The sequence below is a fragment of the Crassostrea angulata genome, chromosome 1 (assembly GCF_025612915.1).
Source record: "Crassostrea angulata isolate pt1a10 chromosome 1, ASM2561291v2, whole genome shotgun sequence".
Taxonomy (NCBI): Eukaryota; Metazoa; Mollusca; class Bivalvia; order Ostreida; family Ostreidae; genus Magallana; species Magallana angulata.
In genome coordinates, this window is record NC_069111.1 from 46,050,438 (window position 1) to 46,162,791 (window position 112,354).

At 31.5% G+C, this 112,354-nt stretch overlaps 9 protein-coding genes, 2 long non-coding RNA genes and 2 pseudogenes across 15 annotated transcripts; 11 read left to right on the forward strand and 2 right to left on the reverse strand.

Annotated features, from left to right (window-relative positions):
- Window positions 1-910: 910 nt before the first annotated feature.
- On the forward strand, window positions 911-10,761 carry LOC128155878 (uncharacterized). Of its 2 annotated transcripts, XM_052817764.1 has the most exons (6): window positions 911-1,241; window positions 1,340-1,392; window positions 3,291-3,431; window positions 3,899-4,022; window positions 4,295-4,501; window positions 5,978-10,761. In XM_052817764.1, exons 1-6 carry the CDS (start codon window positions 1,135-1,137, stop codon window positions 6,024-6,026), a joined length of 681 nt encoding a protein of 226 aa, XP_052673724.1. In that variant the 5' UTR covers window positions 911-1,134; the 3' UTR covers window positions 6,027-10,761. The 2 variants fall into 2 exon arrangements, with proteins under 2 accessions (XP_052673724.1, XP_052673732.1); XM_052817772.1 differs by having other exon boundaries at window positions 914-1,241; window positions 4,295-10,761.
- Window positions 10,762-10,883: 122 nt separating this feature from the next.
- On the forward strand, window positions 10,884-18,893 carry LOC128155847 (uncharacterized). The gene is made up of 5 exons (XM_052817728.1): window positions 10,884-13,599; window positions 13,774-13,814; window positions 13,912-14,052; window positions 16,619-16,736; window positions 17,158-18,893. Exons 1-5 carry the CDS (start codon window positions 13,391-13,393, stop codon window positions 17,447-17,449), a joined length of 801 nt encoding a protein of 266 aa, XP_052673688.1. The 5' UTR covers window positions 10,884-13,390; the 3' UTR covers window positions 17,450-18,893.
- LOC128155899 (uncharacterized) lies at window positions 14,763-23,943 on the reverse strand. Its single transcript, XR_008239658.1, has 3 exons — window positions 22,725-23,943; window positions 19,916-20,028; window positions 14,763-15,979 (listed from the first exon to the last, which is right to left on the reverse strand). It is a non-coding gene; the product is annotated as an uncharacterized LOC128155899 (long non-coding RNA).
- On the forward strand, window positions 19,112-25,107 carry LOC128155868 (protein draper-like). Of its 2 annotated transcripts, none has more exons than XM_052817746.1 (5): window positions 19,112-19,618; window positions 19,800-19,840; window positions 19,947-20,087; window positions 24,060-24,177; window positions 24,606-25,107. In XM_052817746.1, the coding sequence occupies exons 1-5, from the start codon at window positions 19,512-19,514 to the stop codon at window positions 24,895-24,897; spliced, it is 699 nt and encodes a 232-aa protein (XP_052673706.1). In that variant the 5' UTR covers window positions 19,112-19,511; the 3' UTR covers window positions 24,898-25,107. The 2 variants fall into 2 exon arrangements, with proteins under 2 accessions (XP_052673706.1, XP_052673714.1); XM_052817754.1 differs by having other exon boundaries at window positions 24,063-24,177; window positions 24,606-25,106.
- A 3,919-nt stretch (window positions 25,108-29,026) lies between these two features.
- LOC128155892 (uncharacterized) lies at window positions 29,027-33,270 on the forward strand. Its single transcript, XR_008239657.1, has 4 exons — window positions 29,027-29,126; window positions 29,220-29,272; window positions 30,916-31,056; window positions 33,158-33,270. It is a non-coding gene; the product is annotated as an uncharacterized LOC128155892 (long non-coding RNA).
- Window positions 33,271-39,553: 6,283 nt separating this feature from the next.
- Window positions 39,554-43,892, forward strand: LOC128155856 (uncharacterized; annotated as a pseudogene).
- Window positions 43,893-58,310: 14,418 nt separating this feature from the next.
- Window positions 58,311-67,600, forward strand: LOC128169931 (uncharacterized). The gene is made up of 5 exons (XM_052835955.1): window positions 58,311-58,484; window positions 58,568-58,626; window positions 58,727-58,867; window positions 64,181-64,292; window positions 64,467-67,600. Exons 1-5 carry the CDS (start codon window positions 58,366-58,368, stop codon window positions 64,741-64,743), a joined length of 708 nt encoding a protein of 235 aa, XP_052691915.1. The 5' UTR covers window positions 58,311-58,365; the 3' UTR covers window positions 64,744-67,600.
- Window positions 67,601-69,294: 1,694 nt separating this feature from the next.
- Window positions 69,295-71,487, forward strand: LOC128169912 (uncharacterized). 2 transcript variants are annotated; one of them, XM_052835945.1, is made up of 6 exons: window positions 69,295-69,596; window positions 69,810-69,862; window positions 69,979-70,110; window positions 70,302-70,422; window positions 70,526-70,569; window positions 70,727-71,487. In XM_052835945.1, exons 1-6 carry the CDS (start codon window positions 69,478-69,480, stop codon window positions 71,176-71,178), a joined length of 921 nt encoding a protein of 306 aa, XP_052691905.1. In that variant the 5' UTR covers window positions 69,295-69,477; the 3' UTR covers window positions 71,179-71,487. The 2 variants fall into 2 exon arrangements, with proteins under 2 accessions (XP_052691905.1, XP_052691909.1); XM_052835949.1 differs by lacking the exon at window positions 69,810-69,862 and having other exon boundaries at window positions 69,297-69,596.
- A 6,488-nt stretch (window positions 71,488-77,975) lies between these two features.
- On the forward strand, window positions 77,976-80,724 carry LOC128165133 (uncharacterized). The gene is made up of 6 exons (XM_052829364.1): window positions 77,976-78,111; window positions 78,302-78,354; window positions 78,457-78,588; window positions 78,792-78,885; window positions 78,986-79,032; window positions 79,161-80,724. The coding sequence occupies exons 1-6, from the start codon at window positions 78,011-78,013 to the stop codon at window positions 79,610-79,612; spliced, it is 879 nt and encodes a 292-aa protein (XP_052685324.1). The 5' UTR covers window positions 77,976-78,010; the 3' UTR covers window positions 79,613-80,724.
- A 7,423-nt stretch (window positions 80,725-88,147) lies between these two features.
- Window positions 88,148-90,941, forward strand: LOC128156614 (uncharacterized). Of its 2 annotated transcripts, XM_052818817.1 has the most exons (6): window positions 88,148-88,258; window positions 88,452-88,504; window positions 88,599-88,730; window positions 89,051-89,165; window positions 89,263-89,309; window positions 89,453-90,941. In XM_052818817.1, exons 1-6 carry the CDS (start codon window positions 88,161-88,163, stop codon window positions 89,902-89,904), a joined length of 897 nt encoding a protein of 298 aa, XP_052674777.1. In that variant the 5' UTR covers window positions 88,148-88,160; the 3' UTR covers window positions 89,905-90,941. The 2 variants fall into 2 exon arrangements, with proteins under 2 accessions (XP_052674777.1, XP_052674785.1); XM_052818825.1 differs by lacking the exon at window positions 88,599-88,730.
- A 6,689-nt stretch (window positions 90,942-97,630) lies between these two features.
- LOC128172959 (scavenger receptor class F member 1-like) lies at window positions 97,631-101,231 on the forward strand. The gene is made up of 5 exons (XM_052838732.1): window positions 97,631-97,747; window positions 97,876-97,928; window positions 98,038-98,178; window positions 100,290-100,395; window positions 100,575-101,231. Exons 1-5 carry the CDS (start codon window positions 97,632-97,634, stop codon window positions 100,585-100,587), a joined length of 429 nt encoding a protein of 142 aa, XP_052694692.1. The 5' UTR covers window position 97,631; the 3' UTR covers window positions 100,588-101,231.
- Window positions 101,232-106,818: 5,587 nt separating this feature from the next.
- Window positions 106,819-111,076, reverse strand: LOC128192728 (uncharacterized protein K02A2.6-like). The gene is made up of 2 exons (XM_052865663.1): window positions 111,062-111,076; window positions 106,819-110,580 (listed from the first exon to the last, which is right to left on the reverse strand). Exons 1-2 carry the CDS (start codon window positions 111,074-111,076, stop codon window positions 106,819-106,821), a joined length of 3,777 nt encoding a protein of 1,258 aa, XP_052721623.1.
- On the forward strand, window positions 111,063-111,845 carry LOC128192734 (uncharacterized; annotated as a pseudogene).
- Window positions 111,846-112,354: the final 509 nt, after the last annotated feature.

The following is a 112,354-nucleotide window of genomic DNA, read 5'->3' on the forward strand; positions in this document are numbered from 1 at the left end:
TTAAAATTGAATTTAAGAATTATAAAAAATAAAGATATTCACCCGATGCCTCCTTTAATGAATCCATGCCTTCCTATCATAACTATTAATCTTGTTACAAACTTTAATACCTTTTTTTATATCGCCACAACCTGCTAGTTTATCTTTTAGATGCCACAGCAATGATTAACTGTTTATTACTAGAATTCTTTATTTCACTCTTCAACCCCACAACAATTCACGGAATTTAGTTTTAATAAAACCAAGAAAAATTGGAATGCATTTTAGTTAATAACCATTTTATCATTTAAGGAAAAAAACCCGTCAGATTTAGTATTATATACATACTATAAATGGCGCACAAATATATTTTGTCTATTCTTGTGAGATTTATCTGTCTATAAAGTTTTTCTTAGGGTTATCCGCATGACTTGATAGTGTTGTACTCCGGCATTATGTATGATGTTTAAACGCCATATTGTACAGTGTATTGGGTTATCGGACGATAATGCTTACATACTTAGTATAATCCTAACATAAGCGAAATGATTAAGATCCATTAACTCGGACTCGGGCAAAACAATACGTGTATTATTTTGGGTATGTAATTTATAATAAATAACAAATTAAGACCATGACAGCCATTCACTAACTGTGTGCGTGTACAACTTTAGTTTTGTTGTTGATCACAAATAAATTTTGTAGAGCAGATGAATGCAAAGCTGAATTATAAGTCTGTAAATTATTACATTATATGAACTAAATTCAAAATTCAAAGAAATTTAAATATGATTTTTAGACTAGTCTTTGGTTTTAGATTAGCTAATATATTCAGAATATATGAAAACCTTATTTGAATTTTAGTCAAATGCTGCAACACAGGAACATTGGTGACGAGATAATTTGATATCAGATTAAACATCAAATTACGTTTATGAACGGGTCTCTGGTAATGCTTAAAGCGCTTAATATTTTACAACAACAGAACAACCCTACGTCGCCTAGTGTTTTGTTATTCATATTCCGACAATTATTATTAGAATGTATTTGTTTCCTTTTTTGTTTATATTATTCAAAAAAGAGACTGTCACGGAAGTATACAAATGGAAATATTTTGGCACTATAAAAGTTTATCTTATATTTTAACAAATCCAAATGGATAAGAACATAGCAGGCCGTCATCAACTATTTGCGTATACGCATTTTGTTCTTTTGGCGTTCGCCATTACATGGTCCAAAGCCAAAGAATGTGGACAAAGCACGTAAGTTTGTAAAATTTCAATCGTTTTTTCATTTATTTTGTCCTTTTTGAATATTTGGCAAAGATATGAGGAGTACATAAGTTGTTTTGTTTATCCAGTTCATCTAAAATATGCTGTTCTGGCTATAGAGAAATCAATGGAACTTGTAGAGGTATGGAAACCTAATTTAAAATTGATGTTCACACATTTGATCTATTTTTTACATTCATTTGGAGTTTTTTTTATTCAACCATATAATATATCGCAATTATCATTCTTGCATGTAGTATGTTCAGAGAAAAGAGTAAGGCATTTCAATCCCCTTTAATTTCACTTAAAATTGTCAATTAAACATATAATAGTGTGTAAATGTGTCAGCGCTAAAAGAATTACGTTAATAAGACTGATGTTTTTTTAAATATTTGTAAAAGTTAATATTAATAGGTAGCAAATGCACGTATTCCAGAATTTAATGAACGATGTTAAGTTCTTACTCAGGTAGAGTTATGCGGTATATATAGCGTTAATCGAGAAGAAATGAATATATTCATAGTGCTTTTCAAACTATTACAAATAAATGTAAATTACCGACCATGTTCTAGTTGAGATAATTAAATTAGCAACCCTTAAAGGGGAATCTGGAAGGTTAGGACAGTTATTTTGCTTCAGTTTAAACAAGGTATCTTTGATCCATTGTTCACCAGTGTCACATACGCACTGATGTTAATATACAAAATAAGCGAAGTCAACATTTAACATGAACTTGGCATCAACTTTGTAAAAAAAAAAAATCCCACCACATAGCATGTCTAAACAAAGAGCGTTTTAAAATTCCGCTACCGAGAACGTATATCACTAAAATTGAAATTGATAACAAAATTTGTTATCAATTAATAATGAATGTTTAACATTTTAGGTAGCAGATGTTGTTAAATTATTAAGATAATGATTTAAATTTCATTATTTAACCATATATTTTTTTCTTCAGTGTTAGTTTAACATTTGTACTTTTTTTTTTATATAAAAAAAATGTTTCACAACCGGTGTTTGGTAGTGCAGTTCGCACGTTTAATTTAGCTTAAAATTTTAGATTCAACTTATTGTTCAACTACATGTACATGATGTCGGTCATTTGTGCTATTACTGCGGTTTGCCAGTCTTCTGGATTCTTATTTACTATTTTATTTGTCCATATTTGGTATCAGCCAGACTGAAATGTGGTTATTAATTAAGTGGCGCAATTTCCGGACTTACATAGTACGTAGTACATTCCTTACAACCCAAAATTCATTTTATTACTGATATGAAATTGGGCGCACGGCGGGTGTGACCGGTCAAGAGGATGCTTACTCCTCCTTGGCACCTGATTCTACCTCTATCTTTTTAAAGGTCCGTGTTGCTCTGCTTTGAATTTGTATTTCGTTTTATGGATTTTTGAGATGGTTGACAGTTTGTTATTGTCCTTTTTTCATACACCTAGCAAATCTTCTGCATGTAAAACAACAAATGCAGCAAACATATTGTCATTAGAATATGCGTTAAAACCAACTATATAAAATAGAGCTTTTTGTTTCACAGACCATTTGTACACCAATGTAAGACGAGTTTCTGTTTATTTTTAGTGTAAACAAAAATACCAGAAACTAGCAATAAAACATTAGTAATGTTTCATTATTTAATATACACGTATAGTATACGTACTTATCACTTTTAATATGAAACTATTTTATTTTAAACTTTTTGTAAGTATTTGTCTAAAAGTAAACTGAACATTGCAACATATAGTGCTCATACACTGTCTAAACATTATGAGAACTGAATATATTTTGAAATGAGTAGCTTCATTACTTTCTTTCTTAAAATATCAATGTATACCATGAGACAAAAGGATAAATAGGATAATTACAGTGTTCCATTAACACATATCTTGGAATAATTAACACAATTTGAAAGGAACTATTTCCATTTTTTTTGCTTAAAACAATTCCTACATCTCATACAAATGAAAAACTTTCTTACAACCACTGAACATAAACTATCATTACAATTTGTTAAATTTATTTTTAACAGAATGCATCGGATATTATGGAAAAGACTGCGGTGATCCTTGTCCAACTGGTTTGTATGGGAAGAGATGTGCCGAGTCATGTGAATGTTCTGTAAACGAGACTTGTAATCAGTTTGTTGGGTGTATGCCAAAGCCCGCGTTTGGTAAGTATGGTAAAACCACTTATTAATAATAAGTATACAATGTGAGCGGTGTTCTTAGTTTATAGCTCTATACTGGTACCCAGATTTTGGTTTGATTATTATAAATGCCTCTTTAAAGCATTAAAAACATTAAAAACGGGGGAAATTTGACCAAAATCGTGACCATGCCTCTTTAAAAAAGCCCCACTGACACTTTTTATTTTTTTCTTCAAAGTAAGAGTGTAATAGTTACCCGATTCAAAAATTCAATTTTAGGATTTATTTGAAAACTAAAGAAAACATAAACACTATGATTAGAATTAATTGACCTCATTACACACATAAGGAAAAGACATAATATCTATTTCATTAAAATAAGTCATTAATGAGCAACTGAGTTTAAAAAAAATTTTTTTTAGATATGAGTCATTGCTTTTGTCGTTACAGAATCAAAAATAGGAAATCAATGGACAATCGTTTTCTTACAGAGTCAAAATACAGAAAATCAGTTCACTTTGAGAGTTGTTTTTCCTTATACCTGTCAGTCATTGCTCTGACTGCATCTCAGATAGTAACGTTGATTTGCTGTTTGAAAACACTGCGATGGAAGGGGTAAGGTTTTTGAAGGTTAAGAGTTGTCATTTAAAAAGAATCACCGAGTAATACTGTAGTAAGTTTAAAAAGAACAATTGACTTATCATAAGTTAGGTCAGTAGTATGGGAAAAAGTAAAATTCTGAAAAAATGATTCAGTATTATAGATACATGCTACTCATATACCAAATTAACATTGCATATTTTAATTTTACTCGGAGACAATAGCAAGAAAAGAAAAAAAAATGTGAGATTTAAAAAATATATATAAATATATTATTTATTGAATAGTTGTAGCCTCTCGGCAAAGCAAACCGAACGATCTACTGGGCTCAGCACAGGTATGACTCTGAGTCAAACCAACATTGGTATGAGTGAAGCTAGGAACGAATCGTCAAGACATCTTGGGATTTCATGTGAGGAGGAAATTACCAATGGTCTCCATTGTCATACAGACCGATACCAAAATATTTTGGAATGTCCATCGGATATACATGTGTATGACACCTTTGAAACAGCAGATCGAATTAAAAAAGCTTGATGAACGCAATTGCAATATCTCAAAATCAATGTACCGACGTTGTTCTAGATTTTTTAGAGTTGAACTCTTAAAACACCGATAAATTTCCTCTTAAGCCCTGTCACACTGTCACGATTTATACTACGATTGCCTACGAATTACTAGAAGTTAAAAATCGTCATTATTCGCCAGATCAATCTTGCGATAATTCTACAGACGGTGCTTTTTTCGAATCTAGTATGGCTCGACTACGATGTCTGCTCGACAATGTACGATGTTTGTGCGATAACATGACGAGTTCAGGAAATTCATGTACAAATTTCGGCGATTAAGTAACGAACACTTTAAGATCTTTCTATGAGCAGGTTGAATTGAAAACGATTTGATACGATACTCTTACAAATGAGTACGAAATTGTACGATAATTGATACACGATGTTATCACGAATAAATATGAGTTTTCACGATTCTAAATCAGGTGTGTTAATTAATAAAGTGATATTTAAACAATTTAAAGATTACATTTTTGCATAAAATGTTTACCTTGAAATTTTTTTGAATTTCAAACATAAGATGAATAATGCAATGAGAGTACACGTAAGAGTAATTTTGTGATTTAAGATTACCAACAAAATACATATTGTGACAATATTTGCAATTGTAATTACTGAACAATATACTTCGTAATCAAAAAAGAATATTATTGCGAAACACTAGCTAGTCTCGTATTTTCGTACTAACTTATAATTCACTCGCAAGGTTCTAGCCGCTGATCGCCTGTTTCCGTATTGTATTAGCATCAAATCGAACTACATTCGCATTCACTCGTAGGGCACTCGGGGAAGACTCGAGCACCCAATTGCATGAACTCGTAGAAAACTAGGAATAGATAATTGAATATTCGTAGCATCGTGAGTACTACGAAGTTTGGCGAGTTTTTTTTTTACTAATACCGAAGATTGATTTCAGTGCAAATGTCGTGCGAAAGTCTACGATTACTTAAAAATAGTACTGTGGGCACGATTGTTTTGAACATGCCCAAAACAATCGCCGCGTTTTTCTATTTACGGAGATGAAGAGAACCTACGACTATCTCTACGATGAAGTCCGAATAAGAGCGATAAATGAACTCGTACACTATCGTAGCTCAAAATTGTGACAGTGTGAGACATGGGCTTAATAGAGCATAAAAATATAACATAGAAGCTTAATGGTTTAACAACAAAATACTAGCCAAGTTAATGATTTTACACTGAAAATTATATTAGTTGAGAAAAGCAGAAAAAAATCTATTGATGAACACGTATAAAAATTATCCAAACTTTGTTATTGAGTAATTAGATATGAATACTTATAGTTTGAAAAAAAATGTCATAACTTCATAACCTTCTATTGTGATGAAGTCGGATGAACCTCACGTTCATTCGTCATTTAAAGTTGTTTTTCACTAGCAGAGGACTTTCAAAAGACATGACGTTAAAAACGTCAGAAAAAGCGACGTAGGCATAGCGCACGTTACAGCACGCCCTCATAGAATTCTGTTTCGACTGAGGTCAGATATTGATAGAAACAAAACAAACGATGGAGGAAGCAGGAAAAACATCGAATAAATAGTTTTGCAAGTGAAACAATGATTTTTATGGAGCGCGCGGTTGTCCTCTCAAGCCAGTCGTTGAATGCAGCATAATTCTCTCGGGTATTCCAAATATTACGTCGTTATAGAAACTTTGTTATAACTGAATGTCAGACTGGGCCGTGTGGCCTGTATAGGCAATGGATATACAATAATAACTCCAATGTAAAAGGGCACATTGCTCTAATTTTTATACATATACATTATCATGCTCTCTATTTATTGACAATTTTCTGAAAAAGGCGCCGTTATTTTTAGCTGGATATAATTGATAGTGACGAATGAAAGCTTTCATCACCTACCGATATTGTTTGGACAATAAGGTCAGACTATTCAAGAGGGATGGTTTTATGATACCAATATATGGACGTCACGTGGTCTACGATGTATAACTAAATCATTTAATTAAAATGCATTAAGTTGGAAAGAGTGATGGATTACAAAGATTATTTTTTACATATGGAATTTAACATTAGATTACACGTTTTGCCTGTGACGTATTTGATCAGATTAATGACGAATTATGGAAACAAATTTTACTTCCTCCAGCTCCGAAGAGGTTCCAAAATTGAAAAAAATTTTTTTTGGTTTTTTCATTTATAGCTATTTGAAATGCCTATGTGATTTAATAATATAAGGTTATTAAAACTCTTTTGTTATTTATGAACATTAATATCATTCATGATAACATAAAATGAGACTGTATCTACCGGGTGAAAACATATTCGATTGGCACATCAGATAGATTGTGATTTTATATAATTTTAAAAGCTACCGTGAAGAAAACAAAAAGGGACAAAACAGTTAAATTATATATGTCAGTAGAAGTTGTTTTGGAAAGTTGTAATTTTATTTTCATTTCTTTTTTTGTCGGTATTATATACTGTTTAGCTTTTATTATTTAAAAATCTATTTGCATAAATATTTTCATTTTTTTCGATGTCCACATTGATACAATGTTTGTAGACAAACATTTTCTATAGAACACGACAACCTGGTCTGATTCGATTAGCAAAAAAAATTTGCATTTATAATTCTCTATAACCGATATCGTATGGATCAGAGTAAATTAAATAAAAGACTTATATTGTTGTGGACGTGAGCAATGTGATCCATATGCTTATTTTATAATTTTGTTCCAATTAAACTACCGCATGTTAACATATTTCAGCGTTTTATGTACTTAAAATAACAGGATTTGCATTAGGAAAGAATAATGTTTTTAACGTCATTAATAATTGAACACGAAACGTAGTACAGTAATTATACCTTTCTCTAGACGTGCCGTCATATAAAAAAAATATATTGCCTCTCTGCACAAGCATTGACATTAGGTACTAAATAAAATAAGTATAAGCGATAAATAATGTACTAAGAGGAATAGTTACCTCCCTTTGCTGGATACTTTAGGTACTGAGAATAATGACAATTATTTCCGTAGCAGATACTTTAGAATTACAAGTCCGCATTCTGCAATTATACTCAAGGTACTAATTGGAGTAGAACATTTTCCTCTGATAAGTACACTTGGTACGAAGAGGAGTGAATTCTTTTTCTCTTTAGACTACTTTAGGTTCTAAGAGGAGTGTCAACTATTTCCTTGAAAGGTGCTTTTAGAACTAAAAAAAATTTTGATAATGACACCGCCATGACACAATATAATTTTTCAAATATATAAGTGATTTTTATTTTAATTATCCAAGTGACACGATTTTGAAAGTCGTTTATATATTCTGAGTACGTTGTTTTTGGATCCCTAATTTTAAAGGGAGTGGTCCTCTTGACAATTTTAATTTTCACCATAAAATATGTAATTATGACTAGCCATAAAGCATATTGTCATTGTTTGAATTAAAAATTAACAGAGGGAGAGAAGACCAAATCAAGAAATTGTTCATCATTCGAAAGCTTATTTAGAAAACTTAACAAGCATTTCTATTCTTTTGATTGTTTGGGGGTAAAAATATTAGAACTGTCTACCATTTTCCCATACATACAGAACTGTTTGAAGCATATATCGAACTGACATGTAAAACACTGCCTTTGAATTTCCTTGTTTATATACCTGAGACAGTCTGACTTTGAAGGATATCAGTACTGTAACCACTGGTATTGGTCTGATAATAAGGAGCTCACAATCAAACTGTCAAGGTAAAATTTTTAACAACTGGAACAAATGAATGACATTACAGCAATGTTTTAATGTCTTATATAATCTCAATCAGTTGGATGAAATATTGATATAAGGAAAGGGATACTTTAAATTTTGAATCTTTTCAACAGTTCCTTTTGGAGAAACCTTCTTTTCAATAATCGATTTAATTAAAACATCTACACATTTGTATGTGTAAGATAACGACACATATCATTTTGATATGAATCTTAGGTAAGGTTTGCGGTTACAGGAAGATAACTCACATATTTTCATTGTGACGTAACACTAACTACCCTTTATTTCAGATATGATGTCAAGATTTTTATGTCGTAATAATTGATTTCCTTTTTATTATTTCTCGGGGTTTTGTACTTTATAATAGAAAAGTAACAGGTCACAAGTATTTTATCAATTTCCACAAAATCGAAGTCTACAATATGTCGTTTTATATAGTGATTTAGGAACATCAAATTACTCTTGTACTAGGATAGGTAAGTTTCAAATTAAATATTTTAATTTACATTATAAATTTTTGAATTTTCTTGTATATTATTCTATTTTTAAATAGTTCATTCTAAATTAAAAGAATCATGAAATAAATTGTGACATTATTTTCAATAATTTAAGCAAAAATAGCTCCCGTTATAGTCACATATTATGTACACATTTTTACTAAATTACTTATATTTCGTTAAAAGGACAGTTTGAAATCATGAACTTTGAAATTGTAACTATAAAACCGGCCCCGCAAAATTATTCAAAATAGACTAAAGTATAGTGAACAAATGGCATTCAATACACATTTACATGGTAATAAATGTTGCAATAATAACATAATATATAAATGTCATTTAATGATTCTTTTCAAGGATATAATTTCGGAAAAGAACACAATGTTGTGTTTTGTTAATATCAGTTACTATATCAGACCCGAAAATAAAAAAAAAAAATCACTTGCTTTAGATAACATCCTTAGAACAAAGATAAAAATCTGGTTTTTAGGGAAAAACCAGATTGCTTCCAGTCATATCCCACACCGTTAAAGGAAACCTGACTTGCTGATACAAGGTTCAAATAAATCTGGGCAATATTTTATTTTTAAAAATTTTCATTGAAATTGAATTACATAAATTCCATTGTGGTTTATTTATGTAACTGGCAAAGATTTACACAGTTATACAACATTTTATTGACAGATTTATTAAAATTTGATCCTAATAATATTAAATAAAAGTTTCCTCTTGGTGAAACCTCCGATTTCTTTTGATGTGAATTCCTTCTTTAAAAACATATTAATCTGATGTCAAACTATATCTACATCACACACACACGGACATATAAACCAATGAAGATGAATATGGTAGGCCTTTATCCGCTGTATACATATATATGTTTGATTCTATTGATAATGTTTATTGAGTTATACAGAACGAGAAAATGCGGAGAGAATAAGTAAGTGAACACATGTTGTATGATTTTTTGTGTGTCAACAACTATGTAAAAAGAATAAATTATATGTTTGACTTAAAGTTTGTAATTCAACCCTTTCTTCAAAAAGAATTTTTTTAAACTATGGGATCTATTCAGAAAATATTTTCTTTACTCACTTTGTATTGCAGATGCTGTTCTGACTCTGGGAATATAAATGGAATATGTACAGGTATATTTTAAAAAATGAAAATTTATTTATTATCATTCAAATGTAAATAATGTTTGAATTGGGAGTTCGTCATTTTGTGTATATGGAAAGAATGCATTGGGTTCTATAGTGAAAAATGTAGTGCACTATGTAACTGCTCAGAAAACGATATTTCTAATCAGTTTGTTGGCTGTATATCAAACTTCACGTGTGGTAAGATTTTATAAATATACTCTATATACAAGATTATATAGTTATTTAGATTGTCTTTTTGTTCTTTATTTGGGTGTTTTGATTTTTATATCAATTTATTTTATCTTTCTATAATCACAAAAGCTTAATTTGTCATTTTGAATTGCACTCACTTTTTAAAATTTTCAATGAGTTAATTATATGTTGGGAGTTCAAAACAATTATCAAAGTTATCTATGTAAAGAACTGTAAGATACATAGAAAACATAAATAAAGCTTATATTTTGATGATTTTGCCAGTCAATCATAATTAATTAAAACCTGTTTACTTTAATGTATGTAAAAGAATTTTGATAATATTAGTTTCGTTTAACTTTAATAATTTTTCTTCATGTTATAATCGCTAACGAAGTAAGGAAATAAAGATTTCAGGAAAGATACCTGAAATGTAATATTTGTTGCTAGTACATGTATGTTGCTTAATATCTTTATCTATCTGTAAACTACATCAATCTTAAATTGTCAGCTTTGAAGCTCAAACAGAAACGTTAATTTTTGTTAAACAAATATTCCTTTAATGTGTTTCCATATACTCATCATGCAATTTTATCAGTTCACACACACGCAAGAATCTATAATAAATTCCAATATTTCTCTCTCTCTCTCTCTCTCTCTCTCTCTTTCTCTCTCTCTCTCTCTCTCTCTCTCTCTCTCTCTCTCTCTCTCACACACACACACATAGATATTCAAGCTCTTATGAGAAAAGTTGGGGAGTGGATTTGGGGTTGACGTACTATGAAAATATCTTCAATTTTACTCTACATTTCCTTAATTTCATTTAAGTCTATATAGACTTACATATATTTAGCATAAAATATTAATTCGATCACAGGAATACCGTCTTCCCAGGATAACCTTTTTAAAATCCAGATCAGGGCTGCGTTTTACAAAAGAACTTACGACTTACGACCAAATTAATAAATGTTAATTAATCACCAACTAATCAATGATTTATTCTTATGCCTGGAAAATATAATTTTGGAAATTGATATATTTTTTCAAACAAGTGGTTTTATGTCAATTTTGTTTTCTAAAGATCATGTTACGAGACTGTAAATATTTACGACTTTGTCGTAAGTTCTTTTGTAAAATGCAGTCCAGTTTATTAAACTTTAATAATTAAAACTGTACGGCGTGTATATTACTTAAACGTTTCCTTATTTGTAAAGATGTGTATGTTAATCAGTTTAACGTACGATCTTTGGTTTGTAAGGAATTTTATTCTGTATATTTTACCCTGCAACTACTTTTGCATGGACCAAATGAAGGTAACCCACTAAACTAAACTAAAGCTATATTCGGTCAGTGCCCCAATACAGCCCCGTGCATTTGTACAACGTTCAAATGCAATGTGACGTTATATTTCGTTTATGCGAGAGCGTCATGGTTTCAACTGCATATATGCACCGAAATGTGTCGAAAACATGTTGCAGGATAACCAGAATACACGACAGTTGTCTTGAAGTATGAGCGATATTTCGGCGAGGGTAAAAAACGTGAAGAGAGCTTGGTAAATTTCGTCTTATGTTACGTTTCCCATCCTCCCCTGAATATAGCTTTATTTCAAGACAGTGACCATGTACTTTATAAATATACCTATCTACTGGCTATGGTGATACTAGTTAGTTTATTATCATTGAGATAACTATTCCCGAGACGGATATGAGGAAATGGAAATATACTGGCAAGACTTGCTATGGTTTAAATTTTCTGAAATATGAAGTTCATTATACCGAGGACAAATTAATTTTGGAATATCAACACAAATTCATTAAAGCTGGAGTATCATCAATAGCAGATTTACATTTCATAGACAAGTAAACCCCACCAGTTTTAACCAGAAACAAGCTTTTTTAAGAAATTTCTTTTTAACCACATGCTGTGCATTACAGATTGGGTTTATCCTTTAAACAAAACTTTTATCGAATTTTCTCCAGATCTGTTCCTCACCTAAACGACAACTGTTTAAATTTGAGGGGACCGACACGCATTGCTTACGAGGTACTCTCAGATCTCGTTGAAACAACATACCGAAGTGGCAAAATAAATGTCCTTAAAATCGTGCTTTTTTCAACCCTACATTTTCAATTTTCTTACCTATTATTCATTAGTTATACACACTACTCTTAATTTTGTAAACTTATAAATACGAATAGGTATGTTCACAAGTGTGAATGTGTGTTAATATGATGTTGTAACCTAAATATAACTCAGACATACGCTCTTCCAGATTTGAATCTAATGATTTACCAGCTAGCGAATTTGACAAGATCTCCATGCATTTTATATATCATATGAAAAGATGAATTTTCAAAAAACGTACGGTGTTAAAAAGTATATAGATAAAAATCAAAAGAGAAAATATAGTATCAAGCGTTGGGCCAATACATAGATATTGAGTTTCTCTTCATTTTCATAGCCCTGCAAGCGCAGGAATATGTACATAATACAGCGTGGCTATCATAAACCAGCGGTTTGTCAGTCAAACTTCAAGAACTATATTTTTATCAAAATGCCATACATCGGACAACTTCAAATGTTAATTCTTTTCTCAGTGTCAATCTCTCAAAAAATAGCTCTAACTTTTTAAAGACAGCAATCGCAATCACGTGACACTCAAATCAAAGTCCAAAACAACTTGGATTGATTACTTGTGCATTTTCTAAATGTTTGAACGATTTGTAAACTGATATGTGTTTATCTTTTATGCTTGAAACCTTCCGTATAATGTAATTTCAAATATTTCTAGTTTTTTCCGTTGTCATAATGAAAGAGGAATACTCCTTTTTTGTTTTCGTGTCACTTTAAACAAAACAAATTAATGTTGCCGGGAAAAAGGTGCATCGCTAGTCTTACAGCGAAGATTAAAGTCTAAACAAAGATAGGAAACTATTTTCTTACAGACATAGGGTAGTGAGAGAGCGGTCAATTCACTCTTTTAAATTGTATTTCTTTCAAGTAATTGATATAGTGTCATTACATAGTGATTCTGAAATATTGCACACTTACGTAATGATATTGAAAATTTAGGTTCAAGGCAATGTCTGATTTGTTTTAATAAACCTTTCCTTTAAGCTCAGAACACCTCAATTGCATTATAAGAGTGTGACAAGCAAAGATATACAGAATTATCAAAATTTTAATGTTTCAAATCCTATCTTTTCCGCATTAAAATCAATCGTTTCCTTATGGTGAAATACTCCATAGATATGTTATATATATTTAATCATAACTCTTTCGAAACAAGTGTATACTATTCACACGAACATAAAAACGGGCACATTTATATGGTGATGAATATGATGCTCCTGAATCCACTGTATACATTTTCTTGCGTTCTTCTGTTGATAATATCCATTAAATTATCCAGAACCCAAGAATGCGGAGAGAATCACAAGTAAGTAACATTTGTTAGTTATTTCTTTGTATCTATAGCAAACTAGTATGTAAAGGAAACCATGGAGACTTTCAGTTTGTAATATATTCCTTTCCCTAAAAAGCAACTGTTTCTTCAAATATTGTATTTAGAAAAAAAAATGCAAAGATTAAATATATTTTTACTCTTTTGAAGATGCTGTCCTGACTTTCGAGAAATAAATGGAACATGTACAGGTATAATAAAAAAAATCAGAAATACTGTTTTTAAACTCAGTATCCATTATAAGCTTACCATCTTTTTTAACGTCTTATATTTTGCAATTGTTGAAAGAATGCATTGGATTTTATGGTGAAAACTGCAATACTCCTTGCCCATCAAATTTCTATGGACCAAAATGTAAAGGAGTATGCAACTGTTCAGAAAATGAGACTTGTAATCAGTTTGTTGGCTGTGTATCAAACTTCACATGTGGTAAGATCTGATAATGATACTATTTCTGTTCATAATATTTGTTATATCTGTTTATTTTGTTAGTAGTAAAGTTGTATGGTATGCTTTCCTTTCAGAATTTACAGAATTTTTTGAGATATATGTTTGCAAAATCATTGATATAGGTTTAAAAACGTTCAAACTTTAAGAAACCAATATATTCAACATATATATTATGTTTTCTTTGTCAAATGCAGATAAACTAATGTGTGCAAGGCTTATTTCGCTCCATGTTATTTTTTGACCTTATACACTTGCAAATAGTTTCCCCCATCTTGAATTCGCCAAGACACAGTTGTGTTTAAAGGGAGATAATTTAAAACATTGAAATTGCCCGCTGACAATGACGGCGAAAGGGACAAAAATTAAACGGGAGCAAATATACAAAATTCGTTTGGTTTTGGTAATAAAGTATTTTGATAATAAAGTTCTGATTTTAATACAATATAAAAAAAGTGATTTATATATTTTCATTAAGTGTTGCATAAGTTCGCAATGCCATATCGTCTAAAAACGTGGTTATCTTATTCTAGTCATTGATTCATTTATTAAATTTATGAACAAGCGGTTTTAAATGATATAAATTGAGAAAGCATAAGTTTTAATAGATTACTCATTAACATTCGATATTTCAACGAAGAAATTTTCATTAATAAGCATATTTTTGGTTTGTTTTTTTTTACCGACTACTGGTTCCATACAGGGTCGCTCATTGTGCTTTAGTCAACGCATGCATTAGGTCGTTTTCAATCATTGATTGTTGAATGATAATGTCAATAATATTAAGTGAACTTACTGTCATATACGTTTATATACTTGGATCAAAAAATGATAACAAAGAAAATTGAACATAAACACTAGTAAACTGTTTAATCGGAAACAAAATAACCTGATTTTATCAGGATTGGTTTTGCTGAAGAAACATGATTCTTTGATATCACTGCATTTACCTAAACCTTTTGTTAAATGAGAGAAAGTATTTAATTTCGTCAAAAGTAAGTATATTTTGTTTAATATAATTAAAGGGAAACTAATTCTGGTAAAGGGTGGCAAGTATGTACCCTTGCCTAGATAAGAGACACTAAGAAGTTAAAAACAATTTGTACACTAATATGTAACTAATTACATTTTCACCTTTCCTATCATCTTCGTGCTAACTTGCACACAAGGCCTTAAAACACTGCTTCCACCTGTCTATGACTGCTGCTCTAGCCGATGCCGAGCTAGTCTATCTCAGTTGTAACCGTTTCTGTTCTGTACTTCTCCTCCAGGTTGTTTTGGTCGCCTACTCTCTTCATTACATGCAAGGCTAAAAACTCTCAGAGTCAATTTCAAAAAGGCATTCTTAGATTTAAATAAAAGCCAAAATTCCTCAATCATTTGCCAATTTTTAAACAATCACAAACAATAACATCGGTATATGCAATCGTCGTAAAATAGAATTAACAAAATAATCGTGTCTGAATGTATGTGATTTTAAACAAAGTAACAAAGAATTTGACTTAAGTCAATAATTGCCTTAGTATTATAAATGAGTTCAATTAAAACCGACGAAAGTAATATTTTAGATTTAAAACAACTTAAGTTGACATTATATGCACAAGCAAATCAGGAAACCAACACATAAAATTGCAGTAAAATGTGTATGTAATTAATTTGGCTTTAGTTTTAATTTAAATCACTCTAATTGGCATCAATTTCTAATTTTATGAGTAATAAATGGGTATGGTCCACTCAACATTCTTCATAGTCGATAATGTTAACATCATGTCACACAACATCCTCACTAATTTTCGTTCAACAACGAGTGACTCATCAAACTGAAGCAACACATAGTTGTTCTATGGTCCGAATTTCGTGGTTTTTCAGATTCGTTGTTGCAGAAAAATCAATGTGTTTACGTCAACCTCTGAAAAGGAAAATGAAATCAAAGTTAAAAACTCTCCTGCCTATCAGAGTAGTATGACATGACACAAAATAGGTCAATATACTTTCGGGTTAAATCACAATTTGCTTAATATACAATTTGCTTAATATACAAAAGGGAAAAGGGAAATATGCTCCTCACATACAGGTATGATGTTCATTAAAATGCATAGTTTCATAATTTGTATATGTAGTCTGCAAATAAAAGAATTTTTTGTTTAATGGCATTATTTTGTTGTCCTACATATTTTAAAAATAGTTGAAGGGATAAACCCAAGTCACGAGTTGTATGTGTATTTATTTAATCAATTGAAGTGAAACAAGTAAACATAATAAAGACTGTTTGATATTTAAGAATGATTTAATACAAAATATAACTTAAGAACCCATTATTAAAATGCGGTTCGCGGTGCTTAACTTAAAGTGCTATGAAAGATAGTGGTCATTACTTTTCTAAACTTACTTCCTTAAGCACTTAGTTAGGTATGAATTGTCAAAAACAAAACATTTTTATTTCGTAAATTTTCCATCTGTTTGTTTTGTTAATTTGTCAAGAAATGATCTCATATAGTAATATATACTATTTTGGAACTCGATGTTTTCGATTGAAAATGCTTTTTAGAAGATGTTGGTCAACATTTGGTACGTTCTCAGCAAGGTAACTTATTGTGGCAGATCGGAATATGTTCCCTAGCTATTCAAAGTTTGACTTTGTGCCTCTGCATTAGTATTGTACTAAGGTAAAATGTTTTTTGTAATTTAATTTGTATCTAAATTGTTCTGTTTGTATTGATATTAAAACATATATCATATTTAAAAGAAATTAAAGTCGTAATTACATGTACTGTGGAGTCATTAGAATGGATGTTTTCTCAATTGTTGTGGTATTCGTAGTTAGACCTCCCCCACAAAATTACATATAGAAATGTTTTTTAGAAAGTATTATCGCTTTTACTGAAATTGAAAACCGACGCATCTACGAAAGTATGTTCTCACGATGAAGCAAAACATCCATAATCCACCAAAATTGGTCCCAATGAATTTAATGAATTCCATAGTACTTTTTACATTTCTACTTAATTGGTAACTTAAAAAAAACCATTGACCTAGTTTCATTTATAAATTACATGCACAATAAAATTCGATTATTCTATTTCACAGGAAAAGAATGAAATGGAGAAAAAAACCAAGAATTACAAATCCAGGAAGTGTAAGAGATCACATACGCCACCTTGAGCGAAGTTCTAAAATGCCCAAATATAAAAGAAAGTGCGAAAACGACGACGAAGGGCCCTTAGACGGGGTTCCAACTTATGGACAACTTCGTAATGGATACAACCATATTTATTTCCCTAAAGTTCACTTGGATGGACTTTTTTCTGATGAATATAGCTCGATGAAAGACCAAAACTTGCGACACAATGGGATGATGACTTATTTGTTTGATGATTGAAACGTTTACTTCAATTAGAAGTTACATAACGAAACATAGAAAACGCTGTGCAGTTTTAAAACAATATTTGATTGTCAATTTTTAAACTTCAAATCAAACTTATTCATATTAATTTTACAACGTAATTGGTGTTGTCTTAGTCTTAGGGTTAGTCTTAAACTGACACAGTGTCATTTTTCTTTTACTCATGTTATATATTAAAATATCTACTTATTAAAAGAGATTTGATTAGCTAGCATCCAAACTTATGCTTTGAATCATTGTCTACATCCTTTTTTGAGTGTAAAATTAAGAGTTAAATGATACATCTAATCCATTTTACATACTAAAAGAAAAGTGTGACGCAACTTCCCTAATAAAACATTTTTTTTGTTTAAAAGTAAGTTACAATAAGAAATAATTTTCTCAACTTTTTCATCTGATAGAATTACCTTGAAACAGACAGAGTCTATAATATTACTAAAAAATGAATTTCTTAAGATGATATTAAAACCGATTTTTCTCTGTTAACAAGCAATCCTAAGTTTTCTAACAAATTTACTAGAATTTTGCATCCCGTTCACATTAAGCAAAATTATGAGCCTTAATAAATGAGTCATCAATGTAATAAAAACAATATTAAACATGGCTGCAGTAGAAAAAAGGGGACAATCTACAACATAATAAACTTACCGTGGGGTTAATCTGGCTATAAAAAAGATGATATCAAATTATATAGTCAACCATTCGTGACGGAAATATACTGAATAGCAATTATTTGGAGAAAGGGGCTGCTACATAGCATATTTCGGGGAAAAAGGCACTATGCAAAACTGGTAGTGAACATGTATTGCATATGCAGTAATCTCAGAATGCTTGTTCAATGAGTGTTGAACAACACAGAGTGACAAATCAACGTCTTTTAATCATGCATAAGTAAACTCTTCTTTTATAAATTTTCTTTCTTAAAATTCACTCGTTTTTCAATAATGCTCTTTTGAATCATGAATATTTTCAATTTTCTTTTTTCCGGATTTTTTATTTAGATTTTTGAGATAGACTTGAACAATTTAACAATTGGTAATCGTGTTAATAAGCCATGTCATGAAATAGTTCTCAAACCAACCATGTTACTGCATTGATGTGCTTATCTGAGTATAAAGGTAACTTATATAACTCACGCATTACTCAGGTAAGATTAAAATTAACAGTTTCTATATCCTATATTCCCTCTTACAATGCACATTTTGTAGTATGGTTGTGTTTGATAATTAACCTGTCACATTTGCATTTTTATTCATCAGTACTTTCTACAGTTGTATCTCAATTCTCTGAAATAGCGCACATGGATGTTACAAACCGACAAATGCAAAGTCTACCAGTTTTACGATTAATTTTTGCAAAAAATATTTATAGATACAGTTTAGAATTATAACTTGATTATCTATAAAACATGAACAAAATGTGTAACATAACAGAGTTAAAATGTACAGTAACTTGTACATTCAAAACACAATAATGTGTAGAAAACATTATATAATCATATACCATATATTAAAAGTATTTTTTGAAATTAGGATAAGTTTATAGTCAGTTGATTATCACAAATATCTGTTGCCCTGGAAAAAATTACATAACTAGAGCAAAGTTAAAGAATGCAGTATAACTTGATAATAACCGTGATAAGAAAACAACCCTGATATTGACCTGGAGTTAGAAACAAGCACATAGTTGTCAATATATCCTTTAAAAAATTGTGTTTCATGCAATTAATTTAAAGCCACTACATATTGGTTCAACGATGCTGTACACTCACGTAATCATATTGGAGATAAGGAACAAAGGCAATGAGTGAATTTTTAATTTTTAAAACTTTCCCTTGAGCTTCGAAAACCTCAATTAACTTGCATTATGAGAATGTAACAGGCAAAGATAAACACAACTATATAATATTCTAATAATTCCAATCCTATCTTTTCCGCATAAAAATAGTTTCCTTTTGGTGAAACTTTCGATGTATATTTAATCTTAATGACGCTTTCAAAAACAAGTCTACACTATACATATACACGGACATATTCCAATGTTGATGGATATGATGCGCCTGTATCCTCTGTACACATTTTCTTGCTTAATTCTGTTGATGACATCCATTGAATTATCCAAAACCAAAAAGTGCGAAGAGAACAAGTAAGTTAGTTAGCTAGCATCTCTTGGTTAATTCTTTGTATCTATAACAAACTCGTATGTAGAGGAAATCAAGGATACTTTGATTTTTTAATTTAACCTTTTCTCTAAAACGCGCATGTTTCTTCAAAGATTGTATTCAAAATAAAATGCAAAGATTGAATATATTTCTACTGTTTTAAAGATGCTGCCCTGACTATCGAGAAATAAATGGAACATGTTCAGGTATATCTAAAATAATTTATATATATTGTGTTCGAATTTTCAAAATCACTATCAATTATAAGCATATAATCTTACTTGAAAGTTCCTTTTTTGCGTATGTAAAAAGAATGCATTGGATTCTATGCCGAAAACTGCAGTACTCCCTGCCCACCAAATTTCTTCGGACCAAGGTGTAGAAAAGTGTGTAACTGTTCAGAAAACGAGACTTGTAATCAGTTTGTTGGCTGTGTATCAAACTTCACATGTGGTAAGATCTAATCATAATTCTATTCCATAAGTTTTGCAATATTTTTTTTTTTACTTTTTTTATTATTTAGGTGGTATAGTATATTTCCCTGTTTAAAGGATCAAATGTATTTAACAATTAAATTGACCTAAGGAGACGACATAGCTTTCTGTCTTTACGAATTCAATAGCATATCGATTTCCGTTCACATTCAAGCCATACCCAGTAAACTCTTTGGTTTTAGTTCTCATAATGTATAGTGATTTAAAAAAATTCTCAGTCGTTGTCCGTGCAATATGAGTTTTGGATGCCTTTTTTTTTTTTACTTCATTATCTTTATATTTTATTTTCAGTTTACTTTCTATAATACGATACATGTACTTTTTTGCATTTATTTACAAACAGGGAAATACATGTATTAGCAAGTATCGAAAGTCTTGCATAACGCGATTTCAAAGATCGTTTTATGCATCTTTTTTCTCATATTCTATTGAAACATTAAGACAATTTCCTTTAAAAATCAAGGATTATTTTTTCTTTATTCCCGTATAGCCATGATCATAATAACGATGATGCGATTAAAACACACGCCGTGTCCACAACGACGGTAAAATCTGGTATTGATTGACCATATATCCTTATATCTCATTCAGTTTTGAACATGATAAATCAAAATGTACGTATCAGCAAGAACACATTCATTTGAAAGCAATGTTTTGCAAGATTTAAAAAAAATGAACTTATTTATTTCACAACGATTAACACGTAAGTTCTTATTTTATTGTCTCTCTTTGCTACGGATGTTTTACGCGATGTGGTCCTTAATGTAGGAGGAAAACGGAAAATTTAATATTTGCGATTTTATTTCAAAACGTGCATGATATTTTAGGAAGAAAATGAAAACATGGTGGTAAAGAAGTTGCTAATCCTGTTAGTGTACATACGTCCTTTTACAACTAATTTCATATGAGATGATACATTTAATTTCGGGAAATTTCATTGGTGTTAGAAATTCAAATTATTTAAAAAATGAAATTTAAGAAATTGTGTCGATACTGAAATGTAGCCCTACAGCTTCAACTTTTCTGGGCATGATTTATTACGAGTCACCTGTTTTGAGTAACACAGTGTGAATGATTCTTGTCTTAAAAAAAGCGTGCCTACTCCAAGGTGTAGCTACGGTTGAGTGCTCTCAACTCAGTGCATACTTTGTCATAAATGTATTCAATTTGGAAAGGAAACGTGCATTTAAGGAAGAAAATCGGAGTAAAATTCAAAATACATGTATACAATCCGGTATAAAGAAAGAAAATAAAAAAGTGTTTATACAAACCAATGATTTTAAAAAAGAAAAAAGTATGCCCCTAGATGGGATCGAACCAAGGCACAAAATACATCATGTATGACATAGCCAGTGTTTTAACCCACTGAGTTATCCAGAACTTTCTCATCAAAAATATAAATGTAGGCTATTGTGAGAGAATTCAGTTTCCGAATTTTTTGTCTTTTTTTTTGTCTTTTTTGCAAAATTTGACCCAACGACCGGGATGCCCCTTAAATGGTATTTTATTCCTTTGAACAAACCTATCAAAATATCTAAAACTTTTTTTAGGTCCTTAAGAATATCTAGGCCAAAACATGCAGAAATATACCATTTATTGTGAGAAAGCTATTTCAGCCAACTAATGAAGATTAATAATAAAATTGCAAAAGCAATTTGATAGGTTCAAAATGCAAATTTAAAAAGTTAAGAAATATGTACAATAAAAAATAACAAAAGAATTCCTCTATAGCTCAATTCAAATGTTATATACATTTGATCCTTCAAAGAATTTTGTGAGACATGTGTTTGCAAAATCATTGATATAGGTTTAAAAAGGTTCAAACTTAAAGAAACCAATACATTTAACATATATATAATGTTCTTTGTCAAATACAGAACTACTGTGTGCAAGGTTGTTTTCGCTCATTGTAATTTTTGCCCTTCTACACTTGCAAATAGGTTTGCCTCATCTTGAATTCGCCCAGACACAGTTTTGTTTAAAGACAACGAGTGCGAAAGGGATGAAAATTAAATGGGTGCAAATATTTCCCTGTATACAAAATTTGTTTGGTTTTGAGACTGGGATAATAAACTTCTGATTTTTATACAAAATAAAAAAATTGTGATTTAAATTTTTTCATTAAGTGCTGCATAAGTTCGCATTTTTACCGACTACTAGTTCCATATAGGGGTCGCTGTTTGTGCTGAATCGCAACGTATGAATCAGGTCGTTATCAAGCATTGATTGCTTAATGAAAATGTCAATAATATTAAGTTAAATTACCGTCATATACGTTTATATAACTCGATGTTAACAAAGAATATTGAACAAAATTCAAGTAAATTGTTCAACCTTAAACAAACTAACCTGAATTTATCAGAATTTATTTGCTGAAGAAACACATGGTTCTTTGATATCAGTGCATTTACCTAAGCCTTGAGATAAATGAAAGAAAATAAAACATTTCGTCAAAAGAGTGTTTATGTTGACTATAATTAAAGGGAAACTTTGGTAAAGGATGGTAATATGTACCCTTGCCTAATTAAGAGACGCTAAGTAGGTTTAAGCAATTGGTTCACTAGTGTGCAAAGTACATTTGTAATTACATCCTCACCTTTCCTATCATCTTCGTGCTAACTGGCATACAAGGCCATAAAACACTGCTTCCACCTGTTGATGACTGCTGCCCTAGCCGACGCCGAGCTAGTCTATCCCAGTTGTAACGTCCCTGCTCTGTACTTCTCCTCCATATTGTGTTTTGTCGGCTTACTCTCCTCACTAAATGTAAGGCTGAAAACTCCCAGTGTCAATTTCAAAAAGGCTTTCTTAGAAATAAATGAAAGCAAAAAACCCTAAAATATTCGCAAAGTGAGCAAATACAAGATAACATAACATAAGATGGTATATGCAATCGTCGTCGTAAAATAGAATTAACAAAATAATTGTGTCTGAATGCATGTGATTAAAAACAAAGTAACAAAGAATTGGACTTAAGCCAATACTTGCAATAATATTATAAATGAGTTCAGTGAAAACCAACGCAAGTAATATTTTAAATCAAAAACAACTTAGTTGACATTATATGCACAAACAAATCAGGAAACCAACACATAAAATTGCAGTACAATTTGAATGTAATTAACATGGCTTTAGTTTTAATTCAAATCATTCTAATTGGCATCAATTTCTAATTATATGTGTAATAAATTGGTATGGGTAAATCTCCTTCATAGTCGATAATGTTAATATCATGTCACACAAACATTAATACTCATTAATTTTTGTTCAGAAACGAGTGACCCATCAAACTAAAATGGTCTGAATTTCGCGGTTTGATGTCAGAATCGTTGTTACCACAATACCAGTCTGTTGACATCAACCCCTGAAAAAGGAAAATGAGAGAAGAAAACTCTCCTGCCTATCACAGTAGTATCACATGACACAAAATAGGTCCAGATACTTTCAGGTTTAATCACATTATGCTTAATATACTTACAGGAAATATGCTCCTCACATACAGGTATAATGTTGATAAAAATGCATAATTTCATAATTTGTATATGTAGTCAGCAAATAAAAGAATTTTTTGTTTAATGGCATTATTTTGTTGTCCTACTTTTTTAAACATAGTTGAAGGGATAAACCCAAGTCATGGGTTGTATGTGTATTTATTTTATCAATTGAAGTGAAACAAGTAAACAGAGTAAAGACCCATCCAATTGCAGTTCGTGGTGCTTAACTTAAATTGCTATGAAAGATAGTGGTTTTTTTTACTCTTCTAAACTCATTTCCTTGAGCACTAGCTCACGTATGAATTGTTAAAAACAAAGCATTTTTATTTCGTAAATTTTCCATTTGTTTCCATTGTTGATATGTCAAGATATGATCTTATATAGTAATATGAAAACTATTTTGGAACTCGCTGTTTTCGATTGAAAATGCTTTTTAGAAGATGTTGGTAAACATTTGGAGCTTTCTCAGCAAGATAACTTATTGTGGCAGATCGGAATGTGTTCCATAGCAATTCAAAGTTTGACTTTGTGCCTCTGCATTAGTATTGTTCTAAGGTAAAATTGTTTTTTTTTATTAATTTGAATTTAAAATGTTTTGTTTGTATTGATATTGAAAGATACATCATATTTAAAAGATATTAATGTCGTAATTAGATGTACTTAATTTTTGTGGTGCCCCCCCCCCTCCCCCCTCACGAATTAACATCTGAAAATATTTCATCTTATTATCTATTATCTTTGTTATAAGAGGTTTTTTTTCCCATTGAAATTGAAAACGACGCATCTACGAAATTATGTTCTCACGAAGAAGCAAAACATCCATAATCCACCAAAATTGGCCCCAACAAATTTAATGGATTCCACAGTGCATTTTACAATTCTTTTTAATTGGTAACTTATAAAAACAATTGACTTAATATATCATTACCTTAGCCCGTTTCATTTAAAAATTACATCAATAATTCGATTACTATATTTCACAGAAAAAGAATGAAATGGAGAAGAAAGTTAACAATTACAAATCCAGAAAGTGTGAGATATCACATACGCCACCCTGAGCGAAGTTCTAAAATGCACAAGTATAAAGGAAAACGCGGAAACAGTGACGATGGATCCTTAGACAGGGTTCCAACTTATGGACAACTTAGCAATGGATACAACCATATTCATTTCCCTAAAGTTCAATTGGATGGATTTCTTTCTGGTGAATATAGCTCGACGAAAGATCAAAACTTGCGACACAATGGGATGATGACTTATTTGTTTGATGATTGAAAAGTTCACAATTATCAAGATGTTTCAATTCGAAGTTATATAACGAGACAAAAAGAACACTCTACAGTATTTGATTGTCAATAATTAAACTTTAAATTGAACTTACTCACATTAAGCTTGAAGTTTTACAAAGATATTGGTGTCGTCCAAGTCTTGAGGTTTATGAAAAACTTACACAGTTCAATACTTTTAATTCTGTTATATATTGAAGTAATTACAGTGGTAACAACGTTATTGTTGACAAGCCAATCGTGTTAAATCGTTCGTGTAACGTGGGTGATCGTTCGTGTAACGTGCGGGATCGTGCGTGTATCAGGAAAATTGGTTTGCGTTTAATACCGTGCGTGTTCGTGCGTGATCGTGCGGTTTTTTCGTTTTGTAACTTTTTTACGGAATGCCAGGATTTATTCTTAAAGCAAAGACAAGTAGTTTTTGTAAAACAATGTGAATTTAAAACTTTTTATTATATAAGAACATTGACAGTTGTTAACATTCATTCTCTCTTTCGTTCTTAAATAATTTTTTAAATTTCTATAGCTCATTTAATCCTTTGTTCGGTCGAGTTAGTTTTGCTAAATTTTACAATCAGCCTATATCAAGCATCAATTGTGTCTTGACAAATAATTTCAATCATATTAGCAAAAGCGACAGGTTGAATGAAAGCGGCTAAGCTTACCCATTCCCCGTTTTAAACTAAACGATTATTCCCAGCGTTTTTCTTTCAAATGAGAATACGATACGCATTATTATCTAGTAGATTGTATACACATTTGTTTGAAATAAAATTTATTTAGACGCTTTAAAATTTAGAATAAATAGAAATAAATCAATTATTTACTGTACATTATGAAAATATTGGATGTGAAAAATCGAAATTATATGGAACAAGGTAACAAATTTACCTGTATCACGCATAATTAAATCGTACGTAAGAGAATTAAATTACATAAACAGTCAAATCGTATGTAAATAATTTCGTGTAGTTTATGCATAATCTTCATTTCAATTACACGTAATTTTCTTTAACTTATGATTGAAGTTAATATTTGTTATGGAGACAAAATATTATTTTGTGTGTGAATCCATTATATTTGTGTATGGATGTGTAAAAGTGTTAACTCGTAAAATACAAAACAGTGCATGACTAAAGTACATGCCGCTTTTCAATGACACACAAACATAAAGCAATACAAATTAAAGAAATACGTTTCCTTAATTCTAATCTTAAAAATTAATTTTGATTTTGCGTGTTTAATGGTGTAGAATCGTTCGGTTGCGTGTTTTATCGTTTTTGTTCGTGTATCGTGAAGATTTAGTAAGTTAGTGATCGTCCGTGTATCGAGAGTGATCGTTCGTGTATCAGAATCGTGCGTGTCGTTTGTCAACAATAACGTTGCTACCACTGTAATAATTACAAGGGATTTGATTTGCTAACACCCAAACGTATGTGTTGAATCATTGTCTACATCCTTTTTTAAGTGAAAAACAAAGAGTTTAATTGTAAATCTTATCCCATTACATACTAAAAGAAATAAAAATAGCTTCTTATGTTTGTTCATTGATAAAAGTTCATACCTTGTTAGCAGCTCTCGATTTAAACAAATGGCAAAACTCGCAAGTGTGTCGTATCAATATCATAGAGAACGTTTTCCTCATTTTTATTTAAAAAATTTAAATTAAAATTTATAACATGATTTACGATATAATCACATGCCTTTCATACAATTTAATCATTTTATAAATCACATGATGATTATTTGATATTTGAAATTAGTTGTTAGATGGATATCATTGTTGTGTAAAAAAACACAAAAAAATGCTTACTCGGTACTTTTCTTACATGGAAATTGTATAGTTCCAAAACGTTATTATGATATTATCATTATAAGTTAAAGGTTCAGTATATTATATAAAAAGTTTATATTAGCTATAGTTATCTTTTTTAGGATTGAATAGAGTATAAGTTTAGAGAACCAGAACGTGATCAGAACTTTATATATGTAATACTTTCTGATCTGACTAGGAGCTTAAAAGATGAGACAATACATGCATTGCGAAATTAGTCATTTTATTAAATGACTAGAAATTAACCAATATAAGGGGATGTTATTTTACATAAACTTGCATAAAATTGACGACAAAATTCTTTACACTTCATCTAAAAAAAGGGTTATTAGCAGATCAAGTCTGACCTACAAAAGATATCATCACAACAGTTCAATTCCGACCTGTGTGATATAGGTGATAGCAGTTTACGTCTTACCTATCACCATGCTATAATTTGAAACTATTAATTCTAATATATCTACGAACAAGCATTGCAGGTAAACCCTGATGCTGAACCCCTGAAGGCACTATACATACTAATAAATCACATGAAAAGAAATCTCATAAAGTTTACATAAATGTTATTATTTAACAATAATACTGTGTTATTGGTCTATTTCCACATATACTACTTTTAAACATTAGGGATTAACTCCACCTAAAGAAATTTTATAAATATTTTTACTGTTAATAAAAGAAATATTAATGCTTTAGGCCTTTGGTAAAATCTTCTTTATAACCAATGGGATATTAAAGCTGACATGAATTCATAAATACGCATTATTTCTCTTTTATCTCCGACTACCGCCATATTAGTTGTCGATTTCTATTGTTCTGATCATCGCTACACACCCCCTATATAAGGCCGAGAGCACTATTCATGCTTCACCGCATTCAGGAGTTTCATACACTCGAACACGTTACCTTGGACGAAAAGACTTGTAAAAACGCGTTTTGAACAAACCACTGCACTGGCAAGATATATCCAATAAACGACTGAAATCCAGGCGCAGATACTTTCGAAAATTCCTCGATAATTGTAGACCGTTTTCCTGTGTATGTTATAACATCGCACATGCGCAAACCACACACTGTGGCAGATCGAGCAATGCCAATTATCGCATGGATTTTAGAAATGGGGCGTTTTTGTAGGAACGAATGGAAACGTTGTTATTTTCTTGGATTTACTATCATTTAGCTACTGTGTTGGATGTAGTGTCGCCAGGGTTTTCAAGAAGGTGCAGACGTTATGCACTCTGTATGAACGACACACGTGTTCGATGTGCATGCGAAGTAAGGCAGCACTGTATGTGCAAAACAATACGGATACCTTGGACATCCTTTCAAAGAATAAATATATTTTGTATTTCATTGATTGTTGTTTTCTTTATTCTTTATTACTACATTTTACTACAATGTGTAGTTCATGCATGTAGAAGTCCGTGCAACGTGAATGCCTGGATCGGAAAGCAACCGACCGTAACTTTCTCAACCGGTATATATACCCCAGTGGCAGTAGAGGAGCGATCGAAACTAATATGGCGACCAAATGATTTTATGAATTCATGTCAGCTTTAAATAGCCTAGACAATAACAAATATGTTGAAATGTTTGATTGCATCAATAGATGATGATATTATATTAACAATGAACTAAAGCATTTATATTATAAATCCTATATTGTGCAATTGATACATGTACACTGAAACGCCACTGAGAAATCAACCGAGCATGCTCAGTTACACTAATTGAAATGTGACTTCTTTGTCAATAATCAACATAAACTATAGTCAGGTGATTCATTTTGATCTGACAGTTACTTTTGTTACGCTAACAACTTTTGATATAACGTAAAGCAAATTTTCCTTATAAGGCTAATTTTTCAATGTGAAATCATCATTTATTAAAAACTTTTTTCCCTTATCTCAACATATACTGAGCGTCTTTAAAATTTAAAACATTTTTGGTTGTCTTTATGCTGAATGTATCAAGTTATACATCATTTGCACTTTTTGTTGATTCAACATGATTTTTTTTTCATAATTTGTGCCTAGTTGACACTAAAGATGTGAAAAATGTTCCAAAAATTGGCATATTATTTGCATTTATTAGTCTGAAAACTTTTACAGTGCCAACCAAACATTATTATTAGGTATTATTAGACTGATTTGAAGGACACTTTATTTGTTTCCTCTTTATTCATCTTTATGTGACTGTCACGGAAGGACACCACATTTGGGAAGTTTTCATTCGGTATAAGAGCATAGATAATTCATATGTATAAGCAAATACAAATTGACAAGAATGATAACAAGTCTTAATCAATTCTTTAGGTGTACACATTTTGTGTTTTGGGTAGGCATCATTTCATTGTCCAGAGCCAAAGAATGCATAGACGACACGTAAGTTTACATGTGCAATCATCGTTTCACTTATTTTGTCCTTTTTAAAAACGTAGCGAAAACCAATTGTACAAAGCATTTTTGTTTATTTAGTTCGCGAATAAAATGTTGTTCTGGCTATAGAAAAATAAATGGAACCTGTGCAGGTATGTGTGACATTTTAAACATAGAGAAAAAGTGGCGTAATTCGTTAAATGATATTTTAAATGTTTACCTTATTTATAAATACCCAGTGAGTAGAGTTCAATTGTTTGCTTTACAAACTTTTAAAACCCAGCAAACATTTAATTTATTTAGTTATTCATATAAATGTATTAAATTTTAATATGTCTAATAAAAAAATAGAAAACATCAACAACTGTTTAAAGCCCTCGCAGTCTAATTAAAGTTTCTCTATAACGTTTATCACTCGTGCTTTAAGTGCGTTCTGCCTTAGGTTCTTATTCTTATTTGCAATCTTACACATTAGCCATCAGGCAGATATATAAATTCGGACTGACTGAAAGGCACTTTTCCTTGACTTTCAGAATGCATCATATTCCTCCTTTAAACTTAATGAATTGTTTTCATTACAATCTTTATTAAGCATATTGAGTTTACTTGTCTAGAGACATATCATGAAAACCACCTAATTACCCGGTTAATTATGTATCTGTATGGTTATTTATTCATCAGAATGGACCATTTTAGTAAAAAAAGATAACCATATTAGACAATATGCTACAATACATGTTTCAAAAAGTTGGATTTTACATCTGATAAATGTTGATTACTACTGAACAAGAGAAAAGACAACATGAGCTACAGAACGAACAGTCCATAATAAACACAATTTGGAAAATTAATCCAAAATTTAACCTATCTGATATATCAGAATGAATGTAAGCCTAGCAAATACCTTCAACATCATTAAAAGGCGACTCACAAAACTTCACCAGATTAAAAAAATCAACTTGCTATGTCCTTTCTTCAATAGCAAAATGTTGAAAGCCAGCGCTATAACATTGCCTAAGCCCCCAATTATAAAACAAAAATTATGAAGACAGAATCTTTTTAAATAAACAGCTTCGTGAATATGTAACTAGACTTCTAACCCAACTGTATACAGTAACGTCGGGATCCCCAAAATCTAATGTCCTTTTCGATGAAAACGAACATTAAACGCCATCTACAGTGGCTACAGACTATAAAAACAAATAAAAGCAGTAAAAGAGAAATCATAGAACCTAATACTCACCAAAAACCGTTTCCCTTTGATTTATTAAGTGTGTCTACTTATTTTTTCATTTCCCGAAAAAAAATTGTGAAAGCTATTACATATAGTCACAACATAACAGACCAATATTGAATTATATTCTTACCAATGGTGAGAAGGATATCTAATATTCTAAAAGAATAAAAAAAATATTTTGCATCACGTACATAATGTACATTTGCATTACGTACATGTACATCACGTTCATAAAAGCGAAGTACCGATGTAGAATATAATTTGTTATGATAAATATGTCTGTTTTCTTTTATTCAAAAATACCAAAACTTTCCATATTGTTTTTTTTAATTTTTTTTTTCATAGGCATTATTTGTACTCAAAAGATCTAAATATTAGTTTCATTAATATAAGCAAACATGATTTTAATGCGACAAAACACTGATGACGGTGTTATTTTTTTTGGTAAACATTAACACAAATAAAAAAAAAATATTCTGTTTTGAACTTTCCCTGTCACAAAAGAAAATTACGTACATATCAGTGGACAGTAGAGAGAATGTTTTCGTTGTTTTAAAGAATGCATTGGATTTTACGGAGAAGGCTGTGTCATTCCTTGCCCAACAGGGTTCTATGGACCAAGATGTTTCTCAAAGTGCAACTGTTCTGTACACAAGACTTGTAATCAGTTTGTTGGCTGCACATTACTATCTACGTTCGGTAAATATTAAAATCAAATTATGGTTTTTTATTACATACTTAATAAAATTTTACAGGTTTTTTGCATATGTTATACAGATGACATCACAAAACTCATTTCTTACATATGCACAGTCGACATTTTAAAATGCAGTTAAAAACTTAAGTTTTGGAGCAGTTAATTTTAAAACACGAGGAAATTACGGTTCTGTAGATACATATTTGACAAAACAACAAGATCTCATTTTTTAAAATTAATACATGTACAGACAATTTTCAATTAATATTAAAAATCAATTTGTTCAAGTTGAAGCTTTTCAAAAAAAAAGATTATTACCAAGTTAGTAATAAATATAATAATAAATACCCTGTAAATAGCCCCTGTATCAGCCCGAGACCAATGTCAACCCTCGGGCCTTTGGCCCTCGGGCTGATAGTGGAGTCTCAGGCTGATGCTGGCTGATTGTATCAGCCCGAGACCAATGTCACCCCTTGAGCTTTTAGCCCTTGAGCTGATATTGGAGTCTCGGGTTGATACTGGCTGTGATATGGAAAAGGGTATGTATTTTTCTCTATGTATCTAAAAGGGATAACAAAAACTAAAACTGCTGAAAATGAGCGTTTTGAAAAAAATATGTAGTTAATTCAAAAGGAATAACATTAAAGCAGTGTTCATTACTCGTAATTAAGAATTAAATGTTTTATTTTTAAATGAATTTTAAATATCGTCGGTTCTATAACACACCACGCCGTGCAGACAGATTAAAAACCGCGCGTTAGCTTTTATTTATATTTATTTTGATGTTTATTTGTATATGTTTTATCATATGTAGTATCATCGCTTTAAAGCCATTCTAAATACGATGTTTGTCATGGATATGAATAATTGATGGCATATCCATAAAATATGTTTTTCAGTGCGCTTCCGCGGATAAAAATATAGCGCCAGAATCTTTGCCAGGAAAACTTTTTTTAAGACCGAAAAGATAAGTTTAACGATTATTTTTAAAAGGTACATATCAAAATAATAATGTAAGTTTCCATTAATTTATAAAAATAAATCTATTCAAAACGCGTGGCGACGTTCACCTGAGCTCTTATGCCTTGTGGGTTATGAAAAATTGAACGTCACAGATTCTCAAAGCTAACATAAGAGGACAATTCACAGTAAATGCCTGTTTACATGAATCTGAAAAATGTCTCAAAAATTGAACGTGATATTATTACATGAATCAAGATTCACCTGTGGATATTTCAGTAGAATGGACTCTGAATGTTCAGCTATACATTATTTAATCACCAATTTAAAGATGAAAACTTGTACAGATGATATGACTGACAAAATGCTATTTGATGCACATTAAAGGGGTATGGTCACGGTTTTGGTCAAAAAGTATTTTCCGATTTTAATACTTACAATGTTTCAGAAAGGCATTTTGAATAGTCAACCGAAATTTGAGTGTCATTTGGTGAGTTATAGGCGAGTTACAGAGCTTGACATTTTTTGTTATGTAAACAAAGCGTTTGTTTACATTTTGAACGTTAAAGTAAAATTTCAGTTTTAAACCTGAAACAAATGTATTAAACGTTAAGAACTGTTTATCTATGCTTAAAATAGATAAAAGATAGACAAATCAGCTGGAAAAGGATTTTTTTTTACTTGTATACTGAACCTATGTAAACAAAAACATGGCACGAACCTTGTTTACATGACAAAGAATTGCGTGCCCTGTATCTTTCTTATAACTCTACGAATTACTCCCTAATTTTTTTTTATCATTAGAAATACAGTTCTAAAGCATTGTAAATAGTAAAAGCATAAAAATAGAATTTGACCAAAATCGTGACCATGCCCCTTTAAACATTAGATTCTAGTAATAGATATTTATTGTAACTAGCATTCATTTTCTCTCCCTCAATAAAAATACACATCTCTCGACCTCTCACATTTATTTCATGTGTTGAATAGTTTGTTTAAAGTTAAAGGATAAAATGAATGGTTTCAGTGTTTAGTATGAACTCTTTTCCATTGGTAAACTTTGCACAACCTTATATTTTTAGAGAACCGTTTGTTTTCCACTAAAAAAAACTTTGGAACTACATCATCTTTTTCTTTTTACAGAGTCAAAGTACAGAAAATCAGTTCAGAATGAGAGTTGTTCTTCGTTATTCCTGTCAGTCATTGCTCTGACCGCATCTCAGATAGTAACGTTGATTTGCTGTTTGAAAACACTGCTGCGATGGAAGGAGTAAGATTTTTAATGTGTAAAAGCTTAGCGTGATCAATAAGAAGAATTATTATAATGCTTCAAAGCGTTTAAAAAATAAAATATTACCGATACAAACAGTTATATTACGGCAGCGTGGAAGGGCCAGATGAGAAAAAAAAATAATCTAATTCGTTCGGACGAAGTTGCTATTTGTTCGGACGAATAAGTTATTTGTTCGGACGAATTAGGATTTGTTTGGACGAAATAGGATTCGTTCGGACAAATAACTATTTGTTCGGACGAATTAAGATTTGTTCGGACGAATTAGCTATTTGTTCGGACAAATAAGTTATTTGTTCGGGCAAATAAGTTATTTGTTCGGACGTACTAGGATTTGTTCGGACGAACTAGGATTTGTTCGGACGAACTAGGATTTGTTCGGACAAATAAGTTATTTGTTCGGACGAATTATGATTTGATCATATGATACGATCAAAGTTAACTGATATACTTCCTGGAATTGTAATAATCGCACAGTTACTTAAGTATGAAGTATAAGTAAACATTAGTTTGTTTTATAAGTCACTTAAGTAACTGTGCGATTATTACAATTCCAGGAAGTATATCAGTTAACTTTGATCGTATACATGTATATGTATAAAGTTAAGGCGAAAGATAATTTCGTATGTCCAGTGTCCCAAGTAAACAGGAGAATGACTATATTTTCAATATAAACATCGACAATCGAAATCCACCTGCGGAATCATATAATTATGACTATTGGAATCATTACTTCTGGCAATGCGCGAAATAAAACTTATAGTAAGTTAAGAAAAAACCTGCGCTGCCTAGAGTTGGCATACATCTATACGCGGATCTAGAGCCGGGGTCGTCGGGGGGCCTTGCAACCCCGCAAACAAAACTATCTATCAGACCCCCCTACCACCACCACCCCGGTAAATTTTTCTGGATCTGCGCATGATCATGTTAACTGATTAGACTTTTCACATTTATGTATCCATGATTATGACATATCTCTCTCTCTCTCTCTCTCTCTCTCTCTCTCTCTCTCATACATGTACCACTATTAATAACTTATTCGTCCGAACAAATGAGTTATTTGTCCGAACAAATATCTAATTCGTCCGAACAAATGAGTTATTTGTCCGTACAAATATCTAATTCGTCCGAACAAATCCTAAATCGCCTGAACAAATAACTTATTTGCCCGAACAAAACATAATTCGTCCGAACAAATCGTAATTCGTCCGAACAAATATCTAATTCGTCCGAACAATTCGTAATTCGTCCGAACAAATAACTTATTCGTCCGAACAAATCGTAATTCGTCCGAACAAATCCTAATTCGTCCGAACAAATAACTTATTTATCTGAACAAATCATAATTCGTCCGAAGAAATCCTAATTCGTCCGAACAAATATCTAATTCCTCCGAACAAATCGTAATTCGTCCGAACAAATAACTTATTCGTCAGAACAAATCGTAATTCGTCCGAACAAATCCTAACTCGTCCGAACAAATAACTTATTTGTCCGAACAAATAACATATTTGTCCGAACAAATATGTAATTTGTCCGAACAAATCTTAAATCGTCCGAACAAATAACTTATTCGTCCGAACAAATCGTAATTCGTCCGAACAAATCCTAATTCGTCCGAACAAATCCTAATTCGTCCGAACAAATAAATTATTTGTCCGAACAAATATGTAATTCGTCCGAACAAATCCTAATTCGTCCGAACAAATAACTTATTCGTCCGAACAAATCCTAATTCGTCCGAACAAATCCTAATTCGTGCGAACAAATAACTTATTTGTCTGAACAAATCGAAATTCGTCCGAACAAATAACTTATTTGTCCGAACAAATAGGAATTTTTTATTTTTTCATCTGGCCCTTCCACGCTGCCGTAGTTATATAGACGTAAAATGAATTCTAAAAGATAATTTTTTGAATGTCATAGAGACATGTACCTATTCAACACTTAAAGTGATATAAATATAAGAAGTTAATAAAACTTTGATGTCAATGTAACATTGGTGATAGTGGCAAGATGATTTATAACTTTACGAAAATCTTCTTAAATATTTGTAGACTGTCACCAGAGCAAACCAAAGCATGTACAAGGCACAGCACTGGCATGACTTTGAGTCAAACCAACATTGGTATGAGTGAAGCTTGGAACGAACCATCAAAACATCTTGGGAGCTCATGTGAGGATGAAATTACCAAAGTCATCCGTTGTCATACAGAGAGATATCAGAATATTTTGGAATGTCCATCGAATACATACGACACGTCTGAAACAGCAGAGCGAATTAAAAAAGGGTGATGAACATAACTGGAACTACATGTATCTCAAAATCAATGTAATATGAACTTACTGCTAAACGACATTATTCGTGAGTTTGTTTTTAAGTTCAACTTCTCAACACGTTACTAAATGTTCTGTCAGATCTAATAACAGCGTAAAACATGTAATGGTATAGCAAAAACGTACAAGTGACATTATTGATTTTACACGTTCTTTAAATGTATTAGGTGTATGCCTAAAAGAGAGTTTAAAATATTATTTCTTTATAAATATATACACAAAGCTCAGTCCCTGGGTTCTTTTTTCCGTCATATTTTCACAAAAGTTTTCCTTAAAATACAAATATGAAAGTACATTTGTATTCAATAAGAGGTTAAACATTTAAGTGATATGTCATTTCTATGAGTAATTAATAGATCATTTGCTTAAGTATTTAAAATGAATACAAATGAGTTAACAAAGTTAATGTAAATCTATTGAAAAGGTTTTCTTATATTTATTACGATGGTTATTTATCAACAAATTAAAGTAAAACGCACGTTTGTCTGTCTTTCAAACAGATTGCATATCTCAGGTCTTGTACGAGTATATTAAAGGCAAAGGGATACAGGAAAAGGCGTATAAATATCTTAAATAATAAGATATAGTCTTATATATATATATATATATATATATATATATATATATATATATATATATATATATATATATATATATATATATATATATATATATATATATATATATATATTTATATATATATCTTTTTTTTTTTAAGAGATAGGGATTGTAATACAAATTGTTAATTTATAATGAACATAAAATATAGGGAAAACACATTTTTGAACTGATAAAAACTGACTGAGCTTATTATGTGTACGTGTCTATGCAACGAAAATTTGCTGCATGACAGCTGTTTTAGAAATAATGTATATGATTGAATGAGTGAAGAACATGTCCGGAGTTACTTAAGGAATTGACTATGTAAACAAGGCTATTTTTGGTTGTAATTGTTCGACGCCCATCTCTCATTTTATATCAGTCATATATACTTTGCACAGAAACTTCCTTGTACTTGTATCATACATTTCTTCCTTTTATATGAATTTATTTTTTTTAAATTATCAATCAACTAGCAAAATAATAAACATACTAAAATTAACAATATGTAATTTTTTTTAATCTTATATAAACATAACAAATCTATAAAGATTAAATTCAGATTTTCGGCTGGGAAATACCTAAATTGTACTTCATGTTGGTAAAAAAGTCTTTCCTTACTTTTTTTTAAGGAGGATGATTGAATATTGAACTAATTCCTTACGGAAAATAAATATTCTATGCAAAAGATCTCCTAAACAACTACGCATACTTCCCAACTCTGTTTTGACCAACTGCATAGTTAACAAAATCAAAATATTTACGTAATACCGATCTACCGATCTAATCATCTAATCAACTTTTTAAAAGGCAGTAATGTCACTGGCTGGGGCCTGAACTCGATTCACAGTGTTATTGCATAAGGTAGAGATGACAGGCTACAAGTGATGATTGTATGTTCATTTTGTGACTGACTACATTTGATACATTCAACAAAAATCATCTTCTTGAAAACAAATTATTCGTGGAAAATTTTATTTAAAGTTTTGTTATTTTTACATGTAATTTATCTCTGTAGACTAAATTTGTGATCGTATGCATTTTGGATACATATTTGTTTTTATAGGAAGTTCTCGAATTGCGACAAATTGTCGACTGGTTTTATCAAAACTGAACACAAGACAAAAAAGTAAATTTTTACGCTTTGTGCTGAGAAATAAATTCATTCCTTTGATTTAAATTTTTTTGCAAAATTAGATAATTCATTTCTCTTATATTCTTCTTTAAATGAATCATATTAGTCTTTTGTGTCATACGAAAATTCATTAAAATTATAGCTCAATGAAACTGTTTATATCACAATGTTTAAAGCAGGCAAACACCCACTCCATTTTTCATACTTTTGAAATAAAAGCTGTATTAATTATTTTAATTTTTGCATTTTATTGCGTTGTAATATTAAGTCTATTGTAGATGAATACGGTGGATTACGCAGGATAGGCTCTTGTGGTCAAAATCATTGTTGGTGTGTCCATGTACACATAATATCGTTAGCAAAAGCAATTTCCCAGCATATATATTTCTAAATTGCAGGCAAAAAGTCTGAAGACACATATATTATCGGAGTTTTTTTTTTAATTGTTTAATATTTTTGAATTTTCGAGTTCACAATTTATTGTTGACCTAATTATACACTCGTCAATCCCTTTTTTGCGAAGCATTTGTCTCCAGGGTCTTATATGTAAGGTCGGTAACCCAAATATCGCTAATTCAAACATTGTTGTGGTTACTTGATGTTGTATTTTGTGTTCTTAGACAAAAAACCTTTTCTGTATTGCTTCAGTTCCCCTTGCTGATATCGGAACGGCTTTTTTTGCAGTAAACATACGAAAGAATATAGTCCCACCCACCTAGCACCACAGGAACCGGATACTGTAAAACGAGAAAATTTGGCGCATACGTATTTTAGCGCAAACGCAAGTGCCAGTACATTAGCGCAATTATATTTTAGCGCATGCATGTTTTCTTTAAAAAAAATTTTTAAAAATGTTGTTGTTTGATAAACGATCACGCCCAAAATTTAGTTCTGTGTTCACTCAAGCAGGTGAACACAGCGACTTTGATTTCTATCTCGCATGCACGATAAACTGTCGTTGAGAACAATACCCTTACTTTTGTGTAAATCGTCAGTAGATAGATATGAAAACCTCATTTATTGGCGATGATGTGTAATTTTTGTTGGTAAACAAATTTGAGCTATCGGACTTTGAATTTAACGTGTCGACTTGGATAACACTAGAAGAGTCCCGAAACTAAAAGTGAAATCGAATGCTACATTTACCATGAGTTTCGATCACCATGAGAGTATCTTTTTCACAGTAATTTTACATTAAAAAACACAAAAATAGGTATCGTCTTGTTATTTTTATATCCACTAATCAGAGATCAAAGAAATTATGATCAACATGTTTGTCAGCGTTAACGATCGCCACGCTTAATCACATTTTCACCTCGAGGCGCTAAATGAAAGTGGCATGGGGAGAAGCCCAATTTTCAAGGTGCTAATGAGAGATATTAAAATGCAATTGAAACTGAATTAATTAATCCATGTTTGGGCACTTATACCCGATAACCCATACCGTTTACCTGTGTAATTGTTTAAACAAACAGAACCGACACCATCTGATATTTAAATGAACACTTCTATACAGCCTTAAAAATGGACTGACGTTATTGTTTTGCAACTTGAAGAAATTTAATACATATGGAAAATCGTTGGCGCACTACTAATTTTAGCGCTCAGAGGCAGTTGCGCCAAAGGCGCTAAAATTTGTAGTGCGCCATATTTTCTCGTTTTACAGTATAAGCACTGGTTCTATGCGTCTTAAAGCTCAGAGAAATATTTCATTGAATTAACTTTTAACATCACGATCAACCCAGATTTATTCTGAGTGATTCCAGATTTTTTTCATTGGCATATGGATTCACATTTCTTTGATTTTAAAGCAATTCCTACTCCAATTATCACTATGTGTAAAAAATACGAAAGGATGACTGGAATGAACATAACAATCCCTCCCAACCTATTCATATGTACATCTTTAGCCATTTTAATGACTGTTATTGAGATATACAGTGGCGAATGGGGTGCTGAGAAACAAGAAAGTGTTCAATTGCAAATTGATTCCTTCCTTTAAAATCAGAGTACATGTAAATTGTCGCGTTCTTGCTGAACTTTTTTCACTGGGCAAACTTCAACTTTATTTTTCTTGGAAAAATCAAGGTTACAAATTTTTTCTATCAATCTGTTTACCATACTGAATCTAAGATAACACAACATTGTTCTGGCTTTCGAGAAATAAACAAACAATTTGAAGATTAAAATTTGTGTTATAACTCAGGACTTATGTACCACATCTTACTATAATTTCGAGTCAAACTTGTAGTTTTCTCTCTTTTCTCTATCAACTTTTTCTGCAAAAAGCAATGAATTTTTGGACACTGTTTCAGTCGTTTCTTCCCATTAGGGCTCTATGGTTAATATGAAATTATCTTGCTGTAAACGATAAGTGTAAACTATTTGTTGGCTGTGGATCAAGCTTTATGTGCTGTAAGATTGAAATAAAAAGAACAAGACATTATTCTTGCAGATATGTTTAAGTACACAGATCACAAATTCAAAATACTTTGCAATCTTTAATAAACAAGTTTAATAGTAATCCATCGATATGGTGTTTTTCAGTACATTTGGACCAAATTCTGCATAGTCTTTTGCGATATATTGTCGCCATATGTATTTATAATTGAATATAAATCTTTAATAGTGGATATAGGACTTAAGATATTGCTACGTTAACCGCCGTTTTTCGTAATTGTTTTAATTGAAAAGGGCAGAGGGCTTAAGATTTATTTATTAAGGATTGGACAATGTAAAAATATTTGAATCTACTTTTGTAGTTTCAAAGTTCATTGTATCTAACAGAGTTTAAACGTTTTACATCCTTATGTATCCTTTTTTAATTTCCGTTTTCATACAAACTTATACATCTATGTTCCTCTAAAGGAATTATCTATCATACTGATCAGATCATACTGATCAAGCTGCTCAAAACAATATTTTGAATTGAACCTCATTCGCATGCACTTCTAAGGATGGTTATTGGAATAAACAGAACAAAACTTTACAAGTTCAACGTACGTACATGTTTATCAATATTGGTCACGGTCACTATTGGGATGTCTAATGGAGATCTGGAATGCAGAGAAAATAACACGTAAGTGTGCATATGTTTTTCATATATATAGGATAATTAATCACTTATTTCAAATAGCCAAAATACACCTTTGTTTCAAATTAAAAAAAAAAGACTTGTTCTTTTGCTGCATTTACCTCAATTTTTTTTCATCAATAAAGGTCATCTGTACGATGTTGTTCTGGCTTTCGAGAAATAAATGGCGTATGTAAAGGTAAAAAAGCTATATAGTTAAACAAGTTTCATATGTTTTTGATTTTTTTTCGATAAACAGTTTTTTGTTGTTTTTTTTAAAAACCTTATAATTTTATTGTGCCAAAAAGAATGCATTGGATATTTCGGAGAAGGTTGCAGTCGTTCCTGTCCATCAGGGTTTTATGGGCGGAGTTGTACAACACCGTGTAATTGTTCTGTGAACGAGACCTGAAATCAATTTGTTGGCTGTATATCAAACTTAAGCTTCACTTGTGGTAAGATTAAAACAAACATATCGAAACAATAGTCATTTAACAGCATATTCATAAATTTCAAACAGCGAAAGAAAATGGAAATAATAGTATTTGCACATCTATACGAATAATATTTAGATTTACGAGAAAAAACATATTAGGTCTGGTGGATATTTATTAATTGTCTTTATTACAGCAGTAGTAAGACAATGATAATGGGAGCAGTCTATACCTAATACAATGTCTTGATATGGAAATAAATTAAATAAATGGAAATAGTTGGTTTATAAATAATGTCCGATTACTTTATTCTTCTCCCATATTGTTAGATTAATGAGGATGGATTAGAACAATGGGGGTTTTCTATTGTGTGCTATTATTTCAAACTTTTTTTTCATTCCTATTTTAATCGTTGATTACTTCCTCGTACCAATAGTACCAAGTGCCGTGATTTAACCATAAAATATCTTCCTTCTAGATCGATTTCTGTCAATATTTTGTTACTTAACAATCCTCAGATATTGTTCCAAAGAATGCACACAAATTTGATATTTTCGAAGACTCTACCCTGGAATCATCATTGTTCGTGGAGAGAGAATGTTCATGGCTTTTTGGGTAACCCTTACCAACACTTACATCCTAAAAAATGTATATAAAAGCATTTAAAAAAAATATTCATTAAAGCAATCCCAAACTTGCAACAAAGGAAATTCCGTTCCTTCGAACTAGGAACATTTTAGCTTTCCACGAACATTGGCCCCAACGAATAAAATTAATTACTCGTACACAGAAGTAATTTGTAACTCAATAAAACTGCTCTTAACCATTTTAATGCAAATTTGCCTCATACTTTTCAAATACATCTTTTTTTAACCTTATTTGAGGCTTAGTATTTTAACAAAAAAGGAGTAGTAAGATATTGATCGCATAAATAAGGTACTCTACACATGCATAAGACACAATTCATAAAATGTGAATTATTCAGTCAATTATTTTTAGTAAGGTATTGTTCCTTCTTGGGTATGTATGATGTATCAAAAATGTTTAAATGGTATTTGTATATATATCATTCAAGATAGGAGATTTTAAAATGATTTAAAATACCATGTAATTGGGATGAAGTTGAAGCTATCTTATATGGATTTTGAATTAAAATTGTATACTCATCACCATAGATGATCCTAAAGGTGTAATCAGAAACTTATTTTTGAGGAACGGCGGGTGTGATCGGTCAGCAAAGGATAACCACTACTTCATGAAATCTGTTCTTTCCACTTATTTTTGTAGAGGTCCGTGTTTGCTTTGCTCCTGTTTTGTATTTTTTACTTTGGACTTTTGATTTTGAATACTGTTTGCTATCATTTCATCCCAAACTGTTTGAAAAAAAAGTTTTGTTAATTAGTCGTTTCTATATAATATGAAAGGGATAAGTTTTCCCGTTTTATAAAAAAAAATTCTCACCTTAATGTAGCAAGTTCTCATTATTACTCCTGTCTTCGTTCAGAACCCACTCTTTGTGCCCTTATATATATATATATATATATATATATATATATATATATATATATATATATATATATATATATATATATATATAAAATAAAACGCTGGTTTTATTTATACTTTCATATATATTTACATATTTTCAAGATCAGCAGCAGAATTTAGAGCAACATGACCTCATGTGGCAGTTTTTGATAACCTTGCTCTGTATTCAAGGTTTGATATCTGTTCTCAGCATCAGTTATTCACTAAGGTAAAAAAATTATGTCTATTTTGAATACTAGTAAATACGACTTAGCTACATATAAAATGTTTAAAATAAAACATATTAACAGAATCTATTGTCATTAATTGTCTTACTTAACGTCAATAATTCCTTACAAATCTGCTAGCGTACGATTTGAATCTTTAATATGTTTTGTTTTTATATATCTCATAATATTTTTGATAGAAACAGAATGAAATGGACACACAATCTCAAGATCACAAATTTAGGAAGTTTTAATGGTCGTGTGAAACATTCAGAGAGAAAATGTAAAGTCAACCAAAATAAAGGAAACCATGTGATCTGTAATGATCAACTCTTATCTAGCGGTTCATCGTATGGACAGGTGTCCTCTGGATATAACCATATTCGTTTCCCAAAAGCTGCCTTGGTTGATATTTGTACCGAAGATTACAGCACGACAAAGGAATACAATTTAAGACGCAATAAGTATCTCACTAAACCATGCAAGCCTACTTTCCCAGACATCCACGATGATACGGAACTGTGACGATCTTTGTCAAGATATGTCTGATATGAATGTACAGAACCTCGGTTAAACGATTTTAAAAAATTCTGTAATTGGGACTTTTTAATGAATATGTTTTATTATTTTAATATCATTATTTCTATGTTTTGTAGAAGTGTGGAGTTGATACATTTTATTCATTTTTTATATCAATTTTCTTAAAGAGTATGTTAAAAACAAAACTATTAAAGAATAATGAACAATAAACGGTAAACATATGAAAACCATCATTATGTTGCTTTTGAAAGATAATAACAAGGACAATGCCAGAAAAACTCATAGAGGAACATACTTTTATTCAAATAAACACTGTTTTCATTTAATAAATAATATTTGCAGTAATTAATTCAGATGAAGTTATATTGAAAGAAGGTGTTAAACTCAAGGAGTGTGCAAAATGATCACATTGTAATGTGAAGCAAAACAGGTTTAGGTATTAGATTGTTACTTCCACTACATTTTTTCAAGAAAAATAACACTACTTCAACTCAACGATCTGGCTATTTTGATCACAAATATACATTTGAATAAAATTATGCCGTTGTGCATTACTCAGAAAAATCAAAGCCTACTGAAAGCATCTTCATTATTCAATAGCGTCTGAAAAAAATGTGTGAGTTTTTCAATAGAAGTTTAAACTCATTTTGACTAATAAAGTTAAAAGTTTGCCAAAAATTAGTTTCAGTATTTAATGTTTACAAATCCAGTACTTCAATAGGCATTTACAAGAGTCAGCTAACATTTGTAAGCGAACTACAGAGCTCACGATTCTTTGTCATGTTAACAAGCTTACATCATGTTTATGCTTTATGTTTTCTATTTCAATGTAAAGATTTCAGTTTTAGACGTAAATTAAATCTGAGATGTGCTAGAAACTATTTGGTTAAGCTACATGTAAAATAGAATGAGAAGAAAAAGAAATACCTTGGAAAAGAACTTTTATCGGTATATTCAATCAATGTAAATCAAAAACAAGACACGAGCCTTGTTTACAGGAAAAAGAATTGTGAACTCTGTATCTTTCTTATAACTATACGACTGACACTCAGATTTTGATTGATTATTAGAAATGCATTTCAAAAGCACTTAAGATAATTAAAATAGAAAAATAAAATTTGAAAAAATCGTGATCATGCCCCTGTAAGTTTAGACCAGACTCCACAAAGCATCAGAAAAACATGTACAAAAAAAAATATTTCAAAAAAATCATTCTCGGGTAATTGATAACAAAACATGTAAATGTTAAAGCAGACTATAGTCTCAGGTGAGAAGCACAACATGTTGGCCAAGTGAGAAATAAGAAATTCAGAATGTTGGCTAAGTAGAGATCAACCACAACCATATGTACTGCCATGGTTCCTTATCGACCTAATTACAAGAATGTTTTTTTATCTTTTCTGTTTTACTTCCGCGTTAATTCGGAATTTGTTTCCTTTTTGCATGTGTATGTACATCACTGTTAAATAAAGGCTGGTCAAAGAGATCAGTAAATGCATTAACTCATTTGTGTTATACAATTTTTAGACAGCATGATAAATATTCAACAAATTCATGTGCGTTTATTGTGTATTGTGTCTATTGTGATATCCAGTGGACAATGTTGTAATGGTTTCCGTTGTATATACGGAACATGTACAGGTAAACAACTATATCTTCATTTTTTATATCCACATGATCTGAAACATTTTTAATCGCAATTATTTTAAGATTTGAAAAACTTTTTTCTTTAAATAGAATGTATCGGATATTTTGGAATAGACTGCAGTGCTCCCTGTCCATTCGGTTTTTATGGACAAGGATGTAGAACACAATGCAACTGTTCTGTGTTCGAGATTTGCAATCAGTTTGTTGGTTGTATATCAAACTTCAAGCGTGGTAAGATTAAGATATAAAATGAAAATAATAGTCATTCGGAATAAGGAAACCGTAAGATGAAAAACTTGCGCATTTTATTTTGTGACACACAATTAGATTAATGTAAATAGACTATACTCTATTTTAAATCAATAGAAGAACGTTTAATGATAATTTACCTTGGTTTTATACTTCGATACCACTTTCAATAATTACATGATTGAATTATATGATTTCTTTTCTTTTGAATCAACGCCTACTTACAATTACTCAAGGAAATCATGTTTATACTCTAACATTTTGGTAACGTGTTTTTGTCTGGTCATTTTCTTATTCTTCAAATAAGTTACCTCAACTATTAGTATTTTAAATAGCAGCAGTTAGTAGTCCTAAATTGATCATATACATTGGATAAACTCTGCCACTGAGTCGACTTAAAAGTGTCTGGAAAAATGATAGAAAGATCATTGAATAGCATATGAATGATATTCAGTCACCTTTCCAGACCTTTCAGTTATTCAGCACAGACCAATGTAGAAACTAAAACGTTTTCAACACTAATAATATTTTTTATTCCCAAAAGCTGTCACGGTTGATATTTTTTCTGATGATTATAGGCTCAGTCATATTTGCCAAGGAAAAAAGTAACTGAATAAAACTTTTTTATTGCAGAATTAACGTAGTATAAGGACCTATGCTTTACATAAATATTGTTATAGTAACCTTCAGAGTTTCGCATTTTTTTTGATAACCTATGCAAATGTAATGACAGTTTCATTTTTAGTTCAATATTGACCTCATTGTACCCATCCGAATTTTAAGGTTTAACTTCCGTGTGGATCTTTTCTTATAGTTCCTAGTTCTATTGTTCTCAATAAATTATATATAATTTTGTTAAAACCAATTTCATAAAATATACATACCTCCTGTGTAATGCAAAACACTTTTGAAGATAAGTACGGGAACGAACATGACAAACCTTTGTCAACTCTGCGTATGTATACGTTTAGCCATATTTAAGGCCACTATCGGGATGTAAAGTGACGAATTGATATGCTCCAAAGACAATTAAGTGCTCATATCATTTATTTCAAATATGTTTGATAAATGGTCATATAGTTGGTCCAAAGGTGTATAATATATTTTGTTATATTCAGTTGTATTTACATTCTACTGTGTTTTTCCATTAAATTCCGTGATGTTTAAATGCCTCTAAATGCAACAAGTAGTCAAAGGTCAAATTGACGAGTTTTATTATGACGTCACAAACGTTGAACGCAACGTCACAAGCGAAAATCAAAGTTCACGCTTGTGGCTGTTACTGTGGCTCTTCCATTAATATTAACTTACCCTTAGGATAAGATAGGAATTTTAAGGTATGAAGGTATGAGGCGTTAGCGCGTTACTCAATTTGTATGCACACACCGCTGCAGTTATGTACGAAAGCCGAGAAGGATCATTCGAGATTCGAGATTCGAAATACGAGATTCGAAATACGAGATTCGAGATTCGAAATTCGAGATTCAATCTCGAATCTCGAATGATCCTTCTCGGCTTTCGTAGAAATGTACTTACAGAATTTGGAAAAGGGCTGCAAAATTTTCCTTGTTTAAGTACTTTCTGGGCAATGCTTTTCACATCAACTTTGCTTTTAAATATCCATTATTTAGACAGGGTGGGTAATGCGGGATGATTGCTGTATATGGTATTTTTGCAAGATTTTCTGCATCCTGTATCCGTTTGGTGCTATCAAATCTTAACATTATGTAATATCAACAAATCTCCTTTCTTTAAATTTTGCTTTTAGCTATTTGGTGACTAACATAATACTATCAAAATTACTTCCGATATTTTGTCGTGATCATAGAATAGCACGTACCGTATTTGTCCTTTTTTGCTTTTAGTTTTTCTTATTACAGATAATTTGTTGTCGCAGTTTTAAACTTACCATTGTAATATTAGATTTAATTTAGAAGAGAGTTGATAAATTACACGGAGACATGTAGTTATTAAATTTCTATAAATTATTCTTATTTATTTTTATACTTATTAAAATCATATACAGACTTAAAAACTATAAAAGAATTACATTTGTACTTATCAAATAACTGTTTTACGCTGATGAATTTTTTTAAAAATAAATTCTCAGGATAAATAATACAGATTTTGAAAGGATGCAGAGTATAAAGAGAGCAACGAGCTTGTTATAAGATTTGTAACTATGTGATAATGATTCTAAAGAATAGTCTACTGAAATGTTAAAAAAAGTTCAGTTTATATAGATATTGCCAATTTGCATAACGAGGTTTTAAAGTTTACCTTATTTTTTACTTTCAAATCCATTGATGCAATAATGTAAATATTTGTATCATTTTTCATACCTCAATACAAATAGAACCCAATATCAAATTCCCACCTGTTCATCATTAACTGTTTCCTTTTTCTAAACAAAAATCATGGATTCATTAATGCCACTTTCCTTATACCATCTGTTGGAAATTGTTGTTCATTACATATGTATTTATATTTAATCATCTTTGTCTGTAAGGTATTTATTATAGTTCAACTCTGTTTTTTAAGGTAATGTATTTTTTTTCGAAATTATTATTTACGTGTATTTAACATTTGTTTTGCAATGAGATAGTGAGTAGTTAAGTTTATTGCAAACATCTGACATGTCAGGAAAAGGTATAATCACATGGTCTATCTTTCACATCATTTTTGGGCATTTTTAAACTTTTTATAAAAGATGATATTAGTGTTTTATCCTCAGAACTGGCTTTGAATTGGTAGACAATGTTACCTTTTTTTACAACTACAAATTATAAATATTAAATATTTTAAAGAGATTTGATAACTTATTAAACAATACTGTAACATAAAGTTGGATATTTTGAATCAGCAGTTTTTGCAAATTTATACATACCAATGACCTTTTTTTGCTTGTTAATATTTTGTACAAGCCAACCCCCCCCCCCCCCCACACACACATACACTTTCAATTTGATTCCGACGCCACTCATTTTTTGAGGGGGAAAACTTGTATTAAATACCTACAAAAGGTGTTACCTAAATTCCTCCTGTTTCCGAAGCGGAAAAAATCGACTACTACAAATGGTGGAATCGACTCCCCCATACTCTTTGTTGACTCCCCTGTGTTAGGGGTTGTATATGATGACTGGGGTAAATTAGTAAATAAAATATTTTTAGAAAGTAATCAACATTTTTGTATTTAAACTCTTTAAATGAGTGCGTGATTGTCATTTAAAATTTGCCAGTTTAAGGTATATGTAAATACTATCACATTTCAGCACAGTTACGCCTATTTGGACATTTTCATTTGGACAATACTGTCCACCGTTTAAATACCCAGTTAACTCGAACGTTTATTACTTCTTATTAGAGGTATGAGAAGGTCGTGGGCATTTGCCTCGGCTTATTCCCCCAGATTTTCCCCCCGTCCCTACAGAACGTCAATACCTGTCAGGGAAGAAGGGTTCTTGGGTGCTGAAATATTTCCGACTCCTGTATTTATGAGAAGCCTTTTCCATGTTCATGGGATAATTTATAGAGACTGCTGTTCTACAGTGAGTGAGTGAACTACGGCGGCCCTTTCGACACATCTCTAAAACTACTTATGAATTTATACCTGAGGGTGATCCTCGCAGTTTTACCAATTTATTATCGTCAATGCAGATATGTGCTTTAACTTAACATTGTGAAAGTTTGATATTTATATAATTTGTGTCATTTGAAAACTTAAAATTCTGCATATTGAGTTTATTAAAAGAAACCTCCAATCAGCGTGGACGAGGCCATGGGTCATTTATATTAACAAAGAAAACTTTCGTCTAATGCAGCCTCGATAGACCCGTGCAGCATGTGAACTTTCTACTTCAACTTAGTTCTGGTGGTTGCCGATATACCTATACCTGATTGTAATTGTTCACCTGACGGTTCTTCAATACCACTTGCGCCGGAACCGGGCTGACCAAATAGACTTTATTTCTTCATTTCATTTGTATATTTTTGTTTGTTTGGTTTTTTTTCTTGTTGAATTTTCTGTTTAATTTAATTTTATTTTGTTATTGAATATTTTGTTAAAAATTTCATACTTGTTCTGTTGATTTATGTAAGTTCATCAGGATGCATAATCACACATCCTCACAGTGCAATATGATCATATTGTAATATGGATCAATACAGATTTATATATTACATTGTTACTTCCAATACTTTTTTTCAAGAAAAACAACACTCCTCTCACTCAAGGAACCGGCTACTTTGATTCACAAATATATAGTTGAAGTAAAGATTGAAGTAAAGTTCTAGACCTACATTGAATGTGAGAGATGCTAGGAACTATTTTTTTAAGCAAAAAAAAAAAAAGGAAAAGAAAAGAAAGAGAAAGAGCTTGGAAAAGAACTTATACGGGTATATTAAACCAATGTAAACAAGAACAGGACACGTGTTATACAATTTTGAGACAGTATAGATATAAATGAGATAAACATTCAACAAATTAATGTGCGTTTATTGTGTATTGTGTCTTTTGTGATATCCAGAGACCAAAGATATTGCATTGTAAAGTAAGTGCGCCAAAACAAATTAAGTGTTTTCTCCAATATAAAGGATGAAGAGAGTGTTCTTTAACTTAAAATTTTCTCTAAAGAAGTTAGTAAATACTTTAAATTTTTTGGCAAAAAAAGAAAGGGTCATATTCCATGATGTTGAATATAAAATGAATTATTTTAAAATAGTTCTAGCTACCCTGGACAATGTTGTAGTGGTTTTCGACGCATATACGAAACATGTACAGGTAAACAACTATATCTTCATTTTTTATATACACATGATCTGAAACATTTGTAAGAGCAACTCTTTTATAACTTGAAATACTTTTATCTTTAAATAGAATGTATCGGATATCTTGGAATAGACTGCAGTGCTTCCTGTCCATTCGGTTTTATGGAAAATGATGTAGAACACAATACAACTGTTCTGTTTTCGAGATTTGCAATCAGTTTGTTGGCTGTATATCAAACCTCAAAAATGGTTAGATTAAGATATAAAATGAAAATCATAGTCATTCGGGATAAAGAATTTGCAAGATGCAAAACTTGCGCATATTTTTTGTAACACACAATTAGATTAATGTAATTAGACTATACTTTATTTAAAATCAATGGAACAACGTGTTATGATAATTTACCTTGGTTGTATACCTCAATACCACTTTCTAATCAATATTTACATGGTTGGATTGTGTGGTTTCTTTTGAATCAACACCTACTTGTAATTACTCAAGGAAATCATGTTGGTAACATTTTGGTAACACTTTTTTGTCTTGTCATTTTCTTACTCTTCAAATAAGTTACCTCATCTATTAGTATTTTAAATAGCAGCAATTAGTAGTCCTAAAACTTTGATCATATACATAGGATAAACTCTGCCGCTGAGTCGACTAAAAAGTGTCTGAAAAAATGACTGAATGGCATATGAATGCTATTCAGTCATCTTTCCAGATCTTTCAGTTATTCAGCACCAACCGATGTAGAAACTAAGAAGTTTTCGACACTTATAAATCTTTTTTTTATTCCCAAAAGCTGTCACGGTTGATATTTTTTCTGATGATTATAGGCTCAGTCATATTTGCCAAAGAGAAATGTACCTGAATATTTTTTTTATTGCAGAATTAACGTAGTATACGGGCCTATACTTTACATAAATATTGTAACTTTCAGAGTTTCGCATTTTTTTTAAAAGTGGGTTTTACAATTTATGCGTTTGTTTTATCGATTATCAAATAACTTTAATAACCTATGCAAATGTAATGACAGTTACATTTTTAGTTCAATATTGACCTCATTGTACCCATCCGAATTTTAAGGTTTAACTTTCGTGTGGATCTTTCCTTATATTTCCTAGTTCTATTGACAATATAATTATATATAATTTTGTTAAAACCAATTTCCTAAAATATACCTCCTGTGTAATGCAAAACAGTTTTGAAGATAAGTACGGGAATGAACATGACAAACCTTTGTCAACGTTGCGTATGTATACGTTTAGCCATATTTAAGTTCACTATCGGGATGTATAGTGACGAGTTGATATGCTCCGAAGACAATTAAGTGTTTATCTTATTTATTTCAAATATGTTTAATAAATGGTCATATAGTTGGTCCAAAGGTGTATAATATATTATATAAACACATGTCTTTAAAACCCACAACTAATGATATCAATGTAACCATAACGATTAACACATATCTTATCTACACGATGTTGCTCTGGCTTTCAAGAAATAAATGGAAAATGTGAAGGTAATTAGCTTTACTTCTTAATAGGCTACGCCATTACTTTGTAATATTACCAGACACAATTGCTGCTTTTTTAACTTTTAATGCACTGTTTTTCCAAAACATGAATGCATAGGATTTTTAGGAAAAGATTGCACTCGCTCCTGGCCACAAGGGTTTTATGGACAGAGATGTATATCATCATGCAGTTATGCTTTGAACGAGATCTGTAGTCAATTTGTTGGCTGTAGATCAATCTTCACGTAAGGTTCAAATAAAAAAGAACAAAATAACAATCATTACACATATGCAGGTAACAATTTAATTTATTACATACATTTTAGTAAACACATGGTTTTTGCATATGCGATACAATTAACTGCATAATCCCCGTAACAGTTTCAGGGACTGATACGGATTCTGCAGGGCTAATATTGATCTACAGGACTAATACGGGTCTGTATCGTTTTCCTCTAGGAATCCTCCTATATTTTTCGCTTCAGACTTATAGAAATTTAGAACATTGATTTATTCGTCACAAAACAACGCCTGACACGTAATAACGTCTTCTTTGAATTTAGGAATAAAAAAGTCTTGGATATATTATTACTATGAATATGCAAAAAATATAATAATACATACCAATCTCCCATTATTTTGTTTTCTTTGTTTTTACCCATGTAATTTGTCTGAAAGAAGGAATTGGTTGTCCCAAATATTTGACAATATCAATTGTTCGTGTCGTTAGCCATTTTTAGTGCCATAAATATATTTTATACATTTTATAAGTTTTGAAAGAGTTATCTCGTGTTATTTGGGAAACTCGCTTTCATTTGAGGAAGTAGTTGCTTTATACGTATTGTGTGTGTTCGCATATTCTTTGACTGAACTTCTCTTAACTTTTTTCAGAACTCACTCTACTTTGTCCTTTAATTGTAAATTTTCAGCCAGGTGTCAAATGGATATAACCATCTTCATTTCCCAAAAGCTGCCACGGTTGATATTTGTTCTGAAGATTATAGCACAACAAAGGAACAAAATTTAATACACAATAGGTATCTCACTAAACAATACAAGCCTACTATTCAAGACATCAACAAAGATGTTGAAACGTGATGATCTTTATCAAATCGATATATCTCGATAATTAGAAACACTGTTGGAACAATAATCGACATTTCTATACTCAATCAACTTCTTATTGAAATCTTAAAAAGCCATTGCATACTACATAAATAGCCGTAAGGAATACACAACAATATCGGTTAAGGATTCTAGACACCCCGTGACTTCTACCTCTTATGACGGTACGTGAGAACATGGCGATTTTAAAGTATTGTAAAACATTTTATGTCTCCAAGAAGCAATGCGATGTATAACTCCATGGGGCGATGGGGGGTAGCTTCGGTCTACTAACCTGAAGGTCCCGAGTTCGAACACGGTAGGGACTTTATATACATTCAATTTATATATTTGTTGCCTTTATTGTAGCTTAATTTAAAGAAATCGTCAATATCGTTTTACGGTAAAACATATTTAAAATACCGTGGTGACCAATGTTAAAGTACAACTGCAGCTGTTGTATCCTGAGGGCTGCTAAAAGGTGGAACGGAACCGAAAATTAGGTTAATTGATTGATAAGGAAATAAATTGGACAGAAAAACTGTTTTACTTTTAATAAATTGTACATATCGGCGGGAAAATTATTAAAATAAGTTTTTGTATTTCAGTTTTTAATTCAAACTCAGTTCAATTAGTTTGCTGAGACGTGGAACATACAAAAAGTGCATTCGTATATAACTTATTAAAAGGTCATTCTGATATATAAGAATGCCAAAAATACATGAAGAATAAATAAAACAGAAATTAACACAAATTCTTCTGTAATGCTCTCAAAAAATTATCAGATAGGGGTTAAAGACAAACACATAAAAACATACATTTTACCATTGAGAAGACTGATCAAAATCACAAAAATGTCATTCTGATAGGTTTTGCTGAAAAAATCAAATTTGTTTCATTATATTTCCGTCCTTTTTAATATCAGCATTCCTTTTTTGGATTTAAATATCATACTTGTCATGCCAAAGTACGAGCGTGATCTTTCTTTTTCTCTTTTATGAATGTTGGTAATAATTTTATCAAATTTGGATCTGCGCCCGTTTTTTAACATATTGTAATATACAAATTATGTTTTAGTATTGTGCTTATATTCAGTTTTACCAGTAAACATTTTTGGTCACCTGAGTAACCCCATTTTTTAGATAAACTTGTAAAAGGTAAAGTAAGAATTGGCAAATTTAAACCACCGATTAGCAGTACATGTAGAATGATTTTAGAATAAATACTACATTGTGAAATGCAAATTAATAAGGCTGAATAATCAAAAGCTGGACCAAAAGAAGTGGGAAAATTTTATATATATATTTTTTTTACAGTTGGTTTGTTTTGTTTAAATGCCCACAGGAGAGTTTCTGTCTGCCCCTGAAGATGGGGGATGGGAGGCTGTTTTAAATAAAGCATGTTTGCTTGCCACCTTGTCTTTAGTTCATTTATGAAAACAGAAACACATTAAACCTCTCTTAAAAGTTAAAAACATGGGGAAATTATTTTCTATCAGAGTCTTGCGCCTTTCCAATATCAGGTCATTCACGCTAATATGATTTTTAAGTTTTTCGCTAAAATTATAGGTTTCATAGTCCTTTTTAAAGACAGAGAGGTGGTGGTCATCATTGCAATATTATAATTTCTACTACAGAATGAAACGGAATTAAAGCCATGAATGAGACTCCTGGACAAGTTTGCGTATGGGATCTGGTACTTAGGTGACTGTTAAGGCCTAATTGGCTCTTGTTTAAAACAGAAAATTCTTGCTTTATGATGCACTTAAGAGCTTTTACATGTAACATTGTGTAACCTGTTTATTTATATATTATTGGAATAGACTTAACTTTTCCATTATATTATAAGATACGCTTCCAGTCGTCGGCCTTTTTGTTTTTCATCGAATTCGTTCTCTGATACACATACAATATCAGCATGGTATTCCTATTTTGATGTATTGTCAGCTTGTAACAGTCCAAGCATAAAAAATTTAGATGCGGTTGCACAATGTAAATGACATATCAAAATTATTCATTCTATTTCTATTTTTGTCTTTATCTGCTTATCCCATTGTGAAGAAATTGGGCGCTTAAGATTGTAAGTTTGCAGGAATCATTGACACCAACAGGGATGGGGTCGATTACTTTCAAAAGTAATCGATTAAATTACAATTACTTTGTGTTTTAAAAGTAATCGATTACAGGCTAATTACATCCATTTTTAAAAGTAATCGATTACATTAGATTACTTTTCCTCATTGTAATCGTGATTACATTAGATTACATTATTTGTTTTTCATTTTTTTCATAGTTTAAATGTTTCATTTTTTTTAAAAACAGTGCATTTTTTGACATGACTCTTTATTCTGGTATCAGTGTAATTTGTTGCATTATTTGCTATTTGAAGTAGTTTTTGCATTCCCCGATATGTATGCAGAACAGTATCTACATTTGGCTTTCACAATACCCGATGATGGTTGATAATCAGAAAACTCAAAATGGTGTACAGCATACATCTTTCTCTAAACAAAGTCCAACTAAAAGTGACTCTTTAAATAATGTTCCAAATTAAATAAGCACAGTATGTGAACTGATTTCTGCACCTAAAAGCAAGGACTGTTGAATAGCAAACTCATTGTATCGTGACTGGACATGCATTTAAACATGCCCAAGGGCAGTAAGGAATACTGGCCAACTTTAAGACTGAACCTTATTCACTAAATATAAGATCCAATGAATAATGATTTCAACCTATTGAATTTTGCCATTGTAATCATAAAAGTAATCAAAAATTAATCATGATTACAGGACTTTTTCCACAGAGTAATCGATTAAATTACGATTACTTGTAATCAGAAAAATGGATGATTACTGATTACTCATGATTACTCATCAACCTGTAATCGATTACAGCTGATTACGATTACTGATTACCCCATCCCTGGACACCAATCAATTGGGATTTAAATGTCTATATTTACATATACAAAGTAATATTTCCTATATTTCTTACGGAAACTTACACTTAACTCATAGCTCTATAGAAGCAGCCAGACTGGAATATACACGTCCATTTATCGATTGGTCGAAATCTACAGCGGCTGAAACTGTCAGGACTGAAATTGACACGCCCTGTTTATTGACTGGTCGAAACCTACAACGACCTAAGAGAAATCACGGACTGCACGAAATAACTATGATGATGTCAGACTCAAGTATCACAGAGGACGATTTGGCTGTTTCTTTTTGCTAACGTACTTATGCACATCAACAGTTATTAAGTGAATTTTACTAACTTTTCATAATAAATTTAATAATTAATTTAAAGACAGATGTTAATATAAACAAAAAATGCTTCATATCACGAATGAATCTCCAAAGAAAGCATTTTATTATTTATATAACACTCGATATACAATGTACAGGTTTGAACAAAAAATGATTAGCCTACTCAAAATATGTTAACTTGATAGTTGAAGTTGAAGTACATGTCTATTTCGGCAATTAAAAAAACCTCACAAGCTTCTAAGAGGACAAGGAAGGGCAAACCAATAATGCATACATATTTTGATTCAGTTATATTGTATATTTAAATAAGAACAGAATATAGAGTTCATAGGGTAGAAAACAATAACGAGTAATTATCATAAACCGGTATGTATAATTCAACAAAATGTTATATCAACATTCATTGAAAAACAAAAATGTTTCAAAAACAAGAATCACCAGGAGGATTTGAATCCAAAACACTACATGTTAGTGTTCACTTATCCAGGACAAAACCAGTGAGACATACGAGACTTTATATTGTGCGGTATAATGTATAGTGTTTGACACAACATTGTCTGAACTTGTTTTTTTTTTTGTCCTCCAATAATATTATTTAAAAAGTACATAATTAGTCATATCTGGGTCATCTCTCCATCTTTTTTAAGTAAGCGACATTTTTAATGTTGAAATATGTCATATTTACATGTTTTAAATTTGTGGTGAGAAACCCAGAAACAACAAAATTACTTAAAAACAGCTGTAAATAAGTATGTTTTTGCATGAATTGCATCGTTTTGTTATATTTTAACTAATATTTTGAAAAAAAAACATTTTGCATTACAAACATTTTTCTAGCAATTCCATGTCCAACAGTTATCATTAAAAAAATTTGCAAAATTGATCGATGAAATGTTCACCTTCCTATTGTGCCCAGATTCCTTCTACATCTTCAGCGCCCACTTTCCTTTTTGATTTTACTCTAAGTGTAAACAATTATATCAGGATTATCGTCGAAAAAAAATAAGGCCATTCATTACGACTACAAGCCATCGAAAAATTGATAATCAAAATTTAAAACACATTGAAATTGTGCTCTTTACAGTTTAGAAATAAGAAGTTAATTAAATTTAATTTCAATTATGAAACTACTCAATGGATTAGGCAACAATTAGCTGCATTAATGTAGCCCTCTAGCGTTTTTTTTTTTCGGGGGGGGGGGGGGGCTACAGCTCCGTAATGGTGCAAGTGCGGGAGTGATTCACTCTCGCAACAATTTCGGCTCAAATCGTAAATAAATGACAATAAGTTTTGCATTTGTTACATGAACTTAAACATTATAGTTGAGTATGACAAAAATATTCCCATAATATTGAGTATAATCCTGATTCCATGTATCGGTTATTTTTCGTGTATGTCCACAATACAAGTTAAATTTGACCACCATGTTTACTGATCTTGATCTTTTTAGCCGGGCTCTGCTGAAAGCAGAGTCCTGGCTATAGGCAGGCCAATCGCCAATGTTACTATAAATAGCACAAATAAACAAAAAACCAAACACCGTCAAAGTAAAGCTTCCGCTATACCAAATAGTTACCCAAAGAGCCACGTTTTGTCAAAAGTGTTGGCATTTTGTTTCTTTTTTTAAATTTCGAATGAATTGTCTCTCTTTTTTAGTTTTCTTATTAATAACGTGTTTTTAAACTATGCATTTTGGACACATACAATGCGCATGAATTTCCATGAACTACTTTGCTGCACGATGAAGAAACGGGCATTGAATATATAATGCTTGTTGCAAAATTCAAGGCAGCAACTGTTGAACTTTTTAACTTCTACTAGACAGACTTATTTTTTGTTTATAGCCGCTTACAAAATTTGGTCGCTCTCTGATGCTTTGCCGACATTAAAAGCATGAGAGAGAGAGAGAGAGAGAGAGAGAGAGAGAGAGAGAGAGAGAGAGATTTTCAGTCTTTACTACACAACATGCAGAAAGACACACCAAAAGAGCCCGGCTTTCAGTACTTCAGTACTTTGATTTTATTCTGGGACAGCCAATAAGAATTCAGGAGCAGATCTTGAACTGAGTATAGGAATTCCCCCAAGCATAAATAACGTGGTGAATATGAATTTTCCATTGTATACCCTTTTCTTAAATGATGTTTTTGTTATAGAACGAGAAAAGATCACTTATTTACACTGACAATTACGTTATCAAGCCCATCAAAACTCCAAGCGTTAACCCCATCAAATCACGCGAGAACTATCATGGCTGCTGAAGAAAAACGACTTTGGTTTATATACGGTTAATTTATTCAATCCGAATTTAAAAAAAAATTGATCTAAAAAAAAAGATGTAAACAATCTTTTCAGACCAAGATCAGCTGCATTAAAAACATTTGCACAATTACGGAGATCCGATGTAATTATACCCCTCTCCAGTAAACATCAGATATACAAAAATCGGAGAGGGATACATTATTGCAGCTAGGCAACAATATGTGCTGCCATGGTTCCTTTTGACTTAATTATTAGAATTTTACTTCCATGTTCAGATTTAACTTCCTTATTGTATTTGCTTGTTCATCTCTATTATTCTAAATTGTGGTTGAGAAGGGTTTTTAATACACAGCCTTATATATGTAACACACGTTTAGGATGAACATGGAAAAAGATGTGATAAACCGTCATCAAATTCATCTGTATTTATACCTAGTAGTTATTTTTGCATTTACTATTGTGATATCCAGAGGCCAACAGGATTGTGTAATTGAAAAGTAAGTGGGCAGCATTAAATTAGTATTCATATAAATGTATCCTTATTATATATATTTAATAATAAGTAAATCTTTTTATATAGGTCTACCAACTCTACACGATGTTGTACTGGCTTTCGACTTATAAACAGAACATGCACAGGTAGCCAAATTTTTCTTTGATTTTTTGATATTGTATAAAGACATAATTTGAAATATTTATAAAAAAAATTTCAATTTTGAAATACTGTTTTTTCAATTAGAGTGCATTGGATATTTCGGAGAAAACTGCAGTGTTCCCTGTCCGCCAGGATTTTATGGACCAAGATGTAAAACAAGATGTAATTGTTCTGTAAAAGATACTTGTAATCAGTTTGTTGGCTGTATATCAAACTACACGTGTGGTAAGAGTTTGATCTAACAATAATTGTCATTCTAATTTTCTTTTGATTCATTTTTGTTGTGTCTACATCTGAGATTAAAGTGACGCGGTGACTCAAAATAGATGTTATAACTTTTATCATGACAACGGAAATAAGAAATATAGGAAATTTCATCATACGGAAGGCTTCACAGATCATAAGTCATCAGCTGTTAGTTTACAAGTCATTAAAACTCGTCCAAAAATTTTACATTTAAACAAACCGAGTTGTTTTAGGCATTGATTTTAGTGTCACGTAATATGATTTCTATCTAAAAATACCTACTGTGGGAATGACACACGGAGAAAAGAATTGAAATTTAAAGCTAACCGATGCATGTTGTAATAAATAAGCATTTATACAGAGTGTTATCTTGATAAATATATAGATCTTAAAGACATCGGGTCCAATGAATGACTGATGTATGACACGTTGCAGTGTTTGTGTGTTTGTGTGACTATGACGCGGAAGAAAAACTCAATATTATTGTATTGGCCCAACGCATAATTCTCCTTTTCTCTTTTTAATTTGATTTATTTACTTTCGAATACCTTTGTTTTTAAGAAGTTCATCTTTTATATAAGAAATATGGAAATCGTAGAAAATTCGATATTTGCTAAATCATCGGTTTGTGCGTCACTAAGTGCCTTTATATAACACACATATTTCTTTTTTTAAGCATTTCCGCTTTTTATCAAATAAACGACGTATATTCTTTCCAGCATCTACCGTAATTTACTGAATTCTACATTCAAAACGTTTTTTTTTCATTTATACAACGCATTCTATCTTAATAGATTAAAAATGAGAAATGTACTTTACAGAATTTGGAAAAGGGCTGCAAAATTTTCCTTGTTTAAGTACTTTCTGGGTAATGCTTTTCACATCAACTTTGCTTTTAAATATCCATTATTAGGACAGGGTGGGTAATGTGAGATGATTGCTGTATATGGTATTTTTGCAAGATTTTCTGCATCCTGTATCCGTTTGGTGCTATCAAATCTTAACATTATGTAATATCAACAAATCTCCTTTCTTTATATTTTGCTTTTAGCTATTTGGTGACTAACATAATACTATCAAAATTACTTCCGATATTTTGTCGTGATCATAGAATAGCACGTACCGTATTTGTCCTTTTTTGCTTTTAGTTTTTCTTATTACAGATAATTTGTTGTCGCAGTTTTAAACTTACCATTGTAATATTAGATTTAATTTAGAAGAGAGTTGATAAATTACACGGAGACATGTAGTTATTAAATTTCTATAAATTATTCTTATTTATTTTTATACTTATTAAAATCATATACAGACTTAAAAACTATAAAAGAATTACATTTGTACTTATCAAATAACTGTTTTACGCTTATAACATTTATTAAAATAAATTCTCAGGATAAATAATACAGATTTTGAAAGGATGCAGAGTATAAAGAGAGCAACGAGCTTGTTATAAAATTTGTAACTATGTGATAATGATTCTAAAGAATAGTCAACTGAAATGTTAAAAAAGTTCAGTTTATATAGATATTGCCAATTTGCATAACGAGGTTTTAAAGTTTACCTTATTTTTTACTTTCAAATCCATTGATGCAATAATGTAAATATTTGTATCATTTTTCATACCTCAATACAAATAGAACCCAATATCAAATTCCCACCTGTTCATCATTAACTGTTTCCTTTTTCTAAACAAAAAACATGGATTCATTAATGCCGCTTTCCTTATACCATCTGTTGGAAAGTGTTTGTTCATTACATATGTATTTATATTTAATCATCTTTGTCTGTAAGGTATTTATTATAGTTCAACTCTGTGTTTTTTTTTAAGGTAATGTATTTTTTTTCGAAATTATTATTTACGTGTATTTAACATTTGTTTTGCAATGAGATAGTGAGTAGTTAAGTTTATTGCAAACATCTGACATGTCAGGAAAAGGTATAATCACACGGTCTATCTTTCACATCATTTTGGGCATTTTTAAACTTTTTATAAAAGATGATATTAGTGTTTTATCCTCCGAACTGGCTTTGAATTGGTAGACAATGTTACCTTTTTTACAACTACAAATTATAAATATTAAATATTTTAAAGAGATTTGATAACTTATTAAACAATACTGTAACATAAAGTTGGATATTTGATAACTTATTAAACAATACTGTAACATAAAGTTGGATATTTGAATCAGCTGTCATGCTAATGCAAAGTAGATACATCCTGATCAATAATTACTTAAGAAAGGAGTCTTCTCGTTATCAGACATACTTCTTATATTAAGAAATTCGTGAAATTTTGACAAAGTCACACATATCATGTAACCAAATGATTTTATCAGTTTTATCAAATTTGACCATTTTTTATTTGCATCAAGGTCATGTCAAGGTCACTATCTTTCTCCTCAACTTGAAGGAGGATAAAAATAGATGTAGTTACACGCAGTTATGTAAACATCTGCTAAAGATATGAAGTTTCTATTCTTTAGTGAAATGATAGAATCTTAGAATGTCTATCAGCCTATACTACTACAGATATTGGAAAGAATAATTAAACTAAAATTGATATTGCTTAGCTCGCATTTACTCTCATTTTCTTAAGTTTTGAATATATGTTGATTGTTTTGTGTATGCCTCCGATATTAATATAGTTCTGATTTTTACATATTATGAAGACCTTATATAAAAATATAAATTGACAGAAAAGCTAATACAGTAGTATATTGACCATTTAATAAGAGAGCAATGTCGATTTTAGTGATTTTTTTCCACACAAAAGTATTTACAGAGTGATTGCTTATAAAAGCTAATAAAAATATAAATTGATATGCAAATCATCTCATATTTTATAATATATTCTGAAACCCAAGTACCTTATCATAAGTTCACATAAGTTGCTAAATAAATGTTATTGTTTTTAAAAAAAAATGCTAAATCTACAGGATTGCAAAAACGTGATATCCCCCTAAGACATGGCTCCGCCAAAAATATAGTCCTTGTAAGATCATAAACTTTGAGTACTATTTCTATGCCAAGTTGTATGAAATAAAAAAAAAAATAACATGATATTTTAATCATTGTTTATCTTGATCTAATGACCATTTTAAACCAAATTTATTTTTGACAAGGCGAAAACCAGAAAAGACTCCTTTCTTGCCATATTCTGTCCAAAATATTTACGCAGTACAATTTCTCAAATGAATACCTCAAGGTACAAACGATTTTCAGTGAAATGTTTAAAAAAAAATCCCAAGATTTTCCCATTGAAACGCCCTATCTAGCTTGTCAGGTTTCAATACACAGCTAAAATCAATAGGTCTACGAGGGTTCTGCATTGCAATAGACATGAAGGTACTCGGGTTATAACGTTAAAAAATTGTGCAATGTGTTTCGTGTGACTTCCAAATGGAGAAATGATGTCAACATTATTTAATTTAAATCTCCGTAAGGAATCTGTTATCGTTTCTGTGAATTTTTTCGAGTAAAAAAATGATGATGTGTTAATGATGATACCTTGGAAAATTTGTATTTTCATTGATTTCAATTGCACTTTTTCCACAGGTATGTGCATTTTTATTAAAAAGCGTCCAAATGTGCTGAATAAATGTCTTGGGACTGATCATGTAATTTTATGTTGTTTAAGATTAAATTTCAACAAAGATCTAAATTTACTTACACTGATTTTAAATTGCAGGAAAATATAATTTTAGCACTCTCCTCTTATTTCCGTAAAACATCTCTGAAAGGTTTTTTTATCGCTATTTAGGTTTTGAATTGTCCCAGTTTCTGACACACTGGCTACAATTCAAACATACAACGAAATTAGTGTGTCTCCTTTAACTTTTCCAATATATATATATATATATATATATATATATATATATATATATATATATATATATATATATATATATATATATATATATATATATATATCACACACATTGGAAAAGTTAAAGGAGACACACTTTTTTTTCTTTTCTTTTTTAAATCTACTGAAGAGCCCGGTAGGTCGAAAGCGCTATAGATAAAAGTTGTTTGAGCATTGGACTTATTTTTGTGTTTATATATATATATATATATATATATATATATATATATATATATATATATATATATATATATATATATATATATATATATATATATATATATATATATATATATTGTTATATAAGAAACAAACCAAAATTTAAGAAATTAATTGAAAACAGATCGCCGTAATTTTCTCAGCTCAACAAAGAATTCACGAATTCAATTTTGTGCAAAGTTCCAAAATAGCCTCAGCATCAAACGGCCACTGGTGATATTCCGCCGACTGCAAGAATTAACATACTGATGTTCTACCTGATTTTACTTCACAGTAATTCGAAAATCCTTATATCCGTTATGATAGCAAACCGCCGCATGGCGCGTCCGTTGTTTACTTGCCTTAACTGACTGTCTATTATGACGTCACCTTGTTTTGGAGTCGCTAAGAGTTATTCGCGTCATCGTTTACGAATCAGCAAATCAGGCGACTATTTGAAATAGAGGGAATGTTCTCTAGACATTATTCCTAGCCGGTTAATATAAAAAAAATATTGACCGGTCAATATTTTTCGGACGAGCTAATATTACAATTATTGACTATTATATATATCGTACGATTGATTGTTTTGACACAGCGCTCGTTTTCAAGGTCATAAGACCGTGTCAATAGATTTGTTTTGTAATTTATTTGTTTTAAAGGATAAATGTGTCCTTAAAAATGAAGTGTCCTTCAGGCTCTTTGGCTATTATAGGCTTTAAAATAAAAAAATTGATATTTAGTTATATATATTCATGACAAACGTCGAATTCGATTGTACCCAAGGTCTGCATCAAATTATAAACCCCATATACAATGCAAATGTATAAAACAGTTCTCTGTGAAAGAATGACATTTTATATTAAAACTAAAATCTAAACAACCTAATATAAAAACTTTAAAGTGCATTTTATGTTGATATTTTTGCTTTATGATAATTACTTATAAACCCCGGCCGTTCGGTTAAAATCCAAGTGTTTGAAAAATCTCGATTCCAGTCACGGGATGTCCAACACGTTTTTGTACTCAAGTTCGAACCGGAGTGGCCTATATCCCCCCAAAACAAACAAGAAACAGTCGAAAATATACTTTAATGAATTCTTTCCAGATTAAATATATCATATACTTCGGTTGGAAGTTGTTTGTTTCATTTCTCAGTTATATTTACACTTACCAAAAATTGTATTCTACTTTACGGTAACGCTATATTAACTTTTGGTATAAAATAGTTTTAGACAGGCAGCGACCAGTAGAGCAAGAAAACCTCAGTTGGCAGTTGTTGATCGGCTTATTATGTGTTCAAGGCTTCATTTCGGTTATCTGCTTTACTTGTGCAATGAGGTAATTCATAAAATATTCATTTGATAAAATGCCGCTCACCTCTTCTTTTTCAAATACGTGTATTAACATAAATTTCGACATTTCTTTGTGCTTTTAATGATTTCATATCAAAGATCTTGCAAAACAAATTTCTATTGATAATGATTTCTTTCATTTTTATTATATTTATACCAGAAAAAGATTGAAGTGGACACACAATTTTAAGATAACAAATCTGGGAAGTTTTAAAGCGCGTGTAAACCATTCCGAGAGAAAAATTAAAAAGCATGGAAATAATATAGGAAACCACGAGATCGATGACGATCAGCCCTTAGACAGATGTGGGACCTCAGGATATGAAACGTGTAACGAATACAACCATATCCAGTTCCCAAAAGCTGCTATGGTAGATATCTGCTCCGATGAGTATAGCACGACAAAGGACCAAAATCTACTACACAATAGACACTAAAGACTAAACCATAAAGATGTGGCAGTTTTATTTTCTTCTTAAATCCAGAGAATCAGAGAAGCGTAAAACTATTTAGAAGCTGAAAAATTATTGATATAAGTGTACCTAGATCAAACCATACCTATTAGAAAAATGAAATCATAATAAACGATAAACATGTTGACAGTTACTAGTATTCCGTAAGAACAGAGCTAGTATGACCTAGTTAAACGTTGTGTAGTCTTTAATCTGGGTCGAAATGGCAATTTAGAACATTAATTTTTCTGAAAAATACTCAGTAACTGTAGAAAAACTTTCAAATTCTAATGATAAAACGCTGTTTTCTAAATTTAAAAATACCACATAGATCAATATAAAAAACTTTTGGTGCCTCAGATATTTGATAATAACAAAGCCCTCTATATTGACTTAGTGCCATTTCATATTGGTACGATAGAAAAGTAAAACGTAATATTAAATCGTTAGGGAAAGAAAGTTGTTGTCAACTCTATATCCAACGGACAACATTCTTATCTTTTATCATATAAGTTGTAAAATAGAATTATATGCATTTGGATGTTAATTAGAAAACAAAGTTATTGAAAAAATATTAAAACAAACTAGACACGAGCAACTAGGATGTCTTCCGTGCGATGTTTTGAATGTAATATGACCTCGACTTTGATAAATAACCATTTTTCTCCTTATTGGGACCACATAACAAAATTTTGATGGTTGAATATTGTCAGGAACATCATTTGTAGCATCTTTCATTCTATATTGCTTTTCAAAATAATGCTTTTTAAAATATTTGTTCTGTTTGAGATATGTTATCATAGTTTTGGATTTATGGCCCCTTAAAACCCCGAATTACGGAATATATGATAAAATAATTATAATTTACTGTTAAATAAATGTTCGATGAACATTTTTGCTTCCAAAACATATAACAAAATATTTTTCAGTAAAGTGCTATAAAAAAAGAGACTTCAGAGCCTTCATGGCCCCTAAATTAAAAGGCCAGCCCCTTTTTCTCGATATCAAACGAAACGGCTTTTGATATCAAACATGGGTTGACCCCTTATCTCCTTACTGGGGCCATATGACAGAATTTGATGGTTCAATATTGACTAAAGCATCATTCTAAGCATTTATTATTACACATTGCTTTTCAAAATATTTGTTATTTTTTGCGATATGATTGATCGATGTTTTGGACTTCTAGCCCCTTAAAATTCCTAATAACGTAACGCTTGATAAAGTTTTTATAAGGTATAGTTCCATATAAGATGTAAGATGAACGGTTTTGCTTCTTAAACATATCACAAAATATTTCTCAGTAAAGTGCTATGAAAGAAATACTTTAAAGCCCTTTTGACCCCTAAATGCAAGGACCTTTTTATTGAGATCAAATGAAAGGTCTTTTGATGTTAAAGGAAGTGAACATAAATAAATAAATTGTTGCTCAATAAATTTTAAAAGCCTTTTGAAACTTAGAAATGGTGTTTGGAACGTTTTTGTCTATTTCTATCATGAGATTTTATCAATTTAACACTCTCAGTGAAAGGTTAATAGAGGTAATCCATTTCCCCCCAGCATGCATCTGTTCTCTGACGTAGAAAAGCCACATTGCTGCTGGTGACTGGGTCAATGATAGAACTGGGTCAATGCTTATACGGAGTTCATAAAAGTTACATAGAAAACTTATGCCTAGATGTGCAGCAAAATGTTGTACTGTCATGAGAGGACAAGGATTCAGTATATATCTATAACTGAACCTTAGGTAATTAACTATACACGGTTTGTGCAGAATAATGAATTGATAATTTGTGAAATATGAGACCACGGCATTCCAGATGTTTGTTCAGAAATCTGACAGTCAGTGTTTACATAAATAAAATGCTCTTTGTAGATTTCAAATAAATGTAAAAATGTAATTTCATTTTCTTTGTGTAGTTTCTTACCTTTAATTCTATTTAAATATAGCTCTAGAGATCTCCCTGTCTGATTTGGTTTTATCTTTAATTAGATCTTGATGATACGTATGCCGGTTCTGTTTATGCTGTCAGAAGAAAAACAGAACTAAGTCACATTTTAAAAATCAGGATGCTGAGCAATGCACCTTATGTGCTCATTTATGTAGCACACATAATGTTCAAACTCATAACAGCAAATTAAGAAATTCCAGAGTGCAAGAAAAAATAGATAACAATAACACTGATCCAGAACATTCCGTTCTGGTTACATTTAACATTAATTGCTGATGAAAATGGATCATTCTGAGATCCAAAATCTTTCTCCATATACCGTGTTTCAAAATGTCATTTCTTTTCATCCATTTCAAGTTTTAATTTACATTTTGATGGTGACATTTTATTGCTGATACTAAGCGTGTGTAAAAATGCAGTGTGTCTTACTGACATCAGCATCGGTGCTGCCCTCTCTTAGATGCTTAGAGATAACCAAGCAGGGAAGTAATGATTTTAACAATTTGGCAGCGCTCATGGATTGCAAGAATTAGTTATTCTTAGAGGTATCTCTTTTTACTGGGGAAAGCTGTATCTAAATAGTTTTCAGATATCATTATATACACCAAACAGACAAATTTGTGCCCTTGATAATATTTTCATGTTCACTTCCTTTAAACAGATTTTGTTCAACAATTGTTTAAAAACTCGTGACTGTATTTGAGCTATCTGGGATAGGAAGTTTTACGGGCCGGCCCCTTATCTCCCTATTGGGGCCAGATAACGAAACTTGAATGGTTGAATACTGTTTCAAACATCATTCTAAGAACCTTTTATTCTATATTGCTTTTCAAAATATCAGTACTTTTTGTAATATATTTAATAAAAGTTTGGACATCTAGCCCCTTAAAACCCCTAATTACGTAACGCTTGAATGTTTTGATTATTTTGTTTTATAAGTGAAAGATAAACATTTTTGCTTCTGAAACATATTACAAAATATTTCTCAGTAAAGTGCTATTGAAGAGGGACTTTGTAGCCCCTTTAGCCCCTAATTTGAGGGACCAGCACCTTTTTCTTGATATCAAACAAAAGCTCTTTGAAACAGAAATTTTATTTGCTATATATGTTATGTTAAAATATTTTCAAGAAAGGAGATAGAGAATGAAAACCATTAAAAATCACGTCGTTTTTTTTTAAAGTAATTTTCAGGCCCAGGTGAGTTTCGACGCCTTTGAAACCAAATAAATCAAAAATGCCTTGATACACATCTACATTCATTCCTCTTCAATTCCTGAAAATTTGAACTCTTTTTTCGTTTAGGAGGAGATAACAGGTCAAGCAGACCCTCTGAAAATCGCTAAAACGTCAATATCTCACAAACATAAATGACATCATTAAAAAAAACAAATCATATATATGGTTTTTATCAATATCTACAAGATCTGAAATTTTTCTCGAAAATCGGTTGAGTCGTTTTCAAGAAATCGCTTGTACAAAAAAGCATAAGAAAAGGGAAAAAGAAACAAAGCAATAAGAATGAGGACTTCCATTGGAAACGAAAGACCTTAATTACTTATTTGTGCACATTGTTTTTAAATCTGGCTTACATTTCAATTGAAGTGAATTGAAATAAATTCAATTGAAATACCATTGGATGTTCTTAAATATTAACTTCACAACCAAGATTGTATCGAGGTATTTTCATAAAACCGCTTAAACTGAAGAGTTATTCAAATATAGATTTGAACGGAATTGTAAAATAAAATACGTTAAGTGATTGTACAAGAATCTTGTTAACGAAGAGGTGCTGCATGACAGAAGATTTGTCATACTCATAAAGACATTTCTATGTCGTTTTAAAACTGAGAACAATGCGATTTTGTCTTAGATCGATATATGTTTGTACATCCTGTTTTCTTTAACGGGGCTAATTGTTCAACAAATTACCCATTAGAGTTACATTTAAATTTTAGATATGATATATTTAGCCAGGAACTATTTTATCTAACCACTTTAACTTTATAATATGACAATTTTCCTATCTTAGTTAAGTGCTCTTCATCTCAAGGATGATGATGTAGTCTTAAAATGCCCCCAACCATCCAGCTCTCCTAAATACAATTTGATTTGGGTACATTTGAAATAATGTGAATAAATAGATGTATACACTTGTCAAACTTCATCAGTTTATCAAGATCTCCCACTGCCAGGGAATCACAAAGAGGAACGTAATTATTTTTGGTCACCCCGGGTTTTAGTGAATTTAGCAGCAACAATTCATTTATTTAATTACACAATTGTAGATTACATAATATTTAGTTATAGTTCTTGGACAATTCCAACTTAAAATGTTGTCTTTGTGAAATAGCAAGGCTTAAGGTGAATATAGTGTGCATAAAGTACAGGTTTGCTTTAGCCTATCAAAACGTTTAACAAAAGAGAAAGAGAAAGCAAATAATTATTATACTTATATGATCATTTTGTAAACATTTTCTAGTTCCATAACTTAAAATATCTTAAAACTTTGCTTTGCTTTCAAATTCCTAGAAATTGTTGTACATTCCAAGAAATAGCCAACCTGTCTTTGGACTAGAAAATCTCGCATGAATCATTGCCATGTTGGTCGTTTGCCATTGAACAAACCACGTGATTTCTGATCATGTATATTTATAGATGAGTATCAATTAACGGTCTAAAAACGATACAATTGGGTTGAGAAAACAAGGAAAACAAGTGAATATACAAATCACAATCAAGTAAAACTAAAAGCGGATTATCTATTTAAATGATTAGTTTGAACATAAACATGGCGAAATGTGCAACAATAATGTTGGTGTTACAACAGATTGTACAAGGACAAAATGACAAGAATTTATCTCAAGATAATGTATGTCAAAATGAAAAGTAAGTTCCATTTATTTATTTTAAATTACTCCCTATTAATTTTGCTAATTTGAAATGCGTCATCCTTTATTCATCTCAAGATTTACGTTTCCATTTAAAGAATAAATAATTTAAACTTATTGTTTCGGTTATTTTTACGATATTGATAATGTTTTGTTGCTACTGTCTCTGTGTATATGGTGAATAAATATGTTTTAAATGGAAATCTTTCAGTGAAAATACTCACTGCTGCAGTGGATATTATTGGCACGATGGAAAATGTATAGGTTCGATTTATTTATTAAGCATGTAATTGATGTATACATGTACATGCCTACTTCTATTGATTTACATCTAGGTATATATAAACTAAATTTGTATCTATAAAATATTTTTTCAACAGAATGTTTCGGGGCATTTGGGTTAAACTGTTCAGAACCATGCCATAATATATCATTTGGATACCGATGCAGAAAAACTTGTAAGTGCCAGAATCACGAAGTCTGCAATAAATACACTGGCTGCCAAACGATTGGTAAGTTCCATTAACAAGTTTAAAAAATAAAAAAAAAACATCTAACAAATGTCTAAAAGTTTTGTAAAATGATTAGCAATGCAAATTATATTTTTTTCCATGACTTAACCTTTATCCAGCAGTCCATTTCATATAAAGCGTCGGTTAATTTTAAGGAATGCCGAGAACTAAAATAACATTAATTTCATTAGATTATATCAACAACGAATTTAAAGACAAATGTAAAGACACTTTGCTTCTGTCTGTGATTGGATCTGGATCTGTCTTGCTTTCAATGGCCTTGTTATTCATCGGTGTGATGTTTTACAGATGGTAAGAGAAAATATAATGAAGCTCTAGGTTTTTAAGGTACTCAAATCAATTGAATGCTGCATAATAACTGCGAAGCTTTTGTACTGCATCTATATTTTTTCAGGCGTAAGATGTTGTACAAACCTAAATCCGCTGAAAAAACAGAAGGTAATTGTTATTTTTTTTCATAAATATGAGATTAACACATCACGAGTATATTTTCTTTTTCCCCCCAAAAAACAATCATTAATTTTGTAATTGTTTTGATTGCTAAATAATTTAAATAACTGGTGTAAAAAAAAATATGGAAAACTCTTTATTAAAGGGTTTCAAGTGGATTTATTCACAGTTCCGAGTATACAGGATATAATTCAGGAAAATTACGATGACATTCGCGAATCAAGAATGCTTCTCGATGGCAACGGAAAGAGCAACAAGGAAACGACACCAAACAGAATAAACTCAACAGAGTATAACCGATTGTTCTGCAAAGAGCGTACATCAAGCAAAACAATGAGTGAGATGGGTGAAGAATGTTACACCGCAATCGATGCACGTTTTAAGAGTAAACAACCGCTTGTAACATTGTCTGAATTTCCAGAGGACGACTGCTATGTAAGCCTCGCCCAAAATACAAAGAGAAATAAACGGATGTCAAAATCGTGCTCAGACATAACTGTTGATACATCGGGGGTGTATAATTATGTAGGAATTAATCAATACTATAATTCCAAAGTGGATAAAAACAATGGAAATATTTTGATAGCGCATTTATAGCTGTGAAGCCACAAACCTACATGCGTTCTTATATAGTTATTTGTAATAAGATTCATTTCCATTTTTAAAAAACAGCTAGTAAAAAAATAAAATATAATTTTATTGACAATTGCATGCACTTGTTCGTTGTATAAATCGCATTCGATAATCTTGCTACTCAACTAACAACCCCATTGCTTTTAAACTCAAAATATTTATTTTGATTTAATGCAAACATGGAAAACTGGGTGAAAAACTTTATTCTGCCAAAATGTCATAGATCGAAAAATGTGATTTTAATCTCAGATTTTAATTTCCGCTTATAATTTTTAAATATAGCTTACATATAGCGCAATCTTCCTGGTAATTGTTGTTTATCTGAGTTTAACACGTGGTCGTGAATCTCACTAACATCTGAAAACCATGTTTATTAGACACTCTAGCTCGATCTAAAAGTATCGAAAGCACTAGAAAAAACAAGTAATCAAAAATGCCCAAAAATAAAATAATCCCGATTTTTAATGGGAACAAACACATTAAACTACATAAAAATTACCTCTGCATGCAACTTTGAGGTCAATTAAGTCCAACAACGTTAAAAATAAACAACTTACTTATCGCGATGGAACTGTCGATGTGACGTCATATTGTAAATTTTGATGCATAGCGATATGTGTAGAGAGAGAGACGAAACAATCTATTTTTTAACATGGGAATATAAATTTCATAAATGAACTGAGCATTATCTTAAAACAAATATTGTACCATTAAATCCTATTCATTATGCTTGTTTTGATTCAGCATGTAATTATTTTTTCAAGCGTTTATCATTTTTTTCTCTAGCGTGTTTAACGTAAAAGTTCGATGTGTTTGACACATCCAAATCAGCTATTTACAATCGCATAACTTAACAGATCATTACAATCTTTCTGGTATAAATTGAAAGAATGATTATTTTAATGAGAACTGCTGCTGCTTCGGTACATTCTGTAGAATGAATTAATAAATAAGTGAAATATTAAGCCAAGGTCACAACAAATTCAACCCGAGCTCATTTATTTTATATTTATATGTATTCTTATAGAGGATGAATTCTCTACGAAGCAGAAGCACTTTTTAGAATCTACTAGATTTTTATTTAAATTTTCAATCTGAATAAGGGTATGCCCTTGTTATATTGAAAGTTGTTAATGACCTCCATTCGGGAGAATTATATCACGTGACTGCACATTCAGTGCATCACACTAAGTGTCATACAATATAGCATTTACTATACTGTTTCAACTAATACCTAACTTATGTCATGATCAAATAACTTTACATTAATAGATTGTAATGATAGATGTATTATTTTATGAACGTTTAAATCTGTTGATAGTTCATAGTAAGCCTTAACAATGCTGCGAAAGATGATTTTAATCGAAATTCTTGATATTCTTGTTCCAACAACTTGTTTGTTATAGTAGCTTGCCGCATCAGATTAAGAAACTGTTCGTATGTAGAGCATGCTCTTGCATACCGAATAAATGAAAAAATAAAAATAATCTACCAAATGTTTTGTCTCCTACGCAAATAATACGAGTAAAACTGACACTGTCATATATAAAACGTCACCAAAAGGCTAGCTGTTCATCCAACACAATATGTCATATATAAAACGTCACCAAAAGGCTAGCTGTTCATCCAACACAATTTGATTATACATATGTAAATAAAAATCATAATATTTTTGAATATTTTTAAAGAAATTTAAGATTTGAAAATTTTCGTAGAGATCCTTAATTGATTATTATTGTGTCACTGTACGGCAAGACGTTATAATCTGTGTTAATGTAAACATTGTTTCGCAATAGCCATTGTCCGATTATTATTTTTTTTTTTGTTAAGTAATAAGCGATCGTATATCAAATAAAATATTGTTTCATTATTTTATAGCTGAAGGAGAAAAATTAATTCATATCTGCAGTCAATTTACTCTTTCGAGTAAAATGCATTTTAGGTTGTCATTGTGTTTTATTGATAGGACGTGGTGGTTATTGATATAGGAAATATAAATCATTTATACTTTTAATGAATTATATCAAACGAAACATTATTGATCTATATTGAAATTTAAAAAAAGGACACCGAAATCAGTTTCCTGATTAACACTTCCTGTTATAAATCTTATTAGATAGAGAAAAGACATTTGTTTTGGTTTTCATCTGTCAGTATGCTTCGATGTTGGGAAAGATAACTGTTAACATGAACTTCTCACCAATTTGTGCAACTACATATGCATTGTAAATATTTTGATTATGTCGGTTTTCTAATATGATATTTGATGCATTTTTTTGCTTTTGTACGAAAAACAATTTTGAAAAAAAACCTTACACTTTAATCAATTAATGAGATGTTTGAACATGTAAGCGTACTTACGATTGGAGGCCGATGTCGAAGTCCTAAAATGTTTTCAGTAAAGTCTGGTTTGTAAACATACAGCTGTACATCAGGTTCCATAAAAATACATCTCGGATTAGCAGTAAATGTTCTACTTACTCGAACAATACCGAATATTAACAGCGATGGGTAAACACTAAGACGAAGCAGCTTTAATTGAAAGGTCTGGAAATCATTATAATAGCTCTGTCATTCATCTTAATTGTATCATATGTGAAGCGAATGTAAAAATCCAATCGTAACTCAATGCAAAACACTCTAAATTCTAACAAAAAATTATTTGTTGCAATTATATGAAGTAAAACGTCTGTCACAAAACTAAAATGTTTAATGTTCGCACTTTAGTATTGAAAAGTTTTTTTTATAGTTCAGTAAGTATGCGAAGTACTTCTCTTATAAAAATTATTAATTTCATAACATATTTTTCAGAGTCATTGTTAGAATCTCTCGGAAAGGTACTGATATTTTGTGTATTTTCCTCATAAATTTGGGTGAAAAAACTAAAAGTATTTTCAAAAACTGTATTTGTCAAATCATAAAATTATGAACCTGCAAAAATGAGGCCAGATTTATTGTTTTGTAAAACTCGGAGTCAATATGTAAGTTTTTATTATAGACATTAAATATACTAGATACGGTTTTTAATTGTCGGTTTTTATTTGTGGAATACAACTATAACGCCTGCAATAAGATGTTATAAAGAATAAAATATACAATTAAAACGATGAAATGTTTTATTCTAATTGTCTCGTAATTCCATTTCCGTTAACTTTGTGTTATCCAAACGTGTTTTATCTACGTATCAACAAAATGATTTTTTCCTCTAATTTGTCGTTTAAATAAAAAAGGCATTAACTCTATTTCATTGAACAATGTTAATGTCACCAAATTGTGCTATGTGTCATGACATGGATAGTTGTTATCTCTTTATGCTCCAAATTGCTGTTTTTGTTACAAAATAAATCCAAATCTAAACAATTTATTGCTTGAGCTTTTTGAATAACTCTATGTATTTTGTGTTTATGTATCTTTGGTCATAAATAGATATATTGGATATTTAAAGATACTAATTAATGAACCATTTTTTAGCATTATGAGATTATCAAATACGGTCGGGATGATCAAATCCAATATAGCCCGATTGGCTTTATGATAAGTTGAGATCTGATCCGATCACCTCAAAATATACAAAGAATGATTCCTTATTACTTACCTTAATATTATTTCCAGCAACTGTGCGATTAAATATTAAAATAATCAATGATAAACTGTATCGGACAATGCATCACAAAATTGATTCCTAGGGTTATCACAGACAAAGACACTGAAAAATGTAAATATTGTATAGTAAACATTTCAATGACACATTTTGATACTTTTCGTGGTTTTTAATGTAATTATAATAATATCATGTTGTTAATTTTTGTTTCGGTGCCAAAAGCTGGTTTATCAGTTGATGGCATATCATGATCGAGGTAAATGTCAAAATCAGGAAAATGTCATATTAGGGAAAAACGAAAAGTTGATAATTTGATTTACGTGAGATGGTCAAAATACAAACAATGACCAAACACGGACCTCCAGTACATTGGAGGTGGGATCAGGTGCCTAGGAGGAGAAAGCATCCCCTGCTGACCCGTCGCACCCGCCATGAGTTCATTGTCAAAATCATGTAAAACGGAAGACATCGTAGTCAGTCCGGTATGAAAAACGTTAGTTATCATGTGTCTTAATTCTTTATTCGAGGTTCTTGATATCTTTGTCCCAACAACTTGTTTGTTAGTAGGTTACCTCGTTAAGAAAATTGTACATAAGTAAGGTAAGATGACGATGGAAAAATTAAAATCATCACGTTTATCACATAGTTTTGTCGTTAGGTTACCATTAACGTCTTTTTCTGGTTAAATATCAAAACATCCAAATATGAAACAGACGTTTAAAAATCTGTGGTATCATTTGTTTCAAGCTCATTGGGATATATTGAGTGAACATAAGAATGAAAGTAACAGTTGTTAATATCAATGGAATATGTAAAAATGTGCTCCGTTTGATTTACATTTGATTGAAAATTATCAATTTCAAATATATAGGCTATGATTATGTTTCTACATTTTTTTGTTTTAGATAGAATGTTTTGAAGCAATTGGACCTGACTATTCAACTCCATGTCTATCAAATATAATTGCTTTGGGTATCACTGAAAAAAAAACACCTCACAGAAATGTATATGAAAAGCATAAACTCTGCAAAAAATACCTCGGTTGTCCGGTGCTTAGTTCCTTATCTTTTAAAGTGGGGTGTATTTATTGTTAGACTTCTATTCACTCTAGAAAGCACATTTTTCATTATCTTTAAGTTTTTTAAAAGTTTGATAAAAAAAAGCAAAATCTTAATATTTGATGGATCATAATTTATCTTTAAAAAGTACGAAAGGTCCAATTATGGCAGCATTATTAGAAATAATCTTCTTACAAAATTGCTTACGTCAGGTAAAAACTTCATACTTAGTTACTTTTTAAAAAAGGTCTGATAAACTGATTTTATAATAATCAGAATAACGGTCAGTAAATTCTTCTGTTAAATTTCATAATCGATTATAAATCAGGTTTTAAGATCTTTCAACACATGTGTTTTGCTTCCTACCGACTGCCATTAAAATAAATCACGTGATATCTTATTATTTATAATAGATGATCAGAAATAAACACCAGGAAAGATAACGTTTTACGGCGTTGAAAGATAATTGACTTTAATTTGCCAAAATGCTAAAATACGCTTTAACAACATTGTTGATTGTGCAGTCCACACAAGAGCAAAGTTTACATAATGAGAAAAATTCGTCGAAACAGATACGTGGAAAAGAAAAGTAAGTAATGATTTAAAATTTGCGTCCGTTTGAAGCTTTGACTAATTTTAAATGGAAATACATTTTTGATAAAATTAATTTACGTTCTTTTTCAACTGTTTACCTAGAATTATTGTCAGAATGGGAGTCTTTCCGCTTTATTGCTGAGTAACTGTTAACTATTTAAATCATTTCAGTGGGGGTATTCAATGCTGTAAAGGATACTACAGTGAAGATGGAATATGTAAAAGTGCGCTCTGTTTGATCAAAATTTAATTGATTATTTTTTTCAACTTCATTTATCAAAAAAAATATGATCGAAGAGATGATTCTGTTATTTTTTTATGATAGAATGTTTTGGAGCCATTGGACGTAATTGTTCAATCCCATGCAAAAGTAGTTTCTTTGGATATCTATGTGGAAATCAATGTGACTGTCAGAAGGATGAAACCTGTAATAGATACTTCGGCTGTCTGGAGATTAGTGAGTTACATTTTAAAGTGGCATGTCTTTATTGTTAGAAATATTCATTCGAAACTTATTCGAAAAAGCAGAGTTGTCAAGATCCTTATGTTTTTTTTAAAATTTTATATTAAAATCAATATCTTGATTTTTTATACTCTGATAACATTAATATAAAAATGGGTTTTTGTTCATGCATAAATCTTTGATTGAAAAAAAAGTTTAACAAATGTTAGTAACTATAAAATATTTAAAGGACTTTTTGTTAAACCATCAATATATTTTCGAGCAAGTGACTGATTTACGACAGTGTTAAAAGTATTTGTTAAAAGCGAGACACAGGATAAGTGTCTATCTACCAGTAATACTTTCAATGATACTTTTTCCATAGGCCACCATAGCACTGCTACCCTCTCAAAACCTTGTCGTTCGTGAAAAAAGTACGAAAGATCCAATTATGGCAACATTTACAAAAATACTAAAGTTAAAAAAATCGCTAACGTCGGGTTCAAAACTGCATACTTGATTACTTTTTAGAAAAGTCTGGTAAACTGGTTGAAGCAACATCAGCTGCTATTTTCATGTTGAATTTTTTTTTGTTTAAAGAAAATGTTTTTTTCTTCTAAAATGACAAAAAATATCATGGTTTTAAAATTTCTGTCTGCTCTGTTTTTGTGGGAAAAGACATTAAGAAGCCTTCATTGGAGCAAAATTGAATTATTGTCGTCCTGTACAAAAAATGATCTGCTATATATTCCTTGTAAGTTAAATCCTTTTTCTGACAAAAATTTATTTATCATAAAAGTTTAAGTTATATGCAGAATTATCATACTAGCAGGTTTTTGCAGCAAAATATTTTTTTAAAAATACAGCCTATATTGCTTTAAACAATCAACAAAATATCAGTAAGTTCCTCTGTTAAATGACATGATAGAGGATAAACTCATGTGTTTGGATCTCCCGATGCATGTGTATTTTACTTCCTGGTCGATTGCCATGAAAATAAAGCACGTGATTTCTGATCATTTATAATAGGTGATCAGAAATAAACACCAGGAAAGATAAAGTTGTACGGCATTGAAAGATAATTGACTTTAATTTGCCGAAATGCTAAAATACGCTTTAACAACAATGTTGATTGTGCAGTCCACACAAGAGCAAAGTTTACATGAGTCAAATTCGTCGAAAAATTTATGTAAAAAAGAAAAGTTAGTAATTATTTAAAAATTGCGTCCGTTTGAAGCTTTGACTAATTTTAAATGGAAATACATTTTAGATTAAATTAATTTACGTTCTTTTTCAAGGATTTTGTCAAAACTGTCTACCTAGAATTATTGTCAGAATGGGAGTCTTTCAGCTTTATTGCTGAGTAACTGTTAAATATTTAAATCATTTCAGTGGGAGCATTCAATGCTGCACGGGATACTACAGTGAAAATGGTATATGTAAAGGTGCGCTCTGTTTGATTATTCCATGTATCTTATCGAAATATTTTCAATTTCATGTCACGAAAAAAATATGATCAAAGAAGTGTTTTTGTATTTTTATTATAGAATGTTTTGGAGCCATTGGACCTAATTGTTCAATCCCATGCGAAAGTAATTTCTTTGGATATCTATGTAAAAATCAATGTGACTGTCAGAAGGATGAAACCTGCATTAGATACTTCGGTTGCAAACTCGTTGGTGAGTACCCTTTTAAACTGGTATAGCAATGATTTATGATTTCGACGCAAATATGATTTCGACACAAATGATTAATTTTTTTTTAATTGCTTTTGAACATAATTATTATTTAAATATCACAATTCCGTGTTAGTAAGAAGAGAAACTTAAGATTTATTGCAGCGATATTTTTATTATATTTTGAAATCTTATATTTTTATTAGACTGTCATAAAACAATGCTTTTGTTGGTGATTGGATCCGGATCCGCCATGCTATCACTCGCCCTGTTGTTTGTCGGTGTTATGTTCTATAGGTGGTAAGAAAAAGACAATGAATAAATGAAGATCAATCAAATCTCATTCTGTGATGCCGAAACAATAATTAATGCTAGATTTGTGTTTTATATTGATTTTCAGGCATACTATTCTGCGAAGCAATTTACATCCCACCAAAAGTCCAAGAGGTAATTTGTTTTTTGCATGCTTTTCTTTTTCAGATATATTCATCAAAAATGATAATTACAGGAATCTTTTTGAAAATATAATCTCGTTGAACATCAAAATTTATACGGAAGGGAAAATTCTCTTGTAGGTTTTAAAGTGGATTTATTACCTTTTTCTGGAAAACTTGAAGTTTTTCAGGAAAACTACGATGATATTCGAGAATCTCGAATGCTCATCGCTGATAAAGGAATTCGCAAGAAGGAAACTATAGAAAATAGATTAAGTTCATCGGATTATAGTCATCTGTTCCTAAAAGAGCGCATATCTCGGAAATCAATTAGCGGGATGCCTGAACAATATTATAGTGCGATTGATGCACGCTTTAGAAGTAAAATGCCGCTCGTCACGATGTCCGAATTTCCTGAAGACGATTGCTATGTCAGTGTATCTCAGCTTGCTAGGCAGAATAAGAGAATATCAAAGTCATGCTCTGATCTAAGGATAGATATGTCGGATACACTGCATGATATATACTCAAACCAATGCCGCAAGGCCAAGGAGGATACAAACAATCGAACTATTCTGATAGAACATTTATAGTCATTTGAATTATCTTAAGCAACCCCCACTAAAAGGAAGTCTTTTTTATGTTCTTCTTTTTACCACTATGAAGCAAATATCAAAATATGCCTATAACTAAGCTCGCTCTCACCTCGACTAAAGAATAACCACTAAAAGCTGTACATGTTAAAGCTTACATGAATTCATAAAAGCATTTGGTCGCCATATTAGTTTCGATCGCTCCTCTACTGGCACTGAGTTTTTATACCGGTCGAGAAAGTCACGGTCGGTTGCTTCCTGATCGAGGCATTCAGGTGGGACGGACTTTTAAATGCATGAACTACACATAGTAGTAAAATGTATGTGATCAAGAATAAAGGAAACAGCAATCAATAAAATACAAAATATATTTATTTTTTGAAAGAATTTCCAAGGTATCTGTATTATTTTGCACAGATATTGCCGCCTTACTTCAAATGTACATCGAACACGTGTGTCGTTGATACAGAGTGCATAACGTCTGCATATTTTTGAAAACCCCAGCGGTACTACATCCAACACAGTAGCCAAATGATAGTAAATACATGAAAGTAACAACGTAACATGTTCCCAACGGTTTCTACAAAAACGATTCGTTTCTAAAAATCCATGAGATTATTAACATTTCTCGATCTGCCAGAGTGTGTGGTTGCGCATGTGCAATGTTTTAAAATACACAGGCAAATGGTCTTGAAGTATCTTTGCCTGGATTTCAGCTGCATTCAGTCTTGTTTCTTTGTTCATTGCATGGATATTCCTTGCCTGTGCAGTGGTTGTCATATTATTTTTGTTTAATACGCATTTCTACACGTCTTTGCGTCCAAGGTAACGTGTTCAGGTGTGTGAAATACCTGAATGCGGTGATGCAAGAATAGTGCTCTCGGTCTTATATATGAGGGTGTGTAGCGATGAGCAGAACAATAGAGAGCAGAACAATAGAAATCGACAACTAATATGGCGGTAGTCGAAGATAAAAGGGAAATAATGCGTATTTATGAATTCAGGTCAGCTTTTTTTTTTAGATTTACCGCCATGGAAAATAAACACTATTTGGTCTACACTATGTATCTGTGAATGTCTAAGTTTTGTAGATAGATTTGATAGTAAAATATTGTTCAATCATCACTGGTCATAAAAAGGAAAATGTGACTGGAATAAAGAACACAGGAAATAAAACAAATGTCTTATTCTATCATAATTGTGAATAGATGTACAACTTGTTTGGTTTTAGACATTTGATAATTCATAAATAAGTGTGTAGGAGACATCTATCATAACCTAAATCCTGTTTTGAGCAACACATGCAGCAACAGGTATAAAAATTATTTGTGCATGTAACAAAAACATTAAAAGATTGATGAATAAATGTGTTTTAAAACATAAAGACTATGTGTAAATTTTTAAATTGTAAAATTCAATAATATTTGCTAAGATAATAATGAATATTATGAAATATAGTGCTCGAACACAACAATTCATGGTCCTACATTGGAACTTTTATCCACATCCGATATTCATAACTGTTGTAAAAATATTGAAGATTATCTGAAATACATAAAAATATGTATGTTATTTTACCTTTTTATCATTATTATTAAATGCAAATTCAAAATTCATTAAAATGTTTAAGAATAAAATTTTCTAAAGTAAATGATAGTTTTTTAATGTATCCATGTAGGTTCATGAAACCTTTTAGAGTTGATTTGCAGTTTCAATGTGGGCAAAATTAAGGTAAAAATTTAGTTTTATTTTGAATTAGTCAGCATCTGAGTTGGTGTGACAGATACATCGTATTTTTTTTTATTACAATGTTGTTTAGTGTACATTTAGGTGGTTAGTTTTATTGTTTGCAAGACGATACCTGTACGTTAAAAATAATATTATCCTTGAACAATGCAAATTGAGCGAGGCGACAATTCAACAAACTTTAACACTGTACTTCACATATTTCTGTAGAAAGTCAGCAATAAACCTAATTAGGAACAAGTTTAAAAGATTAATAAAAAACACTATCTTCCTGGTCAAAGATTTGTTCACCCTTTAATACTTTTCGTGACTTTCAAAATCAACTGGAAATCACAACCAATGTACACGCAAGCTTAGACCAATGCTATAAATAGCACTGTATCTAAATTATCATCTCTCAAACTAGTGTTCCTGATGTACACGTACAATCTTCCTGATTTCTTGAATGAATTTGAACAGCTGGAGACATTTCAGCTTGATTTTTGCTTTAACATATGGCACATGTAGATATTGATCTCAGTAAACGTTAGTTTTATATGGGATTTATTCTTTACATTGATATCTATATAAGTACATCTTCAAAGGGGCATGGTCACGATTTTGGTCAAAAAATATTTTTCCAATTTTAATATTCACATTGCTTCAGAATTGTTTTTAATAGGCAACCGAAATTTGAGTGTCATTTGTTGAGTTATAAGCGAGTTACAGAGCTTGAAATTCTGCGCTATGTAAACAAAGCGCTTTTATATTTTGAACGTTGAAGTAAAAATTTCAGGTTTAAACCTCAAATGAATGTGCTAAACGTAAGAACTATTTATCTATGCCTAACATAAATAAAAGGATAGACAAATAAGCTGGAAAAAGATTTTTAGTGGTATATTGAACCTATGTAAACAAAAACAAGGCACGAGCTTTGTTTACATGACAAAGAATTGTGATCCCTGTATCTTGCTTATAACTCCACGAATGACTATCAAATTTTATTTCATCATTAGAAATGCATTTCTAAAGCATTGTAAATAATAAAAACCTAAAAATAGAATTTGACCAATCGTGATCATGCCCCTTTAAATATCTATTATATACGATTATTATGATTATGATTAAAGACTAGAACTTTTTTGTTTCAACAAAAACTAAGGGCTCTTTGACATGCCCTTTTCCCTTTTTATAATTAAAATCTTTTCTTTTTTTTCAATATTAGCATTACCATTTCCTAAATAAGAACTAATAAGTTATGCAATGTCAAGAGAAAGATAACTCTAGAACTCCCTAAATAGATATATGTTTAATTTCGTTAAAAATATTTTAAAAAATTTCTATAAAAGTAAACATTTTTTTCTCGGACCCAAACTTGGTATGCTAAAATTATATACAATATTTAAGCAAAGCGGGATAACTCTTATTAAATAACCTTTTTATTCCAAAAAAGTTGTGATCTTTAAGCCCTTAAAACCCCTATAAGGAATCAAAAAGTAGCCCATCGGAACATGATTTTTAAATTGTACTCTCCACTTTGAACTATAAACCGTTAAGATTTTTAAAATTGGATGAAAAATTTAAAAAGTTACAGCTAAACAGCTGTTTTGAATATTGACCCCTAAAGATCCCTTATTTTCCAGAATTTTATTTTCAAAACCTTTTCTAAACTAGTCAGAATGTTGACAAAGCTATACAAGTTCAAGTTTAGGTAAAGTATTGAGAAATTCTGTGAGTGTTGTTATATATATTATGATATTGAATGATTTTAATTGCATAAAAATTGCCCAATCTTGTTAGTGTTATTTACTATATCACATATTGAAGTTTGATGGAGACTTGTATCTAGTCTATAAACTGTTATTTTCTGTCCCGATATATTTAAGCAGCACATTTGGACGATTTTTAATCAAAATATAAAAACCTGTGATAGAAGTGCAATGAAAAGAATTCATTCACAGATTATCATACTTTACTCGGAAAAATATCCACAAAAACGAGAACTGATTTCTTACAAAGATTTAATTTATAATGGGGTATGTTGAAATGAAAAAGAATGATATATCGTTAAAAATGACAGGTGTCCTACGGACCCGGTTTGCCCTGAGCGTAGCCTGGTCACGGCAAGATTTTTCTTTCTATGTTGAAATCATTCGGAATTCACTAGGAATGCCTCGTGCAATTTTTCATCGTTATCATCGGAGTCTGAACATTGCAATAGTACGAAAGCCGAGAAGGATCATTCGAGATTCGAGATTCAAAATACGAGATTCGAAATACGAGATTCAAGATTCGAAATTCGAGATTCAATATCTAAATTAACCAATCAAATCATGGATCTGAAACCTGTATCCTAGCAACATCAAACTGTTCTAAATAAAGATCATTCATACATGCTCTTTCCTACAAAAAATGTCTTAATAGCTCTTATGTAATGGTTATAAAATGGTTTAAATTAACATTGATGAATTAACCCCACACAATATAAACAATTAAATTAGTGATAATACTGTTGGCTTTGCGAATCTGTGTGATTTTGTCCTGTATGTATTTTCCCTCCGAACTATTTTAACCCGTAGTGTATTCGCCCCAACTGTGTAAAAATCGGCTCGCGAAAAAAGATCTGTGTAATTTAAAACTGAGTGTGGTTTTAGCTATGAAACGAAATTCAATGAAATAATCGACATGTCAAAATACAGGTTATGATAAAGTTTTAAACTATAGAAGATATAATGATTTACAACCTCAATGACAACAATCCAGATAGGAATAGTGTATTGTAGGGTATCAATGTCATTGTCGATATGAGAGAGAGAGAGAGAGAGAGAGAGAGAGAGAGTTTTGTAGTGTCATATTCGGGGGGGGGGGGGGTGGTGGTGGGGGCTATATAGTCCTAATTTAATTTGTCAGTTATTCTGTCCCCACTTCGTTCTCTCTTCGTTTCCAGGCTTTTTTCGATTTGGCCCGGCAAATTAATTTCAAACTTTCTGTGTAGCTCCAAAACGATGCACTATAGATAATTATGAGTTGTTTTACTTTTGATAAAAAAAATATATATATATATATATATATATATATATATATATATATATATATATATATATATAAATAAATATATATATATATATATATATATATATATATATATATATATATATATATATATATATATATATATCCGTACTTGATTAAATTTGACTCTTATAATCGGATTTAATGTTCCAATAAATATAGGGTAGGAAAGAGTAGACGGGACTTTTTTGCGCATATCCTTCTGTACCATTCATTCATTTAGCACTCATTTTATCCACTGGTTTTAAAGCTATTTATTTTTGAAAATATTTCGAATTTATGGCCTGATTATATATAAATTAGAGCTGCGTTGGTGCATCTATTTACCCAAATGGACCAAAATATAACCAAAATGAATCTAAAGAATTTGACAAAATTAGTTTTAAACGACTCATTTTTCAATTCTAATCGGGTATGTCCTTTAGAAAAATCTTGAACCACACACGTTTAGCAAATAAAACGACAATTGTTTCATCTTTTTATGTGGAGGGGGTGGTGCCGGTAAAAGACATATATTGTTTGTGGCAGTTGGGCTATACTCTCATTTGTTATAATAGGTAATACTACATATTGATATAAAATGAAAGTTTCCAATTACACTGTACATAGCTTCTATCATGCATTTAGACCAGCGCGATAGTTTAAAACAGTTTTCAAAGCATTTAATGTAATTCAACCGATCATTTTTGGAAATAATTTTTCTTGATCCCCGCCTGATACGTCCGCCTCCCTGTACATTAGAATTACATGTACGTTGACTATATGTAAACATTAACTTAATCGGCTATGTTATGTGAGGTTAACATTTTTTATCAATGTATTTGCAGGATAGGTAACAAATAACAGCCTATTTGTTGGTTTCCGCAGTGGTTATTTGAGATAATTTGCCGCCATCTTCTATGCATTTCCCACACCACACACAGTTTCTTTATTTGGTGTTCTGTGTGTATGGCGACAAATTGGTAAATTTGCACTTCTCGCCCCTTGTAGCTTCACCATGATTACATTTTATCTGGCTAAGTGTAATGTATTAGTATATTTAAAAGTACACACATCTTTGCAGTGCTTATTTTCATCTTTAGAGAGTTACTTACATACAAAGTAAACTTTTGTATGATTTATATGCAATTATTGTCAATTTTGGTGCGTGGGGGGGGGGGGTAGGAAACTACAGAGAATCTCAACTTGGGTGTGATACATATGCCTGTCTATACCTTCTATTTTTTCTTGTTGATATATCAATGAATGAATTATAACAAACTACAACAATAGATTTTGAAAAATTCATGCACAATCAAAATTTTTAAATTTTACTGTTCTCTGCACAAGACATCGGCAATGTGAACAAATTGGCACCTATTATCCTTACCTTTAATTGTACAGAATATGTATCCTTCTATATTGAAAACAATGCCAAAAGTAAGACTCGTAATAAGTTGTTTACTCAAGAAAAGGGGACAAAATTGTATTAATTAATAATTCCGTATGATGTGATAATATTTCAATGATTAGTTTATAATCATGGTACTAGTGTATGCCTGTATACATAAAAAACGATAAGTATTGCTTGTATTTATTGGTGAAACCTGGACTGATATATTTAGATTAAAACATATTTTAGTTACTATAATCTTCATGCGCGGAGGGGGTCTATAAAGGAAGGGGTCAGGGGGTCAGGACTTTTCTCGGGAAAATTGAAGCTTATTTAATTTACATAGTAAAATTATTGAAAATTGGCCGCATTTTTACACAAAAAAGGATGAATAAAGCCGGGGTTTAACTATTGGTGGTGAAATACCCCAGGGTTCAAACGCATCAGGTGGAAATGCACCAGGGCAAACAAAATCACTTAGATCTGCGAAACACGCTGCATTATTACTAGTCTACTTGAATATTCTGTGTAAAAATAAATACAAACAATTGTTTAGTTAGCTAGGGAGAAGTGAACAAAGCATTTATTTGTATATAAGATCTTTATTTAGAACAGTTTGATGTCGCTAGGATACGTGTTTTCAGATCTTTGATTTGATTGATTAATTAGATATTGAATCTCGAATTTCGAATCTTGAATCTCGAATTTCGAATCTCGTATTTTGAATCTCGTATCCCGAATGATCCTTCTCGGCTTTCGTACAATAGACATCAATTTCCTGTACGTGTATATTTCACTAGCCATCTACAAACCACCCTGCAGATGTTTAGGTTGGACTCTTATAAGCATTGATTTTGACTGTTTGAATTTCTTAAGCAAACAAATAATTGTAAAAGTGTGATTCACATTTAAATTTTAAAATCAGAATTAAATCACTTTTATCAAACATAACTATACCTGTACGCAGTATCATTGAAAGTTTTGATCCGCCCGATGGAAGAATTTATAATGTAAGCTATAGTTCATTTCTTCGATCCTTCTTTTTACATATTTTTTTATGAATCAGACTTTTTTATGATAGATTTGATTACGCCCCGACCGAAATTATCACCTCATAATATTCAAAGAATGATTCCTTATTACTTATATCTGTATAAGTTAAAGCCATTGTACGATTAGCGAACCCCGCTGGCGCCCCAATTATACACAATTTGAAGTTATGGGTTTTATAGTACAAAATTGATACGTACTGTTATCACAGGCAAAGAGACTGGAAAATGTTAATATATATAAATCTGTTGATTTATGATCCCGTTTTAAATACTAGTACGTCCTTAATCACGTGTAATTCTTTTTTCTATTTACAAATATTTCTGCGCTGATTGCAAACATGCTAAAATATGCGTTAAAAATGTTGTTGGTGGTGCAGCTCATAAAAGTGTTTTGCTTAGACTGATTTAGAAATACTTTTCAAACTTTTAGAATGATGTCAATCGTTTAAAGAATTAGGTTGAAACTGTTAATTTACATGCAGTGAGCTTTGGTTAAATGAAATGAAATTTTTAAGATAAATAAATATCATTTCAGTGGGAGTATTAAAAACTGTACATGATATTATACTGACGATGAAATATGTAAAGATGCGCTCTGTTTGATTGACCTTTTTTTTAAATTATCAAATTCATTACACGAAAAATAGAGGCTATGAATATGTTTCTGCAATCTTTTTTATAATAGAATGTTTTGGAGCCGCTGGACCTCATTGTTCAATGCCGTTCAATAATAACTACTTTGGATATCAGTGTCAACACTCGTCTGATTGTCAAAATCATGAAATTTGCAATAAATATTTCGGTTGCCTGTCGATTATCTAGTTACGATTTAAAATGGCATATATTTTATTGGTGGATTTCTACTCCACTACAGAAATCACAGTGTCCATGTTCTTCAAGTTTTATATAAAAACCAAATATGAGTTTAAAAGTTTATGTATATAAAGTTTATATAAAATTTCAATTGCTGGCGGTGTCAGTAAAAGGAATTAATCTAGTTACAAAAGAATGCGTGGTTAAAAACTAATTAATGTTTGCTCATTGTCATACTATGTAACTTTTTAAAAAAAATGCTATGATAAACTGATTTAACAATAGCAAAAGAATGTCAAAAATGTCTTCTGTAAAAATGACATTTTTTTCATAAAATTTAGATTCAAACACGTGTTACCAGTTCTCTCAATGTACATATAGTCTGCTTTTATATTGGCCGACTGCCATGAAAATAAATCACGTGATGTATGATCATTCATAATAATAAATGTTCAGATGTAAACACCAGGAAAAAGTTTTTCGTTGCAGAAAGATAAATGGCTTCAATGCGAAAATGCTTAATTACGCGTTAACAACTGTGTTGGTTGTGCAGTACATGCAAGTACAAAGTAAGGACACTAATTCTACGAATAATAACTGCAGAGAAGATAAGTAAGTATTGTTCGAATTATTTCATAAGTGTTACTTAATCAGATTTTGATAGATTATTATTTCAAATCTTAAAAATGACTTGCGTTCTTTTAAAGGCCTTGGTTAAAAATGTGTTTCCTTTAAAAATAGTTAACTACATGTATTCTCTAAGAGTTTTGTTGTAACAACATTTAAAAATGAAATATTATTACAGTGGAAGTATCAAATGCTGCACAGGATATTATAGACACGAGGGGATATGTGAAGGTATGTTTAACGTTTCGTAAAAATAAATTTTCTTGTACATAAATATGTAACGGAAGAAATTCATGTATTTTGTGTAATGTTTTTTCTTATATAGAATGTTTTGGAGCCTATGGGTTTAACTGTTCAGAGCCATGCGCCGATGATTATTTTGGATATCTATGTAAAAATCAATGTAACTGTCAGAATCACGAAATCTGCAATAAATACTTCGGTTGTCAAACAATTAGTGAGTTCCTTTAAAATCTTTCTTACCAGAGTTTCATGTACTTTGAAAATATATAGTTAGTTGTTCATGAATAGACATAGAAGCCTCAATTTTTTTATTCATGAACAAATAATAAATTTTATCATTTATTCATGAATATTAATACAAAATTTAAAACAAGTCTCTATGATTCAGCAACAAGGGAAATTTTTAAGATTTGACATGGCGAGATTTATTTGCATGCATTTATTTTTTTATAAAAAAAAAAATCGCATAACTCTCTTTTATATATATTTTTTTCTCAAAAATTTATATTTATTTTACAAATGATAATTGACCAGATAAAACGGACCGCAGCACAGAGTGTCATAACACAATGCTTTTTTTGGTGATTGGATCCGGATCGGCCATGCTATCACTCGCATTGGTGTTTGTTGGTGTCATGTTCTATAGGTGGTAAGAACAAACAAAATAATGAAAAGCCATCATATCTTCTTTGATAAAATTTAAATAATCATCATGCTGGATATATGTATTTCATATTGATTTTCAGGCACACTATTTTGCAAAGCAATATATATCCCACCGAAAGTCAAACAGGTATTATTAGTGCATTGTATGCCAGATTTTGTTTTCAAATTTATTCATCAAAAGTTTTAATTACATTGATTTTGTTTGGAATAAATGATATGAAATATCTCTGAACACCAAAATTTATGCGGAAGGAAAATATTCTCTTGTAGGTTTTCAAGTGAATGTACTACCCTTTTCTGAAAACCACGAAGTTTATCAGGAAAACTACGATGATATTCGAGAATCTCGAATGCTCCTTGCTGGTAAAGGAAATTGCCACAGGGAAACTATAGAAAATAGACTAAGTTCAACGGATTATAGTCATTTGTTCCTCAAAGGGCGCACTTCACGGAAATCAATTAGCGAGATGCCTGAACAATATTATAGTGCAATTGATGCACGCTTTAAAAGTAAAATGCCGCTCGTCATGATGTCCGAATTTCCTGAAGACGATTGCTATGTCAGTGTATCTCAGCTTGCTAGGCAGAATAAGAGAATATCAAAGTCATGCTCTGATCTAAAGATAGATATGTCGGATACACACCATGATATATATTCAAATCAATGGCGCAAGGCCAAGGGGGATACAAACAATCAAACTATTCTGATAGAACATTTATAGTCATTTGAATTATTTTAAGCAACCCCCACTAAAATAAACGTCTTTTTAATGTCCTTCTTTTTACCACTATAAATCAAATATCAAAATATGCTAATAATCAAGCTCGCTCTCACCACGACTAAAGAATTACCACTGAAAGCCATACATGTTAAGAACACTAATTTCTTCAGTTTTACCGCCACGGAGAATAAACACCTGATTCGATAGTAATATATTGGTCAGCCAATTTAATCACTGGCCATAATTAAAAAGGAAAATATGAAAGGAATAAAGAGCACAAGGAATAAAACAAATGTCTTATTCTAATCATTGTTGTGAATAGATAAACAACCTGTTTGATTTTAGACATTAAATTAGTCATCAATAAGTGTATATGAGACATCTTTTATTGCCTAAATCCTGTTTAGGCAACACATGCAGCAACAGGTATGAAGAATTATTTGAACACGTAACAAAAACACTAAAAGATTGATGAATAAATGTAGGCCTATTTTAAAACATAAAGACTTCGTGTTAATTTTTAAAAAGTAATATCCAAAAATATTTGCTAAAAAATGATGAATATTTTAAAGTCTAGTACACGAACACGACAATTCATGGTCCTCTCTTGGAATTTTTTCAACATCCGATATTCTGATTAAATATTTTCTATAACAACGCTGATTTCTTGTCAAGTTTTTTTTTGTTTTGAAATGTAACTTCACAAATATCACGGCTTCAACAAAAATGTTGTAAAAATATTGATGTAAGATTATTTGAGATAAAAAAAAAAATATGTATATTATGAATTTGTTGGTTTATTTTCATCATTAAATGCGAATTTAAAAATACATTAAATAGTTTTAAAAAAGAATATTTTCTAAAGTAAATGATGAAATTATGTTTATCCATGTAAGTTCATGAAACCTTTTAGAGTTGATATGCAGTTTCAATGTGGGCAAAATTGAGGGGGAAATTCAGATTTATTTTAAATTTGTCAGCATCTAAGTTGGTGTGACAGACACATGGTATTTTTTAAATTTAATGTTGTTTAGTGTACATTACGGAAGCGTATTAGTGCCACATATACACTTCAATTTTTTTTATTTTCTACACTTTACACTTTATTCTGTAAATTTCAGACTTTAATCTGTAAAATTCAAACTTTAAAGTGGAAATTCACACTTTAATCTGTAAATTTTATACTTTAATCTATAAATTTTACCCTTTAATCTGTAAATCGAGAAATGAGTTTTCATTAACAGTATTCAATTTTTCAAAAACTGAAAAGTAATGATTAAATTCTCTTAGATAAAATTTATCAGTGTCGCAAGGCCAAAAGCTGTTCAACGCTAAGGGCTTTTTATAATGCAAGCCGTTTCCCTTGTCTCTTTCAATCAGATTAAAATTTTCACAAAAACTGAAAAAAGTGATAACTTAATGGACTAAAAACTAACGATCACCACTAAATTATCTGACGGCCAGCCGGCCACCACATACATGTAGTTATATGTTGGCCGCAACATAAAATGTAGAATTATCTGTAACAATGTTTTGGGGTTTTGACTTTTTGTTCAATTTTATGCAAATACACAGTCTTCAAGCCCGCTAAATGTATACAAGACTAGTTTAAAGCATCAATTTTATTCATTTGTATACAGTACAATTCTATTTAATCAAGTTTTTGTAGTACGTACACAACTCAAAATACTGAATGTACTTATGCTAAATCGAGGTTTAGACAGAATGATAAATGATGTATATTCTTTGAATGATCATTAATTCAACATTATTTATTATTTTTTTTGTAAAATCATACAAAAAAGTGTAGAAAAAAGCCGAGGCATAAAACCACATATCTATTTAAAAAATCCACGGTTTTTTTTTTAAATATCACTGTGTAATGATGTCACTGTATTTAAGACAATATATACTAATTAAAATATTTCAGTCCATAATACTTCGATCAAACCATCGGAAATGATAAATATTCTCCAATGTATGTGTATATATGAGCCAATTTTACAAGATAGTGTGTCAATTAAACACTTTTAAGTGTAAAATTTACAGATTAAAGTGTATATTTCACACTTTAAAGTGTGAATTTTGCAGATCAAAGTGTAAAATTTACAGATTAAAGTGTAAAATTCACAGATTAAAGTGTGAATTTTACACTTTAAAGTGTTAAATTTTCTAATTAAAGTGTATATTTTACAGATTAAAGTGTAAAATTTGCAGAATAAAGTGTGAATTTTACAGATTAAAGTGTGAATTTTACAGATTAAAGTGTGAATTTTACAGATTAAAGTGTAAAATTTACAGATTAAAGTGTGAGATTTACAGATTAAAGTGCGAATTTTACACTTTAAAGTGTGAATTGTACAGATTAAAGTGTAAAATTTACAGATTAAAGTGTAAAATACAGATTAAAGTGTGAATTTTACACGTTAAAGTGTAAAATTTACAGATTAAAGTGTGAATTTTACAGATTAAAGTGTAAAATTTACAGATTAAAGTGTAAAATTTACAGAATAAAGTGTGAATTTTACACGTTAGAGTGTGAATTTTACAGATTAAAGTGAAAATTTTACAGATTAAAGTGTGAATTTTACAGATTAAAGTGTAAAATGTACAGATTAAAGTGTAAATTTTAAACTTTAAAGTGTGAATTTTACACTTTGAAGTGTAAATTTTACAGACTAATGAGTAAATTAACACTTTAAAGTGTTGAAAATAAAAACATGTGAAGTGTATATGTGGCACTAATACGCTTCCGTAGTACATTGAGGTGCTTAGTTTTTATGTTTCCAACATGTACACTATGAATAATATACCGGTAATCCTTGAACAAATGCAAATTGAGCGATGCGACAAATCAACAACGTACTCGACATATTTCTGTAGACGGTCAGTGAGAAACCTAATTAGGAACAAGTTTTAAAGATTTATTAATAGCACTATCTTTCTGGTCAAAGATTTTTTCATCCTTTAATACTTTTTGCGATTTTCAATGACAACTGGAAATCACACCAAATGTAAACGCAAGCTCATACCAATATTATAAATAGCACTGTATCTAAAGTATTATCTCTCAAACTAATGTTCCTGATGTACACGTACAATCTTCCTGATTTCTTGAATGAATTTGAACACCTGGAGACATTTCAGCTTAATTTTTGCTTTAACATGTGGCACATGTAGATAATGATCTCAGTAAACGTTAGTTTTATATGGGATTTATTCTTTACATCGATATCCATATAAGCACATCTTCAATATTCGTTATATATGAGTATTATGATTATGATTAAAAATTACAACAACAACTACCCAGCAGTGCCCCCCCCCCCACTTCAAAAAGCAATATAGAATTTCCAAAAAAAATATAACAGAAGCACTATAATGGCAACCGAAAACAAAAATAAACAAGCAATTTTGATGCTATATTAATAAAGGATAAAAATTATAAATGAATTAAAAAACTTCAAGAAAATCTGACAAAGGTTTAATTTAGCCCAAACATAAGGCTGGAGATTCTTGCTTAGTACATGACTCGAAAATAGGTGTAAATGAATGACAAAATCAATTGATGCAACTAGACGTCGGTGTAGGTCATATGTCTCATATCTGGTTTCTGAGGTGCCATGGGTGAAGAATGGGACACTAGTCCATTGCATGTCAAATCCCACTAATAAGTAGTACTAATTTTCAGCTAGATGTACATGTACTGACACCATGCATATACTTCAAGTGTCCACAGTTCCACCTTCGATCAGTACTGTTCATATCGTATCTTTCTTTGATCACATATTACTACTAGTAGTATGAAAAAATTGGTCATATTTGATTTTTCCATAGCATGAGTTTTAAAGTTTACAGCAAAATGATGTTATCCATAAACAATAATATGTGATCAAAAAGTAAAGTTATATACATTCATCAATTTATTCTGATCATACTGTCAAAATTTGAACAGTCTAGAAGAAAGCCCCGCAATTCTCGGGGCAGGTGTTATTTTTCTAAGAATGGATTTTAAACAATATTTATACTGGGAGATATGAAACAGAATATCGCGTATGTTTAAGTTGCATGATTTGTTACTTTAAGAGCTAGGTTTAGAAATGTTATATTATTACATTGCCAATCCCAATAATGATTTACGTTACATTTAGGTATACCATGCATACAATGCAAAGGGAAATAACTTTAAATTCATCTTTTACATGTTACCATGTTATCAAAGCTCTACCAAGCATAAAATGATTTGAAAATTTCACGTTCCTTCTAACAAACAATTAAAAACATTTTAGTTTAGTTTATAGGGAGAAATATATTATACGATAACAACATTCAAAGGTTGTCACATGACTCAAATTACATTTTTTAATCATTTTAAGCACAGGCACCTGACGTCATATTTTTTTTTATCACAATAAGAATACACACTGCTTACCTAATAACACATTAGATAAGCGGTGTATTTTTTTTTATTCCGAAAAAATATATGACGTGACTGAGGTTCCTGTGGATTTTTTTTTAGCTTTTAAGTAAACACCGGCAGTCTGTAAACACCTTCCGAAATATAACACTATCCTACGTGTACACTTGAAAGTATATACCCTGAGATTTAATTAAATCTTTAATTTAAATCTTCAAAATTTGTTTCTCTCATAAACTACCAAGTCCATATAACCAAGTGTTAATTAATTGTCACCACAGTAAGGATAATTTTGAGTTACTGTAAAATATCGAGTCATTTTTAGATATTTAATAGGATACAACATCTAATGAAATAAGTAGCTCTTATTGTGCAAATAATCATCGGAAAAAAAATAAAAACGTCATTTTTTCAGACACGTTTTAGTCGACTCAGTGGCAGAGTTTTATCCAGTGTATTTTGATAAATGTTTTAGGAATACTAAATGATGTTAATTAAAAATACTAATGGTTGAGGTTATTTATTTGAAGAATAAGATAATGACCACACACGAAAAGCGTCACCAAAGTGCTCATACAAAGATAAATGCTATAGTATAAACATGATTAGGTGTTAATTCAAAGTTAAAGAAACCATATAATCCAATCATATAATTATTGATTAGAAAATAGTACTGAAGAATACAACTAAGGTAAATTATTTTCAAAACATATTACAAGTTTTTCAATTGATTTGAAATAGAGTATAGTCAAAATTTTTGAATCTAAATGTATGTTACAAAACTAATGCCCCCGCTTTTTTAGGTTACAATATTTTTTCCCGAATGATTATTATTTTCATTTTAATATCTTTATCTTACCACACGTGAAGTTTGATATGCAGCTAACAAACCAATTACAAATCTCTATAGTTGTTCACCTGTAATGAAGATAGAGTTGTTTACCTGTACATTTCCGTATAAACGTCGAAAACCACTACAATATTGTCCAGGGTTACTAGAACTATTTTGAAAGACTTGATTTTTTTATTCAACATCATGGAATATAACCTTTTCTTTCTTTGAGAAAATAATTAAAGAATTCATTAACTTCCTTAAAGAAAAGTTTAACTTAGAGAAAACTCTCTTCATCTTTATATTTCATAATTTGTTACTGCGCACTTACTTTAAAATGCAATACCATTGGCCTCTGGATATCACAATGGACACAATACACAATAAACGCACATGAATTTGTTGTATGTTTATCACATTTATATCCATGCTGTCTTAAAATTGTATAACACAAATGAGTTATTGCATTTACTGATCTCTTTAATTTGACCAGTCTTTAGATAACAGTGATGTACATACACATGCAAAAAGGAAACAAATTCCGAATGTTTGAATACATTTTTATTTATTGATTTTATAATTCGTTTGATAGGGAAAAAAATGAAATGGACACAAAATCTCAAGATCTCAAATCTGGGAAGTTTTAAAGCTCACTTAAACATTTCAGAAAAAACTTTAAAATACACCAAAATAACGGAAACCATGTGTTCTGTGACGATCAATATTTACACAGCGGTTCTTTATATGGACAGGTGTCCACTGGATATAACCATATTCATTTCCTAAAAGCTGCTATAGTTGATATTTGTTCTGAAGATTACATCACAACAAAGGAACACAATTTAATACACAATAGGTACCTTACTAGACACTGCAAGCCTACTATCCAAAACATCAACAAAGATGAGGAATTGTGATGATCTTTATTAACTCGATGTACCTCGATAATCAGAAAAGCTTTTGGGACAATAACCGACATATTTATACACAAATCAACTTCTCATTTAGAACTTTATAAACGGTTGCCGACAACATAAACAGCCATTAGGAATCAACTTCTCATTTAAAACTTAATAAACTATTGCCGACAACATAGACAGCCATTAGGAACACACAACAATATCGGTTAAGGATTCTTGACACCCCGTGACTTTTAAAGCTTTGTAAAACAATTTATATCTCCAAGATGCGATGCGAAGTCTCACTCGGTGGGGCAATTGGGGTAGGTTCGGTCTACTAACCCGCGTTCGAACACGGACTTTTATTTCACAAAAAGCGGTAAAATTTAAAAGATGATTCCCCCTCTCCCATTGAATTTTTTTTTTTATTTTCAAGTCAAAAACATGCTATAATCAATAGCTTTAAGAAATTAGAAGAATGATCAGGTATGCAGAACATGCGTGGAGGACCCTTTAAACGATATAGAAAAATTCTGTCATCAGAAATGTTTAATGTTGTACAGTACTAGTGTATTATTATATCATAAGCTCTACGGTTTCTTAATAAGTGTGTTGTCATTGTCCATAATAATTTGTATCAATTTTCTTGAATACTCTGTTGAAACAATAACATTTAGAGAATGAAACAATAACTGTTAAAAGATAATAGAGAATTTTAACATAAAAACAATTATTAGGCTGCTTTTGAAACACAGACAATTTGAAATTAAATTTTAATGATCATTGTTTCTCGTCTTATATATTTAATTTAAACGACGAACGGGAATGTGACATATTCAATGTATATAATTTTGCCTTATTGTAGCTTAATTTAAAAATTCGTCAATATCGTTTTACGGTAAAGCATGTTGAAAATATCCCGGTTACCAATTTTAAGGTACAGCTGCAGCTGTTGTATCCTGAGGGCTTTTTAAACGTGGAACGGAACCTAAAATTTAATTGATTAATAAGGAAATAACTTGGACAGAAAAACTATTTTACTTTATATGAATTGAGCCTATCTGGGTGAACATTATTAAAACAAGTTTTTGTATAACAGTTTTTTTCTATTCAAATTGATTTCAATTAGTTTGCTAAAACGTGGACTAGACGAAAAACTTCATAAGTATATAACTAACTTAAAGGTCATTCTGATATATACGAATGCCAAATATACACAAAGAATAAATACAACAAAAATCTATACAAACTCTTATGTAATGATTTCAAATTCAAAAACAAATCAAACACGGGTAAAAGACATGCATGTAAAAACAGTCATACATATTACCATCGAGAAGACTGATCAAAATCACAGTACAAAGAACACTGAAAAATGACATCGATTATTAAAAATTATTTATGTACTAAGCAAAATAATGGCAGTTACATCTGTTGTTGAATATTGAATTCATTGTATTAATCCAAATTTAAGGTTTTACTTCCGTGTGAACTTTTTTTGAAATATCCGTTTGCATATACATTAAAGTCTCTGTTGTTTTAAATCAATTATGCATAATTTTTCTCAAATCATTTGAAGATGAGCACTGGAATGATCATGACAGACTTTTTTTATTTTTTCCTACAAATGTGTTTAGCCATATTGATGACCACTATCGGGACGTACAGTGACGAGCTGAAATGCACAGAAAGCAAGTAAGTGTCTACATATTTTTCTCTTCAAATAGTCAAATATTTGGACAAAAGTTGTGTAATATATCAGATGGACCACTAATGCTATCAATGCATTAACTATAACGATTAACACATATCTTTTGATTAAGCTCATCTGCACAATGTTGTTCTGGCTTTCGAAAAATAAACAGAAAATGCGAAGGTAACTTGCTTTATTTCTTAACTAAGGTGTTGAAGCATGATTTTATGATATAACGAGAAGTAGTTGGTTGCTGCTTTTAAACATTTAATGATGTTTTTTTGCCAAAAAGAATGCATAGGATTTTTTGGAGAAGGTTGCACTCGATCCTGCCCACCAGGGTTCTATGGACGGAGATGTAGATTAATATGCAATTGTGCTGTAAACGAGACATGTAATCAATTTGTTGGCTGTAGATCAAACTCCACGTGTGGTAAGATTCAATTAAAAAGAACAAAATAACAATCATTTAACATGTAATTATAAATTTAAAGATTGTTAATCGGATGATACACTGCATGTTGTACATGTATTGCACCTTTTACATGTAACAGTTCTTAAAAGGCAAATTGATTTGCATTTATTTCACTTTATATCTTGATACAACGAGCAATATCTCATCATTTTGTTTGTAAGGAGGAAATATTGTTTAAAATGAGGACTAGTTATTTTGTCTACTGGAGATATCGTGAATACTTGGGTTCCAATTTTTTTTAACTTCCTTATCTTGTATCGCGACATCCCTTAACAATTTTGTTGATGAGTTGTTTCAAATTTCATTCAAACTCAAAATAAATTAGGGAAGTTTCAATCACTTTTTATCTTTCTCTCTCATTTGAAGAAATAAAAAAGAAGGATTTAAACGATCAGCATTGTCTAATTTTTGCAAATATATTTTGTTCTATTACTTCAAGTTTTCATCGATTTTTTTTATTGCTATATGAGTTGATAAATTTTTTCTTGTAATAAATGAACTCTTATAACACTACAAATATATAAATTGTTCCGTAACTGTGTTACACAGAATGGGTTGAATTAATCATAACAAACAATTTAGAGACTGTAAATTTCCTTTCATCTAAAATTTTAATTCATATAATGGAAGAATTCAACACATTCTCACCAACGTTTAATTTAAACACCATGTTGACATTCGGATCTCTCTGGAATTTTTAGTAAATGCACATCTCCCGTATTTCCCTTGCTACAGAGACAATATACGGAACACATTCTATATTATATTAGTATTATATATACTATTGTTAAACCGGGTCCTTAGGACATTTATCATTTTGATGATATAACATTATATCTACACTCTCATTAAAAATATGATGAATATTGTTTGCATGGAATCAAATATTTCTTTGTCTTTAGTCTATGTTTCCACAATATCACATTTGCATAGATAAACACAGAAATGATTTTACAATTATGTGTGAAAATTTTAATTCAAAATTTCATATATATATATATATATATATATATATATATATATATATATATATATATATATATATATATATATATATATATATATATATATATATATATATGATTTCTTACGAAAAAATTAAAAAATAACAATTATATATTAACTTTTGTCCTCTCTGATTTCAACACAGTGATAATCCTCAAATGATTTAGCGTAAATGTAATGCGCAAGATTGTAAAATCCAGATGATTTCCGAAATTATCGTTGACTAATAATTAGCGAAGCTTCATTCAGAAAAAATAAAAACAAATTGGTAATCTTCAAGTACCAAAGATGTTTAAAATCTACTAATCAAAAGACAGTGCTCCTCCGATTTTTCGGTATCAAAAGCCAAACATTTGAGTCTATTATTTTGATATACCTGTAGAAGTTTAGATAATCTATGAATGGTAGTTGTGATAAAAATACAGAAACTCTGTTGGGTCTTTAAAATATGAAATTCTAAAATAATGTGTTTCTTTGTTATTATTAAAGGGGCATGGTCACGATTTTGGTCAGATTCTATTTTATGTTTTTATTATTTGCAATGCTTTAGAAATGCATTTCTAATGATCAAATTAAATTTGAGAGTCATTCGTAGAGTTATAAGCAAGATACAGGGCTCACATTTCTTTGTCATGTAAACAAGGCTCGTGCCGTTTTTGTTTACATAGGTTCCATATTCCAGTAAAAAGTCTTTTTCCAGCTTATTTGTTTATCTTTTTTTTAAAGAATAGATATCCAATTCCTAACGTTTAACACATTCGTTTTAGGTTTAAAACTGAATTTTTTACTTCAACGTTCAAAATGTAAACAAATGTTTTGTTTACATAGCGAAGAATTTCAAGCTCTGTAACACGTTTATAACTCAACAAATGAGACTCAAATTTCGGTTGCCTATTAAAAATGCCTTTCTGAAGCATTCTAAATATTAAAATCGGAAAAATAATTTTTGACCAAAATCGTGACCATGCCCCTTTAAGTGTTGTTTATTCTGAAAATAATTAAATTCCAGTATTCTACTTGATGATTACTTTATATGTACTTCTATATACATTTATATTTCCAAGATTTGCAGCAGAATGTAGAGCAACATGACCTCATTTGGCAGTTATTGATTACCTTGTTATGTGTTCAAGGTTTGATTTCTGTCCTCTGCATTAGTTATTCTTTAAGGTAAATAGAAACGTGTCTTCTTTTTTTTAAACTTAAGCCACATTCATCATTTTTAATATAATTTTTTGTGTACATAAAATGTAACTTTTAGTTGTCTAATTTTAACGTTAGTAATTCTTCACAATTTTACTAGTGTTTGAATTCTTTTTTATTTCTTGAATTTAAATTTTGTTTGACAGGAAAAGAATGTAATGGACACAAAATTTCAAGATCTCAAGTCTAGGAAGTTTTAAAGCTCGCTTAAACAATTCAGAGAAAAGGTTTAAAATACACCAAAATAAAGAAAATCATGTGACCTGTGATGATCAACACTTACACAGCGGTTCTTCATATGGACAGGTGTCAACTGGATATAACCATATTCATTTCCAAAAATCTGCCACGGTTGATATTTGTTCTGACGATTATAGCACAACAAAGAAACAAAATTTAATACACAATAGGTATCTAACTAAACAATACAAACCTACTATCCCAGACATCCACAAAGATGCGAAAATGTGATGATCTTTATCAACTCGACAAATCTCGATAATCAGAAAAGCTGTTGGAACAATTATCGGCATTTCTATACTCAAATTAACTTCTCATTGAAATCTTAATAAACTAATGCCGACCAAATAAACAGCCATAAGGAATACGCAACAATATATGTTAAACGACATAGAAAAATTCTGTCATCAGGAATGTTTAATGAATATGTTTTATAGTGTATTTATACATCATAAGCTCTATGGGTTTTTTTTACAAGTCATTGTCCATAATTGTATCAATTCTCTTTAAGACTGATATAATAATAGGAAACATTAAGATATGAAAACAATCGTTAAGCTGCTTTTAAAACACATACGATTTTAAATTAAATTTGAATGTTTATTAATTCTCGTCTTATAAATTACATTTAAACGGCCAATAGGAATGTGATACACACACACACACACACACACACACACACACACACGCACACGCACACACACACGCACACACACACACACACACACACACCCACCCACATACATACATATATATATATATATATATATATATATATATATATATATATATATATATATATATATATATATATATATATATATATATATATATATATAAAACATCTGAAGAAAATGAAAATGAAAGCGCTTATGTTTTACTCGATCTTTGTGTTTTCATTTATTTAAGTTTTATATATATTTCACCGACCACTGAGGTTTTTCTTGGATATATATATATATATATATATATATATATATATATATATATATATATATATATATATATATATATATATATATATATATATATATACACATTGTTTTATGGTAAAACATCTTTACAATACCCTGGTGACCAATTTTCAGGCACAACAGCGGCTGTTGTATCTTGAGGGCTGCTTAAAGGTGGAACGGAACCGAAAAGTTAGTTAATTGATTGATAAGGAAATCAATTGGACAGAAAACCTATTTTACTTTTAATATCTTGGGGAACATTCATACTTATTTGAATCAGTTTGCTGAAACGTTGAACAAACAAAAATGAAACTTCATAAGTACATGTATATACATGTAACGTATTTAAAGGTCATCCTGATATATACGAGTGTCAAATATACACAAAGACTGCATAAAATAGAATTCTACAAAACAATACTGGAATGCTTTAAAAAGAATTTCAAATGCGGGTAAAGGACAGACACATAAATTTATTTTTATTGAGAAGACTGATCAAAATCAAAGTACAAACAATATCGATAAACGTCATTATGATGGGTTTTGCTGAAAAATCAACATTTTGTCACTATATTTCCGTCTTTTTTTAGTATCAACATTCTTTTTAAATATTTCGGATGTAAATATCTAACTTGTTATGTCAAAGTACGAGCATAATCTTTTTTTTCCATGAGTGTCGATGATAATTTTCTCACCGTCTTTTCACATATTGTGATATACAAATATGTTTTAGCATTGTACACATTCAGTTTTGCCTTTAGAATTTTATCATTTTTGGGAGTTGATTTTAATCAACTCTTCTTTGCAGTTATTCTGACGAACCGGAAGTAAAACATTATTTTAACCAGGATATACTAAAGACATGAAATACTTAAGACCTGAATGACCTGAAACTTTATATCAATGATCGATAAACTTTTATATTTTGCTTCAATTAAAATGACTTTGTGTGTGTTATTATCATATTTCCATATGGAATGTGGTAGAAAAATATAATGAAATGACATCCATGTGAATTATTTCCGCAAAAGTATGAAAGACTTAAAAATTCAGAATTGAACTGAAAATTTCAGCCGACCTGCAATTTTATATAAATGATACTTTTCTATGTTCTGTGTCAAATTAGATGATTATGCATGGGGTTTTATCATGTTTCCAAGTGACCTAAAAATGAGCTAGGTTTCATGGTAGATATATCTATTTCAAAATCATAATTAAAATGCCACATTTGCTCACCATTGCTGACAAAACAAGGTACTGAAAAATATATAGATTCGATGCAATGTATTTAGAAGCAATGTTTTTCAAAGAAACTTATTTATGAAAAGTCTGATTCTAATAGTACGAACAACATAGATATTTTTGTGGTTTTATGTATTCCTACGCCAGAGTTCAATATTGCTTGGAAAAACCCCAAAATTCATATTAGAAAAAATGTTTGCAATATTGTTCATATACAGCTTAGGAACTACTTGCCAAGCAAAATAACATATCGTTGATTTTAGCATAAAAATAATCAATAACATAAACTTCCGTCAGTACTTCAGTACTTTGATCTAAAAGAGAAAATGCTTGGTTTTTTGAAACATCAAAGAGTTCTTACATGTAACATTGTGTTGGCTGTTTATTCATATAGTATTGGAGTCGACTTAACTTTTAAATTATATTATAAGATACGCTTCACGTCGAGTCGTCGGTCTTTGGGCATTGCATCCAGTTTGTCGTCTGATACAAACTGTTATCAGCGTGTCGATCGTCTCTTGAAGTTTTATGGTATTGTCACATCAACATTATCAATTTTGTTAATAGTTTTGTTTATATCCGCTTATCCAGTAGTGGATCTCTTAGATTAATTCTAAGTATAAACAATTGTATGGCAAAAAAATGCCATAAAAAATTAAAATGAGAGGAACATAATTGCAATGAGGTCGCACAGTTTTGATTTTTATATATATTACAGTAATTGCAATTTCTTTTTATTCAGATAAGTGTACAGATCTCTCTGCGCTGTGCGCTTATGTAGAGATCTGTATTTTTTATCAGATTGCAAATGGCTGTTTTTACTTCCTTACAATTCTCATTTCCCTGTACATCCCTGTTATTCTTAATATTGGTTAAAGAGGTTATTCAACGCGAATTATTAATAAAATACACTTTTAAGGATAAGCATATGAATAAATGTGATAAACAGTCATCAAGTTTATGAATGCTCATGTGTAGTTATTTTTGCGATCACTATTGTGATATCCAAAGGCCAAGAGGATTGCGTAATTGAAAAGTAAGTGTGCAGCAGCAAATAAATTGCTTCCTCAAAAATAAAGGAAGAAGAGATTCTTCTCTAAGTCAACAATCGGATCGAAGCCTTTAAAGTCTATCTGATAGAGAAAACGGATCATATGCCTTTTCAGCTCACCTGAGTCAAAGGCTCAAGTGAGCTTTTCTGATCACAATGTGTCCGTTGTCTGTCGTTGTTGTAAACTTTTCACATTTTCACCTTCTTCTTAAGAACCACTGGGCAGATTTCAACTAAATTTGGCTCAAAGCACCATTAGGTGAAGGGGGTTCAAGTTTGTTCAAATGAAGGGCCACGCCCTATTTAAAGGGGAGATAATTGAGAATTATTGAAAATTTGTTGGTATTTTTCAAAAATCTTCTTCTCAAAAACTATTCGGCCTGAAAAGCTTAAACTTGTGTGGAGGCATTCTCAGGTAGTGTAGATTCAAGTTTGTTCAAATCATGGTCCCTGGGGGTAGGGAGGGGCCACAAAAGCGGGATCAAGTTTTACATAGGAATAAATAGAGAAAATCTTTAAAATTCTTCTTCTCAAAAACTATTAGGCCAGGAAAGCTCAAATTAAAGTAGAAGCATTTTCAGGTAGTGTAGATTCAAGTTTGTCCTTATCATGGTCCCTGGGGGTAGGGTGGGGCCACAAGGGGGGGATCAAGTTTTACATAGGAATATATAGAGAAAATCTTTAAAAATCTTCTTCTCAAAAACTATTAGGCCAGGAAAGCTCAAATTTGAGTGGAAGCATCCTCAGATAGTGTAGATTTAAGTTTGTTCAAACCATGGTCCCCGGGGGTAGGGTGGGGCCACAAGGGGGGGATCAAGTTTTACATAGGAATATATATAGAAAATCTTTAAACATTTTCTTCTCAAAAACTATTAGGCCAGGAAAGCTCAAATTTGAGTGTAGGCATCCTCAGATAGTGTAGATTCAAGTTTGTTCAAGTCATGGTCCCCGGGGTTAGGGTGGGGCCACAGTTGGGGGATAAATTTTTATACAGGAATATATAGAGAAATTTTTTTAAAAATTTCTTTTAAAAACTTTTTGGCCAAGAAAGCTCAAATTAGCGTGTAACCATTCTCAGATAATGTAGATTCGAGTTTGTTCAAATCATGGTCCCTGGGGTTAGGGCGGGGCCACAATGGGGGATAAATTTTTATATATAGAGAAAATCTTTAAAAATCTTCTTCTCAAAACTATTAGGCCAGGAAAGCCAAAATTTGAGTTTAAGCATCCCCAGATCATATAGATTCAAGTTTGTTTCAATAATAGTCCAGGGGTAGGGTGAGGCCACAATGGGAGTTGAATTTTTACATAGGAATATATAGAGAAAATCTTTAAAAATCTTCTTTTTAAAGACTATTTGGCCATCAAAGCTTAAACTTGTGTAGAGGCATCCTCGGGTATTGTAAATTCAAGTTTGCAAAATCACAGTCCCTAGTGGTAGGGCGGGGCCGTGATGGCGGTTTTAATTTTTACATAGGAATATATAGAGAAAATCTTTAAAAATATTCTGGGAAAGTTTTCGGTCCAAAACTCAGTACTTAGTGTGAAAGCACAGGTTATGCAGATTTAAGTTTGATGAAACCATGATTCCCTAGAGAAAAGTGGGGCCACAAAATGGGGGTGGGGAGTATATAGGAAAAGAGAAAAATCTTTGTACAGGTACAACAACAAAAGGGGCTTGGTATTTACCAAAGAAAAAAAGGTGGATAAAAATTGGCAGATTTTCAAAATTTTTTTAGCAAGATCTACTGTACTTAGTTGTCAAGATGTTTTGATACTGTAATGCTAATTTGATCAGAATTAAGGCAATTGTTGCTCAGGCGAGCGATGTGGCCCCTGGGCCTCTTGTTTTTTATATTAAATGTAAAAGTAACTTTTTAATGTATTGTATTACTAGCAACTCTACGCGATGCTGTGCTGGCTTTCGACTAATAAAAGGAGCATGTACAAGTAGAGAAGTTTTTTTAATTATATATATCATGATATGAAGTATATACAATTAATGTTTTTTTTCTTCAAATTAGAAATACTTTGGATTTTTTCTTTCAAAAAGAGTGCATTGGATATTTTGGAGAAGAATGCACTACTCCTTGTCCATGGGGATTCTATGGATCAAGTTGTAGAACACCATGCAACTGTTCTTTTAACGAAAGTTGTAATCAGTTTGTTGGCTGCATATCAAACTCCACGTGTGGTAAGATTAATACGATTTAACTTATCAGAGTTTAATCCATTTATCAAAGGGAAATCATGTTTAGATTTTATCATATTTACATTTTATTTTATTATCAACTCATAAATCTCGGCACATATTTCACAACTATTATTCCCACAATAACCTGCGCCTCCTGGTATTAGCCTTACCGTTGGCCTTAAATTTTGAGCTATAAGCCAAACCTGTGAGGTCATTCTGTACTTGCATCAGTCATCCTGCAAAAAATTCAAGAGGTAAGACGTGTTTTTGTTTCAGGTTCTATCCATGTTGTAATGTTAATAGTTTTGCCGTCGTTTTGTGTAAATTATTTTGTTACGACCAATTCTAATTACAAAATTTTAATTCTCTTTGTTATATCTCCGTGTGGCTAAGTTGTGTGAGAAATATGATAACACGTGTTGTCGTTGTAACCACGTTTTAATGAATGCAACATAAAAAAACCAACATGAACAAATTCCGGATCACTGGTGCGGATTAACGAATCCCGGAATAATACGAACATAGTCAAATACACAACACTCTTCCCTGACTGGTTAAAGAGTTACCATATTAACAAAAGTGAAAATGTAATAGCACAAACTAGTTCTTATCAATAAAACACAATTATAAATGTTACAGGATAACCAAACATTCAGCATTAGTTCATCTTGGTAAATTAACATGACTATGCCAAGTTACAAACAAAATCACAAGTTCAACTTGTCCGGTTTGTTTCGGGCTCGCGGTGGATTTCGACGTGGTGTTGGTGTATTGCTCGCGGTATCCTTCTCGCATTCCTTATTACTGTCAGGAGGACATGGTACATTCACGGATGACTCAAACAGAGTTTCAGCAGTGATGTCCACAGGAGTTGGGTCAGCAGCTTGATTATTTGAAGTTCCAACTATCTGGTCAACGTGCCTTCTCCATAGCGTTCCATTGACGTCCACCTTGTAAGACAGGGGTCCAGTTCGACAATGGATTTGTCCTTTCGTCCACTTGTCTGCATTACAGCGGTAATCGCGTGTGTTTACTGGGTCACCCTCAGAGAACTCCCGAATCTCATTTCCGCAGTGTTTTGCCTTTGAACCATATTGTTTACAGAGGACTGTAGTAGCCAAGTCTGGTTTCATGATGTCTAAACGGGTACAAATATTTCGGCCATACATCAACATGGAAGGTGATTCATTTGTGGTTCCTTGTGGGGTGATTCTGTATTTACAAAGAAATGAGTTAAGTTTCTTGTTGATGCATGTAGAATCTCCTGATGCTGATTTGATTGCCTTCTTAAACGACTGAACAAACCTCTCGGCTTGACCATTCGTCCGCGGATGGAACGGTGAGGAGGTTATATGTCGGATAGCGTTAGATTCCATGAATTGGCGGAATTCCTCTGACCGGAACTGAGGTCCATTATCGGACACTACCTCTACAGGTATCCCTTGACGTGCAAACAGTGTCCGTAAGGTGTTAATTGTAGCATTACTTGTGGTGCTTTTCATTTCAAAAATCTCTGGCCATTTTGAATGCGCGTCTACAACAATTAGAAACATGGCGCTCTGGAACGGGCCGGCAAAATCTATGTGTAACCGATGCCATGCCTTTGGCGGGAAATTCCATGGGTGCACTGGTGCAGCGGAAGGTGTGTTCTGGACACTTCTACAACCAGAACAAACCTTGCAGATTTCCTCAATTGCTTCGTCAAGCTTGGGCCACCATACATAGGATCTAGCTACAGCCTTCATCTTGACAATACCAATGTGGCCGGAATGAAGTTCTGTCATAACTTTCTCACGTAAAATGTTTGGTATGATCACACGATTTCCCCAAGTCACACATCCTTGATAAACATTGAGTTCATCTCTGCGATTGAAGTACGGTTTTAGCTCGTCATCACAACCCTGGGGAAAATGTCCTCTTACCACATAATCCAAAACTTGACTAAGAAGTGGGTCACGTTGTGTTTCTCTACGAATCTGCACACATGTTACCGGTAGGTCATCAAAATGCTTGTTGTAAAACAAATCAATAGGGTCCTTCTCATCCTGTGGTTGATCGACACTGTGTAGCGGTACACGGGAAAGTGCGTCTGCATTACCATGTAACTTTGTTCCACGAAACTCAATGTCATACTGGTATCCTGATAAGAATACTGCATAGCGCTGAAGACGTGCCGCTGTCATCACAGAAAGGGATTTCTTTGGGTTGAATATACTAAGCAGTGGTTTGTGGTCTGTCACTAGAGTAAACTTATGACCATAAAGGTATGAATTGAACTTCTTCACACCCCAATACAGAGCAAGGGCTTCTTTGTCTATTTGTGAATAAGACTTCTCTGCCTGGTTCAATGTGCGTGACGCAAATGCTATGGGTCTTTCTGATCCATCAGGAAACATATGGGAAAGTACAGACCCGATTCCATAGGGCGAAGCATCTGCAGCTAGTTTCAAGGGTAGTTTAGTATCGTAATGGCACAGAACTTTGTCAGAGCAAATCAACTCCTTGATTTCTTTAAAAGCTCTTTCTCTCTTGGAGCTCCATTCCCACTTGGTTCCTTTGTTGAGAAGTTCATGTAATGGTCCTGCTACACTTGACAGATTGTCTATGAATCTGTGATAGTAGTTCACTAGACCCAAGAATGATCTGAGCTGTGACACATTCTTGGGGCATTGGACTTCCTTTACTGCCTTAATTTTGTCAGGTGACTTGTGTAGGCCATGAGCATCAATTTCATGTCCAACGTAGCTGACTTTAGCTTGAAAAAATTCACACTTTTGAAGGTTCACATGTAGTCCATAAAACTGAAGACGGTCCAGGACAAGTTTTAAGTTCTGTAAGTGATCCTCGTCATTGTGACCGGTAACAGTAATGTCATCAATGATCACTTGTGTTGATGGTATATTTTGTAGTACTTGCTCGATTGTTCGTTGCCATAAAGCTGGAGCGGATGCGATGCCATATGGGAGTCGCTTGTACTTTAAAAGTCCCGTATGGATGTTGATAACAAGTAGATCCTGTGAATCATCATCCAGTTTCATGTGGCGGTAGGCCTGCGTCAGGTCAAGTTTTGAAAATTTCTTACCCCCAGCAAGAGTTGCGAATATGTCCTCAATTTTGGGAAGAGGATACTTGTCCACACACATTACTGGATTGACGGTTACTTTGGAATCACCACACAACCGAACACTGCCATTCTTCTTGATGGCTGGGACTATCGGGGTAGCCCACTTGCTGTGTGCCATCGGCTCAATAATTCCATCTACCTGTAGTTTCTCAAGTTCTTGTTCAACCTTCATCCTCAAGGAATATGGGAAGTTTCTGCCCTTCATAAATATCGGTTTGGCTTCAGGGTCCACTGTTACTGTCCCTTTTATATGCTTGAGGATCCCGTCCCCAGGTGCGAACAGATCCTTTTGCGAGTCAAGTAGATCCTTCAGTGATGACTGGTAAGTTGAATTAACTGCGCGCAAAGTCTTGATCTCCTGCCAGTTGAGTTGTAGCTTTCTAAGCCAGTCTCTTCCGAGTAAAGCTGGTCCACCATGTGGTACAACAAGTAAGTCAAGGTTAGCTGTTTGGGAGTTGAGTTTCACATTCACTTTTATCTTGCCCAAGGGTTGGATTGTGTCTCCTGAACAAGCTCGCAGTATTTCGCTGGATGGTTCAAGGTTAACCGTGTTGAAGTTTGCACTGTAATCTCTTTCTGAGATCACTGAAACAGCTGTCCCTGTGTCAACTTCCATCTTTATGACCTTGCCCTCAATAACTGGGTGCACTGTTATTGGTGGTTCATGACGTGACTTCATATGGAAGGTACTAGTAATGTGTAAAAGTGGTTCTCCTTCACCCTCCTGGTAGTGTTCTTCCTCAGAATCAAATTCCTCCTCTTCATTGTAGAATAGAGAAGTGTTACGTCCCGTGTTTCTGTTGCGCTTCTTCTTCATACATGCTCGCTCAATGTGTCCATCCTTCTGACAATAAGAACAGACGGAGTTAATATGTCGACACTGGGAGGTTGGGTGTTCACCATCACAGCGGTAGCATGTGTTTCTCTTGGTTGTTGGACGTGCAAAAGATGAAGTGTTTCTCACTGTAGGTTTCTTGCTGAATAGCTGAGGTTGACGCGGTTCGGGTTGTGTGTTAATCTTGTGCACTGTCTCAGGTTTCACCCCCTGTACTTCAGCTGCATCCCTCGCTGCTGTTTCCATAGCAACTGCTAAGTTGATTGCTTTCTCCAGATTAAGGTCAGTCTCTGAAAGTAGTCTCTTTTGAATAGACTCTTGACGAAGACCTACTACTAGTCGGTCTCGTAATGTGTCGTTTAAAGCTGCCTCAAACTGGCAATGATTTGCCAAGTTGCGTAGTTCGGCAATATATGTCAGTACAGATTCATCAGGCCGTTGGTTGTGCTTGTGAAATCGGAATCGTTCGGCTATCACCGAGGGTTTTGGGCTCAAATGTTCACGCAGTGCCTTAAGGAGATCCTTAATGTTTTATCTGTTGCTTTGGCTGGAGCAATTAAGTTTTTCAAAAGTGTGTACGTTTTAGGACCAATTAAACTGATTAAAGCAGGCACCTTATGAGCGTTGTTTATGTCATTAGCGAGAAAAAATGCATGCAATCTCTCCTCGTAGGATTCCCACGATTCAACTGAATCGTCAAATTGTTCGATTTTACCGATGTGTGGCATGGTAAACAAACGATAGTAGGTTCGTACTTACACCTCGTCGCCAGTTGTTAGATCTCCGTGTGGCTAAGTTATGTGAGAAATATGATAACACGTGTTGTCGTTGTAACCACGTTTTAATGAATGCAACATAAAAAAACCAACATGAACAAATTCCGGATCACTGGTGCGGATTAACGAATCCCGGAATAATACGAACATAGTCAAATACACAACACTCTTTTTTAGCTTAGATTTTTATTGATTCAATCAGTTCATATTAATACGGCAGATGTAGCCATTGCTTCAAAATAAAACGCAGCACCTGTAGCAATTGCTCGATCGTGCACGAGTTTTCAAAAACATCCGGCGATTATTTTGTTTTATCATACAAAATATATATGTGTTGATTTATTTATTATTTTTAATGAGTAAACTATGCCAAAGAGGAAAGCTCGAGAGGCCCCCACCTACACCACGAGCAAAGCCGCGCGACCGGAAGCGCGTTGCAACAGACAGCTCTTGTGGTCCCCAGCGTAGTGTGAATCTGGTTGATCTATCTGGTCCCCAGCATAGTTTGAATATGGTTGATTTCTCCATCTCACCTAACCTAGATGAGAAACCGTGTCAACCCAAAAGCAACCAGCAGCGCTGAACAGAGAGCAGTTGGACGAGGTGACACGGGCAGTGATTGCCGCCATGTCTAGTAAGGCAGAGACCTCTCATCCCCAGAACGAGATGACACAGGATGCATTCGCAGAATATCCAGGTACTGACATTTTACCTACACTAGCCATAAGTAACAATCAAATGTCTCATGTGCAAAGTTATCATAATGACCTTGGGCATAATGTTTCGAATAATCTCAAGCTAAAAATAGCTAACGGCGAGTATGTTAACTTGGGGCTTTTGGTCGATCGCACTAATCAATCTGATCCTAATGACGATACAAATACTTCTCTATGCAAGGTGGCAACATTACCTTTTCATCCAAATACAAACCCAAGGTTATTACAGATATTCAGGTATGGACTGATGCATTTCTGGTCTATGCCTCTATATATGTCCTAGCACACCCTGAGTGCAGTACAGCTTTATTCAAGTATATGCATACTATCAGACTAGGGGCTACTCGTGCAAAAGCTCTCGGCTGGAGAGATTATGGCATACAATTCCATTTGAAAAAAGAATGTAATCCAAATATGTCATTTGCTGTTGTTGGCCAAGAGTTTTGGCTTTTATATATGTACAGCCCTCTGGCTGTTCAAGGGTCTGTGACACAAAACATCCCCCTTAGATGTTATGAATTCAATTATAAAGGTCAATGCAACAAAATTGTATGTCAATACAAGCATGAGTGCATTTTTGTTCTTTAAATCACCCCTATATCAAATGAAGACGCGGTTCAGGTTTTGATTCAACTTACAGGCCAAACAGCGTTTCAACATCCTGGCGCCCTCAGTTACCTAGAATGCAGTCAACCATGTCCACCTATGCTAGATCTGGCCTACCTCAGCGTCCCAGAGCCCCCCAAGCAACCCACCAATTTAGACCTTAGCAGCATTGCTCACTCTCCGGTT

What these genes read in the sequence shown, in the direction of transcription:
- LOC128155878 (XM_052817764.1), top strand. Translation starts at nt 1,135, where the DNA reads ATGGATAAGAACATAGCAGGCCGTCATCAACTATTTGCGTATACGCAT. An exon ending in AAAGAATGTGGACAAAGCAC is followed by an intron (nt 1,242 to 1,339) that starts GTAAGTTTGTAA and finishes TTGTTTATCCAG; the next exon opens with TTCATCTAAAATATGCTGTT. An exon ending in TATGCCAAAGCCCGCGTTTG is followed by an intron (nt 3,432 to 3,898) that starts GTAAGTATGGTA and finishes GTTTTCTTACAG; the next exon opens with AGTCAAAATACAGAAAATCA.
- LOC128155847 (XM_052817728.1), top strand. Translation starts at nt 13,391, where the DNA reads ATGGTGAAATACTCCATAGATATGTTATATATATTTAATCATAACTCT. An exon ending in GAATGCGGAGAGAATCACAA is followed by an intron (nt 13,600 to 13,773) that starts GTAAGTAACATT and finishes ACTCTTTTGAAG; the next exon opens with ATGCTGTCCTGACTTTCGAG. An exon ending in TGTATCAAACTTCACATGTG is followed by an intron (nt 14,053 to 16,618) that starts GTAAGATCTGAT and finishes AATGCTTTTTAG; the next exon opens with AAGATGTTGGTCAACATTTG.
- LOC128155868 (XM_052817746.1), top strand. Translation starts at nt 19,512, where the DNA reads ATGTTGATGGATATGATGCGCCTGTATCCTCTGTACACATTTTCTTGC. An exon ending in AAAAAGTGCGAAGAGAACAA is followed by an intron (nt 19,619 to 19,799) that starts GTAAGTTAGTTA and finishes ACTGTTTTAAAG; the next exon opens with ATGCTGCCCTGACTATCGAG. An exon ending in TGCATTAGTATTGTTCTAAG is followed by an intron (nt 24,178 to 24,605) that starts GTAAAATTGTTT and finishes TATATTTCACAG; the next exon opens with AAAAAGAATGAAATGGAGAA.
- LOC128169931 (XM_052835955.1), top strand. Translation starts at nt 58,366, where the DNA reads ATGAACATGGAAAAAGATGTGATAAACCGTCATCAAATTCATCTGTAT. An exon ending in CAGGATTGTGTAATTGAAAA is followed by an intron (nt 58,485 to 58,567) that starts GTAAGTGGGCAG and finishes CTTTTTATATAG; the next exon opens with GTCTACCAACTCTACACGAT. An exon ending in TATAAACAGAACATGCACAG is followed by an intron (nt 58,627 to 58,726) that starts GTAGCCAAATTT and finishes TTTTTCAATTAG; the next exon opens with AGTGCATTGGATATTTCGGA.
- LOC128169912 (XM_052835945.1), top strand. Translation starts at nt 69,478, where the DNA reads ATGATTAGTTTGAACATAAACATGGCGAAATGTGCAACAATAATGTTG. An exon ending in GCACGATGGAAAATGTATAG is followed by an intron (nt 69,863 to 69,978) that starts GTTCGATTTATT and finishes TTTTTTCAACAG; the next exon opens with AATGTTTCGGGGCATTTGGG. An exon ending in ATCCGCTGAAAAAACAGAAG is followed by an intron (nt 70,570 to 70,726) that starts GTAATTGTTATT and finishes TCTTTATTAAAG; the next exon opens with GGTTTCAAGTGGATTTATTC.
- LOC128165133 (XM_052829364.1), top strand. Translation starts at nt 78,011, where the DNA reads ATGCTAAAATACGCTTTAACAACAATGTTGATTGTGCAGTCCACACAA. An exon ending in CTTCGGTTGCAAACTCGTTG is followed by an intron (nt 78,589 to 78,791) that starts GTGAGTACCCTT and finishes TATTTTTATTAG; the next exon opens with ACTGTCATAAAACAATGCTT. An exon ending in GGTGTTATGTTCTATAGGTG is followed by an intron (nt 78,886 to 78,985) that starts GTAAGAAAAAGA and finishes ATTGATTTTCAG; the next exon opens with GCATACTATTCTGCGAAGCA.
- LOC128156614 (XM_052818817.1), top strand. Translation starts at nt 88,161, where the DNA reads ATGCTTAATTACGCGTTAACAACTGTGTTGGTTGTGCAGTACATGCAA. An exon ending in AATAACTGCAGAGAAGATAA is followed by an intron (nt 88,259 to 88,451) that starts GTAAGTATTGTT and finishes ATATTATTACAG; the next exon opens with TGGAAGTATCAAATGCTGCA. An exon ending in TCCCACCGAAAGTCAAACAG is followed by an intron (nt 89,310 to 89,452) that starts GTATTATTAGTG and finishes ATTCTCTTGTAG; the next exon opens with GTTTTCAAGTGAATGTACTA.
- LOC128172959 (XM_052838732.1), top strand. Translation starts at nt 97,632, where the DNA reads ATGAGCACTGGAATGATCATGACAGACTTTTTTTATTTTTTCCTACAA. An exon ending in CTGAAATGCACAGAAAGCAA is followed by an intron (nt 97,748 to 97,875) that starts GTAAGTGTCTAC and finishes CTTTTGATTAAG; the next exon opens with CTCATCTGCACAATGTTGTT. An exon ending in AATAAACAGAAAATGCGAAG is followed by an intron (nt 97,929 to 98,037) that starts GTAACTTGCTTT and finishes TTTGCCAAAAAG; the next exon opens with AATGCATAGGATTTTTTGGA.